General features: G+C 48.3%; 2 protein-coding genes across 2 annotated transcripts; both read right to left on the reverse strand.

Annotated features, from left to right (window-relative positions):
* Window positions 1-16054: 16054 nt before the first annotated feature.
* On the reverse strand, window positions 16055-100616 carry LOC143923345 (kinesin-like protein KIF13A). The gene is made up of 6 exons (XM_077446959.1): window positions 100364-100616; window positions 85452-87543; window positions 45712-46070; window positions 35936-36065; window positions 17390-17460; window positions 16055-16996 (listed from the first exon to the last, which is right to left on the reverse strand). The coding sequence occupies exons 2-3, from the start codon at window positions 87521-87523 to the stop codon at window positions 46004-46006; spliced, it is 2139 nt and encodes a 712-aa protein (XP_077303085.1). The 5' UTR covers window positions 87524-87543; window positions 100364-100616; the 3' UTR covers window positions 16055-16996; window positions 17390-17460; window positions 35936-36065; window positions 45712-46003.
* A 22766-nt stretch (window positions 100617-123382) lies between these two features.
* On the reverse strand, window positions 123383-133960 carry LOC143925351 (olfactory receptor 1E16-like). The gene is made up of 2 exons (XM_077449923.1): window positions 133813-133960; window positions 123383-125606 (listed from the first exon to the last, which is right to left on the reverse strand). Exons 1-2 carry the CDS (start codon window positions 133831-133833, stop codon window positions 124635-124637), a joined length of 993 nt encoding a protein of 330 aa, XP_077306049.1. The 5' UTR covers window positions 133834-133960; the 3' UTR covers window positions 123383-124634.
* Window positions 133961-144179: the final 10219 nt, after the last annotated feature.

Consider the following 144179-nt stretch of genomic DNA (forward strand, 5'->3'; position numbering starts at 1 on the left):
CAATGACACCTGCACCGTGATTGAGTGATCTGACAACAGCACCGTGATAGAGAGCACTGACATCAGCAGCGTGACATAAAGCACTGACACCAGCACCGTGATATACAGCACTGACAGCAGCACCGTGATAGAGAGCACTGACATTAGCAGCATGACATAAAGCACTCACACCAGCACCGTGATATACAGCACTGACAGCAGCACCATGACAGAGAGCACTGACATCAGCACCGTGATATACAGCACTGACACCTGCACCGTAAGCAGCCCCAGGAGGAAGTCAGCATAGCACAGGGATGGTGGGAGACCCTCATAATGAGCATAGCACAGGGATGGTGGGAGCCCCTCATAATAAGCAGCCCCAGGAGGATGTCAGCATAGCACAGGGATGGTGGGAGCCGCTCATAATAAGCAGCCCCAGGAGGATGTCAGCACAGCACAGGGATGGTGGGAGCCCCTCATAATAAGCAGCCCCAGTAGAAATATGACACCGCTCAACCTCTTCAAAGAGGAGGGTACGGGCATATAGTACGGTGTGCTTTTTTTGGACAAGGAAGTGAGCCAAATGAAGAAAGAAGGTCTCTGTGCTCGATTAAAAAAATTGTTTATAGACATATACATGGTCTACTGGTCACATGTGTTGAATTCCTCCGAGATCCATGCCTCATTCATTTTTAGAAATGTGAGGTAGTTAACACTGTCGTGAGCTAGGCGAGTACGCTTATCGGTCACGATCAACCCCTGCTGCGCTGAACGTCCTTTCGGACAGGATACTGGATGAGGGGCAAGCCAACAGTTCGATTGCAAATTGGGCAAGCTCTGGCCAGAGGTCAAACCTGCCCACCCAGTAGTCCAGGGGTTCATCACTTCTCAGAGCGTCCACATCAGCCGTTAACCCGATGTAGTCGGACACCTGGCGGTCTAGGCGTTCCCTGATGCTGGATCCGAATGACACCTGTCGATGGGTCGGCTGAAAGAATGACCTCAAATCCGAAGTCACCAACACATCTTCAAACCGGCCTCTTCTTGCAGGCGCTGTTGGATTGGTACCCGCAACTCCTTCTCTGGGAGTGGGAATTGCTCCTCTGCCAGCGCACGCAAAAGCAGAATGCAGCATTTCTCGAAGCAAGGCCTGGAAGTGCTGCATTCTGACAGCCCTCTGTGACGGCGGTAACATTTCCGCCATTTTGTGTTTGTACCGGTGGTCTAAGTACGTTGCCACCTAGTACTGGTCCTTGACCCTTATGCTTTTTATTACGGGGGTCCCTATTAAAACACTGGAGCATGAAGGCCCCCATTTGCACTAAAGTGGAAGCGGTGTGGTGGCCTGGCTCCTGCTCATCATCCAGGATAATGTCGTCCTCTTCATTCTCCTCTCCCCATCCACGCACAACAGGGATCCCAGAAAGGTTTAAAGCATGCTCTTCTTGCTCCTCCTCATCCGCCCCGGCACCATCCTCCTCTGACTCCTCTTCAGACTCCTGTTGTTGACTTGTCTCAGATAGAGTAGCCCCCCTTGGGAATTCATCCAGCATTGCGACTTCATCATCTTCCCGCTCCTGCTCCTCCACAGCTTGATCAATGACACGACGCAATGCACGCTCCATAAAGATAATAAGACATAAGGTACCATGTCACTGATGGCGCCATGGCTGCGACTGACCAGTTTGGTGATCTCCTCAAATGGGCACAGAAGTCCGCATGCGTCGCGCATGAGCAGCCACTGGCACGGTGAAAAAAACCCCAGCTCCCCAGAACCGGTTCTGCCGCAGAGTTCATACAGGTAGACGTTAACTGCACGTTTCTGCTGGAGCAGCCTATCAAGCATATAGAAGGTTGAGTTCCATCGCGTCGGGCAATCGCAAATAAGATGTCTGACCGGCAGATTGTGTCGCCGCTGAATGTCAGCAAGGCGAGCCATGGCCGTGTAAGATCTTCTGAAATGGGCCGAGATTTTCCTTGCCTGCCGCAAGATGTCCTGGACCCCAGGGTATTTGACAACGAATCGCTGCACGACCAAGTTTAAGACGTGTGCCATGCATGGCACGTGCGTGATTTTGCCCTGTTTCAATGCGCTATGCAGATTGGCACCGTTGTCACACACCACTTTACCAACTGTCAAATTGAGCGGTGTTAGCCACTGATCTGCCTGTGAACGCAAAGCTGAAAGGAGTGTAGGGTCAATGTGGCTCTTGGTTTCCAGGCACAACAGAGGCAGCACAGCATGGCAACGTCTCACCTGGTATGTCGAATAGGTTCTGGGGAGCTTGGGCGGCGCGGCGGAAGAGACGCTAGCAGCGGAAAAGGAGGAGTCAGCCGAGGAGGACAGGGAGGAGGATGGTGTAGGAGGAGGAGAAGAAGAGCCAACCCTGCATGCAATCTGTGGCGGTAAAACCAAATCGACACGGGTGCCACGGGTTACATGCTTGACGGCCGTCAGAAGGTTCACCCAGTGGGCACTAAAAGTGATATACCTTCCCTGCCCGTGTTTGCTAGACCACGTGTCTGTGGTCAGATGTATCTTGGCACCAACACTTTGTGCCAGAGATACATTCACTTGCCGCTAAACATGGCCATATAGCTCTGGGATGCCCTTCTGTGAGAAATACTTCCTTCCTGGGACCTTCCATTGTGGTGTTCCAATGGCCACAAATTTTCGAAAGGCCTCCAAGTCCACCAGTTTATATGGCAGTAGTTGGCGGGCTATCAGTTCTGACAAGCCAGCCATCAACCTTTGGGCAAGAGGGTTATCCGGCATCATCATTTTTTTACGCTCGAACATTTGGCCCATGGAAGCCTGCCTTTTTGCAAAAAAACGTGAGCTTGGCGTGATGGAAGGTGGAGTGGAGGACAATTGTGAGGAGAGAGGAGAAGGAGAAGTAGAAGATGAGGCTGGACGGTGAGAGCCTGCAGTGTGGCTTTGTGTCTTCCGTTGCTCCCACTCGGCTCGGTGATGGCTGCTCATGTGCCTTCTTAAGACAGTCGTCCCTAGGTGAGTGTTGGGCTTACCGTGACTAATGCGTTGACTGCAAAGATTGCAGATGGCATCGCTATTGTCAGCAGCAGACACGTTAAAAAAAGCCCACACCCTAACTGCTGGAGACTCTGCGGCCTTCCAGGTACCCTATACCACATTCTTTGGGAATGCCCTAAATTGACTCAATTCTGGACAAACACCTTTCATCTCATATCAGATATCACACATATCGCCTCACCCCCAACTCCAGAACTGGCACTCCTTAACATTGGAATTGATAAATACCCACACAACCTTCAAAGCATAATCACTCATATATGCCTAGCAGCAAGATTGATTATTGTACGTAACTGGAAATCCCCTGACCATCTATTCCATACAGAAGTCATAAGACTAACACATATACACGGCATGTATGAACGCATGTACGCATCGGCAGAAGGTTCCTTATCTAAACTGACACACAGATGGGAAGCTTGGCTAGAATGGTATGACAGGACCAAGCCTTTATTTCACTGATAACTCCTGATAATCTCTGAGAGACACATTTTACTCAGCTCCTCATTTACCTGTACACTCCCCCCCCCCCCTTTTTTTTTTTTTGTCGTACCCTCTCCTCCCCATTATGTAACCTATAAACTACTACTGATTACTGCCAACAGGATACCTCAAGTTGTTTCCTATGTTACTATTACTGTTCTGGTTATTCCATGGTCGATTCTGTTTTGTACTTCTCAGTGAAACAGCTTGCTAAAGCAGCGATTGCATAGCATGTACGAATTGCAAAAATTCATTAACATCAAAACCTTGGCCGAGGGAGCGGCTCCTCGCTCTTGGGTACAGTGTGCTCCCAGTTGGGGTGCCTGGAAAGAGGGACTGATCTCCTTATCTTTCAAACTTTATACTGCAACCGACCTACCTTTTCTTCACTAGTTTGTATCCCCTTTGTTATGTTTGCATACTGATTGTACCAATATCGCATCATATACTGTCAACGACTTATTGTCATGATTACTTCTTTACCTTGTATTCTACATACTTGTTACTCAATAAAAATTTATTGAAATTAAAAAAAGCCCACACTGCGGAGCCATGTGCCGGTGTCCTGGGAGCGCCAGATGTGACCGTACATAGTCGATGACTCGCTCCTGATACATTTGCAGTCTGCTTTGTCCCTCCTGTGCAATGTAAGTTATTCCTGCTTCTCCTCCCTATCTGGTGGTCCATATCTCCCTCTGAACTCCCCTCCTCTTCCTCTCTTGTGGGCACCCACGTGACATCACTAGACACGTCATCATCAACATCACCTTCCCCACCGCTATAAGTAGAGATCTCTGAGTAGGCAGCAACACCGGGGACCAACCTCCTCCTTGGGCTGATCTGGGTACTGTCGTCAGACTGCTGAGTAGCGGTTGTTGCTGCCTCCTCTTCCTGATCCAATACCAAGAGTGGCTGCGCATCAGAAATGTCTTGATATGGATCGGAAAATAATTCCTGTGACTCAAGCAGAAGGTATGTGGTGGTAGTGGTGGTGGTGATGTTGTTGGTGGTAGTGTCTTTGGGGGTGCACATAGCAGAGAGTGAAGAAGAGGGTGCAGATCGAGAGGATGAGGAGGGTGCAGAAGAGTAAGGCTGAGCGAGCCACTCAACCAAGTCTGGTGCGTCCTTTAAAGTAATTGAACGCACTTTCTGCAACTTCCCACTTTGGCTCAAGCCTGTTGCTCCTGCCCTACCCCTACCACCCCTGTGGAAGGGCCTGCCTCTTCCTCTGCCTGTCATTTTTTAAATGACCCTGTGACAAAACTCTCAGTCCCTATACTGATGAAGGACTGCTGCAGTATAGGGCAGCGGTCAGCAGTAGTGCACCTCAACCCTATGTATTGTGGACCGATACCAGTCCTTATAGAATGGCAGACCGTACCTCACTCAACCCTATGTACTGTAGCACCCTATACCTTACCAGTCCTTATAAGGACTTTTGTGGACCAAGTAGGTTGTGTGTGAGTGATTAGCAGACTGTACGTCAGTCCCTATACCAATGAAGGACTGCTTCAGTATAGGGCAGCGGTCAGCAGTAGTGCACCTCAACCCTATGTATTGTGGACCTATACCAGTCCTTATAGAATGGCAGACTGTACCTCACTCAACCCTATGTACTGTAGCACCCTAGACAGACCAAGTTACCAGTCCTTATAAGGAGCTTTGTGGAACAAGTGGGTTGTGAATGATTAGCAGACTGCAGCAGAAGGGCAGCAGTCAAGTATAATATTCTTTCTATATTTGGAAGAAAGAATATTATACGTGTACAAGCCTATTACCATACCACTGATACCAGTCCTGAAAAGAACCTTTGTGGAACTAATAGTAACAGCTACTGATTAAACTGACCCTCACTGCCTCACACACAGCTTCCTGCCTGTCCCTATATAAACTGACAAAACAGAGATTACTGGAACAATAACTGGAATAGCACTTTTGTGGACCTGATAGTAACAGCTAATGACTAAACTGACTGTCCCTGCAGCACACACCGTCCTGTCCCTTTCTCTAAACTGACAAAAGACACTCAGGCTGCTGCAACAATCACTAGCACAGCACTGCCTATCCTGAACTACACCTAACACTAGGGATGAGCCGAACACCCCCCGATTCGGTTCCCACCAGAACTTTCGACCGGACCCCAAATTCGTACGAACTTTAGAACCCCATTGAAGTCTATGGGACTGGAACGTTCGAAATTAAAAGTACTAATTTTAACGGCTAATATGCAAGATACTGTCCTAAAAAGGGTTTGGGGACCTGGCTCCTGCCCCAGGGGACATGGTTCAATGCCTAAAATGTTTTTAAAAATGGCCATTTTGGCGGGAACACTGATTTTAATGACGATTAAAGTGAAAAAAAAAGTGAAATATTCCTTTAAATATCATGCCTGGGGGGTGTCTGTAGTATGCCTGTGAAGTGCCACGTGTTTCCCGTGTTTAGAACAGTCCCTGCACAAAATGACATTTAACGGAAATAACATCATTTAAAACTGCTTGCGGTTTTAATGTTATATCTGGTTCCTGCAATATGGTTGAAAATCATTCAGAAAAATGGCATGGGTAACCCTCCCTGCCCATTACCAGCCCCTTTGGGTCTTGTACACATATCAAGGGGAACTCAGTACCCATATTAAAAAAAGGAAATGCGTGTGTCCCCCAGGCCCTATATACTCAGAACAGCAGTATACAGGCGGTGCAAACAAGACAGGGACTGTGTAGGTTTGTTGTGTTAAGTTGAATCTGTTTGTATTTTTCAAATGGTACATTTTTAAAGTGTAGCTCCAGTCAAAAAAACTATTTTTAAGCTTTTTGGAAAACATAGGGAAGGGTTATCACCCCTGTATAATTTGTTTTGTCGTACATCTTTTTTCATCTCACTTGCTGTTGTCTCCTTCCGTTTGCAAGTAGGAGATGTTTGTAAGTTGGATGTTTGAAAGTAGGGGCCTGCCCTATATGCTCTGCAGAAATGGCGGAACAAGGTGTTGGTTTTGCCACAACATTGTAAGCCCTCAAAGTGACTCTTGGTGGGCGCTGGAGTGCCCTGCTGTGAACGATTATATCAAGAATTGTAATTACATGCCATTGTTGAACAGTGGTAGAAAAATTGACCTTTGGTGGTTGTGGTGCTGGTGCCACAACACTATAAGTCCTCACAGTTACTCTGGGTGGGCACAGGAACGGGCCCTCCTGTGAAATATTATATCAAGAATTGTAATTACATGTCCCTGTTAAACAGGGGCAGAAAAAATGGGCCTTAGGCACTGGTGCTGGTGCCACCACACTGCAACCTCTCCCATGTACTCTAGTTTTATTGCAGGAATTAGCCCTGCTGCAAAGCATTGCATCAAAAATTGTAATTAAACGCCCCTGTTAAACAGGGGCAGAAAAATTTGGTTGATGGCATCACCCAGAACCAGAAATGTTCTTCCAACATATCAGCGGAGGAGGAAGAGGATAGACAATCAACATAACAGGACAGTCACTCAGCATCAGCATAGGCAGTCTTGAAGGGATGTGATATTTCAAAAAAAATTATTCTGTTACATCAGCTTCAGGTACTTGGTAGCTGTGGGTGATCCAAGACTGATTCATCTTGATGAAAGTCAGTCGATCAACTGATTCGTGGACAGGCGCACCCTGTGATCGGTAACAAAGCCACCAGCAGCACTGAAGGTGCGTTCCGAAAGAACGCTGGATGCAGGACAGGCCAGTAGCTCAATTGCATACTGTGCAAGCTCTGGCCAGTGATCCATCCTCAAGACCCAGTAAGCCAGAGGATTTTCGGTGGGAAAGGTGTCCAAGCCTGACCTTGCCCCTAGGTATTCCTGCACCATGTAAATCAGACGCTGGCGATGGTTGCTGGAACCGATCATACCTTGGGGCTGCGGACTAAAAAATTGTCTGAAAGCATCAGTCAGACGGCCACCTTCTCCACCGCTCCTTCTGACCGATGCCTCAGCAACACATTGTCCAGGACCAGGAGTTTGTAACCTCCCAGTCTCTGGGAACGCATTGCACAGACCTTTCTGCAAGGCCTCCCGGAGATGTCTCATCCTCTGCTCCCTCTGCGATGGCAAGATAAGGTTGGCAACCTTACCCTTGTACCGTGGATCAAGGAGAGTGGCCAGCCAGTAATGGTCCCTCTCCTTGATCCGAAGAATACGAGGATCCTTCCGCAGGCTTTGCAGGATCAGGGAGGCCAAGCAGCGTAGGTTAGCTGAGGCATTCGGTCCGGAGTCCTCTGGGTCACTAAGGACAACATGATCCGCAGCTACCTCCTCCCAGCCACGTACAAGTCCACGTGTTTCTTGGGACTGTAAATCATCCCTACAAGACTGCTGCTGCTGATGCTGAGTGCCAGCCTCCACCTCCATGCTGACACAATCATCCTCCTCCTCCTCCTCTTCTTCCTCCTCATCCTCTTCCTGTGTGATGGGTGGCACAGCAGGAACACTGTCTGGATAAAGGGGGCCTTGAGAGGCAAGGAAGTCCTCCTCTTCCTGCCTCTGTTCTGCCTCAAGTGCCCTGTCCATTATTCCATGCAGCGTATGCTCCAAGAGGTGGACAAGAGGTACAGTGTCACTGATGCATGCACTGTCACTGCTCACCATCCTTGTGGCCTCCTCAAACGGTGACAGGACAGTGCATGCATCCCTGATCATGCCCCACTGGCGTGGTGAGAAAAAACCGAGCTCCCCTGACCCTGTCCTGGTGCCGTAGTCACACAGGTACTCATTGATGGCCCTCTGCTGCTTGGGAAGCAGACGCTGCAGCATGACCAACGTTGAGTTCCACCTGGTGGGCATGTCACATATAAGGCGGTTCTTGGGCAGGTTCAACTCCTTTTGGTGCTCAGCCAGCCGAGCACAGGCATTAAATGATCGGCGGAAATGCACACAGACTTTCCTGGCCTGCTTCAGGACATCCTGTAAGCCAGGGTACCTGCCCAAGAACCGCTGCACCACCAGGTTAAGGACGTGAGCTACACAGGGCACATGGGTCAGTTGTCCCTGTCGGAGGGCGGAGATGAGGTTGGTGCCATTGTCACAAACCACCATTCCTGGCTTAAGCTGGCGTGGCGTCAACCACCTCTCGGCCTGCCCCTGCAGAGCTGACAAAACATCCGCCCCAGTGTGGCTCCTGTCCCCCAAACAAACCAGCGCAAGCACGGCATGGCATCGTTTTGCCTGTGTACTTGCGTAGCCCCTGGAACGCCTAAGGAGCACCGCTGGTTCTGAGGACAGAGCACTGGAAGAGGCCATGGAGGAAGAAGAAGAGGAGGGGGTGGAGGAGAGAGGTGTGTCACAACCAATAGTAGCATTTTGGAGGCGTGGTGGCGGAACAACCTCCAACACTACTGCACCTTGTCCTGCATCCTTCCCAGCTGCCAGAAGAGTGACCCAATGGGCCGTGAAAGACAGGTAACGTCCCTGTCCATGCCTGCTGGACCATGAGTCAGCGGTAATATGCACCTTACCGCTGACCGCCCTGTCCAGCGAGGCAAGGACATTGCCTTCCACATGCCGCTAGAGAGCCGGAATCGCCTTCCGTGAGAAAAAGTGGTGTTTGGGGACCTGACACTGAGGAACCGCACATTGTACAAACTCACGGAAGGGGGCCGAGTCTACCAACTGAAAAGGCTGCAGTTGAAGTGCTAGCAATTTAGCCAAGCTAGCATTAAACCGCTGGGCATGTGGATGGCTGGGAGTGAACTTCTTTCGCCGGGCCAGCAGCTGGGGCAGGGACATTTGCCTGCTATAATCGGACGTGGATGTACCACTAGCAGAGTTCCCGGAAGCACTTGGCTGTGACACACCTAATTCTACACCTTCATTCCTCTCAGAGCAGGTTTCAGAGAGGACTGAAGGTCTAGTGGGGTTGGAGATGCCAGCTGATGAGGAGCAAGGAGATGTCCGCTTTGTTCTTTGGTGTGGGTCTTTGAGGTACGCTTGCCAAGGAGCTGCATGGCAGGTCAACATATGTCTGGTCAAGCATGTGGTGCCCAAGCGGCTGATGTTTTGTCCACGCGAGATACGCTTGAGACATATGTTGCAAATAGCAGCGGTGCGATCTGATGCACTCGTCTCAAAAAAGGCCCACACCAAAGAACTTTTAGAATAACGCGCAGAGGAAGCGCCCTGCACAGGCGGAGCTCTGCGGTGTGATTCAGTCGGTGTGCTGCCCCTAAGCTGGCCCCCGGAGGGCATCCTGCCTTGTTGGACATGTGCCTCCTCCTCCTCCTCCTCCTCTCTCCTTCCAGGCACCGACGTGGAGTCAGTGCCCTCATCATCCCCTCCCTCTTCATCGCTGTAGCAAACCTGGCAGTATGCTGCAGCTTGTGGAACATGACTGCCAGATTGCTGTCCTTCTTGAGCATCCCCTCTCTCTGCGCTCACACTCCTGCCTTCCTCTAGCTGAGTGTCATCATCAGAGCCCACAAAACACTGGGCATCCTCCTGGAGCATGTACCCAACACTGTGCCCAAAGAGTTCAGGAGACTCCTCAGGAGGACGTGGTGGGTCTAGGGAAGGAGTCACTGATGATGACATTGAGAGGAGGGAAGACGATGCGTTGGCAGCTGCTTTGCTAGTACCCTGAGACTGGGTGAGAGAGGATGAGGAGGATGAAGAGGGCTTGGTCATCCACTCTACCAAGTTGTTGGCATGTTGCGGCTCAACATGTCCAGCTGCCGAAAAGAAGGACAAGCATGTCCCATGGCCACGTGCTGATGACAATGCACCGCATCCACGACCAGCACTGTTGTCTCTAGACACAGAGCCTGCTTGCCCTCTTTTATCGGCTCGCGCCTGTCTGCCTCTCCTTGCTGGCCTTCCAGACATGGTAATGGCCTGAAGGGAGTTGGGTAAAAAAGCAGTTGGGTAGTGTATATTGTGCTAGAGGCACACAACATTTTTCCCAGGGAAGGTGATCCCCATTGAGCTAACCCCCCCCCCCCACACACACACACACACACACACCTAAAAGAGAGCTTTTTCCCCAGGGCTATTAACGTAAGAATTTAATTAACCACTTCCCGACCGCTGCACGCCGATATACGTCAGCACAATGGCAGCGGTGGACAAATGGCCATGCCTTTACGTCTCCTTTAATTGACGGGGCTAGCGGGCACCACGTACAGCATGACCATGCCAGCGGGACCCGCTGACTCGATGTCTGCTGGTATTCCGGTGATCGTGTCACGGAGCAGTGATTGCTGTCATGTGAGATGAAGTCCTTCCCCCCCAGTTAGAATCACTCCCTAGGACACACTTAATCCCTTCATCACCCCCTAGTGGTTATCCCCTTCCCTGCCAGTGTAATTTACACAGTAATCAGTGCATTTTTATAGCACTGATCAAAGTATAAAAGACAATGGTCCCAAAAGTGTCGAATGTAAAAAGTGTCCGATGTGTCTGCCATAATGTTGCAGTCACAATAAAAATCATCGCAGATCACAATTACTAATTAAAAAAAAATAAAAAATAAAACTATCCCCTATTTAGTAGACGCTATAACTTTTGTGCAAACCAATCAATATACGCTTATTGCAATTTTTTTTTTTCTTATCAAAAATATATAGAAGAATACGTATCGGCCTAAACTGAGAAAGAAATTCATTTTTTTTATATATATATTTTTGGGGGTATTTATTATAGCAAAAAGTAAAAAAAAAATGTTTTGTTTTTTTTTCAAAATTGTTGCCTTTTTTTTTTTTTTTTGTTTATAGCGCAAAAAATAACAAATCGCAGACGTGATCAAATACCACCAAAATAAAGGTCTATTTGTGGGGAAAAAAATGACGTAATTTTTTTTTTTTTGGGTGCAACGTCGCACGACCGCGCAATTGTCAGTTAAAGTGAGGCGGTGTTGAATCACAAAAAAGTGCTCTGGTCAGGAAGTGGGGTAAAATCTTCCGGGGCTGAAGTGGTTAAAGAAGGCAGATAGTCTTATGTTATCGCTTTGTTATTTTGTTTTTAATATGGGGACGTTTTTAATACATTGGTATAATGAAATCATGCATAGTGAATGTGTAGTTTGATGATTGTGGTGTATAAATAATGTGCGGAGTAGAAATGTAATTTTATTGTGAATTTGTTTTCTACAATGATAGTAAATCGTATCTTAGTGCAAGGTCCACTTTACTAATATTAAAAAAAAAAAAAAAAAACCATATACCCCTAAATGACAGTTGTCCTATATGGTATCTGTCCAGCTTGCATTCCAGGCTGGCTTGGAGATTGTGATATCCATTGTAGGGTTCCCATATTGTCTTTAGGTACAGTATATAATATCTGCTTTATGATGTAAAAGACTCAGGCTCCAGATCAAAACTATTTTATTGTGTACAGCAGAAAAAAAGATACAAACCATAAGAACGGAAAGTTTTCATAAACGGAACTACTCATTACGAGTTTATAGATGAGCTATAGATTATTATTGGAAGATTAACACATATAGTAGATCATGTATACAATAATGACAACTGATTGCAATGCTTTAAAGTGTAAGTTCACCTTTACAGAAAACCTGTAAGGTGAACTTACACTGGACCCAGAGGCGTAACTAGAACCTTCAGGGCCCCAGTGCAAGAAATCATGGAGGTCCCCTCTGACCTCCAGCCAGGGTCCTTTCCACTGATCCCAGGGGCAGCAGGACCTGGATAGGAGGGGGAACAAATCCAGTCCATTTTTCCACCTACAGCCACTGAATGCCTATCAGAGGGAGAGAAGCAGAAGCAGACTTTTAGTGGCTGCAGGAGAAAAATGAAGGGGATTTGTTCCTTTAAATGCCCCCCTATCCAGGGGTTCAGAGGCAACATGTGTGCTATTGCAATTGTGCCCCTGGAATGAGTGGCAGCGGTGGGGGGTGGGATCAGTGGCAGCAGTGGTGGTCAGGGAGGGATAGGATCAGTGGCATTGGTGGTGTGGGATGGTATGAGTGGCAGCAGTGAGGAAGAGATTGGATCAGTGGCAGTGGTGGTGGTGGTGTGGGATGGTATGAGTGGCAGCAGTGAGGAAGAGATTGGATCAGTGGCAGTGGTGGTGGGGTGGGATCAATGGCAGCAGTGGTGGTTGGGTGGGGATGGGATCAGTGGCAGCGGTGGTGGTGGGGGGTGGGATGATTTCCAGCTGTGAGGCGGGATTGGATCAGTGGCAAGGGTTGTGGTTGGGGGATGGGATCAGTGGTAGGGGGGATTGAATGGGATGAGTGGCAGAGGTGGTGGGGGGAATGAGATTAGTGGCAAGGGTGATGGTTGGAGGGGGATGAGATAAGTGGCAGTGGTGGGGGGCATTGGATGAAATGAGTGGCAGCAGTGGTTGGAGGATGGGATCCATGGCGAGGCTGGTAGTTGGGGGGGGTGGGATGGGATGAGTGGTGGGGAGGGCAGTGGCAGCAGTGGTGTGGGGGTTTCAGTGGTGGTGGTGTGGGGGTATCAGTGGCAGTGGTGGTGGTGAGGGGGTATCAGTGGCAGTAGTGGTGATGTGCGGGGGTATCAGTGGCAGTAGTGGTGGTGGTGTGGGGGGTATCAGTGGCAGTAGTGGTGGTGGTGGTGTGCAGGGTATCAGTGGCAGTAGTGGTGGTGGTGATGAGTGAGGGGTGTATCAGTGGTAGTAGTGGTGGTGGTGAGTAAGGGGGGTATCAGTGACAGTAGTGGTGATGTGGGGGGTATCAGTGGCAGTAGTGGTGGTGTGGGGAGTATCAGTGGCAGTAGTGGTGGTGGTGTGGGGGGTATCAGTGGCAATAGTGGTGGTGGTGAGTGAGGGGGGTATCAGTGACAGTAGTGGTGGTGGTGAGTGAGGGGTGTATCAGTGACAGTAGTGGTGGTGATGAATGAGGGGGGTATCAGTGACAGTGGTGGTGGTGTGTGGGGTATCAGTGGCAGTAGTGGTGATGGCGGTGTGGGGGGTATCAGTGGCAATAGTGGTGGTGGTGTGGGGGATATCAGTGGCAGTAGTGGTGGTGGTGGTGAGTGAAGGGGGTATCAGTGGCAGTAGTGGTGGTGGTGAGTGAGGGAGGTATCAGTGACAGTAGTGGTGATGGCGGTGTGGGGGGTATCAGTGGCAATAGTGGTGGTGGTGTGGGGGGTATCAGTGGCAGTAGTGGTGGTGAGTGAGGGGGTATCAGTGGCAGTAGTGGTGGTGGTGGTGAGTGAGGGGGTATCAGTGACAGTAGTGGTGATGATGGCAGTGTGGGGGGTATCAGTGGCAATAGTGGTGGTGGTGAGTGAGGGGGTATCATTGGCAGTAGGGGTGGTGGTGAGTGAGGGGGGTATCAGTGACAGTAGTGGTGGTGGTGAGTGAGGGGTGTATCAGTGACAATAGTGGTGGTGGTGTGGGGGGTATCAGTGGCAGTAGTGGTGATGGCGGTGTGGGGGGTATCAGTGGCAATAGTGGTGGTGGTATGGGAGGTATCAGTGGCAGTAGTAGTGGTGGTGGTGAGTGAGGGGGTATCAGTGGCATTAGTGGTGGTGGTGGTGAGTGAGGGGGGTATCAGTGGCAGTAGTGGTGAGTGAGGGGGGTATCAGTGGCAGTAGTGGTGGTGGTGGTGAGTGAGGGGGGTATCAGTGACAGTAGTGGGGATGGGGGTGTGGGGGGTATCAGTGGCAATAGTGGTGGTGGTGTGGGGGGTATCAGTGGCAGTACCCAGTACATGTATCTCTCCTGAGGAAGCTAATATTTTAGTGAAACACGTCAACAAGAAAGTTTTTGGAGGCATTACTGGATCAGAAATGTTTCTATTACCTTGATACAGTTGAAAAAAAACTCACATTAAGCTTGATAAAGTATTAAATTAATCTTTGTACCGTAGGTCCAGTCGTCTATAACTGCATTATTGGGTAACTGATAAATGTGTCCATACATACGTATGTTTTATATGTTTTTTAACTATGTTTTAACTATGTTGCAATAAAATGTATACTTTTTTACTGATTCACTCTCTCACTGTCAGGTCACCCTGAGGCGAGGTGACAGATGCACACCGTAGGGATCAGGAGTGCACCGCAAGGTTGTGGACCCTACAGCTGAGTGCTGCGGACGGAGGTCAAGGTGATAGGAAGGCAGGGCCACCAGAGCACCAAGATGGATCCCACCGGGGATAGAGCGTAAGATTCCCTGGGGCGCGGAGTCTAAGAGCCAGCAGGTGTTTACCAGAGCCTCGAGTGGTGAGGATGGACTGCAACTGGCTCCAGATCGCGACCCCCAGGGTCCCCCAGCTCGCACCCACAGTAGGCAACAGGAGGATAGGGATGGTGAGGAACAAAGCCAAGGTCGGGGCCACAAGCAGACAGGAATAGTCAGGGACACGCCAAAAGTTCAGGATCACAGGCAAACAGGGATGGTCAAGGACACGCCAAAGTTGGTAACGGAATAACAGCAGAGCACACGGCAGGTAACAGGAAGCTAAACACACAAAGGTTGATCAGCAGGGCTGGCTAGCAGTGCACAGGTTAATATAGAGCTCTCTGATAGGATCTAGGGTGGAGTCATGCCAGAGGATGGATTATAAAAGCAGTCAGGTGAGGGTCGGCTGGTCTCTAGAAATGAACACATGGAGACAGGTAAGCAGACAAACTCTATTGCATAACCATGACACTCACATTATGTGCCCACAAAATCCATTCATTTTTTGACTTGATCAATCCTTGAATATATATTTTGGATGTGGTCATGGTGGGGGTCTTCCTTACTTCTGCTTCCATAGCAAGTTGTGTGCTATGGGGGGGCACCCATGTCAGAGCACTCCTGAGCCCGGCTGTATGGGTCCATAAACAAACAGAGCGCGGCACGGCTATGCCATCTGCTCCCTCCTCACACGATATGAGTGGCTCCCCCTGCTGTCTGCGTCTCTTGTGAGAAAAAGAAGTGAAGGGAGAAGAGTTACATCTGGGCATAGTGCTGGATTGTGAAAGGCGTCAGCTAAGACCCCCACCTGAGCGTTTTGTAGCTTGACGCCTGAAGCTACAAAACACTGGAGGGGAAAAAATCCATTATTCTCTATGGAGATGGTTCACATCTCCACTCCAAGTCGCCTGAAGCCGAACGCCTGAAGCTCAAACAAGTTCCGGACCCTTTTTTGTCGCGCGAATTGGGCTGATTTGGGCGTTTTTCTTCTTTTAACATTGGTGACCTTTTGCCCTGCACAAATTCGCGGTAAAAAACGCTGCGAATCGCGGTAAAAAACACTGCAAATCGCAGTAAAAAACGCCGCAAAAAACGCTTGAAAACGCTACGCTCAGGTGTGAATGCAGCCTAAGGCCGGGTTCACACCGCTGCGATGCGGGAACGCCGCGAATCTGCGGCGTTTTCCCGCATCACATTACTCCCGCCGGCAGTTCACACTGCCCTATGCGGACGGCTGGGAGTGTCAATGATATGTTAATGAAACCCCCAGATCCGTCCGCATATCGCAGTGCGATCTGCCGACTCGCACAGGAATCGGATCGCATGGTGTGAACACCCATGCGATCCGATTCTGTTGCGGACCAAAAAAAGGGTCACGTGCGAGTTTGCTGCGGGAGCGATGCGAATTCAGCCATACTATCTGTATGGCTGAACTCGCATCGCTACGGTGATCGGATGTGATTTGCGGTGCGAATCACATCCGGATCTCCCCCCGCAGCAGTGTGAACCCAGCCTAAGGCTAGGTTCACACTATAGCGATGCGGGAACGCCGCAAATCCGCAGCGTTTTCCCGCATCGCATGCCTCCCGCCGGCAGTTCACACTGCCCTATGCGGACGGCTGGGAGTGTCAATGAAATGCTAATGACACCCCCAGATCCGTCCGCATATCGCAGTGCGATCTGCACACTCGCACAGGGATCGGATCGCATGGTGTGAACACCCATGCGATCCGATTCTGCTGCGGACCAAAAAAAGGGTCCCGTGCGAGTTTTCTGCGGGAGCGATGCGAATTCAGCCATACTATCTGTATGGCTGAACTCGCATCACTACGGAGATCGGATGTGATTTGCACTGCAGTGCGGTGCGAATCACATCCGGATCTCCCCCCGCAGCAGTGTGAACCCAGCCTAAGTGTTTAGGGGCTGTGGGGGTTTACCTTATTGCAAGGACTACATTGAGGTAAATAATGTTTTGCCTTTAGAACCTCTCTAAGATTGCATACACCTGTTATCCGACGTTGCACTTGTTTTTTCTGGCTTCGGTGGTGGAGTCGTGCGGAGACGTGCTCTTTCTTCCTCGATCTTCATTACGTGGTTCAACACGAATTTCAGTTGTTTTTTTTTTTCAGCTTCTGCATCTCTCTTGTAGCTGAAGGCGAACTTGACATCCTCTATAATATGGAGGAGAATTTTCAGGATCTGTTCGTCCTTCTCTCTGAGTTTCTGGTGATCTTCTTCGGTATAATTCTCAATGGCGTATATGTTTTGTGGTGCAATTCCCAAATCTTCAAAAAAGGACCGCTCTTCGCTATGTCCTCTGGATTTGCTAGTCAGTATAATGACCGGATCGACTCCTAAGAATGCAAATAAATGTTAAAAATAAAGGATATCAACCTTCTCTGCAACTGGAAAAGGGCATTTTATTTAAAACCATTAAAGTGTACAGAAGGACAAAAAACTTTTTTTTTTTTTTTACTGTAGTTATTTTTGGCTATCACGGGCTCAAAACCCCTCCTTTTTTGTTGTTGTTTTTTTTTCTTTTTTGCCATTGGGACAGAATTTACAGTCTTTTTTTAATTTAATTTGTAATGCTGATCACACAGCAATTTCAGGTGCTGAGGTTATAAAATGAAAATATATGCTGTGAACAGAGATCTTTAATGTTGCTGGATTTAAAGTTCTGTGGGTCTTTGTTGTGTTTTATCAATTTAGTAAATGGCCACATTTCTTCTGCTCAGACACCATACCTGTTATTTTTCTTGCCGTATCCAAAATAATCCTATATTCTTCCTTCCCGTGTGTACATAAACATCCTACCCTGCATGAGAAAGTAAAGCAATTCATGTGGATATTTTTGAAATAAAAGATCACAAGTAACATATTGTGCACATATATGTACCAGTGCTGCCAACCTACCAGATTGAAATTTACTCAACACCCAAACGTTTTTACTGGCACTGCCAAAAGTTACAAAATTACAGTAGGTGACCGCGATATTGTGTCAATCTCGCCTCTTTTATCGGCGAGATTGACACCCTGCGAGCCCCGTCGTGAGAGCCAGCGCCGAGTCGGCTCGCATCGGTAAAGGAAAAATGTTCCTTTTCCTTTCCCAATAAGCGACAAGCATCGCTGGCCGGGTTCACACTGGTGCAGGGATCCGAATTGGATTCCCGCCAAAACCAGGCACTGAACGGAAGGCGGCGGCGTCAGAAGACCGGGCCACCGCTAGTAAAAGAGCTGGAAGAAGAAGCGGTGGCCCAGCAAGAAGAACCGAAGAGGGGGACAAGACCCCCAAAGTCGGAGGAAGGGGCGGCGGCGACGGAAGACTGGGCCTCCGCTAGTAAAAGAGCTAAAGGAAGAAAGCGGAGGCCCGGCAAGAAGAACCAAAGAGGGGGACAAGACCGCTGAAAAGGGGGACAAGAAGTTGGAAGAAGACCCCCGGACAGCGGGAAAGAAGAAAGCCGGGCTCCTCTGCTAGTAAAAGAGCTAGCAAAAGAGCAGAAGATAGCGGAGGAGTCCGGAGAGAAGACCCCCCAAGACGGAAGACCCCCGAAGCAGTGCAATAAATTATTTTCAAACCTTGTGTGTTGTTTTTTTTTACATTTTTTTTCACAGGTGAATGGGTAGGGGTACATTGTACCCCATACTCATTCACATAGGGTGGGGGGCCGGGATCCGAGGGCCTTATTAAAGGGGGCTCCCGGATTCCGATAAGCCCCCTGCCCGCAGACCCCGACAACCAACGGCCAGGGTTGTCGGGAAGAGGCCCTTGTCCTCATCAACATGGGGACAAGGTGCTTTGGGGTGGGGGGGCCGCAGGGTGCCCCCTTCCCCCAAAGCACCCACCCCCCATGTTGAGGGCACGCAGCCTGGTACGGCTCAGAAGGGGGGGGGGCGCTCGCTCATACCCACCCCCTTTCCTGACCAGCCTTGTGCATGATTGGATAGGGGTCTGGTATGGATTTTGGGGGGGACCCCACACCGTTTTTTTCAGCGTAGGGGATTCCCCTTAAAATCCCTACCGGACCTAAGGGCCTGGTATGCCCCCAGGAAGGCATGCAGGCTTCATGAGTGTGGCGACATTATCGCCGCTCGCTCGCTCGCTACTATAGGAAAATTACATTTTGCTATTGCAGCCAGCGCGAGAACCAGCGGGACGGCATCGCGCTGGTTAGAGAAGCCTGTCGCCGGGAACCAGCGCGACAGGATCTCACTGGAAACACAATATCGGCGGCACCTACTGCATGCGCACATTTTAGTATTTAGGCTACAAACAAGTACAATATGCAATTAGCAATGTGATTTAAGGTAGATCTTAAGGCAAAAAAAATATTTTTTATTTTATTTACATTAGTAAGTAGGATACATTTACTAGTAAGTAGCTCAGGGACACCTCACCGACACAACACGTTCCCTTCTAAACCACAGTGACAGTCTCTCCACACCAGCTGGTCCCTTCAGTCCACTCTAGTCCAAACAGCACTAACAGTCCCGCTGCCAGCTTTCCTTACCCACAAAAGGTTCCAGCCCCTCGGCCCGGCTCCCTTGCACCATGACATCATATGGAATGCTCAGGCACTGCTTCCACCAGACCCGCTCCCCGCCAGCGCTGCCCCAACACACTGTAGAAGGCACTCAAATGGTCTTGGCTGGGCCAAGCGTCACAGCCATATTTTTTACTGGCAACATTTTCCTGTCACTGGCATTTACTGCAGGAGAAAAGTCCCCATTTTTTACTGGCTGCCAGTAAAAATACTGACGGTTGCCAACACTGATATGTACATCAGTAGAGCATTAAAGCGGTATTAAACCCAAAAGTAAACATTTATTATATTGCAGCTTACCAATCTATAGATGTGATGGTTGCATTTGTTTTCTTTCTTAAGCCACGTACACACGGGCGGATTGTATGGCCTACTTAGTCCGTCATACAATCCGACGGACAGTCCGTCATACTTTCGAATGAACGGACTTGACCACACACGGATGCACAAACAGTCCGTCGAAAGCTTGCGCGATGACGTGTACAGCACGTACGACGGGACTAGAAATAGGAAGTCCAATACACAGCAATGCAACCTTCCGCCGTGTAAATCCTTTCTGAGCATGCGCCATTCTTAGTCCGTCGAACTAGCCTACTCACGAGTGGATTGTCCGCTGAAACCAAAGTATGACGGACAGTATTACGAAAATTCCAAAATACTTAGTACGCCAGGCTGCACGCTGAAAAAGTCCGCTGAAGCCCACACACGAGCTGACTGTCCGCTGAAATGTGTTTCGGCGGACTAAGTGGGCCATACAGTCCGCCCATGTGTACGCAGCATTAGGCTTTTTTTTTTTTCTTCCATTTTCATATGGTGATCCTGCCAGTAAGTTTGTTGTTTCTCAACACAATAAGCTCTCTTGCAGTTATAGGGATGAGACAAACCATTTACCACTGACGGTGGTGCTTAAATTGATTTGAACTAGTTTCGTACAAATCAAGAATTTGTACAAGTTTCCATAAATTCGTACATTCGGGAGGAACCGAAGTACGAATTGCTATGCTTCTGAATTTTGTACAAAATTTTGTTTACAAATTTTGGATCCAAATTACGTTACAATGGCAACGTGGCTGGTGTTTTGTTGACCAATCAGAGGTTTTATTCTGCTGCTGAGTGGGGGTTGGGAAAATTACCTTTTTTAGTATGGGAGTGTGAGAGACTGGTACTGGTAGTCGATGGGAGATTCAGAATCGGACAAAATAAGAATGTTCGTTAATTACAATTATTTGTTATGATGAAACCCAGGAAGTCATCACAGCACAGGGATGGGGGGAGCTCCTCATAATGATCACAGCACAGGGTTGGAGGGAGCCCCTCATAATGAGCACAGCACAGGGATGGGGGGAGTCCCTCATAATGATCACAGCACAGGAATGGGGGGAGCCCCTCCTAATGATCACAGCACAGGGATGGAGAGAGCTCCTCATAATGATCACAGCACAGGGAGGGAGGGAGCCCCTCATAATGAGCACAGCACAGGGATGGTGGGAGCCCCTCATAATGAGCACAGCACATGGATAGGGGGAGCCCCTCATAATGAGCACAGCACATGGATGGAGGGAGCCCCTCATAATGAACACAGCACAGGGATGGGGGGAGTCCCTCATAATGATCACAACACAGGGATGGGGGGAGCCCCTCATAATGATCACAGCACAGGGATGGGGGGAGTCCCTCATAATGATCACAACACAGGGATGGGGGGAGCCCCTCATAATGATCACAGCACAGGGATGGGGGGAGCTCCTCATAATGATCACAGCACAGGGATGGAGGGAGCCCCTCATAATGAGCACAGCACAGGGATGGGGGGAGCCCCTCATAATGAGCACAGCACAGTGATGGGGGGGAGTCCCTCATAATGATCAAAACACAGGGGTGGGGGGAGCCCCTCATAATGATCACAGCACAGGGATGGGGGGAGCCCCTCATAATGATCACAGCACAGGGATGGAGGGAGCCCCTCATAATGAGCACAGCACAAGGATGGGGGGAGCCCCTCATAATGATCACAGCAAAGGGATGGGGGAGCCCATCATAATGATCACAGCACAGGGATGGAGGGAGCCCCTCATAATGATCACAGGACAGGGATGGGGGGAGCCCCTCATAATGATCACAGCACAGGGATGGGGGAGCCCATCATAATGAGCACAGCACAGGGATGGTGGGAGCCCCTCATAATGAGAACAGCACAGGGATGGGGGGAGTTCCTCATAAAGATCACAACACAGGGATGGGGGGAGCCCCCATAATGATCACAGCACAGGGATGGGGGGAGCTCCTCATAATGATCACAGCACAGGGATGGAGGGAGGCCCTCATAATGAGCACAGCACAGGGATGGGGGGAGCCCCTCATAATGATCACAGCACAGGGATGGGGGAGCCCATCATAATGAGCACAGCACATGGATGGTGGAATCCCCTCAAAATGATCACAGCACAGGGATGGGGGGAGCCCCTCATAATGATCACAGCACAAGGATGGGGGAGCCCATCATAATGAGCACAGCACAGGGATGGTGGGAGCCCCTCATAATGAGCACAGCACAGGGATGGGGGGAGGCCCTCATAATGAGCACAACACAGGGATGGAGTTATCCCCTCATAATGAGCACAGCACAGGGATGGGAGGAGCCCCTCAAAATGAGCACAGCACAGGGATGGTGGGAGCCCCTCATAATGAGCACAGCACAGGGATGGTGGGAGCCCCTCATAATGATCACAGCACAGGGATGGGGGGAGCCCCTCATAATGATCACAGCACAGGGATGGTGGGAGCCCCTCATAATGAGCACAGCACAGGGATGGTGGGAGCCCCTCATAATGATCACAGCACAGGGATGTTGGGAGCCTCTCATAATGATCACAGCACAGGGATGGTGGGAGCCTCTCATAATGATCACAGCACAGGGATGGTGGGTGCCCCTCATAATGATCACAGCACAGGGATGGAGGGAGCTCCAAATAATGAGCACAGCACAGGGATGGTTGGAGCCCCTCATAATGATCACAGCACAGGGATGGGGGTAGCCCCTCATAATGATCACAGCACAAGGATGGGGGAGCCCATAATAATGAGCACAGCACAGGGATGGTGGGAGCCCCTCATAATGAGCACAGCACAGGGATGGGGGGAGGCCCTCATAATGAGCACAACACAGGGATGGAGTTATCCCCTCATAATGAGCACAGCACAGGGATGGGAGGAGCCCCTAAAAAAGAGCACAGCACAGGGATGGGAGGAGCCCCTCAAAATGAGCACAGCACAGGGATTGTGGGAGCCCCTCATAATGAGCACAGCACAGGGATGGTGGGAGCCCCTCATAATGATCACAGCACAGGGATGGGGGAGCCCCTCATAATGATCACAGCACAGGGATGGTGGGAGCCCCTCATAATGAGCACAGCACAGGGATGGTGGGAGCCCCTCATAATGATCACAGCACAGGGATGTTGGGAGCCTCTCATAATGATCACAGCACAGGGATGGTGGGAGCCTCTCATAATGATCACAGCAGAGGGATGGTGGGAGCCCCTCATAATGATCACAGCACAGGGATGGTGGGAGCCCCTCATAATGATCACAGCACAGGGATGGAGGAGCCCCTCATAATGATCACAGCACAGGGATGGGGGAGCCCCCCATAACGAGCACAGCACAGGGATGGTGGGAGCCACTCATAATGAGCACAGCACAGGGATGGTGGGAGCCACTCATAATGAGCACAGCACAGGGATGGGGAGCCCATCATAATGAGCACAGCACAGGGATGGGGAGCCCATCATAATGAGCACAGCACAGGGATGGTGGGAGCCCCTCATAATGATCACAGCACAGGGATGGGGGGAGCCCCTCATAATGAGCACAGCACAGGGATGGGGGGAGCCCCTCATAATGATCACAGCACAGGGATGGAGGGAGATCCAAATAATGAGCACAGCACAGGGATGGTTGGAGCCCCTCATAATGGGCACAGCACAGGGATGGGGGGAGCTCCTCATAATGATCACAGCACAGGGATGGGGGGAGCCCCTCATAATGGGCACAGCACAGGGATGGGGGGAGCTCCTCATAATGATCACAGCACAGGGATGGGGGGAGCCCCTTATAATGATCACAGCACAGGGATGGGGGGAGCTCCTCATAATGATCACAGCACAGGGATGGGGGAGCCCCTCATAATGAGCACAGCACAGGGATGGTGGGAGCCCCTCATAATGAGCACAGCACAGGGATGGGGGGAGCTCCTCATAATGAGCACAGCACAGGGATGGTGGGAGCCCCTCATAATGATCACAGCACAGGGATGGTGGGAGCCTCTCATAATGATCAACGCACAGGGATGGTGGGAGCCCCTCATAATGAGCACAGCACAGGGATGGTGGGAGCTCCTCATAATGAGCACAGCACAGGGATGGTGGGAGCCCCTCATAATGATCACAGCACAGGGATGTTGGGAGCCCCTCATAATGAGCACAGCACAGGGATGGTGGGAGCCCCTCATAATGATCACAGCACAGGGATGGTGGGAGCCTCTCATCATGATCACAGCACAGGGATAGTGGGAGCCTCTCATCATGATCACAGCACAGGAATGGTGGGAGCCTCTCATAATGATCACAGCACAGGGATGGTGGGAGCCCCTCATAATGATCACAGCACATGGATGGGGGGAGCCCCTCATAATTATCACAGCACAGGGATGGTGGGAGCCCCTCATAATGAGCACAGCACAGGGATGATGGGAGCCCCTCATAATGATCACAGCACAGGGATGGTGGGAGCCCCTCATAATGATCACAGCACAGGGATGGTGGGAGCCCCTCATAATGAGCACAGCACAGGGATGTGGAGCCCATCATAATGATCACAGCACAGGGATGGTGGGAGCCCCTCATAATGATCACAGCACAGGGTTGGGGGGAGCCCCTCCTAATTATCACAGCACAGGGATGGTGGGAGCCCCTCATACTGAGCACAGCACAGGGATTGGGGGAGCCCCTCATAATGATCAAAGCACAGGGATGGGGGAGCCACTCATAATGAGCACAGCACAGGGATGGTGGGAGCCACTCATAATGAGCACAGCACAGGGATGGTGGGAGCCCCTCATAATGATCACAGCACAGGGATGGGGGGAGCCCCTCACAATGATCACAGCACAGGGATGGGGGAGCCCCTCATAATATGCATAGCACAGGGATGGGGGGAGCCCCTCACAATGATCACAGCACAGGGATGGGGGAGCCCCTCATAATGAGCACAGCACAGGGATGGTGGGAGCCCCTCATAATGATCACAGCACAGGGATGGTGGGAGCCTCTCATAATGATCACAGCACGGGGAAGGGGGGAGCCCTTCATAATGGGCACAGCACAGGGATGGGGGAGCCACTCATAATGAGCACAGCACAGGGATGGTGGGAGCCACTCATAATGAGCACAGCACAGGGATGGTGGGAGCCCCTCATAATGATCACAGCACAGGGATGGGGGGAGCCCCTCACAATGATCACAGCACAGGGATGGGGGAGCCCCTCATAATATGCATAGCACAGGGATGGGGGGAGCCCCTCACAATGATCACAGCACAGGGATGGGGGAGCCCCTCATAATGAGCACAGCACAGGGATGGTGGGAGCCCCTCATAATGATCACAGCACAGGGATGGTGGGAGCCTCTCATAATGATCACAGCACGGGGAAGGGGGGAGCCCCTCATAATGGGCACAGCACAGGGATGGGGGGAGCTCCTCATAATGATCACAGCACAGGGATGGGGGGAGCCCCTTATAATGATCACAGCACAGGGATGGGGGAGATCCTCATAATGATCACAGCACAGGAATGGAGGGAGCCCCTTATAATGAGCACAGCACAGGGATGGTGGGAGCCCCTCATAATGATCACAGCACAGGGAAGGGGGGAGCCCTTCATAATGGGCACAGCACAGGGATGGGGGGAGCTGCTCATAATGATCCCAGCACAGGGATGGGGGGAGCCCCTTATAATGATCACAGCACAGGGATGGGGGAGCTCCTCATAATGATTACAGCACAGGGATGGAGGGAGCCCCTCATAATGAGCACAGCACAGGGATGGTGGGAGCCCCTCATAATGATCACAGCACAGGGATGGTGGGAGCCTCTCATAATGATCACAGCACGGGGATGGTGGGAGCCTCTCATAATGATCACAGCACAGTAATGGTGGGAGCCTCTCATAATGATCACAGCACAGGGATGGTGGGAGCCCCTCATAATGATCACAGCACAGGGATGGTGGGAGCCCCTCATAATGATCACAGCACAGGGAAGGGGGGAGCCCTTCATAATGGGCACAGCACAGGGATGGGGGGAGCTGCTCATAATGATCCCAGCACAGGGATGGGGGAGCCCCTTATAATGATCACAGCACAGGGATGGGGGAGCTCCTCATAATGATTACAGCACAGGGATGGAGGGAGCCCCTCATAATGAGCACAGCACAGGGATGGTGGGAGCCCCTCATAATGATCACAGCACAGGGATGGTGGGAGCCTCTCATAATGATCACAGCACGGGGATGGTGGGAGCCTCTCATAATGATCACAGCACAGTAATGGTGGGAGCCTCTCATAATGATCACAGCACAGGGATGGTGGGAGCCCCTCATAATGATCACAGCACAGGGATGGGGGAGCCCCTCATAATGATCACAGCACAGGGATGGAGGGAGCCCCTCATAATGAGCACAGCACAGGGATGGTGGGAGCCCCTCATAATGATCACAGCACAGGGATGGTGGGAGCCTCTCATAATGATCACAGCACGGGGATTGTGGGAGCCTCTCATAATGATCACAGCACATTAATGGTGGGAGCCTCTCATAATGATCACAGCACAGGGATGGTGGGAGCCCCTCATAATGATCACAGCACAGGGATGGGGGAGCCCCTCACAATGATCACAGCACAGGGATGGGGGATCCCCTCATAATATGCATAGCACAGGGATGGGGGGAGCCCCTCACAATGATCACAGCACAGGGATGGGGGAGCCTCTCATAATGATCACAGCACAGTAATGGTGGGAGCCTCTCATAATGATCACAGCACAGGGATGTTGGGAGCCTCTCATAATGATCACAGCACAGGGATGGTGGGAGCCTCTCATAATGATCACAGCAGAGGGATGGTGGGAGCCCCTCATAATGATCACAGCACAGGGATGGTGGGAGCCCCTCATAATGATCACAGCACAGGGATGGAGGAGCCCCTCATAATGATCACAGCACAGGGATGGGGGAGCCCCCCATAACGAGCACAGCACAGGGATGGTGGGAGCCACTCATAATGAGCACAGCACAGGGATGGTGGGAGCCACTCATAATGAGCACAGCACAGGGATGGGGAGCCCATCATAATGAGCACAGCACAGGGATGGGGAGCCCATCATAATGAGCACAGCACAGGGATGGTGGGAGCCCCTCATAATGATCACAGCACAGGGATGGGGGGAGCCCCTCATAATGAGCACAGCACAGGGATGGGGGGAGCCCCTCATAATGATCACAGCACAGGGATGGAGGGAGATCCAAATAATGAGCACAGCACAGGGATGGTTGGAGCCCCTCATAATGGGCACAGCACAGGGATGGGGGGAGCTCCTCATAATGATCACAGCACAGGGATGGGGGGAGCCCCTCATAATGGGCACAGCACAGGGATGGGGGGAGCTCCTCATAATGATCACAGCACAGGGATGGGGGGAGCCCCTTATAATGATCACAGCACAGGGATGGGGGGAGCTCCTCATAATGATCACAGCACAGGGATGGGGGAGCCCCTCATAATGAGCACAGCACAGGGATGGTGGGAGCCCCTCATAATGAGCACAGCACAGGGATGGGGGGAGCTCCTCATAATGAGCACAGCACAGGGATGGTGGGAGCCCCTCATAATGATCACAGCACAGGGATGGTGGGAGCCTCTCATAATGATCAACGCACAGGGATGGTGGGAGCCCCTCATAATGAGCACAGCACAGGGATGGTGGGAGCTCCTCATAATGAGCACAGCACAGGGATGGTGGGAGCCCCTCATAATGATCACAGCACAGGGATGTTGGGAGCCCCTCATAATGAGCACAGCACAGGGATGGTGGGAGCCCCTCATAATGATCACAGCACAGGGATGGTGGGAGCCTCTCATCATGATCACAGCACAGGGATAGTGGGAGCCTCTCATCATGATCACAGCACAGGAATGGTGGGAGCCTCTCATAATGATCACAGCACAGGGATGGTGGGAGCCCCTCATAATGATCACAGCACATGGATGGGGGGAGCCCCTCATAATTATCACAGCACAGGGATGGTGGGAGCCCCTCATAATGAGCACAGCACAGGGATGATGGGAGCCCCTCATAATGATCACAGCACAGGGATGGTGGGAGCCCCTCATAATGATCACAGCACAGGGATGGTGGGAGCCCCTCATAATGAGCACAGCACAGGGATGTGGAGCCCATCATAATGATCACAGCACAGGGATGGTGGGAGCCCCTCATAATGATCACAGCACAGGGTTGGGGGGAGCCCCTCATAATTATCACAGCACAGGGATGGTGGGAGCCCCTCATACTGAGCACAGCACAGGGATTGGGGGAGCCCCTCATAATGATCAAAGCACAGGGATGGGGGAGCCACTCATAATGAGCACAGCACAGGGATGGTGGGAGCCACTCATAATGAGCACAGCACAGGGATGGTGGGAGCCCCTCATAATGATCACAGCACAGGGATGGGGGGAGCCCCTCACAATGATCACAGCACAGGGATGGGGGAGCCCCTCATAATATGCATAGCACAGGGATGGGGGGAGCCCCTCACAATGATCACAGCACAGGGATGGGGGAGCCCCTCATAATGAGCACAGCACAGGGATGGTGGGAGCCCCTCATAATGATCACAGCACAGGGATGGTGGGAGCCTCTCATAATGATCACAGCACGGGGAAGGGGGGAGCCCTTCATAATGGGCACAGCACAGGGATGGGGGAGCCACTCATAATGAGCACAGCACAGGGATGGTGGGAGCCACTCATAATGAGCACAGCACAGGGATGGTGGGAGCCCCTCATAATGATCACAGCACAGGGATGGGGGGAGCCCCTCACAATGATCACAGCACAGGGATGGGGGAGCCCCTCATAATATGCATAGCACAGGGATGGGGGGAGCCCCTCACAATGATCACAGCACAGGGATGGGGGAGCCCCTCATAATGAGCACAGCACAGGGATGGTGGGAGCCCCTCATAATGATCACAGCACAGGGATGGTGGGAGCCTCTCATAATGATCACAGCACGGGGAAGGGGGGAGCCCCTCATAATGGGCACAGCACAGGGATGGGGGGAGCTCCTCATAATGATCACAGCACAGGGATGGGGGGAGCCCCTTATAATGATCACAGCACAGGGATGGGGGAGATCCTCATAATGATCACAGCACAGGAATGGAGGGAGCCCCTTATAATGAGCACAGCACAGGGATGGTGGGAGCCCCTCATAATGATCACAGCACAGGGAAGGGGGGAGCCCTTCATAATGGGCACAGCACAGGGATGGGGGGAGCTGCTCATAATGATCCCAGCACAGGGATGGTGGGAGCCCCTCATAATGATCACAGCACAGGGATGGTGGGAGCCCCTCATAATGATCACAGCACAGGGAAGGGGGGAGCCCTTCATAATGGGCACAGCACAGGGATGGGGGGAGCTGCTCATAATGATCCCAGCACAGGGATGGGGGAGCCCCTTATAATGATCACAGCACAGGGATGGGGGAGCTCCTCATAATGATTACAGCACAGGGATGGAGGGAGCCCCTCATAATGAGCACAGCACAGGGATGGTGGGAGCCCCTCATAATGATCACAGCACAGGGATGGTGGGAGCCTCTCATAATGATCACAGCACGGGGATGGTGGGAGCCTCTCATAATGATCACAGCACAGTAATGGTGGGAGCCTCTCATAATGATCACAGCACAGGGATGGTGGGAGCCCCTCATAATGATCACAGCACAGGGATGGGGGTGCCCCTCATAATGATCACAGCACAGGGATGGAGGGAGCCCCTCATAATGAGCACAGCACAGGGATGGTGGGAGCCCCTCATAATGATCACAGCACAGGGATGGGGGGAGCCTCTCATAATGATCACAGCACGGGGATTGTGGGAGCCTCTCATAATGATCACAGCACATTAATGGTGGGAGCCTCTCATAATGATCACAGCACAGGGATGGTGGGAGCCCCTCATAATGATCACAGCACAGGGATGGGGGAGCCCCTCACAATGATCACAGCACAGGGATGGGGGATCCCCTCATAATATGCATAGCACAGGGATGGGGGGAGCCCCTCACAATGATCACAGCACAGGGATGGGGGAGCCCCTCATAATGAGCACAGCACAGGGATGGTGGGAGCCCCTCATAATGATCACAGCACAGGGATGGTGGGAGCCTCTCATAATGATCACAGCACGGGGATGGTGGGAGCCTCTCATAATGATCACAGCACAGGAATGGTGGGAGCCCCTCATAATGAGCACAGCACAGGGATGGGGGGAGCCCCTCACAATGATCACAGCACAGGGATGGGGGAGCCCCTCATAATGAGCACAACACAGGGATGGTGGGAGCCACTCCAATTGAGCACAGCACAGGGATGGTGGGAACCCCTCATAATGATCACAGCACAAGGATGGGGGGAGCCCCTCATAATGAGCACAGCACAGGGATGGGGGGAGCCCCTCATAATGATCACAGCAGAGGGATGGTGGGAGCCCCTCATAATGAGCACAGCACAGGGATGGGGGGAGCCCCTCACAATGATCACAGCACAGGGATGGGGGAGCCCCTCATAATGAGCATAGCACAGGGATGGGGGGAGACCCTCACAATGATCACAGCACAGGGATGGGGGAGCCCCTCATAACGAGCACAGCACAGGGATGGTGGGAGCCCCTCATAATGATCACAGCACAGGGATGGTGGGAGCCTCTCATAATGATCACAGCACGGGGATGGTGGGAGCCTCTCATAATGATCACAGCACGGGGATGGTGGGAGCCCCTCATAATGATCACAGCACAGGGATGGTGGGAGCCCCTCATAATGATCACAGCACATGGATGGGGGGAGCCCCTCATAATTATCACAGCACAGGGATGGGGGGAGGCCCTCATAATGAGCACAACACAGGGATGGAGTTATCCCCTCATAATGAGCACAGCACAGGGATGGGAGGAGCCCCTCAAAATGAGCACAGCACAGGGATTGTGGGAGCCCCTCATAATGAGCACAGCACAGGGATGGTGGGAGCCCCTCATAATGATCACAGCACAGGGAAGGGGGGAGCCCTTCATAATGGGCACAGCACAGGGATGGGGGGAGCTGCTCATAATGATCCCAGCACAGGGATGGGGGGAGCCCCTTATAATGATCACAGCACAGGGATGGGGGAGCTCCTCATAATGATTACAGTACAGGGATGGAGGGAGCCCCTCATAATGAGCACAGCACAGGGATGGGGGGAGCCCCTCATAATGATCACAGCACAGGGATGGTGGGAGCCTCTCATAATGATCACAGCACGGGGATGGTGGGAGCCTCTCATAATGATCACAGCACAGTAATGGTGGGAGCCTCTCATAATGATCACAGCACAGGGATGGTGGGAGCCCCTCATAATGATCACAGCACAGGGATGGGGGAGCCCCTCATAATGATCACAGCACAGGGATGGAGGGAGCCCCTCATAATGAGCACAGCACAGGGATGGTGGGAGCCCCTCATAATGATCACAGCACAGGGATGGTGGGAGACTCTCATAATGATCACAGCACGGGGATGGTGGGAGCCTCTCATAATGATCACAGCACATTAATGGTGGGAGCCTCTCATAATGATCACAGCACAGGGATGGTGGGAGCCCCTCATAATGATCACAGCACAGGGATGGGGGAGCCCCTCACAATGATCACAGCACAGGGATGGGGGATCCCCTCATAATATGCATAGCACAGGGATGGGGGGAGCCCCTCACAATGATCACAGCACAGGGATGGGGGAGCCCCTCATAATGAGCACAGCACAGGGATGGTGGGAGCCCCTCATAATGATCACAGCACAGGGATGGTGGGAGCCTCTCATAATGATCACAGCACGGGGATGGTGGGAGCCTCTCATAATGATCACAGCACAGGAATGGTGGGAGCCCCTCATAATGAGCACAGCACAGGGATGGGGGGAGCCCCTCACAATGATCACAGCACAGGGATGGGGGAGCCCCTCATAATGAGTACAACACAGGGATGGTGGGAGCCACTCCAATTGAGCACAGCACAGGGATGGTGGGAACCCCTCATAATGATCACAGCACAAGGATGGGGGGAGCCCCTCATAATGAGCACAGCACAGGGATGGGGGGAGCCCCTCATAATGATCACAGCAGAGGGATGGTGGGAGCCCCTCATAATGAGCACAGCACAGGGATGGGGGGAGCCCCTCACAATGATCACAGCACAGGGATGGGGGAGCCCCTCATAATGAGCATAGCACAGGGATGGGGGGAGACCCTCACAATGATCACAGCACAGGGATGGGGGAGCCCCTCATGACGAGCACAGCACAGGGATGGTGGGAGCCCCTCATAATGATCACAGCACAGGGATGGTGGGAGCCTCTCATAATGATCACAGCACGGGGATGGTGGGAGCCTCTCATAATGATCACAGCACGGGGATGGTGGGAGCCCCTCATAATGATCACAGCACAGGGATGGTGGGAGCCCCTCATAATGATCACAGCACATGGATGGGGGGAGCCCCTCATAATTATCACAGCACAGGGATGGTGGGAGCCCCTCATAATGAGCACAGCACAGGGATGGGGGGAGCCCCTCACAATGATCAAAGCACAGGGATGGGGGACCCCCTCATAATGAGCATAGCACAGGGATGGGGGGAGCCCCTCACAATGATCACAGCACAGGGATGGGGGAGCCCCTCATAATGAGCACAGCACAGGGATGGTGGGAGCCCCTCATAATGATCACAGCACAGGGATGGTGGGAGCCCCTCATAATGAGCACAGCACAGGGATGGGGGGAGCCCCTCACAATGATCACAGCACAGGGATGGGGGAGCCGCTCATAATGAGCACAGCACAGGGATGGTGGGAGCCACTCAAAATGAGCACAGCACAGGGATGGTGGGAACCCCTCATAATGATCACAGCACAAGGATGGGGGGAGCCCCTCATAATGGGCACAGCACAGGGATGGGGGGAGCTCCTCATAATGATCACAGCACAGGGATGGGGGAGCCCCTTATAATGATCACAGCACAGGGATGGGGGGAGCTCCTCATAATGAGCACAGCACAAGGATGGGGGAAGCCCCTCATAATGAGCACAGCACAGGGATGGTGGGAGCCCCTCATAATGAGCACAGCACAGGGATGGAGGGAGCCCCTTATAATGAGCACAGGGATGGGGGGAGCCCCTCATAATGAGCACAGCACAGGGATGGGAGGAGCCCCTCATAATAAGCACAGCACAGGGATGGTGGGAGCCCCTCATAATGAGCACAGCACAGGGATGGTGGGAGCCCCTCATAATGGGCACAGCACAGGGATTTGGGGAGCCACTCATAATGAGCACAGCACAGGGATGGTGGGAGCCCATCATAATAATCACAGCACAGGGATGGGGGAGCCCCTCATAATGGGCACAGCACAGGGATGGGGGGAGCCACTCAAAATGAGCACAGCACAGGGATGGTGGGAGCCCCTCATAATGATCACAGCACAAGGATGGGGGGAGCCCCTCATAATGGGCACAGCACAGGGATGGGGGGAGCTCCTCATAATGATCACAGCACAGGGATGGGGGAGCCCCTTATAATGATCACAGCACAGGGATGGGGGGAGCTCCTCATAATGATCACAGCACAGGGATGGAGGGAGCCCCTCATAATGAGCACAGCACAGGGATGGAGGGAGCCCCTCATAATGAGCACAGCACAGGGATTGGGGGAGCCACTCATTATGAGCACAGCACAGGGATGGTGGGAGCCCCTCATAATGATCACAGCACAGGGATGGGGGAGCCCCTCATAATGGGCACAGCACAGGGATGGGGGAGCTCCTCATAATGATCACAGCACAGGGATGGGGGGAGCCCCTTATAATGATCACAGCACAGGGATGGGGCGAGCTCCTCAAAATGATCACAGCACAGGGATGGAGGGAGCCCCTCATAATGAGCACAGCACAGGGATGGGGGAACCCTCATATTGAGCATAGCACAGGGATGGGGGAGCCCCTCATAATGAGCACAGCACAGGGATGGTGGGAGCCCCTCATAATGAGCACAGCACAGGGATGGAGGGAGCCCCTTATAATGAGCACAGCACAGGGATGGGGGGAGCCCCCCATAATGATCACAGCACAGGGATGTTGGGAGCCCCTCATAATGATCACAGCACAGGGATGGGGGGAGCTCCTCATAATGATCACAGCACAGGGATGGAGGGAGCCCCTCATAATGATCACAGCACGGGGATGGTGAGAGCCCCTCATAATGAGCACAGCACAGGGATGGAGGGAGCCCCTCATAATGAGCACAGCACAGAGATGGTGGGAGCCCCTCATAATGAGCACAGCACAGGGATGGGGGGAGCCCCTCACAATGAGCACAGCACAGGGATGGGGGGAGCCCCTCATAATGAGCACAGCACAGGGATGGTGAGAGCCCCTCATAATGATCACAGCACAGGGATGTAGGGAGCCCCTCATAATGATCACAGCACAGGGATGGGGGAGCCCCTCATAATGGGCACAGCACAGGGGTGGGGGGAGCTCCTCATAAAGATCACAGCACAGGGATGGAGGGAGCCCCTTATAATGATCACAGCACAGGGATGGGGCGAGCTCCTCATAATGATCACAGCACAGGGATGGAAGGACCCCCTCATAATGAGCACAGCACAGGGATGGGGGACCCTCATATTGAGCATAGCACAGGGATGGGGGAGCCCCTCATAATGAGCACAGCACAGGGATGGGGGGAGTCCCTGATAATGAGCACAGTACAGGGATTTGAGGAGCCCCTCATAATGAGCACAGCACAGGAATGGTGGGAGCCCCTCATAATGAGTACAGCACAGGGATGGCGGGAGCCCCTCAAAATGAGCACAGCACAGGGATGGGGGGAGCCCCTCATAATGATCACAGCACAGGGATGTTGGGAGCCCCTCATAATGATCACAGCACAGGGATGGGGGGAGCTCCTCATAATGATCACAGCACAGGGATGGAGGGAGCCCCTCATAATGATCACAGCACAGGGATGGTGAGAGCCCCTCATAATGAGCACAGCACAGGGATGGAGGGAGCCCCTCATAATGAGCACAGCACAGAGATGGTGGGAGCCCCTCATAATGAGCACAGCACAGGGATGGGGGGAGCCCCTCATAATGAGCACAGCACAGGGATGGGGGGAGCCCCTCATAATGAGCACAGCACAGGGACGGTGAGAGCCCCTCATAATGATCACAGCACAGGGATGGTGGGAGCCCCTCATAATGAGTACAGCACAGGGATGGTGGGAGCCCCTCATAATGAGCACAGCACAGGGATGGTGGGAGCCCCTCGTAATGATCACAGCACAGGGGGGGTGGGAGCTCCTCATAATGAGCACAGGGATGGTGGGAGCCCCTCATAATGCGCACAGCACAGGGATGGGGGGAGCCCCTCATAATGAGCACAGGGATGGGGGGCCCTCATAATGATACATTTATCATAACGAACATTCGTAATTGTCACGAAAAGTTAAGGAACCTAACGAAAATTTGTATTTGGTACAATTCCAAATCTCTAAAATTTGTCAGCTTTAATTTATTAATGTAAAAATTTTTTTTAAAAACGAAAAACCGTTTGCTGTGACTGATCACAAAGTATTACCTGGAGTTTGGCTTCAATTTGTTAGTGTAGTTAAATTGGCTAGTCCATCTAACCCTCCCCCCCCCCCCCCAGACTGACAATGTTATTATCCAAATGTGCCCTCTCATCTCCTTCATCCAGAGTGGGGGGTGCTCTCATACAGGGGGTGTGTTACTGACCAAATCACCAGATGAAAACAGCTTACAAAAAAAAAGAAGACAGGAAACCAATGCAGCTGCCACAGCAAATGATTGGTCAGCTGCAATATGTTACATTTTTGCTTTTGGGTTGAATACCGCTTTAATATCTCTAGAGCAGTAATGGTGAACCTTGGCACCCCAGATGTTTTGGAACTACATTTCCCATGATGCTCATGCACTCTGCAGTGTTGTGGAGCATCATGGGAAATGTAGTTCCAAAATATCTGGGGTGCCGAGGTTCACCATTACTGCTCTAGGCTGTTCCTGAGACTTGCATTTTTTTCCATGAACTGTGTATTATGTAAAATATCAATTAACCAATTGATACACAATTAAATTTATTTTATAAATGCAGATTTTTCCAATCTTTGAGACTCATACAACGCTTGCACAGTTGCTCAGTTTCCCGAATTTTACATTTCAACATATTATCAATTCTCTCCTACATTCCTGTCTATTATTTTAGCGATATAACTCAGCAAAATTACATTTTATCTAAACGTAAATAAATATTATTTCTTACATGGGAATCTACTTTTATATTTCTTACTTACTTTTGTACTAAGACTGGAACAATGAAATCTGTACTTATTTCGGAGTCCATGTTTCGATCCAATATTCTATTCAAATATTTCTCATAGTCAGAATACCTTTCAACAAATTCATTAAGAGGTAACAAATTCCCTAGAAAGCAAAAGAATATTTGTTTGTAACAACTGATCCTGAAAAATGTACATTTTTAAAATCAATCTCTGTAAATTATAGAGGAGATCACATGTGAAAACAGTTGCATTGCACACAAGGAGCACACAGGCAGGAGCCTAGAACACAGGCAGGAGCCTGGACCACAGGCAGGAGCCTAGACCACAGGCAGGAGCCTAGAACACAGGCAGGAGCCTAGACCACAGGCAGGAGCCTAGAACACAGGCAGGAGCCTAGACCACAGGCAGGAGCCTAGACCACAGGCAGGAGCCTGGACCACAGGCAGGAGCCTAGACCACAGGCAGGAGCCTAGACCACAGGCAGGAGCCTGGAACACAGGCAGGAGCCTAGACTACAGGCAGGAGCCTAGACCACAGGCAGGAGCAAAACCCCAAAAGATGAGCAAGGCATGCAAATAGAAGCACAGCACCCAGGCAGGAGCATAGAACACACTCAGGGGTAAAGCACACAGGAAGGAGAAAAGCGCACAGTCAGGAACACAGCTCACAGTCGGGAACACAGCTCACAGTCTGGAACACAGCTCACAGTCTGGAACACAGCTCACAGTCGGGAACACAGCTCACAGTCGGGAACACAGCTCACAGTCGGGATAAGAGTACAAAGAGAAAAGAGAACAGGGAAGCACACAATCTTATGCAGTTAAACACTTTAAAAAAATAGCCATAGGAGGATGTACACTGACACCATGGCCAGGGTAGCCAGCAGATCCAAAATGGATCATTCTGTAAATTCTGACTGGCTGGGGAAAGAAGGGGACTCACTCCTATGCACAGAGCAATACTCCATGATAGAGCCCATATCATGTGTATGGTCCTATATGTGTACAGATGCACTCCCTCTGACATATAGTAGTGGGTTGCAAAGGCAGGTGCAGTGCACAACACAACCCTGAATTGGGATTGTTTGATGGCACTGCTCACAGTAATTAACCCCTACACTAGCACAAGTCATGTGTCAAGCAGGGCAGTCTTTAATTTTGATAGGGCCCTGGGCAAACATTTTCTTGCCCCCCCTCCATTCTGAGACATACAAAAAATAGCAGGTAGACTCAAAATCAGTTTACTGCAGCAGATCACGCAGTGATTGCAATTGTTTGCCAGAGGTTAGAGCCTATCCTTACTGCTCGCTGGCTGGTTGCCACTTACTGATTGGCTGCTAGAGTTTAAAGCAGATCACTACTGTTTGCTGATTGGTTGCTACAGGTTAATGCACATCATTACCTCTCATTGAGCAGTGGAGCAATCCTAAATAATTGAGCAAGTAAAGGGGCACATTAATACACACACATACTACAGGAGAGTGTCAGAGAGTGCAGACATACTACAGGAGAGGTTCAGAGACTGCGGACATACTACAGGAGACAATCAGAGACTGCAGACATACTGCAGGAGACAATCAGAGACTGCGGACATATTGCAGGAGACAATCAGAGACTGCGGACATACTGCAGGAGACAATCAGAGACTGCGGACATACTGCAGGAGACAATAAGAGACTGCGGGCATACTGCAGAAGACAATCAGAGACTGCGGACATACTACAGGAGACAATCAAAGACTGTGGACATACTGCAGGAGACAATCAGAGACTGCGGACATACTGCAGGAGACAATCAGAGACTGCGGACATACTACAGGAGACAATCAAAGACTGTGGACATACTGCAGAAGACAATCAGAGACTGCGGACATACTGCAGGAGACAATAAGAGACTGCGGACATACTGCAGGAGACAATCAAAGACTGCGGACATACTGCAGGAGACAATCAGAGACTGCAGACATTCTACAGGAGACAATCAGAGACTGCAGACATTCTACAGGAGACAATCAGAGACTGCGGACATACTACAGGAGACAATAAGAGACTGCGGACATACTGCAGGAGACAATCAGAGACTGCAGACATACTGCAGGAGACAATCAGAGACTGCGGACATACTACAGGAGACAATCAAAGACTGCGGACATACTGCAGGAGACAATAAGAGACTGCGGACATACTGCAGGAGACAATAAGAGACTGTGGACATACTGCAGGAGACAATCAGAGACTGCGGACATACTACAGGAGACAATCAGAGACTGCGGACATACTACAGGAGACAATCAAAGACTGCGGACATACTGCAGGAGACAATCAGAGACTGCGGACATACTGCAGGAGACAATAAGCGACTGCGGGCATACTGCAGGAGACAATCAGAGACTACGGATATACTGCAGGAGACAATAATAGACTGCGGACATACTGCAGGAGACAATCAAAGACTGTGGACATACTGCAGGAGACAATCAGAGACTGCGGACATACTGCAGGAGACAATAAGAGACTGTGGACATACTGCAGGAGACAATCAGAGACTGCGGACATACTACAGGAGACAATCAGAGACTGCGGACATACTACAGGAGACAATCAAAGACTGCGGACATACTGCAGGAGACAATAAGAGACTGCGGACATACTGCAGGAGACAATAAGAGACTGCGGACATACTGCAGGAGACAATCAGAGACCGCGGCCATACTGCAGGAGACAATCAGAGACTGCGGACATGCTATAGGTGATGGTCAGAGAACTTTCAGCAACGCACAGCTTGACAGTTGAATAACACAGCTCAGGGTTTAAGCAGTCAGGCATTTTATGGGTGCAAGGACATACCTGGGCAGCCAAACTCACTACATACATTTAGAAGTATGTGGGCGGGGCTTCTATTCTCTGATCTCACTACAACAGCCGGGAGCTCCACTGATGCTTTGTAGGGGGGCCTCGTTATCCGTGAATTGGGGCCCTGATGAAGGCTTTGCAGAGTGCACAGAGGACACAGGACGGGAAGCTGTATTCCCGCGCTAGTCAGCTGAGAGGGGGCGGGGCCGGGAGCTCCACTGACGTTCTGACCCCGCCCCGTGCAGCCTGTATGCTCGGAACAGAGCGGCTGTAGTGAGAGCCAGTGATCAGAGTGGGAGCGTCAGTGGAGCTCCCGGCTCCGCCCCCTCTATACTCCTATCCTACTATACCCCCCACTGACGCTCCCACTCCGATCACTGGCTCTCACTACAGCCGCTCTGTTCCGAGCATACAGGCTGCACGAGGGCGGGGTCAGAGCGTTAGTGGAGCTCCCAGCCCCGCCCCCTCTCAGCTGGCTAGCACGGGAATACAGGCTCCCGTGTCCTCTGTGCACTCTGCAAAACCTTCATTGGGGCCCAGATTCACGGGTAGCAGTGCGGGCCCCCCTACAAACATTGGGCCCAGGGCAGGTGCCCCGTTTTCCCTGCGCTAAAGACGGCCCTGGTGTCAAGCATACACTTAGTAGGTATCACGTGCCTAGTGATGACTGGAATGTTATGGAGGCCTCTCTTGCACCTCCAGCCGAACACTACTGAAGGTGGAGACAGAATGTGAGGGCAAGGAGTCTTCTACGTGTAATGCGGGGGTCTTCCAAAGTTATCATACTGGATAATGGATTGTTCCCTAAGTAAGGGAATGGCTCCCTCTAGTGTCCCTGTTCATGCTAATGCAATTAAGACTTTTTCTTCAATGTTTGAGAGACAGCGCTGCAGGGCATTAGGGTAAAGGTAGTTCAATGAGGAAGTGAATCATGGGTTTAAATTAGTCGGGGAACTACCTACCCAAAATCCCCAGTTAACCTACCCACAAGGCCACAGAAGAGCCTGCTGGGTAGGGAAGTAAAAGGGACAGGCGTGGCATGTGTACGCTCTCTTGGGACGCCATTAAAAGCCTGCCTGCAGGGAATTCTATTTGTGACCAACAGACTGTGGCCTACAAGGTGGGGAGCGGATTTGTTAGGCCTCTAAGGAGTTCCAGAGCACAGTCAGCTGGACCAGGAGGATCCATGATTCCTAAAGGTTTCCTGCACTACAGTTTACATCAGCGATCATAAGGAGCAGCGCGGTGTGGCGGCGCCCGCTCTGACCGGATTGAGACACCAAGAGAAGAACCTTGCAAGCATCTGAATCTGTGTAAATACAGTGCACTGTTGCTACTTAAACTAGTTCTAGACTGTCGCTGGGATCTGTAGTCTCACAGGAGTAGTTCACTCAGACATATACTGTGTACAGTACAACTTCAGGGTTGGTTTCCCTGAACAGCAAGTAATATTGAGTTGCAACTAGGGATGAGCCTGGTGTTCGATTCAAACCCATGTTCGAATTGAACATCGTCCATTCGATGAAACCAGAACTTTGTGGGCCGTTCGCATCAAATTCGTTTGATATGAACGGCCCACAATGCACTGCGCCAGTCGCAGTGCGTTGCTGGCTGATGATTGGCCAAGCATGCACTGTGACCCCGCATGCTTGGCCAATCACAGCGCCGGCAGCGAGGAGAGCCATAATTGGCCACAGGCAGTATGCCGCCGTCCTATACCAAGCCATTGCGCATGATCGGTCCCCATAGTTACCTTCACTCTCCCTATGTTTCCTTATGCAGACCCATATACTACGCATGACAAGTCTCCATGACCTCCGCATATGGCCTGCCCATCCTACCCCTCCCTTCCCATTATTTAAATCATACCACAACCCATATGGCCACTGCCAGAGCCTGAGGAAGGAGCACACATGCTCCGAAGCGCCACTCATTTCAGTCCGTTCCCGGAAGACACAGCATCTGTATACCGGTAAGGGCACTGCACTGATCAGCCGCGCTCCAACCATCCTAAACTGCCATGGAACACACCACGTTATCTATTACTGGCTAGAGGACGGACGCTGAGATCTTTGTACCACAGCCCCCAAGAGAGTCCCGGAGCTAGCAGCCGTAGGGGGTGGGCGCAGGGACGGCATGACATGTGCTGGACTGCACAGTCGCTGTCTTTAGGGAAGATCAGGGCCACTTTAAGGAGGCCAGGTGGGCGGAGCCAGGGGCGGAGCCTAGCGCGTAGCTCCGTGATTCCAGGACGTGTTGCGCTCAGTCACAGAGTGGAGGAGGAAGTGATCGGACCCTCCTGCTCGGTGCAGCACAGCACAGCACAGCACGGCCCTCGTGATCATGGCGGCAGGTGACGATTTTTTGGCAGACTTGCAGTCGGCGGTAGCCAGTCAGGGCGCCGCATAGCTCAGGGCCCAGATATCGGCCATGGCAGCTGAGGGGGAGGCGGCGGCCGGCGGGGGAGCGGTGGCTACACCTCGGGCGCGGCGATCCAGGCTGCCCGAGTGGTACAGCCCAGAGGCCGGCCCGGGGGGGGCACCATCACAGGGTGCACGGCACCCCTGGGGGGGACGGAGGTGCGGCTGGGACATCACAGACCCTTGAGGTGACGGCCTCCTCCGGCCAGAGGGCCTCCAGGTCAGCCGGGAGGAGTGGGCTAAGGAGAGGCCAGGCGGCTGCGTTGGGAGAGACGGGGGCTTCACAGGGCTCGGCGCCCCCAGCCAGGCGCCGCTGCATGGGGCGGCAGAAGGACACAAGCAGTGCGGGTGGCAGCAGCCAGCCCAGGGGGCGGGATCAGGTGGTTGAGCGGGTGGGGGTCCTGCCCGAACATAGGGAAGGGTTATCACCCCTATAACATTTGTTTTGCTGTGCTGATTTTTGGGCTGGAGCTACACTTAACCACTTAACGACCGCCGCATGCCATTGTACGTCATCACAATGGAATGTACAGGCACAAGCACATACATGTACGTGCTTGCCTTCCAGTGGGTGGGGGGTCCGATCGGACCCCCTCCCGCTGGATGCGGCGGTCCGTTTCACTTTAGGAGCGTTCCGGGATGAGGGGATGGCCGTTGGTTTCTGGCCATCCCCTCTCGATCGCTCCTGGCGAATGAGAAGCTTCCCCTGCCTGTGTTTAAGGAAGAGGAAGTGATGTCATTCTCCTCAGGGCGGTCTTTTTGAGCGGACTACGGGGAGAAGACTAAAAGTAAGTGCACCAAACACTACACTAACACATAGGCACACACAGGCATACAACCGCCCCCAGTCACAGTGTCACTGATTGCAGTGATCATTTATTTACTGATCACTGCATTCAGTGTCAGTTGTAAAAGTAAAAACTGTCAGGGCAGTTAGTGTTAGGTCCAGGGTAGCCCCCTACCCCCCATAAAGTTTTAACCCCCTGATTGCCCCTAGAGTTAACCCTTTCACCCCCTTTTGCCAGTGTCACTAAGCAATCATTTTTCTGACCGCTGCATTAGTGTCGCTAGTGTCGCTAAGTAGCTAGTTATTTTTTTAGGTTCACCACCAGGTTTTTATAGCGCTAGGTACCCCGATATACTACACAATAATGGTTTTAACCCCCTGATTGCCCCTAGTTAACCCTTTCACCAGCAATCACTGTATAAGTGTCACTGGTGACGCTGGTTAGCCAGTTAGTTATTTAGGTTCCCCGTCAGGTTTTTATATAGCGCCAGGGACCCCCATATACTACCTAATAAAAATTTGAACCCCCTGATTGCCCCTAGTTAACCCTTTCACCAGTGATCACCGTATAAGTGTTACAAGTGACTCTGGTTAGTTAGTTTGCTTTTTATAGCATCAGGGCACCCACCATTTATTACCCAAAAAAGGTTTAACCCCCTGATCACCCGGCGGGTGATATCAATTAGGTTTTAGGGTCAGGGTCTGCGTCGCCCCAGGCAGCGCTAGGTCCAGGGTAGCCCCCTACCCCCCCATAAAGTTTTAACCCCCTGATTGCCCCTAGAGTTAACCCTTTCACCCCCTTTTGCCAGTGTCACTAAGCAATCATTTTTATGACCGCTGCATTAGTGTCGCTAGTGTCGCTAGGTAGCTAGTTATTTTTTTAGGTTCACCACCAGGTTTTTATAGCGCTAGGTACCCCGATATACTACCCAATAATGGTTTTAACCCCCTGATTGCCCCTAGTTAACCCTTTCACCAGCAATCACTGTATAAGTGTCACTGGTGACGCTGGTTAGCCAGTTAGTTATTTAGGTTCCCCGTCAGGTTTTTATATAGCGCCAGGGACCCCCATATACTACCTAATAAAAATTTGAACCCCCTGATTGCCCCTAGTTAACCCTTTCACCAGTGATCACCGTATAAGTGTTACAAGTGACTCTGGTTAGTTAGTTTGCTTTTTATAGCATCAGGGCACCCACCATTTATTACCCAAAAAAGGTTTAACCCCCTGATCACCCGGCGGGTGATATCAATTAGGTTTTAGGGTCAGGGTCTGCGTCGCCCCAGGCAGCGCTAGGTTAGTGCCAGTACCACTAACACCCACGCGCAAAGCATACACCTCCCGTAGTGGTATATCTATATATCAATATGGTATATCTATATGGTATATATCAATATCTGATCTGATCAGAGCTATACTAGCGTCCCCAGCAGTTTAGGGTTCCAAAAAAATGCATTGTTAGCGGGATCAGCCCAGATACCTGCTTCACCTGCGTTTTGCCCCTCCGCCCAGCCCACTCAAATGGCATGTGTGAGCAATATATCATTTAGTGACAACTTTTTGTAAACTTTTTTTTTTTGTATCATTATTCAATCACTTGGGAAAAAAATAAAAAATATTCAATATTCAACATGCCCCTCAGCAATTTCCTTGGGGTGTCTACTTTCCAAAATGAGGTCATTTGGGGGGGGGTTTTGTGTTATTTTGGCATTTTATGGCCTTCGAAACTGTGATAGGTAGTGAGGAGGGAAATCAAAAATTTGCACCCTTAGGCCGCGTACACACGGGTGGACTGTTCGCCCAACTTTGTCCGCTGAACAGTTTGAGAAACAGTCCGTTCAAAATTTGCATGAACGGACTTGACCACACACGATGGACACAACAGTCCGCTGAAAACTTGCGCGATGACGTATACAGCACGTACGACGGGATGAGAAATTCAACGTGCAATACACTGCAATGCAACCTTCGCCGTGGAAATCCTTTCTGAGCATGCGCGCAACTTAGTACGGCGAACAAGCCTACACACGAGCGGACTGTCCGCTGAAACCAAGTTTCGGCGGACTGTCTTACGGAAATTCCGAAAGACTTGGTTCAGCAAACTGTCCACTGAAACAGTCCGCTGAAGCCCACACACACGAGCGGACTGTCCGCTGAAACACTGTTCAGCGGACAAAGTTGGGCGAACAGTCCGCCCGTGTGTACGTGGCCTTAGAAATCCTGAAGGCAGTGATTGGTTTTCGGGGTGCCGTACGCGGTAGACTCCCAAAAAGTCCCACACATGTGGTATCCCCGTACTCAGGAGAAGCAGCAGAATATATTTTGGGGTGCAATTCCACATATAACTATGGCATGTGTGAGCAATATATCATTTAGTGACAACTTTTTGTAAACTTTTTTTTTTGTGTCATTATTCAATCACTTGGGACAAAAAAAAAAAATATTCAATGGGCTCAACATGCCTCTTAGCAAATTCCTTGGGGTGTCTACTTTCCAAAATGGGGTCATTTGGGGGGGGGGGTTTGTACTGCCCTGCCATTTTAGCACCTCAAGAATTGAGATAGGCAGTCATAAATTAAAAGCTGTGTAAATTCCAGAAAATGTACTCTAGTTTGTAGACGCTATAACTTTTGCGCAAACCAATAAATATACGCTTATTGACATTTTTTTTTTACTAAAGACATGTGGCTGAATACATTTTGCCCTAAATGTATGACTAAAATTGAGTTTATTCGATTTTTCTTATAACAAAAAGTAGAAAATATATTTTTTTCTCAAAAATTTCGGTCTTTTTCCATTTATATCGCAAAAAATAAAAATCGCAGAGGCAATCAAATACCACCAAAAGAAAGCTCTATTTGTGGGAAGAAAAGGACGCACATTTCGTTTGGGTACAACATTGCATGACCACGCAATAACCAGTTAAAAAAGTGCAGTGCGAAATTGTAAAAAGACCTCTGGTCCTTAGGCTGTTAATTGGTCCGGGGCTGAAGTGGTTGAAAATGTACCTGTTACAAATTACAAACAGATTCTACTTAAGAACAAAGCTACAGTCCCGGTCTTGTTTGCACCGCCTGTATACTGCTGTTCAGAGTATATAGGGTTTTAGGTGTAGGGTTTTATTTTGGGTGCAGGGTTCCCCCTAATATCCATACAAGACCCAAAGGGGCTGGTAATGAGCTGGGGTAGGGGGGGGGGGGTGATGGGGTAGCCATGCCATTTTTCTCAAAGATTTTCATCCATATTGCCAGGACAAGACATTACATTAAAGCCGCAAGCAGATTTAAATGGCCTTTTTTCCTTTACAAATGTCATTTTGTGCAGCGACTGCACTTCCAAGTGCACTTACAGTGCAAAGTGCATTTGCCTTTAGTAGATAACCCCCAATATTACAAAATTAATACCTGTTGATCCTGACAGAAAGCCAATGTCTTGTGCACTAAAATAAAATACAAAACAAGGTGCTATGTTTTTAATCCAAATCAATAGAGAAGACAAGTGTGACAACACTTCTCCATAGATAAAGTACATTGAGTAAACGTTGTCACCTAAGGATGGGAAATGTGTTACTGGTGGGATCACCATATGAAAATAAAGTGAAAAAAATACTTGACAAGAAAACCATTACAAGCCCCAAGCCTAAGCACTGATTAGCTGCACAATATTACATTGGATTGTTCGGTTCAGATACACTTTAAATATACTGGACAGTTGTAAAAAAGTACTTACCAAGCTGAGCATAAATCTCCACAGTCTCATGATCACGCATTGTCGCCAATGCACGGTTATCAACTATTGTTATGGTCTCTGTGAGCTGATAGGTAGCTCTAGATGCGGTTCCTCCACCAGGTCCTCCTACTGCTTTTGCCCAATTTTCAAACTGTTTATTTTCTCCAAGAGCATATATACAAGAGTTGATGAAGGATGACTTGCCATGACCACACATACCAAACAGCTGCAGCAGAACCCGCTTATAGCCCTGATTACCCAATTTGCAGTCATTGAGGGTGAAATTTTGGATTCATTCTCTGCTCTTATCAATGTAGGAGTCTGTTGTGTTCCGTTTTGGATCTGGCATTGTGGAAAATCTGTAAAAGAAGAATACAATATGTATTTGTATTTGTGATTGGCAGATGAATTCAGAAACCTATCAGTGTTAATAACAGAATTGTTACTTTTTTAACTATATGTTGACCAGCTGCCGCAGTTGTACTGCGGCAGGTTGGCACGGCTGCACAAATCGCCGTCATGGTACATCAGCTTATTAAATCAATGTGGCAGACGTGCGTTCTCCACCCCCTCAGCGTATCCCCGTGTGCCCGGCGGCTGCGATGTCCACCGGGCGCCCGTGATTGCTCCGGACAGAGCCAGAACAGGGATGTGTGTGTGTGTGTGTGTGTGTGTAAACACACAAATCCACATTCTGGCAGGGGAGAAGAGACAATTCTTTTTGTTAAAAAAATAAATTGTGACGTCAGAAGGGTCCGGGCACCGTGATTGAAGATGGACATCATGGGACACTTTTTTTTAAAATAAAGGAATTGTCAAAGACCTGCGTCCCGCGATGTCCATCTTCAATTACAGCGTCTCACCCCGAAAAAATAGAAAAAAAAAAAGCTCCGCCTTCATGGGAGGCATCCCACCGATTGCTGTTTTTTCGCGGTGACAGCTGTTATAGAGGCAAGGGCGGGGCCACCCGGTGACTTAAACGGGTGACCCCGCCCCCCCTCTGCCTTCATTTATTTTATTTTTTTAACTAAAGGAATTGTCAAAAACTGTCTCCTGTCGGTTTTACTTTTTGGTGAATTTTCTGATATCCAATAAGCCCCCCAACCGCAGACCCCCACAACCATCGAGCAAGGGTTGTGAGGATGATGCCCTTGTCCCCATCAAAGAGATTTCTGCAAAAGCACATTTGACTATCTTTTTAATTAAAGTAGTCAAACAAATCTGGTAAGCAGACAACTTATACAACACTATTGGGTGCTTGAGTGCTGATACCTGTGGTGAAGGGTTGTCTATCTTTCTGAGAAGATTGTACTGCATCTTGGAAGTCACGCAAGCAGTGGTGTAACTAGAACCTTCAGGGCCCGATGCAAGAAACCATGAAGGACCCCCCTGAACCCCAGCCATGGCCCTTCCCTCCGAGTCCGCCAGTGGAACTCCAGGGCGTGGTCACAGGTATGACCTTTGTGAGCCCTGTAGTTCCACCACTGTTATCAGTGGTTTTATTTATTTTTTTACATTTTTAGGTGCCCCATTGGGTGACTGTCCCTAGGCAGGATGGGGTCCGTGTCCCCAGAAGAGATGAGGTCCTTTTCTCCAGGGCAGATGAAGTTACTGCCCCCAGGTGAGAAGGGGTCCCTGTCCCCAGGGGGAGATGGAGGGGGTATGTAATAGTGTGTGGGGGATGGGGTCCTCTCACTCACCATGACCAAGCTGCAGGCCGCACACTCATCCATGTTGGCCTGGGCTCCATCCAGTGTGCTGGACAGGTGATCAGCATATCTCCCAGAGAGACCTTTCATCATCTGTGTATGACGGGGGAGGAGGGGGGCTGGCAGACAAGCCTGCTGTGTCCTCCGGGGAGCCGTCTCTCATAGGGCTGCACTGCATCTGTGTGCTTAAAGTTTGTTTACCCGGGAGAAGTATGCAGTGCAGTGTGGGCCGGACTCGGGGGAGGGGGGTGGGACTCTGGCTGGGGAGAACAGACATCGGACTGAGCGGCAATGCATGGAGCAGGAGAGGGGTACTCTGAGGAGCCGGCCAAGGACACAGGTCATGCAGGGAATGCACAACTAAAGAGCAGCCAGTGCGATAGTCGAGCATGGAGCTCTGCTAGTCACCCTCCACCTCCACCATCCATGTGCATGGTGCACTGGTACTCCTAGCTGCCTATGCTGCTGCCGGCCATATGTAGAGGGGGCTGCATGGGCCCCCTGCATCACAGGGCCCAGTTGCAGTCGCGACTGCTGCACCCCCTATAGTTACGCCCCTGCACGCAAGCAGGAGTGTTTGTCACAATCATTGTTCTGAGGGGTTTAGTCACCCAAATGGACTTTATATATATCATGATATGATCATCCAAATGGGACTTTTTTCATTTTTTTTGTTTGCAATTATCTTTGTATTCACATGCATGTATGGTTATTCGTAAGATTGTGATCACTGTGGTATAATCCAGCTTTTATATTGTGTATTTTCTGGTGTTTCTATCACTATTGTTGAAGCTTTCACTTTAAATAGGTTTTTTGGTTCTTAATAGTCTTTTTCACCTGGCCTACCAGGTTACGTGCTCGGATAAGGGTATGGTATGGATTTTGCTTGGGACCCCCACGCCATTTCTTTTTTTTACATTTTGGCATGGGGTTCCCCTTAAAATCAATACCAGACCTGAAGGGCCTGGTATGGATTTGGGGGTGGGGGGAGCCATTTATTTTTATTTTTTTTAATTTTGGTGCAAGGTTTCCCTTAACCACTTCAATACACTGTATTATATAAACTACACTGCCTGCACTGACTGAATATAGATATATATATATATATATATATATATATATGTAAAATACATTGCCACTAACTAACCTGCCTACCTAATCTAGCCTAATCTATCTCCGTCCACACACTATACACGGCCGCTATGTAAGCAGCCTTATATAGTGTGGGGGGTGGACTTAGTCCCCCTGAGCCATGATTGGCCAAAGGCACCCTGCCTTTGGCCAATTATGGCTCTCTCAGCAGAGTGAGCTATGATTGGCCAAAGCATGCAGGTCAGGTGCTCCTAGACTATAAATACAGGCACAGCAAAAGCAACACCAGAGCACACTTAGCCCTTGTACACACGGTCGGAGAATCCGTCGGAAAGTGTCCTATCGGACCGTGTTGTCGGATAATCCGACTGTGTGTGGTCTGCATCGGACTGTTTCCGTCGGAATATCCGTCGGACCAAATTTTCCAACATGTTGGAAATATTTTCCGACCAACTGGTCCGATCGGACATACTCCGATCATGTGTAGAGAATTCCGATCGGACAAAGTGCCACGCATGCTCAGATCAAATTCCTACATCAAAGCTATTGGCTACTAGCCTGAACGTAGTCCCGTCGTAACGAAATTACATCATCACGTTGTGAAAGATCGGATTTTTCGCCAACTTTGTCCGACCGTGTGTATGCAACAGTTTCGGACAAGATCCGACGGACAAAATCCGACGGATTTGGTTGTCGAAATGTCCGACCGTGTGTACAAGGGCTAAGAAGGCTACACTAGCCAATCACCCCTCCATGTTAAGCAGAGAAACCAAAAACTGTTCTACACTAATCTTAGCACCTATCTAGGTGGGTGCAAAACTCAGCAATAAACTGTATTATACAGTGGAGTATAATAGTTAATTGCAGTCCTGCAGAAAGAAAACGAGAACACATATGTACATAGGTCACACATCCTATTTACAGGCTAACCGTGGGAGCATCCTCCCCTAAGAGACAACCCTCCCACCGAAAATACAACTATAACATCTGTATTGTAGATATTGTTGTTGTACACAATTTCTCTGAAACTGCAAAACTCTTGACACGTCTTTTCTCAGAGCCCAGAAAGAAAACAGACATAGATATTCTATCTAGTCTAACTACCTAAGCAATTTTCAAAATATTCGAACTTCAGCATAATAAGTCATGAATGCAAAAGCCACATTTTAGTAACTGGATTCCAGCTCTGCTAGCCAAAGTCCACAAACCCAATAAAGAATGTGGAGTGCAGTGACACCACCTCTGCAGCATCAGGAGAAACACATCCTCTTCACATCCCTGTCTCACCCAGGAGCTAAGCTGACAGCCGCAGCAGGCGGCATCTCTATTCAAAACCTTGTCACCCATATAAACAGCAGCACTTTGGGTTGACAGTCACTGTATACACACTTCAACATCTCCTCGCAATGACTGCAACGGGCCCATGCACTCAACTTCAGGGTCACACACTGACATCTGCCACATACCAGTCCAAGGTGATCTCCCTCATTTCTGCTGCATAGCGCCAGACTCCCGTGGGGCACCAGTCAGACACCAGTGTTGGTCAATATATGATTCTACTGAATAGTCTGCCATGGGGCGATCCCACCACTTTTGTTCGGCAGCTCCAGTAATTGCTCTCACCTTTGCTCCTCTCTCCATGTGGTTCTGTCTCCACTGCACCCAGAAATGGCAGCTTAGCTCTGCTTTACTGCAGTAAACACACAATGTCTCAGCTCAGATTCCTTACTTGAGAAAGTCCCACTACTAGCAACTGTGTAACAGACATCTTCCTCCATAACACACATTTTGGTGAAACCACAAGGCACTACGCTTCCCTGTGCCCAGAGCTAACTTTTTCTCTGCCACATTCTGAGAATGCTTCTGGCAGCAAACTCCATTGTAGCACAGACGTTGGCGGTCCCTTGGCAGACCCTCCCATGACACACATTAATTCTTCCACTGCCACCACTTGGAAATGCCTTTTCCTTGGCATTATTCATTACTGTAAAGAAAACATTCATTCTTCATGGTGACACAAACGTTTTCCAGCTCACAGATTGCCTCTCCGCAATCCAAAATCCCAGCTGCCTCCCATCAATCCACACAGCACCGAAACAACACTAGAGTTGGGATGAACACCATAACTCCCGAACATGTAAAAAGCTTGAACCTGAGCCACAAACTCTATTAAAGTCTTTGGGACCCGAACTTGAAAACTCAAAAGTCCCCATTTTGAAGGCTTATATTTAAGTTATGGGGCCTGGGTACTGTCCTAGGGGACATGTTTCAATTGCAAATATATATATATTTTTTAAAGATTGTTTTTACAGCAGCGTAAGGGGGCCCCCAGATCCTGGCCCCCCACACTATGTGAATGAGTATGGGGTACATTGTACCCCTACCCATTCACCTGGGGAAAAGAGTCAATAAAAAAAACACACTACACAGGTTTTTAAAATAATCCAGCTCTGGTGGTCTTCTTCCGACTTCGGAGGTCTCTTCCGACTCCTTCGTGCTCTCCAGCCTCTCCTCCCACTCTCCGCTATCTTCTTCCAGCTCTTTTACTAGCTGTGGCCCCGGTCTCCTCCGTCCCTCCCTCTTCTCTCTTCTTCCATGGAAGCGTTCAGCTCTCTATCTCCCAAATACTAGAGCGGAGGGAGCAGTGGTGGAGACGCAGAGTTTTAAAAGCCTGATGGAATTGGCTGTCCCACAGTACGTTGTGCTCAGCCGCCACTACTTTTCCATACAAGCAATCCCTTCCCTGCACAACCAAGTGGGGGACATAATCAGGTGTGCACTGCGCAACGCCATCTGTGGCATGGTCCACCTAACTATGGACACGCGGACCAGTAAGCATGGTCAGGGACATTATATCTCCTGACCTGAGGCAGATTGCAGTTTGGCGCATGTCCTTCCTCCACCGAGGATTGCAGGGCGCTTCAGTTTGCCTCCTGTTGCTAACTCATCCTACTCCACTTCCTCATCCTCTACCACCTCCTCATCCGGTCAGCGTAACACCTTCACCACCAACTTCAGCACAGCCAGGGGTAAACGACAGAAGGCAGTTTTAAAACGTTCCTGTTTTGGGGAAAAGCCCACACTGCGCAGGAGTTGTGGAGCAACATGGAACAGCAGACCGATGAGTGGTTGGTGGCAGCGAGCCTCAAGCCCGGCCCGGTGGTGTGCAATAATGGGCAAAATCTCGTAGCAGCTCTGGGCCTAGCCGGTTTGACGCACATCCCTTGTCTGGCGCATGTGCTGAAATTGGTGGTCCAGAGGAATTTCAGCTGCAGCACGCACGCGTGAGTCGCTCTGCGGAACAGCACCACTTCACCCCCAATAACTGGGCCTCCATGCGAGACCTGTGCGCCTTGTTGCGCTGTTTCAAGTACTCCACCAACATGGTCAGTGCCGATGATGCCATTCTCAGCGTTACTATCCCAGTTCTATGCCTCCTTGAAAATAGGCTTCGGGCGATGATGGAAGAGTATGTGGCACAGGAGGAGGAGGAGGAGGAAGAAGAGGGATAATTTCCAAGGCTTTCAGGGCAGTCATTCACAAGTGGCTATGAGGGTGGGTTCCTGCACCAACAAACGCCAGGTACACAATTGTCCAGCAAGGGCACAGTTCTGGAGGATGATGAGGTGGAGGATGAGGAGATGGAGGAGGAGGAACCATGTTCACAGCAGGGTGGCACCCAGAACCAGCTCATGGCCATCACTGGTGCATGGCTGGGGGGATACAGAGGACACAGACGATACACTTCCCACAGAGGACAGCTTTTCGTTGCCTCTGGGCAGCCTGGCACACATGAGCGATTACATGCTGCAGTGTCTTTGCAATGACCGCTGAGTTGCCTACATTCTAACTGGTGCTGATTACTGGGTGGCCACGCTGCTGGATCCCCATTACAAGGACAATGTACCGTCCTTAATTCCCTCACTGGATCGTGATCGTAAGATGCGCGAGTACAAGCGTACGCTGGTAGACGAGCTGCTGGTGGCAATCCCACCTGACAGTGGGGGCACAGTGGAAGCACAAGGCAAAGGCAGAGGAGGAGGAAGAGGTCGCCAATGCAGCTGGGCCACCACCAGCACCTCAAAAGGCAGGGTTAGCATGGCCGAAATGTGGAAAAGCTTTGCCAGCATGCCACAAGAACCAGCACCACCAGCTGATAAGGAACATGGTGGAGCAGTATGTGTGCACACGCCTACACGTACTGAATGACAGGTCTGCCCCCTTCAACTTCTGGATCTCCAAATAGGGCACAGTGGCCTGAGCTTGCCCTTTACACCTTGGAGGTGCTGGCCTGCCCTGCAGCCAGTGTATTATCTGAACATGTATTTAGCACGGCATGGGGCGTTATCACAGACAAGTGCAGCCGCTTGTCCAGAGCCAATGTGAACAAGCTCACGTTCATTAAAATGAACCAGGCATGGATCCCACAGGACTTGTTTGTACCTTGTGCAGAATAGACATGCATACTGTTGTTCTGACAAAAACTGTCCGGCCATCGGATAGTGTCCGCCCCATACTGTGCAGGCACAGCGCTTGCACAGTACAGAGGACAAGGAGATTCCGAAAATCTCAGAAGATGAATGAGCAGTGCCTGCGCAGTGAGTGCAGGTTCAAGCCCCACCATCCAAGTGGACATACTTCAGGCACGGCCTCGCTTCGCTCAGCTATTTTTTATTCTAACTCTATGTCCGCTTGCATGGTGGGGCTTGAACCTGGACTCACGGCGCAGGCGCCGTTCGTCTTTGGGGATTTTCAGAAACCCCTTGTCCTCCGTACTGTGCAAGCTCAGTACAGGATGGACACTATCCGACGGGGGTCAGAATTCAACACATCACTGGCCTTACCCAGCCATTGTTGTTTTTGATCTTTCTCACTCTTTTGGGGTGTACCCTAATTTAAAAAAATAAATAAATAAAAAAAAACAAAAACCAGTGTTGGCCACCTCGTCCTCCTCCACCGCCGCTTCCACCTTCACCGCTACATCCACCGTCACCTCAACCTCCTACTCCATATGGACCTCATATGGAGCTCGGATCAGGCCCATAAACTTGTCGCCAAAGCCCCAACGTTCAAGGATTGTAAAGATGTATGGCCAGGAGACCGAATCAAAGGCCTTTTGAAGGTCCAGTGATAAAAGCATGCCTGATAGAGATGGATGAACTTCCGACGGGACGTTTCGCAAACGTGGCCAAAAGTTTGCAAACCGCAAAGTTTGCAGCGGGACCCATTGACTTCAATGGCAGGCGAATTTTAAAAACCTACAGGTCATATTTTCAGCCACAAAGAAGTACCCTGAGAAGGGGAATGGGTGGGTGGGTACTGCACACTGAAACCGACACAGACCATCGTGGGTGGTCTGGTTAAATACCCTCCGGGCTCCTCACCATACTGACAAGAAAAGAGTGGGCTGTGCTAAAGATTGAAAAATACTCAATCATTGAAAATTAAAGTAACACTGTGCAATTCACAAAATAGAAGGAACACTAATTGTTTCCCCAATATTCAGTAAGGAAATGTGCAATAAACAATTCATATACATAAATACAATATATGAAAATAAATTATATAAACAATTCTGACCATAAATATATTATCATCTCATGTGTATCATAAATATGAAAAATAAATTATTCAAATCAAACCATAATAAATCAATAATAGAGGTAGAAATATTAACTCTACTAAAAGTTCATAGGAAAAGTCCCAGAGAGAAGAGTAAATTCTTCCACGGTGAGGAAAAAGTGAAGTAAATCCAAAGACGTGTGTCACATGTCGGAAACAACACCTCCACCACAGTAAAAGCTGCCACTTACCAGATGATAGTGGTTCCTTATTACAGAGAACCACAAAACACAGATGGCTTATTCACCCAGCCAGGGTTCTTGGATGGATATGTTGATATGAACAGACTCCCCCAATCACCACCGATACTCCAATCCGACCCAGCAAATATCCACAACGTCAGCATATATATATATATACCTGCACTTGAGAAAGGAGCGCGCATGCCCGAACGAGGCTTGCGCAAGCTCGAAACGCGTTGTGCGTTCGGGTACCCCCCGGCTGATGTCAAACGCTGTCTACGAGGCCAGTCTGTGTCTCTGTGCATCACAGAACACAGCGGAGGTTCCCCTAGCGCGCTGTGGAGGAGGATTGATCCAGTAACAGCACCAGCGAAAGGGAACAGTGATTTGACTATCAAACGGAGGACAACAATAATTATGGACGTAAGTGAGACTTTTGTTGATTGTATAAAATAAATGCACTTTTTACTGATTTGGCGCTCTTCTATATATTCTTATATATAAGAGGGCCAGTATGGTGGCCCGCAATTATGGGAGGAGCCCGGAGGGTATATAATCAGACCACCCACAACGGTCTGTGTCGGTTCCAGTGCAAGGTACTGCACATCAAGGGGCCGACGCTTCTCAGCGCCCTCACGGTCTTCTATCTGTGTGTCCAATCGTAGGTGCACTTCGGCTTCTTCATTCGTGGTCTTCGTCGGCGGTTCCCACTCATGGTCGCAGATAAGTAGTATCCGAATCTTTTCATATCATGTGCAAACTTGCGGCTTATCATGCTTACTATCCTGCACCCCTTTCGCAAAACATACCTCTGAGTTGTTGACACTCATGTCCCGACATTGTTCGGCACAGGCATAGTACATTCGTAAATTCTTTCTACCAAACATACGATTCATTCATAGATCCAAGCCTCTGAGTCGCTGTAGATTGTTCTCCAATATCACTCGCCATAGGCTTCACTGGTTATAAAATTCACTGTTCTCATCCTTTTTTGAGATAAACAGGTATTGTTTGTATGGATTTCTGTGGCTGATTGAGGTGTAATTAAACCCACCTGATGTCTTTCCTGCACTTGACTAGCCTGGGGGGATGGGTGGTTGATAGGTGTTTGGTTTAACAGTAAGGAATGGCATACACTCTATAACCAATTCGTATCAGATACTCCTTACTGACAATTTATATCAGATTCATCTCATAAATTTTTGAGGCCGCGTACACACGCGGGGACTGTTCGCCCAACTTTGTCCGTCAAACAGTTTCGGCAAACAGTCCGCTCAAAATTAGCATGGACGGACATGGCCACACACGTCGGACGAACAGTTTGCTGAAACCGTGCACGATGACGTGAACGGCACGTACGACGGGACGAAAAATACGACGTCCTATACACTGCATTATAACTTTCGGCGTGTAAATCCTTTCTGAGCATGCGCGGAACTTAGTTTGACGAACAAGCCTACACACGAGCGGACTGTTCGCTGAAACAAGGTTTCAGCGGACAGTTTTTCGGAAATTCCGTAAAAACCTTGTTCGTCAAACTGTCTGCTGAAACTGTCCGCTGAAAGCCCACACACGAGCGGACTGTCCGCCCAAACACTGTTCAGCGGACAAAGTTGGGCGAACAGTCCGCCCGTGTGTACGCGGCCTCAGCTGATTCGTGTCAAATGCATTGCACAGGCTGATTCTGCCAACTCACTGCATGTCCATGTAGTTGTACCTTCGAGATCGGTCGTATATCTTCATCGATTGTCCCACGCTCGGACCGCTACACACTCACTGTCGCAGGTAGGACTTTGTTGTTACCGCTCTTCTAAACTCCAATAGTTACCTTATCATGTTCGTTTATCATGTTCGTTTTGCAAAGTCGCACTTACGCCACCGTAAGTCTATGTCATCTTCCATGTATTTCATCCTTTCTACCCAACGCGGGTTTACTCGAGCCGATCACTTCACGGTCGATGCGGTCAAATCCGACATTCAAGCCCCTTACTCACCTCGCATCTACGGCCGATTCGAAATCTAGTCGCAACTTCGCTTCTATGTTTCGGATCCTCGGCAATCACAAGTCCCTTCAACCGCCATCACCATTTAGTTGATTCGAACCCAGCCATATCATCGGCAATACGGTCAGATCTGTCATACGAGCCCCGTAGTCACCTCATATCTACGGCCGATTCGAAATCTAGTCGCAACTTCGCTTCTATGTTTCGGATCCTCGGCAGTCACAAGCCCCTTCAACCGCCATCACCATTTAGTCGATTCAAACCCAGCCATATCATCTGCAACACGGGCAGATCTGGCATACGAGCCCCGTAGTCACCTCGCATCTACGGCCGTTTCGAATCTAGTCGCAACTTCGCTTCTATGTTTCGGATCATTGACAATCACCAGCCCCTTCAACCACAATCACAATTCAATCAATCCGAACCCAGCCATATCCTCAGCGATACGGTCGGATCCCATATACGAGCCTCTCAGTCGCATCTACGGAGGATTCGAGTCTAGTCGCAGCATCGGCGCAAAGATTCCAGTCCTTGCCAAACGCAACTCTAACAACCAAGCCGAATCCTGTTGCATCTCCGACTCAAATGAGTCAAATCTTTCGCAGACTATTCCATAGCTATAACCCAGTTCAAACTAGTCACATCGACTGTACGAATTCAGCAGTACTTACGTTTGACTTTCTCAGTCTATCCATACATGATCATACACAATTCTCTCCACCAATTTCCTCAGTGTTGCGCACGGTCATTCCTACATAATCACATTTCCTCTATAAACCTTTTCTTTTGCCTTTCAACAAAGCTCCTTGCAATCACTGCAAGCATCGATGCAATGGCTCAATATGGCCACTCATCTCCAGTAGCAACACGGCTGCTCTCCTCATTCCTACACACTTATAATTTAATTTATAGATTTAAATAAAGCTGCTTTCTTGCAATGCTGCAAGCATCTCTGCTATAGCTTAATACGGCCATTCATCTCCAGTAGCAACACAGCTGCTCACCTCATTCATCCATTCATTCATTCTCACCTCATAATTCAAATAAGGCCGCTTCCATGCAATCGCTGCAAGCATTTCAGCAAGTGGCTCAAACTGCCACTCATCGTCTCCAGTAGCAACATGGCTGCTCATCATTTTCTCTGTCGCTTTCCCCTTTTTAGGCCAGTTAGAACACCAGTTAGTCCACCCTGCACCAGGTTTGGACAGTATCTCCCAAAAAAAAAAAAAACCATTGTTGAGGGTTTGCATCTTCACCAGGGGGCCAGCTTTGCCCCAAAGAGCTCTTTGCAATCCCCCTTGTCAAAACTAAATTCTCATGTCACCTTACTACAGGCTCCCGGTCAACTCAGTTCTCGCCCCCAACCAGTCGACTTCACAACTAGTGCATAAAGTCAGGTGTTTAGTTCAATGGGATTCCCCCTTTCTCTTAAACACTCTTTCACTACATATTTTTACTTCACATACAGAATTTGACCTGCTCCTGATGCGTTAGCAACTGTCACATACTTCTGTGCACTGCACTCTGTTTTCGAAGCACAAGCCTTCAATACGCAGACAAGGTCGCCTAATCTCCATACTTGCTAGCAGTGCAAGCATTAGTAGATCGAACCCACGTCAATTAACTACAGATCGCAACATTCCTACTTAGTATACCAGACTTCAGCTACCCACCCCAGTCCGCCCTGGGGCGCTCTGGTTCATTAGTCTGTGCCGAGCACAAACTGACACCCGAGCTATCGGTTACCTAGCCAGTCACCTCCTGGCTCACCTCAGTTGTCATGCATTCTTTTGAGTTTTCTAAAGTCACACTCAACAGCGCTCGAGCGCAAACCAACTGTCACTATGGCTGTCGTTCCTTGTCCTATTCTTGTTTCCTTCCGCCTTTCATCTTATCTACCCAACGCAACTATCCCCTCCTACCTTTGCAACTCACCTCAAACATACGCACCCCCCCTTGCCTTTAGTTGACGCCATGTCGCAGGCAGACAGTGAGGACTTTGCCTCAGCCCTGCCATCACCCTTTACGGGCTCAGCAAGCGGCGGTTTACAGTCTCACAAGAGCTTGGGCCAATAAAAAAATAAAAAATAAAAAAAAATATAATAAAAAAATGAAAAAAAATTAAAAAAAATAAACTCATAGCAGAACGGTGTCGCAGGAGTAAATCCTACCCTTCTGCAGCCAGGAAACCAAGCCTTTAGGCTACTGTTTCCATCGCCAGTGGCAGCTCTTCCAGGCACCACTTCAGTCTATCTTCTTTGCGACTACTCAGCTGCACTCCTGGGTAACCACACTGTCAACAGCAGTCGCCGAAGTCCAAGCAGAGTGACAGCCCTGGAGGTACGCCCAGCCGTGCCCCTAGCAGCTCCAGTCATCACTGTCATTGCCGTACCTTCACTTACAGATACACCCAACTTCTGCACCATCGTCTTCCCTGCACACCTTGTCCTAGCAGGGCATCTAGGAGGACATCTTGGATGACAACGACGTTAACTTAGCATCCCTCCTCATAGCAGTACACAACTTGGCCTAGAACAATCATATTCGCGGGAAGATGTCTCCATCATCCTAAAGGCCAGAGACCCTTTACTTAATCGCAAGCTCACTGTCACAGAGTTTGTGCTGGCCTTGGGGACAGTCCGAGACATGCTAGGCAGAGCAACCCCAACAGGAGGGTAGAATTGGACCCGTATCTGCATGCAGCAGGTCACAAGTACGCAGGGTGCCCATCCTTTGACTATCACTGCTCATTTTCAGCCAAGGCAGCAGCCAGACTCAAGGGGATCTTTTACCTCCCATCTTTTAGTGTTTCTCTTCCAGGCAAAGACCCTGACTAAATCCTTAAATTAAGATGTGCCAGCTATAGCAGATCTACCCATGGGAGTCGAATTTCTCACAAATTGGAATGGCATGCCAATGTGTATTCCCTCAGCATCTCTCTTCATCTCAGGTAGTCATGGTCACCACAGCCTCCACAGGTCCTCGCCTCAATTTTGGCCAAATTGGGTTTATAGGGCCATGGCCGTCAGTAATCCTCTTGATTCCTGGGTTCAGTTAGTCCTCCTCTTTGTTTGACCTCTAGCCCATTGTCGCAGCAGCTCAAGTCTGGTGCAACAACTGGGCAGGACAAACCGTGACGTTCGCCACAGACAACCAAGCCACAGCCAGCATTATGAATAAAGGAAATCCTAGTAGCCGGCCATTGTGGCCTTCCTGCGCAGGCTGGTGCCACTATCCCCACAGCACCAATCTAACGTCCTATGCGTCCACATCCCAGACAAAACGCAATAATCTGGCCGACGCACTACCCGTTAACTTTGCTTCGTTATTTTTTTGCAGGAACCTGGAACCGACCCGACCATGTCTCTTATCCCACACTGGTCGTAGCTAACCTCGGATTCAAACAACACTTTCACGATGCTACCTGCCTTATTAATCTTTCACTATCTCACAACACCCTGAAGGCCTACTGGGCAGTCTAGAGGTTCTATGTCAGGTTACTAGCCTCAAACCCCAGAGCAATACCAAGAGTTCTCCATCACATCCTGGTCTTCATATTATGCCACCACACACAGTTGGCATTGTCACACAATACCTTAGACCCCACTCAGCTGACATCCAGCATTTCATCCCCTTATGAGATCCTAACAAACCGTCTTGTTCGCCGCCCATACGGTCAAGACCATGTTGTGTGGTATTCACAGGCAATGACCCCAAATCAGTATCAAACGGCTACCCGTCACCAGCGCCATATTCGGAGACGTGTCTTTCGTCCTGTCACATTCCCCTTTTGGCTAAATTCAGCCTGGTCGTTCAAGCAGCCATCTACCTGGCTTTCTACAGCTTCTTACGCCCCAGTGAATACTGTCACCATCCCAGTTGTAAAGTGTTACGTAGACACCACATCACACGCCATCAGACTTAATCTTGCTCCTCAGCGTGTCCAAAACACAATAGTCCGGTCCAGGGGTTGACATAAAACCTTTCCAAACTCTCAAAGCCTGGTGCCCCGTGTCCATCCTAGATCAATTTTTGGCCCATATGTTTGATCCCTCGCAGGACAGCCCATTACTACCGTTCTCGATTAGTACCCCAGGCAGCAACTAGTTCATTAGTCACGTCAGGTTCCTTTTGAGCAAATTGGGCCAGGACGCAGCGGAGGAAGATGGCAGCTTAGGACGAGAGCTCCGCCGCCCAGATCTCCTAACTTGCTTCAATCAGCGGGAAGAACACCTCCTTCTGGCAGGGAAGATGACTGGGAGAAGCTCCTCTGTCTCCCGGTCGGCACAGGACCCATCCACGCAGCTCAGCCGCAACATCCCGGCGATGTTCCGCTCCCAAGCGGCGGAGGTGCAGGCCGCGTCTCAGACCCCGGACCACAGTATGTCCGCAACCCCACCGGACCTCCAGGGAGCCTCCGCGGCGTCAGGTACGCACCGTTCGCACGTCCCTCCCCCTCTGAATCTGGCGGATTTGCACTCGGTGGCCACAGATATCAAAAACACTTTATTTGCTGCCATATCAGACCTCAGATCAGACATCAGGGCAGTCGCATCCAGAGTGGAGCAGGTGGAGGCCGCAGCCATGACACATGGGGCAGCCATTCAACAGGTGCAGCAGGTCTCCAGTGTACACGGCCAGCATCTCCTGGACATGCATCGCCACATGGAGGACCTGGACAACAGGGGGCGAAGGCGCAACCTTCGGGTACGCGGCATCCCAGAAACAGTGGAAGGTCCCCAATTACAGGCCGCAATCTGGGCTATTTTTAACACATTGCTGGGTAGACCTCCGGATGCCCCGGTGGAGATGGAACGATGCCACAGAGCTTTAAGGCCCAGGGGTAGGGATACGGATCCCCCCAGGGACGCAGTGTGCTGCCTGGTAAGCTTTACCCAAAAAGAAGAAATTCTGAGGCTCGCACGCAACCATGACCGCCTAGAATACGAAGGTGCACGTATCCAACTATTCCAAGACCTATCTGCCATCACGCTACAGCACAGACGTGACCTTAGACCCCTGTTACAAGTTTTGCGAGACCGCCGCATTCCCTACAGATGGAAGTTTCCATTTTGTCTACAGGCCTCGGCTGGAAACCGCACGGCACACTTGAGAGTCCCGGCTGACTTGAGACCTTTCTGTGATGCCCTGGACATTCCCTTTGTGGAAGTACCTGATTGGTACAGCGCCTTCCTGCGACCGGACCCCTGGATTCCCACCCAGCCTGACTCTACGCCACGATCGCACAGACACCGGCCAAGGAGAAGGAGGAATTCTACCACCTCTCCTCCCAGGAATCGAGGTGACATGGAAACGGAGGATAGTCCACGGGCTTCCCCCTCATCTGTTCGTCGCAGAACCGACCAGTGACTAGTTACATGGTTGGGTGAGTAGTTTATTACCACCCCTTTGTTTGTTCTCCTGATTCGTGAACTTGCACCTATCCTTATACATTCCAGAGGGCCCTCTGGATGGCATCTTCTCAAGCAGCCTGTCCTGACAGCAAACTGGCAAGGGGACGCAGCTCGCATGGACTATGACCGCAGCAGAAGCAGACTGTAAGTATTTCCCCCAGGCTTGGGGTTGAGAACTGCCATATTACATTGTGTCTATCTGGGCAACTAAGGAACTTTTCACTTACCATGGCCAGACAGAGCCCCTGACTCTTGGTTTTGTTTTTAAGACAGTTAAAGGGGACAATCTCTCTCTGGTAGGGGTCTAGATTTGCCCCTTTTATGGATTGCTCACAGTCGCTATGGAACACTCACCCTATATGCCAATGTGTGCCCCCCTGGCGGACTGGGGGCCTTAGCCCTGCCCCTCCAGATGAGTCCATGGGCCAGCCGGCCTACGAAGGGGCGTATGCCCTATTTTGTTCTCCCTACAGTCTTAATCTTGGTTTCTGCTGCTGGGACTGATGCCGTTGATTACTACTCTCTGCAAAGCACATGAACTAACTTCACCCTCAGTGCCTATTTTTGTCCTTACACGCCTGCTGCTTGAGATCGTTGCACTGGCTTGCTATTTGATTTGGTGCTCCTTTTTTTTTTTTATTTTTTTTTTTATTTTTATTTTTTTTTTTTTTTGCAATACTGATGTTCTCCGATAGGGGATGGTTACTGTTTGGTTTATGAATATAATGCTTAATGGTCATTTACACTTGTTTGATGTTGGGGATTGTACTGTTTTGGGTAAGGATGTTTGGACGTTCTACCAGGGCACTTATGGTACTGCCTTAGCTGTCCTTGGTCGTGCGGAGGCATCGCTGCAGAATGAGGGGTTTCGCTCCTCGGATCCGCCCCTCCAGTCTCTGGCAACTAGATTGGAGACATTGCAGCCTCTGCTGTGGCTGGAGGTGCGGAAGATTCTGCCTCGCTGCCCCCTAGTGGCCGGGGTCACCGGGTGGGGGACCCTAGGATTTGGTACACCGGTAGTGCAGCATACTGTTTGCCTAATATGGGATACAAGTTACGGGTTGGTTTTGGGTGTAAAATGTTATATTATTGTCAAGTGCCGGAAGTACTCTTTCTTGCTCTATAATAAGGGTGCGGACCGGACCACGGTCCTTTCAGAGCTTGGTCGAGGGGTTAAATGTGGGGTCAACAATTTTCCAACAGACCGAATCCTCCAGAGGGGGGGTTCTTCCCATATTTTATGTGTTAGACAGGGAGCCACCTGGGCGGGGTTAGCTGTGTGTCTCCCTCTATTGTTCGGCCTCGTTCTCACATCAAGAAGGCAGGTTTCCCTCTTGAACATACCCGGAATTGGTTATTCCGCTTTCCCATTTGTCACTAAAGGGCGATTAGGTGGGGTAGCAGGTCTATACTCACCTCTGGTTGTTTTTCCCCCCTGGGATATCCCCGGATTACACACAGTGCATCAAGTGGTGCCCCAGCAACGGCTGGGACCTCCACTGGGGATTATTAGATAGCGGTTCCCTCCCCCCCCTCCCCCCCTTTTTTTTTTTTTCCTCTCTTCTTCTCGCCCTCTTTTTTCCCTACTCCCTCCCTCCCCCTTCCACCCTCTCTTTCTCTCTCGCTCCTCTTCTTTCCCTTTTCTCCAGGCTCGCTGTCAGGAACTTACCAGCAATAGACAGGTACAGCTGCGTGCACACAGGCGTCGGCGTGTGTCTTCTGCGCGTTCGCGTACGCGTTCGCGTACGCGTTCGTTTACGCGTTAGTGTGCACGTTCGCGAGTGGCGATTCGTACGCGCGCTCGTTCACGTGGTCGTGCGTGGCGTGCGTGCGCTCCTTCCCGCCACTGAGCGTTTAAAGGACCCTCAAGTGCGCCGGTGCGGCGCTGTTTCGTCTCAGCTTCCGTGTGTCGGAATATCTGATCCTGAACCCGGTTACCCTTGAATACCTGATCCTGAACCTGATTACCTGCTACCGTTATCGACCCGGCTTGCTTGACTTCTCTGCCTTCTCCAATCCCGACCCGGCCTGCCTGACCTCGAAACCTCTTCTGCTTGTGATTCCGTTGCCGACCTCTGCCTGCTTACCGACACCTCTTCTGCCTTCCGTTACCACCAGTCTGCTTACCTTCTGACCCGGACCGTCTGACTCTTCTCCAGCCTACTGCCAGTTCCAATCTTCGGCTTCTGAAGCTACTGCCTGCTTCCAGCAACCCGCAGTCCACTCAGCCTTCAGAGGGATCTCCGCTCTTCTTCCAGCTCCAGCGGCCCTATCCAGCAGGCCCTCCTACCCACTGTGCTCTCGAGACCGCTGTTCCCATTCCAGCGGCTCCTGAACCAGCGCTGTAAGAGAGGTCTCCTCCTACAAGTCGGGCTCCACATCTGGACTCTAACAGTACGAAACAGCCATGACTGAGCCCGCAGGAGAGACCTCTCCCATGAAGGAGATCTGCACGCACCTGTCGGCCCTTACCCAAGCGGTAAAATCGCTTCAAGATAGCTACGCCAGGCTTGAAGGACAGGTCCAGGACCTTACAGATACTGGTCACGTGGCCCCTGCTCCGTCCTCCCTATCAGCACAGCCCGTCGCCTCACCATCCGTTGTCATGCTTCCACCTGAACCAAGGGTACCCATTCCGGAAAGGTTTTCTGGGGATCGAACCAAATTTCGGGCTTTTCGGAGCGCTTGTCAACTCTATTTTGCCCTACAACCACGGACTTTCTCCCTGGAAGCCACGAAGGTAGGATTTGTAATCTCCCTCCTACAAGGAGAACCGCAGACCTGGGCCCACCGTTTACTTGAAGGAGATTCAGTCGCAACCTTCTCTCTGCAATCCTTCTTTGAGGCCATGGCTCAGCTATACGAGGACCCCCAAAAGACTGCCACGGCTGAATCTGCTCTGTTTGCGCTCCAGCAGGGCCGCAGACCGGCTGAGGATTATGTCTCGGACTTTCGACGCTGGAGCGCAGACACGGAATGGAATGATGCGGCTTTAAGGCATCAATTTCGCATGGGGTTATCCGAAGGACTTAAGGACGAACTGGCTCGAGTCGGTATACCAGAAACCCTGGAGGCCCTGATCTCCTTGACAATCCAGATTGATCGCCGTCTCAGGGAGCGAAGATCAGAGCGCTCCGCTCAGCAAGCCCGTCCAGTCTGGATGACAGCGAGAGCCCCAATGCCTGCTTCTCGCTATGTACCTCCGTCCAGCCCTACTCCGCCCTGTACGGCTCCTGACACCTCCGAGCCCATGCAATTAGGACTACTGCGCCCCGCTTTGCTTCCAGAAGAGCGTGCACGTCGCTGGCAGCAGAATCTCTGCCTCTACTGCGGTGGTTCGGGTCACTATGTCTTTAATTGCCCTGTCAAGACAAGTAAGTGTCTACCTTCTGCTTCTACCAGTCTCTCTGCATTGACTGCCAATTCAACCCACCTTGCTGTTCCTCTCTCACTACAGCTCCAAGGAAGGACGGTGACAGTCAACGCTATCATTGACTCCGGAGCATGCCGCTGCTTCATAGACTCCACCTTTGCGGGCCGACAGGGCATCCCGTTACGAGGCAAGGCTCATGAACTCTCAGTTTTTCTGGCCGATGGGTCTAGCATCAGTTCTGGAAAGGTAATTCAAGAGACTTTCCCTCTACCTGTCACTATCTCCTCTCAACACAAGTAATTTCTGACGTTGGATGTCATCTCCTCTCCAATGTTCCCGATCATTCTGGGCATACCCTGGCTCCAAGCCCACAATCCCTACATCAATTGGGTTACCAGAGAAGTCACATTTCCATCTTCCTATTGCTTGAAACACTGCCTAACAGATTCCACCAAGCCTTCCGCCACCCTTTTATGTGTAGACTCTGATCAAGACCTACTGCAGACTGTGCCCAAGCACTACCATGACTTTATTGATGTGTTCAGTAAAAAGGGAGCAGACACTCTGCCTCCCCATCGTCCCTATGATTGTCCGATCGAATTACTCCCTGGGGCCGAGATTCCTTTCGGACGCATATTCCCTTTATCAGAAAAGGAGCAGGGGGCACTGAAGACCTACTTGGACGAAAACCTAGAGAAGGGGTTCATCCGTCCTTCAACTTCCCCAGCAGGAGCTGGAATCTTTTTTGTCACTAAAAAAGATCAGTCCCTCCGTCCATGTGTGGACTATAGAGACTTAAACAAGATAACGGTTAAGAACCGCTACCCCTTACCCTTGATACCCGAACTCTTCCAGAGACTGAGATCCGCTAAAATATTCACCAAGTTGGATCTAAGGGGAGCGTATAACCTAGTTCGCATCCAGGCCGGGCATGAATGGAAAACAGCCTTCCGGACCCGATTCGGTCATTATGAATATTTAGTGATGCCCTTTGGGCTCTGCAACGCCCCGGCCACATTTCAACACCTAATCAATGACGTGTTTAAGGATTTCCTCGAAGTGTTCGTGATTGTCTACCTGGACGACATTTTAATATTTTCCAACTCTCTTGATCAGCATCGAGAACACGTCCGTAAAGTCCTAGACCGCCTTCGCCAGCACCGACTCTACGCAAAGGCTGAGAAATGCGAATTTGAGTTACAGAGCATCCGATTCCTGGGACTAGTGATCTCCCCAACTGGCATCAAGATGGATCCCCAAAAGGTGTCTGCTGTACTAGATTGGCCAGCGCCTTTGGATAAGAAGGGTGTACAACGCTTCATCGGTTTTGCGAACTTTTATAGAAAGTTCATAAGAGACTTTTCAGCTATAATTGCGCCCATCACGCAACTGACCAGACAAAACTTCCGCTTCTGCTGGACTCAGGAGGCCCAGAGTGCTTTCGAAAGACTTAAAAAACTCTTCACGTCCGCCCCAATTCTCAGCCATCCGGACCCGTCTCTACCCTTCATCCTCGAGGTAGACGCCTCTGAAGTGGCCGTAGGAGCGGTCATCTCCCAACGTCAAGGCAACAAGGACCTAATGCATCCCGTGGGGTTCTTCTCCAGGAAACTCTCTTCCGCGGAGAAGAATTACGACGTAGGCGACCGAGAGTTGCTCGCCATTAAGGCCGCCTTGGAGGAGTGGAGATACCTATTGGAGGGCGCTGCTCACCCGGTACTAATATACACAGACCACAAGAACTTAGAATATCTACGGTCTGCCAAGCGACTGAGACCCTGACAAGCCCGCTGGGCCCTGTTCTTTTCACGTTTCTCCTTTCACATCACGTACCGGCCCGGATCGAAGAACGTGAAACCGGATGCGCTGTCACGGATGTATGACAATCCCAAGGACTCATCTGTTCCTGACACCATCTTACCTGCCGGAAATTTTTTACTTTTACAGCCTGACCTCCTCTCTCTGATCAGAGAAGCATCCTCTGACTCCTCTAGACCCCCCGGAATCACCTTAATGTCCAGAGATGGCTTGTTCTGGAGGGGAAGTCAAATTTTTGTCCCCAAGAATGTCCGAGTTAAGGTGCTGTCCCTTCTTCATGACCACCCACTGGCAGGCCACTTTGGGGTCCGCAAGACCCTTGATCTGGTACAACGCACGTTCTGGTGGCCCAATTTGAAGGACTTTTGTGAAAAGTACATCAGCTCTTGCCCCGTCTGTATCCAGAACAAGACACCCAGGAACCGGGCTTGGGGACTGCTGAAACCCCTACCTGTACCCGACAGACCCTGGAGAATGATTAGTATGGACTTTATTGTCGAGCTTCCATGTTCTGAGGGATGTTCAACTATTTTTGTGGTTGTAGACCGGCTATCCAAGATGGCCCACTTCTCACCCTTAAAAGGCACCCTATCTGCTGTGGAGACTGCCCACGTGTTCATTAAGGAGATTGTGAGGCTACACGGGATTCCAGCGAATATAGTCTCCGACAGAGGAGTGCAGTTCACCTCACGCTTCTGGAGGGCCCTGTGCGAGATCCTGAAAATTGAGCTGGCACTGTCCTCGGCCTATCATCCCCAAACTAATGGGCAGACAGAAAGGACCAACCAGACTCTTGAGCAGTACATTAGGTGCTTCACATCATTCGTACAGGATGATTGGGTGTCCCTGCTGCCTTTGGCAGAATTTGCCTACAATAATGCTTGTCATTCGGCCACCGGTCAGTCCCCTTTTTTCGCCAATTATGGCTTTCATTTAACCTTTTTGCCTGATTTTCTTCCAGAAACCTCAGTTCCAGCGGTCCAGAAGACAGTGGATTTCCTCAGCCACAATAACCGGGTGTTGCAGGAAGCAGTGGCCAAGGCCCAGGCAGACAGTAAGAGAGCCTTTGACCGGAGAAGAAGAGGGGAACTGATCCTACAACCTGGCGACCAGGTATGGCTTTCTACCAATAACATTAAAATGGCTTGTCCCTCCAGGAAACTTGCACCTAAATTTATGGGACCATTTCCGGTTAAGAGGAAAATTAATGAAGTTTCCTACGAGCTAACCCTGCCTGAGTCGCTTAGGATTCATCCTGTGTTCCATGTGTCACTGCTGAGACCTGCCACCCCTGATCCCTTTCCTGATAGAGGAACTAGACCTCCAGAACCCATCTTAGTGGATGGAAATGAGGAGTACGAGGTGGAGGCCATCCTCGATTGCAGAAAAAGACAGGGACGCATCCAATTTCTGATCAAATGGAAGGGATTTGGGCCAGAGAACAATTCCTGGGAACCGAACAGTAATATCCATGCCAGGCGGTTAATTCACGCATACTTGTCTGCCCATCCAGAAAAGAGGAACCTGTTGGGCATCCGGAGGCTGCCCCTTGGGAGGGGGCAATGTCAGGAACTTACCAGCAATAGACAGGTACAGCTGCGTGCACACAGGCGTCGGCGTGTGTCTTCTGCGCGTTCGCGTACGCGTTCGCGTACGCGTTCGTTTACGCGTTAGTGTGCACGTTCGCGAGTGGCGATTCGTACGCGCGCTCGTTCACGTGGTCGTGCGTGGCGTGCGTGCGCTCCTTCCCGCCACTGAGCGTTTAAAGGACCCTCGAGTGCGCCGGTGCGGCGCTGTTTCGTCTCAGCTTCCGTGTGTCGGAATATCTGATCCTGAACCCGGTTACCCTTGAATACCTGATCCTGAACCTGATTACCTGCTACCGTTATCGACCCGGCTTGCTTGACTTCTCTGCCTTCTCCAATCCCGACCCGGCCTGCCTGACCTCGAAACCTCTTCTGCTTGTGATTCCGTTGCCGACCTCTGCCTGCTTACCGACACCTCTTCTGCCTTCCGTTACCACCAGTCTGCTTACCTTCTGACCCGGACCGTCTGACTCTTCTCCAGCCTGCTGCCAGTTCCAATCTTCGGCTTCTGAAGCTACTGCCTGCTTCCAGCAACCCGCAGTCCACTCAGCCTTCAGAGGGATCTCCGCTCTTCTTCCAGCTCCAGCGGCCCTATCCAGCAGGCCCTCCTACCCACTGTGCTCTCGAGACCGCTGTTCCCATTCCAGCGGCTCCTGAACCAGCGCTGTAAGAGAGGTCTCCTCCTACAAGTCGGGCTCCACATCTGGACTCTAACACTCGCCCTCTCCGTCTCGTTGCTGGGCTTAGACCAAGGCGTTCATTGATTTGGTGTAGTGACCACTGTCTTCCGCCCACTCTTCTTCTCTGCCCCTGATCATGTCATCTGTGAAGCATATCTCAGCTCCTCTGTCGCTTAAAGTTTTCTCCCTGAACGCTAAAGGTCTCAATGTACCGGAAAAGCGGAGCAGTGTTCTGGCAGAGGCCCACAGACATAGGGCACAAATCCTTTTTTTTCAGGAAACTCATTTCAAAACTGGCTCAATTCCTCGCCTGTCAGACAAGCATTTTCCGACAGTATTTCATGCAACTTCCCCTGACTCCAAGGCTAAGGGTGTTTCCATCTTAATGGCTAAATCTCTCCCGTTTGTTCTGACTGATCAACTAGTTGACCCGGAGGGTCGGTACCTTTTTTTGAAAGGGACCTGGAAAGACAAACCTGTAACTTTGGCAAATGTGTACTGTCCCAATGCTAATAGAATCCCATTTTTGAAAACTGTCCTATTGAAACTCACTACTTTCCAGACTGGCCTCCTTATTTTAGGGGGGGGATTTTAATTTAACGCTAGATCCCTTGCTGGATACCTCGTCGGGCACGTCCTCGCTCCCTTACTCGGCACTAAGGCAAGTCAAGCTCCAACTTGCATCTCTTGCGCTTCACGACACCTGGCGTACACTTCACCCCAGTGAGAAGGACTACACCTTCTTTTCACACCCGCACAATCGCTACTCGAGGCTGGATTACCTTTTTATACGGCAGACGGATTTGTCCCATCTAGTCAATGCATCTATAGAGGCTATGACGCTCTCCGATCATCATCCCATCACGCTGACTTTGCAGTTCCCACATAAGGAGAGGCTGACTAGAATATGGAGGCTAGATGCGTCCACCTTGTCAGATCCCGCAGATTCAACCCGCATAGAACAGGTCATACGGGACTACTTCACCACGAATGATACACCGGATGTGTCCCCTATGATGCAATGGGAGGCACATAAGTGTGTGATTCGGGGACACCTTTTGGCGATAGCAGCTAGGAAGAAGAGGGAGAGACAGGAATTGATAACGAACCTTATACAGGAGATTACTAATCTAGAGTTACAGCACAAACGTACTAAGGCTGTTCAAGTGGCACAGCAATTAGCGGATGCCCGAGCCCAACTGGTGGAGGAATTGTTTCGACGGGCACGTAAACGCCACATGCTGTCACAAAAGCTGTTCTACGAGCAGGGTAATAAACCTGGGAAACTGCTGGCACGTTGTTTACAAAAGCGTACCCTTGCCACGACGGTGCACCATCTGTCAGATAATGCAGGACGCTCCTTTTCAAAAAACGAGGATATTGCGCAGCAATTTCTTCGTTACTATAGTAAGTTATATAATTTAGAAGAAGACGGTCATGGCCTCGTGGAGGGTGGGACTCGCTCGCGGCTGATTGGGGAATTCCTGGGCAAATATAGTCCCAAAGCGTTGTCGGTTGACGAGCGTGTTGGCCTAGAAGCTCCCTTGTCCTCTGAGGAATGGGAGGCGGCCTTGAAGTCAATGAAGCCAGGTAAAAGCCCGGGTCCGGACGGCTTCACGGTACCGTACTACAAAATATACGGGGCTCTATTGGTGCCGCGATTTCTTAAAGCCTTCAACTCGCTGACTAAGGCCCCCCAACCTCCAGACACGCTTCTAGAAGCGTATATTACGGTGTTACCCAAAGACGGCAAGGACCCCACCGACGTTAAGAATTATCGCCCGATCTCGCTTTTAAATGTGGATCTGAAGCTGTTTGCGAAGATCATTGCGAACCGTCTGGCGTTTTATATTCCTGCCTGGGTGGGGAAGGATCAAGTGGGCTTCGTGCGGGGGAGGGAAGCGAGGGATAACACGATCAAGGCCTTAAATCTCCATCATTGGTTAACTTCCACCCAACAGGAGGGTTTTTTCCTGGCCATGGATGCGGAGAAGGCGTTCGACAGGGTGGCCTGGGACTACCTGCAAGCAGTGCTTCGGGCCCTGGGCCTGGGCAGCAATATGTGTACCTTTATTGGAGCATTATATTCTAACCCCAGGGCCAGGGTCAAGGTTAATGGTCACCTGTCGGACGCCTTCCCCATCCGAAATGGCACTAGACAGGGGTGCCCTCTCTCTCCCCTTCTGTACATACTCACCCTGGAACCCCTCTTGCGCTGCATTAGGCTCCACCCAGACATCAAGGGTATCACAGTACGCCATAAGGAGTACAAAGTCGCGGCTTTTGCGGATGACATCTTGCTTTTTCTTACGTCCCCATTAACGTCCCTGCCAAATCTAATGCCACTCCTGGAGCAATTCAAACGCATAGCCAACCTAAAACTTAATTACTCTAAATCGTTCGCGCTGAATGTTTCCTTACCGCATGATCTTGCCCGTCAATGTCAAGCCAACTTTCCTTTCAAATGGAACTCGGATGCTATTACATACCTGGGTATACAGCTGCCTGGCAAGCTGAGTTCCCTTTACGAAAAGAACTTTCTCCCCGAACTCAAAACTATTCAACAGGAGCTGCAAAGATGGGATGTCCCAACTCTGTCGTGGTTTGGGAGGGCGGCTGCTCTCAAAATGACTGTGCTTCCACGACTTCTCTATAAAATGCAGACAATCCCCATACGTCTCCCACCGGCCTTTTTCGCAACTTTTAAGAGAATTTGTAGATCCTTCCTCTGGGGCTCCAAATCGCCTCGCATCGGGTGGGCGACCCTGGTTCTACCCAAATCTAAGGGAGGCATTGGTCTACCCGACCTTAAACGTTATTATTGGGCAGTACACATGGCCAGGGTAGTGGACTGGAAGATCCACACACGTTGCAAGGACTGGCCAGTCCTTGAAAAGCTCGTTGTCGGTCAAGATCTGCAAGTGCTTCCTTGGAGCACTAAGCGCCCCACGGGGCACCAGCTCTCTACACACCCTCTTGTTGGGGCGACCCTACAAGAATTCGCCAGAGCGTGCAAGGCAATGGCGCTCTCTCATACAGAGAGTCCGATTACTCCTATTAGGAGTAACCCTGACTTCCCCCCAGGACTTTCTGCTAGTTTCTTGGCTCAGGAATGGCCGTCTACAGAGATGGTGGCAAAACAATTTTTCAGGAGGGGCAGATTCTTAAGTCACCAAGACCTGGCCAAGATATCTGCCACCAAGACGTTCCCGTATTGGCCATACATACAGCTGAAACACTTCTTGGATGACCCAGGTAGGAGACCGGGATATCTGACAGAACCCACTGTTTTTGAAGCTCTGTGCTCCAGCAAGACTCCCCAGAACCGCGTGATCTCGGCCTTGTATGCTTCTATGTTTAAGATCCTGCACCCAGACAGGAGTCCAGATCGGGTCTTCTGGGGGTCTGTGCTGGACCAGGAGATAACGGATAGAGTGGGAACGTGTACATCTATATATTCATAAGGGGTCCCAAAATGTACACACGCAGGAAAATGGTTACAAATTGAAGATGAGATGGTACAAAACTCCAGACCTGCTCCATAAGATTTTCCCGACGGTTCCTGACCACTGCTGGCGATGCGAAAGGGAGATAGGTACCCTTCTTCACATATGGTGGGGTTGCCCCCTGATTCAACCCTATTGGAGAGAGGTACATAAGATAATTTCGGAGGTTTCACCCTTGGCCTTGGAGTTCACCCCTGCACAATACTTATTACACCTATCGAACATTCCCCAGAAGAAATATTGTAAGTCATTGGCGATACATATGATCAATGCTGCTAGGCTTTGCATTCCGGTGCTTTGGAGATCTGTGTCCCCCCCCTCGATTAAAAGCTGGTTTCTTCGCATTAATCGTATAGAAGCGATGGAGGAGCTGATTCATACAGCGCAGGACAAGATTGATCGTTTTTCTGCGATCTGGGGAGTGTGGCGGACTTTTAAACTTTCCCAGAGATATCTTACGTTGATGCAGTCTTAGGAGACAGTGATACCTTGCAAGTGGGAATCTTCCCAACTGGCATCTCCCATGTGGGTAGTGCTTACAGTACTGTCTATCTGGGCATAGCCACAGCCCTGGAGCATGATGGCGCCTTCCTTTGTTGTTGGCTGCACCGGGACGGAGAGGGTAGCTGGTGGTTAACCCACCCCCGATCCGTTCGAAGGCTTATCCGAGCTTTTTTTTTTTTTTTTTTCTCCTTTTTCCTCTTCTCTACCTCTATATTCTTCCTCTTTAAGTCCTGGCTGGTTCCTCTCCTACACCCCTCACCCACCCCCCCTTTTTTTTTCTTTTTTTTGTTTGTTTTTGTTTTATTCCCGCTATCTTATAGGAACCATTGGTAATTTTATGTGACCGGGCCGTTAGAGACACAACGGTTAAGGGTAACCAGGGGGCACAAGGCCACTTCGAATAAGCTTGAATATAGGCATGATTCTACATGCTATGGTTCTCTCTCTGGCAACTTAGTGTCTGCAACGGGCTTTTCTTAACTACTACAACTGCTGTCTACAGATATCTATATACGAGATTGTACGAATGGCTAACGAGACACTGTATGGTTTACTATATTTGTTTTGTTTTTCTTTTTCTGTAATTCTGTATTTGTTTTCTGTTACCTTGGAAACATAATAAAAATTCTAAAATTAAAAAAAAAAAAAAAAAAAATTGGGCCAGGACCTTGGTCATTTTCTTGGACATTCTTTCGCATAGGAGCAGCATCAGCAGCCTCACGAAACGGGGTCCCAGTCCACGCGATCAAAGATGGGCAGGCGGGAATCCACCTGCTTTACTCGATACATCTCCAATCCACAAGTGGAAATGTCCTGAGCCTTCAGCAACTTTGCCCTGTAGTGTCTTGTTGTACATAAATTAATAATTACCTCCCTAAACCAATCTTTTGCGGCCTTCTCTTGGCATATCGCCCAGCAGAGCAGGGCTCACCGCCCATCTCATCAGGGCTTACCTTACAGCAGACCAAGGGCACAACTCAGGTCTATTTTATGTTGTTAGTCTTGTGACGTGTTTATGTGTTCTTTCATATCTCTTAGAGCGGAGGGCTCCAACCATAAATAAGAGGGCCAGTATGGTGTCCCGTAATTATGGGAGGAGCCCGGAGGGTATATAATCAGACCACCCACAACGGTCTGTGTCGGTTCCAGTGCAAGGTACCCACCCACCCATTTCCCTTCTCAGAGTACTTCACTTAAAACACGTTTCTCTACAGAAACATCCATTTACTTTCTTAAGGTATGCAGCCTTCTCTTGGCATATCGCCCAGCAGAGCAGGGCTCACCGCCCATCTCATCAGGGCTTACCTTACAGCAGACCAAGGGCACAACTCAGGTCTATTTTATGTTGTTAGTCTTGTGACGTGTTTATGTGTTCTTTCATATCTCTTAGAGCGGAGGGCTCCGACCATAAATATATATATATATATAAATATATATAATATATATATACAGTACAGACCAAAAGTTTGGACACACCTTCTCATTCAAAGAGTTTTCTTTATTTTCATGACTATGAAAATTGTAGATTCACACTGAAAGCATCAAAACTATGAATTAACACACGTCCAATTATATACTGAACACAAAAGTGTGAAACAACTGAAAATATGTCTTATATTCTAGTTTTTCAAAGTAGTCACCTTTTGCTTTGATTACTGCTCCGCACACTGTTGGCATTCTGTTGATGAGCTTCAAGAGGTAGTCACCTGAAATGGCTTTCCAACAGTCTTGAAGGAGTTCCCAGAGATCCTTAGCACTTGTTGGCCCTTTTGCCTTCACTCTGCGGTCCAGCTCACCCCAAACCATCTCGATTGGGTTCAGGTCCGGTGACTGTGGAGACCAGGTCCTCTGGCACAGCACCCCATCACTCTCCTTCTTGGTCAAATAGCCCTTACACAGCCTGGAGGTGTGTTTGGGCTCATTGACCTGTTGAAAAATAAATGATGGTCCAACTAAACGCAAACCGGATGGAATAGCATGCCGCTGCAAGATGCTGTGGTAGCCATGCTGGTTCAATATGCCTTCAATTTTGAATAAATCCCCAACAGTGTCACCAGCAAAGCACCCCCACACCATCACACCTCCTCCTCCATGCTTCACGGTGGGAACCGGGCATGTAGAGTACATCCGTTCACCTCTTCTGCGTCGCACAAAGACACGGTGGTTGGAACCAAAGATCTCAAACTTGTACTCATCAGACCAAAGCACAGATTTCCGCTGGTCTAATGTCCATTCCTTGTGTTCTTTAGTCCAAACAAGTCTCTTCTGCTTGTCCTCAGCAGTGGTTTTCTAGCAGCTATTTTACTACGAAGGCCTGATTCACACAGTCTCCTCTTAACAGTTGTTCTAGAGATGTGTCTGCTACTAGAACTCTGTGTGGCATTGACCTGTTCACTAATCTGAGCTGCTGTTAACCTGCGATTTCTGAGGCTGGTGACTCGGATGAACTTATCGTCCGCAGCAGAGGTGACTCTTGGTCTTCCTTTCATGGGGCGGTCCTCATGTCAGCCAGTTTCTTTGTAGCGCTTGATGGTTTTTGCCACTGCACTTGGGGACACTTTCAAAGTTTTCCCAATTGTTCGGACTGACCGACCTTCATTTCTTAAAGTAATGATGGCCACTCGTTTTTCTTTACTTAGCTGCTTTTTTCTTGCCATAATACAAATTCTAACAGTCTATTCAGTAGGACTATCAGCTGTGTACTGTATCCACCTCCTGCACAACACAACTGATGGTCCCAACCCCATTTATAAGGCTTGAAATCCCACTTATTAAACCTGACAGGGCATACCTGTGAAGTGAAAACCATTTCAGGTGACTACCTCTTGAAGCTCATCAACAGAATGCCAAGAGTGTGCGGAGCTGTAATCAAAGCAAAAGGTGACTACTTTGAAGAACTTAGAATATAAGACATATTTTCAGTTGTTTCACACTTTTTTGTTCAGTATATAATTGGACGTGTGTTAATTCATAGTTTTGATGCCTTCAGTGTGAATCTACAATTTTCATAGTCATGAAAATAAAGAAAACTCTTTGAATGAGACGGTGTGTCCAAACTTTTGGTCTGTACTGTATATAAAGGATAGAACTTGCAATAGTGTAAAACCATAGTGTTTATTAACCACTTGCAGACCGGACCAATTTGCTGGTCAAAGACCAGACCACTTTTTGCGATTCGGCACTGCGTCGCTTTAACTGACAATTGCGCGGTCGTGCGACGTGGCTCCCAAACAAAATTGACGTCCTTTTTTTCCCACAAATAGAGCTTTCTTTTGGTGGTATTTGATCACCCCTGCGGTTTTTATTTTTTGCGCTATAAACAAAAATAGAGCGACAATTTTGAAAAAAAACGCATTATTATTTACTTTTTGTTATAATAAATATCCCCCAAAAATATATTAAAAACATTTTTTTCCCTCAATTTAGGCCGATACGTATTCTTCTACATATTTTTGGTAAAAAAAATCGCAATAAGTGATTATTGATTGGTTTGCGCAAAAGTTATAGCGTTTACAAAATAGGGATAGTTTTATAGCATTTTTATTAATAATTTTTTTTTTTTTTTTTTTTTACTAGTAATGGCGGAGATCTGCGATTTTTATTGTGACTGCGACATTGTCGGGGACCCATCGGACATTTTTGACACATTTTTGGGACCATTGTCATTTATACAGTAATCACTGCTATATAAGTGCAGTGATTCCTGTGTAAATGACACTGGCAGTGAAAGGGTTAACCAGTGGGTGGCAGTGTAGGGGTTAAGTGTTCCTAGGGGTGTGTTACTAACTGTGGGGAGGCTGGGCTTTCATTTAGTGTACACTGATCTCTGCTCCAATCACATGGAGCAGAGATCAGCGTCACTAGTTGCTAGGCAGAATGGAAAAATGTTGTTTACACAGCATTTCCTCCATTCGGCCGCTCCGTGAGACGATCGCGGGGATGCCCGCGGCGATCGAGTCCGCGTGTGGATGCCCGCGGCGATCGAGTCCGCGTGTCCCGCGGCCGGGGGTCCCGACCAGCGCGGGAGCGCGCCGCCGGCGGCACGCTCCCGATGGCAGGGCGGCATCGAATATTGGACGTACCTGTACGCCAATATGCTTGCCCGTGCCATTCTGTCGACGTATATCGTCGTGCGCTGGTCGGGAAGTGGTTAAAGAGTATAAAACAAATTACGCACTTACATTCAAGCGTTGTACAAAAAGCATGTAACGATCGAGCCGTTTTCATATGCGGACGCGAATTTCGTATGCATTAGCTTCTCCGTGCGAGTTTGGTGGGATGGGGCGCTTTAATTTTTTTTTTCTTATTTATTTAACTTTTTTTTTTTTACTCTGTCCTTTTAAAAAAAACATTTTGGGTCACTTTTATTCCTATTACAAAAAATGTAAATATCTGTTTTAATAGAAAAAAAGGATGACAGGACCTCTTTAATGTGAGATCTGGAATCAAAAAGTACCACATTGCACTGCGATGGCGCAGTGCATTGCTGGCTCATGATTGGCCAAGCATGCACTGTGACCCCACATGCTTGGCCAATCGCAGCGCCAGCAGCGAGGAGAGCCATGATTGGCCACAGGCAGGATGCCTGTGGCCAATCATAGCTCAGGCTGTGTAGTGCACGCCCCACACTATATAAGGCCGACAGCGCGGCGGCCTTGTGTAGTGTGTTGGCGTCTGAAGCAGTGGGTGTTCTGTGTACCTTCAACACAGTACACACCGATCGTTTTCGGCCGATTTTCGATCTTGCTGTTCTGTAGTGGTTATTGTCTGCGTGCCCTGACCGCAGTATACACCGCTATATTCACCTCATCTATATAGCTAGTGATCTATCTTTTATAATAGAGCTTGCAGTCAGTAGTGTTAGGAGATAGTGCGTGCTGTCTGCGTGCTCTGTACCCAGTACATACCGCTATATCCACCTACATAGCTGTTCTCTATTTGAGCCCACTTGCCATCTGCAGGAGTTATTGGAAGTTGTGTGTGCCTCCAGCACAGCACAGTATACATCTGTATATACCCCTTTATCTCTGGTGTTCTATAATAAAGGCATCTGCAGGAGTTAGTGGGTGTTGTGTGCCTCTAGCACAATATACACTACCCAACTGCTTTTTTACCCAACTCCCTTCAGGCCATTACCATGTCTGGAAGGCCAGCAAGGAGAGGCAGACAGGCGCGAGCCGATAAAAGAGGGCAAGCAGGCTCTGTGTCTAGAGACAACAGTGCTGGGCGTGGACGCGGTGCATTGTCATCAGCACGTGGCCATGGGACACGCTTGTCCTTCTTTTCGGCAGCTGGACATGTTGAACCGCAACATGCCAATGACTTGGTAGAGTGGATGACCAAGCCCTCTTCATCCTCCTCATCCTCTCTCACCCAGTCTCAGGGTACTAGCAAAGCAGCTGCCAACGCATTGTCTTCCCTCCTCTCAATGTCATCATCAGTGACTCCTTCCCTAGACCCACCACGTCCTCCTGAGGAGTCTCCTGAACTCTTTGAGCACAGTGTTGGGTACATGCTCCAGGAGGATGCCCAGTGTTTTGTGGGCTCTGATGATGACACTCAGCTAGAAGAAGGCAGTAGCGTGAGCGCAGAGAGAGGGGATGCTCAAGAAGGACAGCAATCTGGCAGTCATGTTCCACAAGCTGCAGCATACTGCCAGGTTTGCTACAGCGATGAAGAGGGAGGGGATGATGAGGGCACTGACTCCACGTGGGTGCCTGGAAGGAGAGAGGAGGAGGAGGAGGAGGAGGCACATGTCCAAAGAGGCAGGATGCCCTCCGGGGGGCCAGCTTAGGGGCAGCACACCGACTGAATCACACCGCAGAGCTCTGCCTGTGCAGAGCGCTGCCTCTGCGTGTTATTCTAAAAGTTCTTTGGTGTGGGCCTTTTTTGAGACGAGTGCATCAGATCGCACCGCTACTATTTGCAACATATGTCTCAAGCGTATCTCGCATGGCCAAAACATCAGCCGCTTGGGCACCACATGCTTGACCAGACATATGTTGACCTGCCATGCAGCTCGTTGGCTAGCGTACCTCAAAGACCCACATCTCCAACCCCACTAGACCTTCAGTCCTCTCTGAAACCTGCTCTGAGAGGAATGAAGGTGTAGAATTAGGTGTGTCACAGCCAAGTGCTTCCGGGAACTCTGCTAGCGGTACACCCACGTCCGATTATAGCAGGCAAATGTCCCTGCCCCAGCTGCTGGACGGCGAAAGAAGTTCACTCCCAGCCATCCACATGCCCAGCGGTTGAATGCTAGCTTGGCTAAATTGCTAGCACTTCAACTGCTGCCTTTTCAGTTGGTAGACTCGGCCCCCTTCCATGAGTTTGTACAATGTGCGGTTCCTCAGTGGCAGGTCCCCAAACGCCACTTTTTCTCACGGAAGGCGATTCCGACTCTCTACCGGCATGTGGAAGGCAATGTCCTTGCCTCGCTGGACAGGGCGGCCAGTGGTAAGGTGCATATTACCGCTGACTCATGGTCCAGCAAGCATGGACAGGGACGTTACCTGTCTTTCACGGCCCATTGGGTCACTCTTCTGGCAGCTGGGAAGGATGCAGGACAAGGTGCAGTAGTGTTGGAGGTTGTTCCGCCACCACGCCTCCAAAATGCTACTATTGGTTGTGACACACCTCTCTCCTCCACCCCCTCCTCTTCTTCTTCCTCCATGGCCTCTTCCAGTGCTCTGTCCTCAGAACCAGCGGTGCTCCGTAGGCATTCCAGGGGCTACGCAAGTACGCAGGCAAAACGATGCCATGCCGTGCTTGCGCTGGTTTGTTTGGGGGACAGGAGCCACACTGGGGCGGATGTTTTGTCAGCTCTGCAGGGACAGGCCGAGAGGTGGTTGACGCCACGCCAGCTTAAGCCAGGAATGGTGGTTTGCGACAATGGCACCAACCTCCTCTCCGCCCTCCGACAGGGACAACTGACCCATGTGCCCTGTGTAGCTCACGTCCTTAACCTGGTGGTGCAGCGGTTCTTGGGCAGGTACCCTGGCTTACAGGATGTCCTGAAGCAGGCCAGGAAAGTCTGTGTGCATTTCCGCCGATCATTTAATGCCTGTGCTCGGCTGGCTGAGCTCCAAAAGGAGTTGAACCTGCCCAAGAACCGCCTTATATGTGACATGCCCACCAGATGGAACTCAACATTGGCCATGCTGCAGCGGCTGCACACGCAGCAGAGGGCCATCAATGAGTATCTGTGCGACTACGGCACCAGGACAGGGTCAGGGGAGCTTGGTTTTTTCTTACCACACCAGTGGGGCATGATCAGGGATGCATGCACTGTCCTGTCACCGTTTGAGGAGGCCACAAGGATGGTGAGCAGTGACAGTGCATGCATCAGTGACACTGTACCTCTTGTCCACCTCTTGGAGCATAAGCTGCGTGGAATAATGGACAGAGCACTTGAGGCAGAACAGAGGCAGGAAGAGGAGGACTTCCTTGCCTCTCAAGGCCCCCTTTATCCAGACAGTGTTCCTGATGTGCCACCCATCACACAGGAAGAGGATGAGGAGGAGGAAGAGGAGGAGGAGGATGATTGTGTCAGCATGGAGGTGGAGGTTGGCACTCAGCATCAGCATCAGCAGCAGCAGCAGCAGTCTTGTAGGGATGATTTACAGTCCCAAGAAACACGTGGACTTGTACGTGGCTGGGAGGAGGTAGCTGCGGATCATGTTGTCCTTAATGACCCAGAGGACTCCGGACCGAATGCCTCAGCTAACCTACGCTGCATGGCCTCCCTGATCCTGCAAAGCCTGCGGAAGGATCCTCGTATTCTTCGGATCAAGGAGAGGGACCATTACTGGCTGGCCACTCTCCTTGATCCACAGTACAAGGGTAAGGTTGCCGACCTTATCTTGCCATCGCAGAGGGAGCAGAGGATGAGACATCTCCGGGAGGCCTTGCAGAAAGGTCTGTGCAACGCGTTCCCAGAGACTGGGAGGTTACAAACTCCTGGTCCTGGACAACGTGTTGCTGAGGCATCGGTCAGAAGGAGCGGTGGAGAAGGTGGCCGTCTGACTGATGCTTTCAGACAATTTTTTAGTCCGCAGCCCCAAGGTATGATCGGTTCCAGCACCCATCGCCAGCGTCTGATTTACATGGTGCAGGAATACCTAGGGGCAAGGTCAGACTTGGACACCTTTCCCACCGAAAATCATCTGGCTTACTGGGTCTTGAGGATGGATCACTGGCCAGAGCTTGCACAGTATGCAATTGAGCTACTGGCCTGTCCTGCATCCAGCGTTCTTTCGGAACGCACCTTCAGTGCTGCTGGTGGCTTTGTTACCGATCACAGGGTGCGCCTGTCCACCGAATCAGTTGATCGACTGACCTTCATTAAGATGAATCAGTCTTGGATCACCCACAGCTACCAAGCACCTGAAGCTGATGTAACAGAATAATTTTTTTTGAAATATCACATCCCTTCAAGACTGCCTATGCTGATGCTGAGTGACTGTCCTGTTATGTTGATTGTCTATCCTCTTCCTCCTCCGCTGATATGTTGGAAGAACATTTCTGGTTCTGGGTGATGCCTAAGGCCCAATTTTTCTGCCCCTGTTTAACAGGGGCGTTTAAGTACAATTTTTGACGCAATGCTTTGCAGCAGGGCTCATTCCTGCAATAAAACTAGAGTATATGGGAGAGGTTGCAGTGTGGTGGCACCAGCACCAGTGCCTAAGGCCCAATTTTTCTGCCCCTGTTTAACAGGGGCGTTTAATTACAATTTTTTATGCAATGCTTTGCAGCAGGGCTAATTCCTGCAATAAAACTAGAGTATATGGGAGAGGTTGCAGTGTGGTGGCACCAGCAGCAGTGCCTAAGGCCCAATTTTTCTGCCCCTGTTTAACAGGGACATGTAATTACAATTCTTGATATAATATTTCACAGGAGGTCCCCTTCCTGTCCCCACCCAGAGTAACGGTGAGGACTTATAGTGTTGTGGCACCAGCACCACAACCACCAAACGTCAATTTTTCTACCACTGTTCAACAATGGCATGTAATTACAATTCTTGATATAATCGTTCACAGCAGGGCGCTCCAGCGCCCACCAAGAGTCACTTTGAGGGCTTACAATGTTGTGGCAAAACCAACACCTTGTTCCGCCATTTCTGCAGTGCATATAGGGCAGGCCCCTACTTTCAAACATCCAATTTACAAACATCTCCTACTTGCAAACGGAAGGAGACAACAGCAAGTGAGATGAAAAAAGATGGACGACAAAACAAATTATACAGGGGTGATAACCCTTCCCTATGTTTTCCAAAAAGCGTAAAAATAGTTTTTTTGACTGGAGCTACACTTTAAAAATGTACCAGTTGAAAATTACAAACAGATTCAACTTAACACAGCAAACCTACACAGTCCCTGTCTTGTTTGCACCGCCTGTATACTGCTGTTCTGAGTATATAGGGCCTGGGGGCCACACGCATTTCCTTTTTTTAATATGGGTACGGGGTTCCCCTTAATATGCGTACAAGACCTAAAGGGGCTGGTAATGGGCAGGGAGGGCTACCCATGCCATTTTTCTCAATGATTTTCAACCATATTGCAGGAACCAGATATAACATTAAAACCGCAAGCAGTTTTAAATGACGTTATTTCCGTTTAATGTCATTTTGTGCAGGGACTGTTCTAAACACGGGAAACACGTGGCACTTCACAGGCATACTACAGACACCCCCCAGGCACCATATTTAAAGGAATATTTCACTTTTTTTTCACTTTAATCGTCATTAAAATCAGTGCTCCCGCCAAAACGGCCATTTTTAAAAACATTTTAGGCATTGACCCATGTCCCCTGGGGCAGGAGTCAGGTCCCCAAACCCTTTTTAGGACAGTATCTTGCATATTAGCCGTTAAAATTAGCACTTTTCATTTCGAACGTTCGAGTCCCATAGACTTCAATGGGGTTCTAAAGTTCGTTCGAATTTGGGGTCCGTTCGAAAGTTCTGGTGCGAACCGAACCGGGGGGTGTTCGGCTCATCCCTAATCACTACTAGTGATAGGGAGATTTAATAACATACAATAAGTTAATTATCAGAATTTTAGGTGAGCAGAGAATCGTGCAAAGGTGGATTAACTCTTTCCAAGGTAACAGATCTTCCTATATGTGACCAGTGTAACACTGGTCCAATGATGTAATACATTTGAACATAACTAGAGATAATCCTAGAGAAAGAGAGCCAGTCCTATAAGCAATTGAAATGAGAACCTCTGAGCAATAAAGGTGCTTATTATTGATGGTAAACGGTTAGGACTTGCTGGAAAATCTCTGGAGCTTGGGACAGTTTATGTATACAATATTTATTTCTCTTCCAAATTCCTAAAGCACTAACATGTCATGTGACAATGTATATATAGATCCACTCTCGTTAGGAGAGCTTACAACCTATTGTTCTTCCAGAATGTATACAGTAGAGCAAGATTGGGGAGAATCTAGAAAACCTTTCTCAAATGAACCTACCAACTAAATTCAGACAGAACCCAAGGAAAATTATTATTATTATTATTATTATTATACAGGATTTATATAGCGCCAACAGTTTACGTAGCGCTTTACAATACAAAAAGGAGACAATACAGTTATAATATGCTAAAATACAAGAGGATTAAGAGGGCCACGAGCAGAAGAGCTTACAATCTAGTAGGGTGGGGCAGGTGGTACAAAAGGTTGTAACTGTGGGGAATGAGCTGATGGAAGTGGTAAAAGATTAGTTGGAGGTGTGATAAACTTTCCTAAAGAGATGAGTTTTCAGAGAACGCCTGAAGGTAGCAAGAGTAGGGGATAGCCGGACAGGTGGAGGTAGCGAGTTCCAGAGGATGGGAGAGGCTCTGGAGAAATCCTAGGGATGAGCATAGGAGGAGGAGATGAGGGAGCTTGAGAGTAGGAGGTCTTGAGAAGAGCGGAGGGGACAATTTGGGTGATATTTGGAGACTAGATTGGTGATGTAGCTCGGGGCAGAGTTGTGAATGGCTTTGTATGTTGTGGTTAGTATTTTGAATTTAATTTACTGGTTGATTGGGAGCCGGTGTAGAGATTGGAGGAGAGAGTTGGCAGACGCTGAGCGGTTGGTAAGGTGGATAAGTCTGGCAGCAGCATTCATGATAGAGTGACCCTCTCCTCCAATCCCTACACTGGCTCCCAATCACCCAGCAAATTCAAATCAAAATACAATCTTAATGTTATGGAGGGATCTGCCATGAATGGTCATCCTCATATATATTACACATGTTATAAGAATTATTAAATTGTATCTCATGTGGATGGTCAATTAGTCATAATTTTTTCTACAGAAGCTCATTCTTTGATTTGATTCTATTAAAAAATAACAACACTATAATTTATCGAAGAACATTGCTTTGGTGATCAGTGTCACTGTAGGCATTACATTAGGGGTCAGTGTTAATGCCCTTATTAAATGAACTGTGAGTGCTATGAACCCCATTGTCTTGATGGTCAGTGTTAGTGTCACTATTACCTTAGTGATCAGTGTAAATACTCCCATTATATTGAGGATTAGTGTGAATATTCTGGTTTCATTGGAGGTCAATGCCAAAGCCTCTATTACATTGGTTATAAGTGTTACAACAGGTTAGTTAGTAGAGTTCAGCTCAAAATTAGAGTACATTGTAGTGGGTGTAATGCAGAGAGTCGGAATATCTTAGCCAGTGAGAATAGAGGCTGCAGACCCGGAAAGACTCCAACTCTAATATGATTCTCTTACTGGCTGTTCCGGCATTATGCTTCCACCTTTTGGTGCTTAGACTATGGTATATGACGGAAGCATTCAATCGGAGTGTGGGACGTTCCATTACAAGGCCTTCCTACAGGAGTAAGTTATAATAAAAGATCAAGTTAAAACCTTGGCTTTGTCAGAGATAGCCAAGCTCTCATTGTCTCCAGAGCAACCATATTGGCTGCTATGATGATAGTTTTGGCACTCATTTGCATTTTTCAATCCATAACTTTGTGTATTCAACTTTTTTCATGTTTTGCGTGGCACCCATGCTTCAAAATATCTTAGCGTTAAACTATTAGAACACTGGAGTTTAAGAAACATTTGCAACATGCGTGCCCAGCTGCAAAGTCCCGACCGAGTTACAGCATAGTTTAGTAACAATTAACACCGGTATTTACAGGATAACCAAAATGAAAGGAATTTCTGATATACTGTATCCCTTTGTGTCATATATCACCTGCAATTTACTATTAAATGTGTCATGAAATAAATAATAAAATACCTTGGTAAAGTAGAATGCTCTTCCAGATCCATAGTTTTCTGCAAGCAATTATTGTTCTTTAAAATGTCAGACGTTTGAGAACTGGCCTCACCATACTGCGGTGAACATGGAACCATGTAGTCTTGTACTTCTGTGCCTACACCTATCTCCAGATATTCCGATTTGGTGGTATTAACTTTCATTTCAATAGGTTGACTGGTTGACTCGTTAGAGATTGGGGTGAACATATCAGATGTTTGCCTTTTTTCAGTAGAGTTGAGATCATCATCAGAGGCTGGAATGGTTGGTGCAGAACTTTCAGTTTTCTTGTAAAATGCTGATTTAGTCTTGGATTTCTCATTCTCAATCATGTTACTATTCCTGCCTTCTTTTTCAGATAATATGGATGACCTGCCCTTTTCTGTATTCAGTTCATCATATGTTTGAACTTCAGCTTCCGATGAAACATTTGTCTTCATATGTTCTGGCTTTGGTCTGCTAGGTTGCTGGAAATCAAATACATTTGTTCCTATCTGCATTTTATCTTCATGCCACAGCTGGGTCTTTGTCTTAGATAAGCAGCCATTGACATAGATTTTTGAGTTGTTGACTGGAGTTAGGAAAACCTCTCCTTCTTCTGTCTTCCTAATCACACCGTGTTCAGATTCAGCCTCAGGACCAGAGATCTGGATGTCTTGAGAAGGTCCAGAGCCAATCTTGGTGATATAATTTATATTATGGATAATTAATGATGGATCACGTTGGAGAAGATAGCATTCATTACTAAATGTGACATTCTGTTTTTTAAGAATGATGCCCATGTTCTCTATATTCTTCTGCCATTCCTGTGTGGCAACCTCGGTCCTTTTCAGCTTTTCTTCCCATGAGGTTTTCAGAACATTGAGAAGATTTTCTTTTTCCTCCAACTGTGACTTGAGTTTTATTACTTCTGCCTTCACTTGTTCTGTGTTTGTAAGCTGCTCTCTGAGTCTTGTTATTTCCTCCTGTAGCTCCTCTATGGCTTTGGATTTCGCATCCTTATTCACCACGGCTTGGTTGACTATTCGTTTGGCGCTCTCTGCATATCTTAGGGTAGAAAGCGTTTCCTGATAATTATCTGCTGCAGGACTGACTGTGGCCAACATAATCGTCTTGCTGTTTCCTCCAAGACTGTTCTTTAGCAGAAATGTGAGCACAGAGTCTCTATAATTCACGTGTTGACTCTTTCCTTTATTTTCTGAGATTTCAGCCAATGAATTTATGACTAGACCGAGAGTTAAGAGGGATTTGTTGATATTACAACATTCCTTAAGCTGACTGCCTTGGGCTCCAGATTTGTAGGACCTCTCACTTCCCGCCAGATCTACCAGGCTGACCTTACTCACCAACTCTCTGGAGGCTCCAGAATTGGGTTCATTACATATTTGTGTAACAGTCAGTGTTAGTATAGAATGGGATCGACTGCTCTGCTCATTCATCTTGGTTTCTGCAATGGCCCTCTGTTTATTACCTTGGTCCAGCAGCAATTTAATCTGTTCATAGCTTCGAACAGCATGACAAGATAACTCCTCAACATATGGACCGAGTAGTCGGTCTTCTCTAACTCTTAGTTTCTTTTTCTTTTCTTCTGACCTCACAAGATCTCTCACCTCTTCATTATATATCTCAAAATAGGAGGCCTCAATCCTGATGGTTTCCAAGTCATTGGACTCTTTATTAAATAAAGCAGTGCAGATTCTTGGCACAATACCAGGTTGGTCTTCTGTCCCCATCATTGAAAATGTTTTCCCTGATCCGGTTTGGCCATAAGCAAAGATACACACATTGTAGCCAAGCCATATGTTCTCAAGAGCTCCATCTCCAAGATGTTCAAAAACATCCTCCTGCCCAGTATCATGTCTATCCTCTGTCCAGAAACAGTTGTCATATGTGAAGATATGAGGTTCTTTTCTGGCTTTTTCCTTGCAGGAAATGGGTGGCAGAAGGGTAATCTGGTTTCCACTGACCCGAACAACACACTCTGAGTTTAGTCCTTCCTCCCTCTGATTCAGAGGACGGACCCTCACAGACACTTTTACTTTGCTGTTATTCATTTTCCCAGTTTCTAGATAACCTGTGGGGAGAAAATATAAGAAAGGATGAAAACTTTGAGATCTGAGTATCCTTATAATACTGACCTGCATAAAAAAAACAAAAATCTGTCAAAAGGATACACTTGACATCCCTAGGATTATACAAGCAGATGTTTCTGTTAGTTAACCACTTCCATACTGGGCCAATACTCTAACACTCACAGTGATAGCTCACATGTGTAGTTTGAACGCCGTTTACATATACGGAGGCAACCTACGTATGCGTTTGCTTCTGCGTGTAGGGATAGGGGTGGTTTATTTTGTTTTTTATTTTATTTTTTTATTTTTACACTTTCCCTTTCATTTTTTTTGTGAGTGGACAGATAGGATTGATCCAATAGGATTGCCTGTCCTTTAAGCCATTCACGTGATGGGTGTCAAAACCCGCTACCTGATTGGCCGGGAGGAGGATCAGTGTTACGACAATGAATATTCATTCGCTGTTGCAACACACCTGGGTGGGCTGAGAGCTCACTCTCTGTGCCCCTAGCCCTTTCTATTTTGAAGCCTATTAGAGCCTCTGGCTCTAAACGGTGCTTCAAAAAAAGCACAGATTAGAGCCCTCAATGGACGGGCCACCCCTTGTCTGAAGTGATGCTTCTGGCCTCCGAGGGTCATAGAGATGGCCAGGACCCATCTATTCCACCGCATGCTCTATGGCAAACCACCGCCACAAGCGGTTTCATTCTTTGGCTCACACGGGCGAGCCAGGAGAAGCACCGGAGGGAGGCAGTAGGGTGAGTGAGTCCCCTCCCACCACCTGTAAATGCAATCAAGTGGCTAAACAGCCAATATGGGGGCTTTTAATTTGCAGGGAATTGCCTGCTGAAAAAAAAAAAAAGATATCTGAATGATGCCTGCAGCTGTAGGCATCTTACAGATATGTCCACTAAAAATCCAGGATGTCACATGGCAGCATACGAGGAAAGCATGAACATAATGCCTGCCAAACAACATGAATACTGAACATGAAATGTTCAAAGACCAGAGTATGTGCTTGCAGTCATAACTTGTAGTACCTACAAATATGGTACAGTAAAGGCAGTTTTTTTTTTATTTCATTTTTTCACGACTATAGTATAACTGAGGTTTACTTCACTGCTGCACCAACCACCCAACTCCGATTCCTATCCCATTACCATTAAATGAGACCACACCTTTTGGAGTCATTAGTGGCCGTAGCAGCCCCTTTATTAATCAAAACAAATAATAACATATCAAAACAAGACATCAATGGAATTATCATTTAAACTGATAAAACTGAACTCGTTGGTATTCTGCAGGGCATTCCCCCTCCACACCCCATTAACATAACGAGCAACATGCACTGCGGTCGTCTTAACTGTAACTAGGCCTCAAGCTGACGTGCTAGCTCAGAGACAACCAACTCTTGCCCGCAGTGCACCCATTCACCATCTTCCATATAACCATCGTTATATGGCATCCCAGCAACGGGCCCATATCTCCAATGGGTCCCGCATCAACTTCTCAGTGGGGAGGGGTTATCTTCCTTTACCTGCACCGACCAACACCCACCACAGCAAGCAAGGATAACACCTTATCCTTGGGCGCACCTCCACACCCTCAATGCTCGCTCAATCCCATCCTGTAGCCCTAAGGCCCATAGATCAATCCCCACGTCATTAAGATGAACTCCGCCATCTCGCAGATACCGCCATGTGTCAATCTCTAACTCCGAGCCCCGTTCCGCACGACAAAATGACTAACCTCCTGGTTCACCTTCCTCCTGGCCTTGTTAATCCGATCCACCGACCTGGCTAGCCGCCATGTGGTCCTGGCAATCATGTCCGACCACACAATGAGCATTCCGGGAAACGCAGCCCTAAGGCGCAAGAAATCGTACTTGATGTCCCGCGTTATGTCTAACTTCGTGCGGAGGCCAAGGTCATTACCCCCCACATGTAGAACCAACACATCGGGGGGCCTATCAAAACCCGCAAAACGGTGCACCTCGTGCACCATCCTGCTCCAGAGCATGCCCAGGAAACCAAACCACTTCAAGCATGCTTCCCGCCTGGAAATGCCCAGCTGCCTACCCTCCGGCCTGGCATCACCCCTCCTGGCCCCCCAGCAGACATAAGAGTGGCCCATGATCCAGACCAACCCTGCTGGAGCACCTGAAAGAAAAGAAAAACACAAACCAAGTAACAGTAAATGCACAGCAGTAACATAAACCCATGCCAACAGCCCCCGTAGCACCCCTACTACACTCCCACCAGCTCCGGCCTAACGTATGAACGAAACCTCCTCGACTCCCACCGGCCAATCCTCTTCACCGACTCCTCATCCAACCCCCATCTAACCGCCTCCGTGGCAGCCCCGATCCTGAACGAATGGGAGGAAAACCTTTCCCCCCCCCAAACCCAAAGCCCTCAAACATTTACGAAAAACCCCTATAAACTGGAATCGCGACAAAAAATCCCCATTCGCATGCATCAACAACGGGCCCGGCACCGCCGGCCGACGGTCCAAGAACTCGAGCACCACGAAAACAGGACAAAGCTTACAATCCGGAATTGCGAACACCACAACTTCCTTGCCCAAGCCCCTTTGGTCCGTTTTCGATCTGCGCACCCGCACGCGCAAACTGTCATCCGTACAAATGACATCCTCAAACAACAACCCCCCCGCTCCCGTCTCGCCGGGCTGACCAATTCCCTGATCCGGAAAGCGCCAAAGAACGCCAGTACAAACGCAGCTCTAAACAGGATGAGTTCATAAGTCGACAAACATACCACCGCCAGCTGCTCGCAAAGCCTGCCCAACAGATCAAAAGATACCGGTCTCCTGTCATCCTTCACCTGTCGACCCTTGCGATACCCCTTAACCGCTTGCCGCACCCAAAAATCCTTAGTGTAATCCTGTTCCCCCTGCAGCTTGAACCAGAACGCCAAGCCGGCTAACTTTTGCCCCAGGCTGGAAATAGAAATGCCATTCTCCAATTGTCGGGACACAAAGTAAAGCACCAGCAACCTCCGATCCCGAACCCTCGCCCTCGCTTGCAACCCCAAGGCTTCCCACTCTGCCCAAATCTTCTCATAGGCTGCCCAAGTACCCTTACACTCACTGATCGCCGGATCCAGTCGGACACTCTTCCAACGCAATCTTCCACACCATTTTCCTTGGAAAAAGGCCCCAAACCCTGTCGACCCCGCCGCATCCGTATAGAGTTCCAAATCGAAATTACTCACCGGCCCCGACATCCACAACGCTCTCCCGTTGAAACGTTCCAAGAACACATGCCAAATCCGAAGATCCTCCCGAAGCTCCCTCGACAATCTCACAAAGTGCTTCGGCGAAGACCCCCCCCCCCTGTGCTCGCTGCCAGCCTCCTACTGAAAACCCTCCCCATGGGTATTATCCTGCAGGCAAAATTAAGCTTCCCCAGCACAGACTGAAGAGTCTTGAGCTGTACTTTACGCATGCCCACCAACCCACGTATCTCCACCTGCAACGCCTCCAGCTTGTCCACCGGCAGCCGACACTCCATCGCCTCCGAATCCAAAACGATACCCAAAAACTGATCACCGTAGTCGGTCTTTCCGTCTTGTCCGGGGCCAAAGGGATACCGAAACTCTCTGCCACCCGCTCTAGCGTTGTCAACAGCACCGCACACACCGCCGACGAAGCTGGTCCAACGCACAAGAAATCATCCAGGTAGTGTATGACTGAACTCACTCCCGCGACGTCTCTGACCACCCATTCCACAAAGGAACTGAAACGCTCAAACAACGCACACGAGACGGAGCACCCCATTGGCAGACACCTATCCACATAGTACTCTTCTTGCCAACAGCAACCCAGAAGACGAAAACTATCCGGGTGTACCGGAAGCAGCCTAAACGCCGCCTCGATATCCGTTTTAGCCATCAGGGCCCCCGGCCATAGCGCCTGACCCAGAACACCGCCACATCGAACGACGTGTAGGACACCGCGCTCAATGGCATCATTGACCGACCCCCCTTTCGGGTGCGACAGGTGATGTATCAGCCGATACTTACCTGGCTCTTTCTTGGGAACCACCCCCAGCGGAGAAACCACCAGATCGGGAAGAGGCGCAACCGAAAACGGGCCCGCTATCCTACCCAAGGCCACCTCCTTCCGCAGTTTCTCTGAAACCACCGCAGGATGGAGCAACGCGGAACGTACATTTTTTGACGCCGGCGGGACCACCCCTAGCACCGCCGGGATCCGAAACCCCTCCGCGAACCCCCGTCCCAACAGCTCAGCCGCCTCCCTATCCGGATATCGATCTAGAAAAGGCCGCATCTTTTCCAGTCTCACCGGCGTCGTCCCTCTTGTTCGCAGGCTCTCCAACCTTACCCTTTCCTTGCTTGAAACACCGAGAAACCGGGTGGGCTCCCCCACAACCGGAACACTCGTGTTTGTACTTGCAGCTCCCTGCGAATCTACAGTTCCCCTCATTATACTGCCAACAGACTCCCTTCCGTCTTGCGGCCGATTGACCGGAAGCCCCTGATCCACCGGCCCCCCCCTGAAAAAACGGAGTTGGCATCCTCGCCGACGACATCAGGCGCATCCACAGGCTGATGTCCTTATGATCCCAGCGCAGAGCAGGTCTGATCGCCCTCCGTTGACGAAAATGCTCGTCGTATCGTAGCCACGCCAGTCCCCCGTAGACTCTATGCGCCTCATCAATCGCGTCCAGGTAGCAAAACAGCGCCGAACAATGCTCCGGGTTCCTCTCCCCAATCACGCTGGCGAGAATTGCAAAAGCCTGCAACCAGTTCTGGAACGTCCGAGGGATAAGCCGGTATCGCCTCTTCTCCTCATCCTCCTTCTTGTTGTCCCTATCCAAATTGAACTTCTCCAACGGCAACAGTGAGAAAATCTCCACGTATTCCCCTTTCCATATCTTCTCCCTAACCTCCTGCTTCAAATGCGCCCCCAGCGGCCCTTCAAAACACACGTATACCTCGCAACGGGCCGCATCGGCTAGTCTGATCACATCCTGTTTCTTGCTCGCGTCCCCCGACGACCCGGCATTGTCCCCCGTGGATCCTGGCGACACCGCGGACGCTGTAGCCACCACCGCACCACCGGTCCCACTTCCCGCGGCCTCAGCAGGCGCCCCCAGTGGAGGCGCCCCCACCGTGCCTACCCCTGCCCCCCCCCAAAACCACCCCCGCTGACCCCGACCGGTCCTGAAACCCCAACTGACCCCCCACCCGCTCCTCCGGCGCGATCCACGCAGCCCCCGGCGTCATGGGGCCGGAACCCCCCTGTTCAAATTTTCCCATAAGCTCCCGCAGGCCTGCCAAGAACCCCTTCATCCCCCCATCCGCCGGGGCGCGATCAAGGACCCGCTGGGCCAGAGGGAGGGGGGGCGGGGGAGGGACCCCCCCGCCCTGAGGGACATCCGCGGCCCATTCCCCACCCCCGCTACCATACCCCCCAACCCCCTCCCCCCCCAAGTACCCCAAATCCAAAGCAGACTTACTGGGCCGCCTGGAAGAACTCCCACCAGCCGCCGATCGACCCTCCACCGATGACGGAACGCCTCTCGGCACCTCCTCCTCGGACGATGTCAGCTCACCCTCGGACCATTCTGGACTCTGAGCCTCTCCCCCTTGCGGCAGGCGTTCCGATGGTCCCGCCCGGACTGGCGATGAGATGCGCTTGGGCCGTCCCCTTCTCCGCCCGGCGATCGACTTGTCCGCCACTTTCCTCTGTGGTTCGCTCCCAAGCGGCTCCATCCGCACTGCTGGGCCTGCTCCCAACATTCGCCTGTCCCGATCCCTGCAGTCCTCTCCATTGGAAGCAGAGGAGCCTGCAGCAGCCTCAGCGTGTCTCCCGCGTTGGAGCCCCGCCCCCGCAATGACTGCGCCAGGGGCCAGGCCCAAGCCTTTCACACTCGTCATGGCAGCCCTCCGCACGCCCACCGCCGGAACGGTTGGCGGCCGTGCGATGCTGCGCCCGGTCTCCCGTCTCTGTACCGCCGCCGCCACAGCCTTCACAGCCGGCCGTTTTGCCAGAGGTTCGTGGGGGGCGGCGCCAGCGTTCCCCACCCGGCGTTGCGCATGTGCCCTGGGGGAGTCAGGGGAGAAACGAGCCGGCGGGCGGGAACGCCGCGCCCGGGCTGAGTCCTCCCCCGCTGGCCGCACAGTGTCCCGGGTACGCCCGCAGCTGGTGCATTAGATCACCCAAGGAGGACGACATGTTTCCTGGAATCTTCCTCTGCGCCGACTGACGCTGGGGCGGGATGAGAGCTCAACTCATGCTCTAAAACCCCGCCCCCTGGAACTTGCCACCAATCATGAGTGTTGCCCAGTTAACTAATTCATGCCCCCCTTTCGCCTACCCCGTGGTCTGTCTCCAGGCTGTCCTTGATTAGCAGCCAGGCTGCCCCTTTCTAGTGCTATCCCCTGCAGACTCAGCATTCTGTCATCCAGCACTGGTCTTCTGGGTTATACGACACTCAGATTCATTCAAACCTCACTTTCCGCATAGAGCATCAAGGACCCTCAAGGGTTGTCACGATGCAGCTCTATAATAATACAGAGAAAAGTGCTGATGTCATTATTATCTCTGCATCATTGAGCACTTCTTAGCTCTAAAGAAGAAGACACCGTGTGCAATGTGACTAAGGTTGCCAAATTTTTGGGGAAAAAAAAAAGGCTGGTTTCAGCCCAGGTGGCAACTCTACATATGACAGAACTGAAGGTATCTGAAAATAGGTAAGTATTTAATACATATAGGCCTCTTAGGGTGCAGGTTTATTGGGGTGAGGATAAGTTATAGCTTCTTTATTTCTATCTGTGTCCTCATTGAAAGATAACCCTTTACTTGCGTTCTGTACTGGAAAAGGGGGAGGGGAGGGGGGGCGGCACAAATAAAAATGGAAGAGGGATAGAAGAGAAAAACATCCCCCTTCCTTTAGAACAAGGGTGCCCAACCAATGGCCCGGGGGCCACATGTGACCCGTGGAGTCCTCTGATGTGGCCCACGACCTCCTGTTCTGGGATGGCGGGTTGGCAAGCCTAGACCACGCCAACCCACCATCCCAGAGCATCAGTGATGTGAATTAAGCTGGGCAGTAGAGGAAGCACGGCTGTGGAGAGAGCAGAGTCGCATAAGCCGATGCTTTCTGTATTGCGCCGGCTTCTGTCACAGGCGAAGTGATACCAAATGCACTCTGCCTGGGACAGCAACAGCCAGCAATACCTAAATGGAAGACTGTTATTGAAGGTACATTACTAAAATCACATTGTATATATGGGAATATCTCTGTTCTGCAACGGTTACTTGGCTGCTTTCAAACTGATCCAGCACTGTTACCAGCACAGTCATAGACTTCTGTTATTACCTGCGAGTTTGGTGCACTTTCAGAAACTGCATCACACCTGCAGGAGCAGGGCTGGTGCAAGGATTTTTGACACCCTAGGCGAAACCTCGTTTTTGCCGCCCCTGGCTCCACCACTGACTTCTTTCCGTTTCCCTTGCCCATGTATACCCCATCTTTTTAATGAAGCGCTCATCAAATGAAACATCACCATCACCCATCAATGCAGCCTCACCAGCGCCCATCAATGCAGCCGACCAGCACCCATCAATGCAGCCGACCGGCACCCATCAATGCAGCCAACCAGCACCCATCAATGCAGCCTACCAACACTCATCAATGCAGCCTACCAACACCCATCAATGCAGCCTACCAACGCCCATCAATGCAGCCTACCAACACCCATCAATGCAGCCTACCAACGCCCATCAATGCAGCCTACCAACGCCCATCAATGCAGCCTACCAACGCCCATCAATGCAGCCTACCAACGCCCATCAATTCAGCCTGCCAACGCCCATCAATGCAGCCTATCAACGCCCATCAATGCAGCCTACCAACGCCCATCAATGCAGCCTACCAACGCCCATCAATGCAGCCTACCAATGCCCATCAATGCAGCCTACCAACGCCCTCCAATGCAGCCTACCAACGCCCATCAATGCAGCCTACCAACGCCCATCAATGCAGCCTACCAACGCCCATCAATGCAGCCTACCAACGCCCATCAATTCAGCCCGCCAACGCCCATCAATGCAGCCCATCAACGCCCATCAATGCAGCCTATCAACGCCCATCAATGCAGCCTACCAACGCCCATCAATGCAGCCTACCAACGCCCATCAATGCAGCCTACCAACGCCCATCAATGCAGCCTACCAACGCCCATCAATTCAGCTTGCCAACGCCCATCAATGCAGCCTATCAACGCCCATCAATGCAGCCTACCAACGCCCATCAATGCAGCCTACCAACGCCCATCAATGCAGCCTACCAATGCCCATCAATTCAGCCTGCTAACGCCCATCAATGCAGCCTACCAACACCCATCAATGCAGCCTACCAATGCAGCCTACCAACGCCCATCAATGCAGCCTACCAATGCAGCCTACCAACACCCATAAATGCAGCCTACCAATGCCCATCAATGCAGCCTACCAACGCCCTCCAATGCAGCCTACCAACGCCCATCAATGCAGCCTACCAACGCCCATCAATGCAGCCTACCAACGCCCATCAATGCAGCCTACCAACGCCCATCAATTCAGCCCGCCAACGCCCATCAATGCAGCCTATCAACGCCCATCAATGCAGCCTATCAACGCCCATCAATGCAGCCTACCAACGCCCATCAATGCAGCCTACCAACGCCCATCAATGCAGCCTACCAACGCCCATCAATGCAGCCTACCAACGCCCATCAATTCAGCTTGCCAACGCCCATCAATGCAGCCTATCAACGCCCATCAATGCAGCCTACCAACGCCCATCAATGCAGCCTACCAACGCCCATCAATGCAGCCTACCAATGCCCATCAATTCAGCCTGCTAACGCCCATCAATGCAGCCTACCAACACCCATCAATGCAGCCTACCAATGCAGCCTACCAACGCCCATCAATGCAGCCTACCAATGCAGCCTACCAACACCCATAAATGCAGCCTACCAATGCCCATCAATGCAGCCTACCAACGCCCATCAATGCAGCCTACCAACGCCCATCAATGCAGCCTACCAATGCCCATCAATTCAGCCTGCTAACGCCCATCAATGCAGCCTACCAACACCCATCAATGCAGCCTATCAATGCAGCCTACCAACGCCCATCAATGCAGCCTACCAATGCAGCCTAACAACACCCATAAATGCAGCCTACCAATGCCCATCAATGCAGCCTACCAACACCCATCAATGCAGCCTACCAATGCTCATCAATGCAGCCTACCAGTGCCCATCAATGAATGTTTGCTTGCTTCCATTCATTTGGGAGTCGGGCCACAGACACAGTCCTCCGCCGCCGCTGCACCTCTGACACTATGTGCAAAGGTGGCTGCCTGCTGATGCTTGCTGCAGAGAGAAGAGAGTAGGAACACCAGTGGCCCGGCGCCCCCAGGCAGAAGTGCGCCCTAGGCGGCTGCCTAGTTTGCCTAGTGGTAGCACCGGCCCTGTGCAGGAGATAATAGAAGTCTATGGAAAAATGCAGCTTAACTGCAGGAAAGCCACAGGTGCACTGCGATGCAAGCGAATCAGTGTGAATGCAGCCTCAGGCCCCTTTCACGCGATCAGTCCGATCCAATCAGACCCTCCATTCACCTCTATGGAGAGGCAGATGTAAATGAACTTGTATCTGTTTACATCCACCTACCTCCAATCCGATCCCCTAAAAAAAATAGAAGGGCAACCGTGCCCTTCCATCTGGGCAGATGGGATAAGAGGGCCCATGGAATAGAGCGGGCTGTGTCCGTGTCCGCTCTGCCTATTCGGGAACCTGTCATCTGCCCGCTCCACTCATTGTGGCCCCGCGACTGGTTACCAAGTCGCTTAAGTGGTCCTCACTCTTCAAAAGGTTGGGCACCCCTGCTTTAGAAGCTCAATGAGCAAGGCCCTCCTATTCCTTATGTTCTGAACTGTATTGTAATTGTATTGTCCCCATTTGTATTATAAAGTGCTGCGCAAACTGTTGGCAAAAAATAAATCCTGTATAATAATAATATACCAGTGGCGGAATTATCAGAGTCGCACCAGTCGCATTTGCGACTGGGCCCTTGAGTTCCGCCATTGTAGGGGGGCCCGCCGCCCGGAATATAGTTATTTACACGGAGAGTCCTGTAAGCTCCACCCATCCTTTCCGGCTGCTCCGCCCATCCTCACCGCCCATTCTCTCCACCCATCCTCTGCTCCCGCACTCACAGGGACAGTCCCCGCCTGCTTCGCCCATCTCCTCTGCGCGCACAGTCTCGCACAGTCTCCGCCCATCTTCTCTGTCCCCTCCCGCTCCGCCCATCTTCTCAGGCCACACCTTCACTCACAGGCTCTGCCCAGCCTTTCTGCTCGCCCAAGACCAAGCACGGAGGAGGAACGAAGTTATCTGCAAGTGAGTGGCACCCATCACTTAATAACAACACTGCCACTGATACCCCTCCACACCACTACTGCCACTGATACCCCCTACACCACCATTACTGCCACTGATACCCCCCCACACCACCACAACTGCCACTGATACCCCCCACACCACCAAAACTGCCACTAAAACCCCCCACACCACCACTACTGCCACTGATACCCCCCACACCACTGCTACTGCCACTGATACCCCCCACACCACTGCTACTGCCACTGATACCCCCCACACCACTGCTACTGATACCCCCACACCACCACAACTGCCACTGATACCCCCCACACCACCACAACTGCCACTGATACCCCCCACACCACCACAGCTGCCACTGATGCCCCCACACCACCGCTACTGCCACCGATACCCCCCACACGCCACCACTACTGCCACTGATACCCTCACACCACCACAACTGCCACTGATACCCCCCACACCACCACAACTGCCACTGATACCCCCCACACCACCGCTACTGCCACTGATACCCCCCACACACCACCACTACTGCCACTGATACCCCCACACACCACGACTACTGCCACTGATACCCCCACACACCACCACTACTGCCACTGATACCCCCCACACACCACCATTACTGCCACTGATACCCCCCACACACCACCATTACTGCCACTGATACCCCCCACACACCACCATTACTGCCACTGATACCCCCCACACCACCATTACTGCCACTGATACCCCCCACACCACCGCTACTGCCACTGATACCCCCCACACACCACCACTACTGCCACTGATATCCCCCACACCACCACAACTGTCACTGATACCCCCCACACCACCACAACTGCCACTGATACCCCCCACGCCACCACAACTGCCACTGATACTCCCCACACCACTGCTACTGCCACTGATACCCCCACACACCACCACTACTGCCACTGATACCCCCCCACACACCACCACTACTGCCACTGATACCCCCCACACACCACCACTACTGCCACTGATACCCCCCACACACCACCACTACTGCCACTGATACTCCCCACACACCACCATTACTGCCACTGATACCCCCCACACCACCATTACTGCCACTGATACCCCACACACCACCATTACTGCCACTGATACCCCCCACACCACCACAACTGCCACTGATACCCCCCACACCACCACAACTGCCACTGACACCCCCACACCACCACAACTGCCACTGACACCCCCCACACCATCACTACTGCCACTGATGCCCCACACACACCACCACTACTGCCACTGATACCCCCCACAAACCACCACTACTGCCACTGATACCCCCCACACACCACCATTACTGCCACTGATACCCCCCACACACCACCACTACTGCCACTGATAGCCCCCCACACACCACCACTACTGCCACTGATTCCCCCTCCTCCCACACCACCACCACTAATACCCCCCACACCACCACAACCACTGATCCACCCCACGATGACCACTACTGCCACTGATCCACCCCACCATGACCGCTGCTGCCACTGATCCCATCCTGCAACCACCATCCTTGCCACTGATACCATTCCCTTCCCCACCACTCATCCCATCCCACCCCCCCAACCACCACCCTCACCACAGATTCCATCCTCCCACCACCACTGCCACTCATCCCATTCCACCCCCTCCAACCATCACCCTTTCCACTGATCCCATTCCCACCACCACATCTGCCACTCATCCCATTCAACCCCCTCTATCACTGATCCCACCCCCCAACCACAACCTTGCCACTGATCCCATCCCCCCTCACCACTGCCACTCATCCCATTCCCCACCACCACCGCTACTACTGATCCCATCCCCACCCAACCACCACTGCTGCCACTCATCCCATCTCTCCCTCACCACTGCCACTCATCCCATCCCCCACCACGGATACCACTGATCCTATCCCTCCTTAACCACCACTGCTGCCAATAATCCCATCCCCCACCACCACCACTGGCACTCATCCCAGGGGCGTAACTACAGGGGTCACAATTGCCACTGAACACTTGGATGGGGGGAGGGGGGCATTCAGAGGAACAAATCCCCTCAATTTTTCTTCTACAGCCACTAAAAGTCTGCTTCTCCTCCCACTAAAAGTCTGCTTCTCTGATAGGCATTAAGTGACTGCAGGAGGAAAATGGAGGGGATTTGTTCCCCCTCCTATCCAGGTCCTGCTGCCCCCGGGATCAGTGGGAAGAGCCCTGGCTGGAGGTCAGGGGGGCCCTCCATGGTTTCTTGCACTGGGGCCCCCGAAGGTTCTAGTTACGCCTCTGTAATATACAATATGTTCCATGGTTCAGAGCTACAGTAACATTATGGTACTTTAATATAAAATAATGAACTCACCATTAAGGAATTTCAATTCACCCGTCACTCCGGTGTCATCAGTTCCTTTGTTTTGGTTGTCACCCTTAGGCACTCCCTGTATGATGAGGACATGCAGGTATAACAGAGCAGATTGGGATGTTTGTATTCCGCAATTCTTCCACTTCTGAGTTGTCTACAGTAAAAGTGTTATTTATATCTTTATTCTCGAAATCCTGGACGATGGCGTCTGATTCTGCTCTAGCTAAAACTGGTTGTTTTCTCTCCTGTTGGTAGCAATTTCACTTTCGTTATGACTAGAGACGAGTTAATCATTAGAAATCTTCTGTACTAGGTGTGTTCCTGGTATTCCCCTGTACTTTGTTTCCTTAGGTTTAGCTATCAGGCGGGTTTAAGTTTGCTGTTCTGTTGATGGTCCACTTTTTTTATTTAATATACTGTATGTTAAAACTTTAACCACTTGCAGACCGGACCATTTTGCTGGTCAAAGACCAGACCACTTTTTGCGATTCGGCACTGCGTCGCTTTAACTGACAATTGCGCGGTCGTGCGACGTGGCTCCCAAACAAAATTGACGTCCTTTTTTCCCCACAAATAGAGCTTTCTTTTGGTGGTATTTGATCACCCCTGCGTTTTTTATTTTTTGCGCTATAAACAAAAATAGAGCAACAATTTTGAAAAAAACGCATTATTTTTTACTTTTTGTTATAATAAATATCCCCCAAAAATATATAAAAAAATATTTTTTTCCCTCAGTTTAGGCCGATACGTATTCTTCTACATATTTTTGGTAAAAAAAATCGCAATAAGCGATTATTGATTGGTTTGCGCAAAAGTTATAGCGTTTACAAAATAGGGATAGTTTTATAGCATTTTTATTAATATTTTTTTTTTTTTTTTTACTAGTAATGGCGGCGATCTGCGATTTTTATTGTGACTGCGACATTGTGGGGGACCCATCGGACATTTTTGACACATTTTTGGCACCATTGTCATTTATACAGTAATCACTGCTATATAAATGCAGTGATTCCTGTGTAAATGACACTGGCAGTAAAAGGGTTAACCAGTGGGTGGCAGTGTAGGGGTTAAGTGTTCCTAGGGGTGTGTTACTAACTGTGGGGGGGTTGGGCTTTCATTTAGTGTACACTGATCTCTGCTCCAATCACATGGAGCAGAGATCAGCGTCACTAGTTGCTAGGCAGAATGGAGAAATGTTGTTTATACAGCATTTCCTCCATTCGGCCGCTCCGTGAGACGATCGCGGGGATGCCCGCGGCGATCGGGTCCACGGGTCCCGCGACCGGACTCACGGGGGTCCTGACCAGCGCGGGAGCGCGCCGCCGGCGGCGCTCTCCCGATGGCACGGCGGCATCGAATATTGGACGTACCTGTACGCCAATATGCCTGCCCGTGCCATTCTGTCGACGAAGTGGTTAAAGTGATTGTAAAGTCTTGTTTTTTTCCATAAAAAAACAAACATGTTATACTTACCTCCTCTGTGCAGTTCGTTTTGCACAAAGCAGCCCAGATCCTCTTCTTCTAGGGTCACTCTTCGGCTCTTCTGCCCCCCCCCCCTCCTGTTGAGTGACCCCTACAGCAAATTGCTTTCTATAGGGGCACCCGAGCTGAGTCGCAGCTGCCTGTGTCCATTCAGACATGGAGCCCTGGTTTGGCCCTATCCCCTCTCTCTCCTGATTGGCTAACTGACTTTGAGTTGAATTTGTGTCTCAACCAATCAGAAGAAGGGTCCCGGACAGCCAAGGCACTTGTGGAAATCGCTGGAGAGAGATGGGGCTCAGGTAAGTATTAGAGGAGCTGAGGGGGCTGATGCACACATACGTTTTCTTCATCTTAACCACGTCCCCTTCCTGACCAGGCCATTTTTTGCGATACGGCACTGCCTCACTTTAACTGACAATTGCGCAGTCATGCAACGTTGTGCCCAAACAAAATTTACGTCCTTTTTTTTCCAACAAATAGAGGTATCTTTTGGTGGTATTTGATCACCTTTGCTTTTTTAAAAAAAAAAAAAACACAATATTATTTACTTTTTGCTATAATAAATATACTAATTTAAAGCGGAGGTCCACCCTAAAGTGGACCTTCCGCTCATCGGAACCCTCCCCCCCCCTCCGGTGCCACAATCGGCACCTTTCAGGGGGGAGGGGGGTGCAGTTACCTGGATAATCCAGGTAACTGCACCCACTTCCGGGATAGCTCTCTGCGGAAAGGGGCGTAACTTACGCGCGCTTTCCGAAAGTGCCCGCCCCTTCCCGCAAGTGCCCCGCTGCCTGCTGGGAAACACACAGATCCCAGAGGCAGCGGGGACCGTCCTTATTGCGCAGCGCGATTCGCGCATGCGCAGTAGGGAACCGGGAAATGAAGCCGAAAGGCTCCATTTCCTGATTCCCATACCCAAGATGGCGGCGGCAGGACCCTACAGATGATCTAGAGATCGGCTTCGGGTGCCGACATCGCAGGCGCGCTGGACAGGTAAGTGTCACTATTTTAAAAGTCAGCAGCTGCAGTATTTGTAGCTGCTGGCTTTAAAAAAAAAAAAAAAAACGCGGAGTCCCGGTGGACTCCCGCTTTAAAAAACAAATTTCTTCCTCAATTTAGGCCGATACGTATTCTTCTACATATTTTTGGTAAAAAAAAATCACAATAAGTGTATATTGATTGTTTTGCGCAAAAGTTATAGCATCTACAAAATAGGGGATAGATTTATGGCATTTTAATTTTTTTTTACTAGTAATGGCGGCAATCAGCGATTTTTATTGGGACTGCAAAATTGCAGCGCACAGATCAGACACTTTTGACACTTTTTTTGGGATCACTGACATTCATACAGCGATCAGTGCTAAAAATAGCCACTGATTACTGTATAAATGTCACTGGCAGAGAAGGGGTTAAAACTAGGGGGCGATCAAGCGGTTAAATGTGTTATCTAGATGTGTTTCTAACTGTGGGGGGGATGGGACTGACTAGAGGAGGAGCCAGATCGTTGTTCCTACTAAGTAGGAACAGACGATCTGTTTCTCCTCCCCTGTCAGAACAGGGATTTGTGTGTTTACACACACAAATCCTCATTTTGACTCTCATGCCTGTGATCGCGGGTGGGCGGCGGCGATCGTGCCGCTGTATATGTACAGGAGAAGGTCAGGAACCGTTTAATACACAGAATGCATTCTGTGCATTAAGATAATAAACCTTCTGACTTTGCAACACATCAAAAAAAAATGGAAAAAAGAAAAGTAAGAACATAGCGTTTACAAGTATAATAATGCACATAAGTATAAAACAAACCACTTAGAATGTAACTTAGAAACGGATAATGGAAGAGCCAATGAAAGAATTTCTCAGAAATGCAAACATTGGTTATCAGTAGGGATGATCTCGGTGTTCGAGTTGAACGCAAGTTCGACTCGAACATCGGCCGTTCGCTAGTTCGGCGAATCCAGAACTTTGTGGGCCGTTCGTGCCATATTCGCGGGGCGCGAACACCCCGCAATGCACTGCACCATCGCAGCGCATTGCTGGCTGATGATTGGCCAAGCATGCATTGTGACCCTGCATGCTTGGCCAGTTACAGAGCCAGCATTGAGGAGAGCCATAATTGGCCACAGGCAGGATGCCTGTGTCCAATTATAGCTCAGGGGGGTTTAGTACACGCCCCACACTATATAAGGCCACCAGCGCCACGGCCTTGTGTAGTGTGTTGGCGTGCAGGGAGAGAGCAGGATAGGCAGAGACAGTGTCATCTTTGCTCGTTAACCTAGCGCAGTTACAGTGGGTGTAGTGTGCCTCCTGCACAGTATACACCTGAAGCTACCCCTTATTAGTGATGGCCGAACGGTTCGCCCGGCGGTCGTTTCGCGGCGAATTTCGGTCGTTTGCCATCCACCCAATCGGCGGACTATTGGCGCTGTTCGCCCGGCGGACTTCCGCGTTTACTGTGTAAAAGAACTTTGACCTGATGACACATCCATCATGGGGTACAGGACAGCCAATTGAGACATTACAGCACATGGACACTTGGACATTCCCCCTAACCTATAAATAGACCCGATCCGGCGGCCATTTTACATTCTTTCTTCTGTCACTATAGGGAGAGGTTGCTGTGTGGAGCAGGGACAGATAAACCACTAGCTATTTGGTACACAAAAGTTCTTTTCAGGACTGGTATAGGTGTTAGGTGTAGTTCAGGATAGGCAGTGCTGTGCTAGTGATTGTTGCAGCAGCCTGAGTGTCTTTTGTCAGTTTAGAGAAAGGGACAGGACGGTGTGTGCTGCAGGGACAGCCAGATTAGTCATTAGCAATAGCTGCAGGGCTGGTGCAAGGATTTTTGACACCCCAGGCAAAACTCCATTTTGCCGCCCCCTTGGCTCCACCCCCTTTGCCCTGCCCATGTATACACCACCTTTATATAGACTGCTAACATTTTGGGGGTGGAGTCAGTCACTGGCCCGACGCATGATATGCATGCAGCATATGTAGGAGCCTGGAGGTGGTGGTGGGGGGGCACTGGCGTGACGCCCCTGACTGATGTACGCTCTAGGCTGGTGCCTACCTTGTCCATAGATAGCGCTGGCCCTGTACAGGGAAAATGTACACAGATAATCAAGGCAGTGATGACCAGTGCAGGCCCATAAGTGCTGTATATCAGTGCTGCCCATCAGTGCCCATTAGAGCTGTCTATCAGTGCTGCCCATCAGTGCTCATGGGCACTGAGTGCCACCTATAAGTCTCCATCAGTGCCACTAATTAGTGCATCCTATCAGTGCCCATCAGTACAGCCTCATCAATGCCATTCAGTGGGGAACATAGGGATGGTGGGGACCCAACATAATGGGAATAGCAGGTGTACAGACCCGGGAACTCAGCACAGGGATGGTGAGAACCCCTCATAAGGGGTACAGCGGGTGTACAGACCCGGGAACTCAGCACAGGGATGGTGAGAACCCCTCATAAGGGGTACAGCGGGTGTACAGACCCGGGAACTCAGCACAGGGATGGTGAGAACCCCTCATAATGGGTACAACGGGTGTACAGACCCGGGAACTCAGCACAGGGATGGTGAGAACCCCTCATAAGGGGTACAGCGGGTGTACAGACCCGGGAACTCAGCACAGGGATGGTGAGAACCCCTCATAATGGGTACAACGGGTGTACAGACCTGGGAACTCAGCACAGGGATGGTGAGAACCCCTCATAATGGGTACAACGGGTGTACAGACCCGGGAACTCAGCACAGGGATGGTGGGAACCCCTCATAATGGGTACAGCGGATGTACAGACCCGGGAACTCAGCACAGGGATGGTGGGAACCCCTCATAATGGGTACAGCGGGCGTACAGACCCGGGAACTCAGCACAGGGATGGTGGGAACCCCTCATAATGGGCACAGCAGAGGTACAGACCCGGGAACTCAGCACAGGGATAGTGGGAACCCCTTGTAATGGGCACAGTGGGTGTACAGAGCCGGCAGCTCAGCACAGGGATGGTGGGAACCCCTCGTACTGGGCACAGTGGGCGTACAGACTCCTGGATAGGAGGGGGCAGCATTTACTTTAACTTATTGGCTGTGTTTTCTTTTTGCAGTCGCTGTCTGCTGGTGGAAGGGAGGAGGAGGAGAAGACCCCTTTTAGATTCTACAAGTGAAGGAAAATACAGCCCAGTTCTAGTAAATGCTGCACTAGTATCAGCAGTAACCAGGAGAACACATAGCGACTAGTGGGCAGCAGCCTGACTTGTAGGCAGTGTTTTCTATGGGTGGTCATCAGCAGAAAAAATAAACATAAAGAGATCCAACACACTGATCACCCTGCACAGCACTAATATCAGCTCCAGTACCAGCATGTGTACCAGGACCGAGCATTCACCCACATCCTCTGCTTCCCACCTGCCACGCTGTGACCTGTGTATTGTGACCGGGGGAGGGGGACATTCCGGGGAGCTGGGGGGGGGGGGTGTTATCCGGAGGAAGAGCTGAGTTGAACGCTGGTTTGTGTCATGCCGAAGGAACTGTTTACTGTCCTAAAATGGGGGCCAGCTGAGTGAGTACTGAGTGCAGTTTGCAGAGCAGGCAGTAAACCACTATGGGGAGGCATTTACAAACATCGGTCGGCTGTATTTTCCCTATACACAGGATGTGCCAGCTAGGACTTTATCAGCGCGTGTGTCAGTGCCCAGGACCAGTGTCGGGAGCTGGTGAAGACACTTCCAGACCAGGCTGCTCTGTTTATTGCTGGTAGGAGGGGAGCCCAAATCTCTTCCATGCAGTGCAGAGCGGCTCTATCAAAAATCTTCTCCTTTCCCAGTGTCTGCGCACTCCTCTCCCCTCCTTGTGTTTGTCAGTCCTCTCAGACTGACACCCGGCTCTACACACCGGGCTGTGTCATCTCCTCACTACAGAGCTGTATACACAGCAGCTGCAGTTGCGCCCTAGGTGGCTGCCTAATCCGCCTAGTTGTAGCACCGGCCCTGAATAGCTGTTATTATCAGGTCCACAAAAGTGCTATTTCAATTATTGTTCCAAGTAGCCTTTGTTTTGCCAGTTTATATAGAGACAGGCAGGAAGCAGTGTGTGAGGCAGTGAGGGTCAGTTTAATCAGTAGCTGTTACTATTAGTTCCACAAAGGTTCTTTTCAGGACTGGTATGGTAATAGGCTTGTACACGTATAATATTCTTTCTTCCAAATATAGAAAGAATATTATACTTGACTGCTGCCCTTCTGCTGCAGTCTGCTAATCAGTCACAACTCACTTGTTCCACAAAGCTCCTTATAAGGACTGCTAACTTGGTCTGTCTAGGGTGCTACAGTACATAGGGTTGAGTGAGATACAGTCTGCTATTCTATAAGGACTGGTTTTGGTCCACAATACATAGGGTTGAGGTGCACTACTGCTGACCGCTGCCCTATACTGCAGCAGTCCTTCATCGGTATAGGGACTGACGTACAGTCTGCTAATCACTCACACACAACCTACTTGGTCCACAAAAGTCCTTATAAGGACTGGTAACTTGGTCTAGGGTGCTACAGTACATAGGGTTGAGTGAGGTACAGTCTGCTACTCTATAAGGACTGATATCGGTCCACAATACATAGGTTTGAGGTGCACTACTGCTGACCGCTGCCCTATACTGCAGCAGTCCTTCATCAGTATAGGGACTGACGTACAGTCTGCTAATCAGTCACAACCTACTTGTTCCACAAAACTCCTTATAAGGACTGCTAACTTGGTCTGTCTAGGGTGCTACAGTACATAGGGTTGAGTGAGGTACAGTCTGCTATTCAATAAGGACTGGTATAGGTCCACAATACATAGGGTTGAGGTGCACTACTGCTGACCGCTGCCCTATACTGCAGCAGTCCTTCATCGGTATAGGGACTGAGAGTTTTGTCACAGGGTAATTTAAAAAATGACAGGCAGAGGAAGAGGCAGGCCCTTCCGCAGGGGTGGTAAGGGTAGGGCAGGAGCAACAGGCTTGAGCCAAAGTGGGAAGTTGCAGAAGGTGCGTTCAATTACTTTAAAGGACGCACCAGACTTGGTTGAATGGCTCGCTCAGCCTTACTCTTCTGCACCCTCCTCATCCTCTTGATCTGCACCCTTTTCTTCACTCTCTGCTATGTGCACCCCCAAAGACACTACCACCAACAACACCACCACCACCACATACCTTCCGCTTGAGTCACAGGAATTATTTTCCGATCCATATCAAGAGGACATTTCTGATGCACAGCCACTCTTGGTATTGGATCAGGAAGAGGAGGTAGCAACAACCGCTACTCAGCAGTCTGACGACAGTACCCAGATCAGCCCAAGGAGGAGGTTGGTCCCCGGTGTTGCTGCCTACTCCGAGATCTCTACTTATAGCGGTGGGGAAGGTGACGTTAATGATGACGTGTCTAGTGATATCACGTGGGTGCCCACAAGAGAGGAAGAGGAGGGGAGTTCAGAGGGAGATATGGACCAGCAGATAGGGAGGAGAAGCAGGAATAACTTACACAAGAGGGACAAAGCAGACTGCTAATGTATCAGGAGCGAGTCATCGACCATGTACGGTCACATCTGGCGCTCCCAGGACACCGGCACATGGCTCCGCAGTGTGGGCTTTTTTTAACGTGTCCGCTGCTGACAATAGCGTTGCCATCTGCAATCTTTGCAGTCAACGCATTAGTCGCGGTAAGCCCAACACTCACCTAGGGACGACCGCCTTAAGAAGGCACATGAGCAGCCATCACCGAGCCCAGTGGGAGCAACGGAACACACAAAGCCACACTCCAGGCTCTCACCGTCCAGCCTCGTCTTCTACTTCTCCTTCTCCTCTCTCCTCACAATTGTCCTTCACTCCACCTTCCATCACGCCAAGCTCACGTTTTTCTGCAAAAAGGCAGGCTTCCGTGGGCCTAATGTTCGAGCGTAAAAAAATTATGACGCCGGATAACCCTCTTGCCCAACGGTTGACGGCTGGCTTGTCAGAACTGATAGCCCGCCAACTACTGCCATATAAACTGGTGGACTTGGAGGCCTTTCGCAAATTTGTGGCCATTGGAACACCACAATGGAAGGTCCCAGGAAGGAAGTATTTCTCAGAGAAGGGCATCCCAGAGCTATATGGCCATGTTCAGCGGCAAGTGAATGTATCTCTGGCACACAGTGTCAGTGCCAAGATACATCTGACCACAGACACGTGGTCTAGCAAACACGGGCAGGGAAGGTATATCACTTTTACTGCCCACTGGGTGAACCTTCTGACGGCCGTCAAGCATGTAACCCGCGGCACCCGTGTAGATTTGGGTTTACCACCACGGATTGCATGCAGGCCTGGCTCTTCTTCTCCTCCTCCTCCTCCATCCTCCTCCCTCTCCTCCTTGGCTGCCTCCTCCTTTTCCGCTGCTAACGTCTCTTCCGCTGCGCCGCCCAAGCTCCCCAGAACCTATTCGACATGCCAGGTGAGACGTTGCCATGCCGTGCTGCGTCTGTTGTGCCTGGAAGCCAAGAGCCACACTGGCCCGGCACTCCTTTCAGCTTTGCGCTCACAGACAGATAAGTGGCTAACACCGCTCAATTTGACAGTTGGTAAAGTGGTGTGACAACGGTGCCAATCTGCTTAGCACATTGAAACAGGGAAAAATGACGCACGTGCCATGCATGGCACACGTCTTAAACTTGGTCGTGCAGCGATTCATTGTCAAATACCCTGGGGTCCAGGACATCTTGCGGCAGGCAAGGAAAATCTCGGCCCATTTTAGAAGATCTTACACGGCCATGGCTCGCCTTGCTGACATTCAGCGGCGACACAATCTGCCGGTCAGACGTCTTATTTGCGATTGCCTGACGCGATGGAACTCAACCTTCTATATGCTTGATAGGCTGCTCCAGCAGAACCGTGCAGTTAACGTCTACCTGTATGAACTCTGCGGCAGAACAGGTTCTGGGGAGCTGTTTTTTTTTTCACCGCGCCAGTGGCTGCTCATGCGCGACGCATGCAGACTTCTGCGGCCATTTGAGGAGATCACCAAACTGGTCAGTCGCAGCCATGGCGCCATCAGTGACATGGTATCTTATGCCTTCTTTATGGAGCGTGAATGTGTCGTGTCATTGATCAAGCTGTGGAGGAGCAGGAGCGGGAAGATGAGGAAGTCGCAATGCTGGATGAATTCCCAGGGGGGGCTACTCTATCTGAGACAAGTCAACAACAGGAGTCTGAAGAGGAGTCAGAGGAGGATGGTGCCGGGGCGGATGAGGAGGAGCAAGAAGAGCATGCTTTAAACCTTTCTGGGACCCCTGTTGTTGTGCGTGGATGGGGAGAGGAGAATGAAGAGGACGACATTATCCTGGATGATGAGCAGGAGCCAGGCCACCACACCACTTCCAGTTTAGTGCAAATGGGGGCCTTCATGCTCCAGTGTTTTAATAGGGACCCCCGTATAAAAAGCATAAGGGTCAAGGACCAGTTGTGGGTGGCAAAGTACTTAGACCCCCGGTACAAACACAAAATGGCAGAAATGCTACCGCCGTCACAGAGGGCTGTCAGAATGCAGCACTTCCAGGCCTTGCTTCGAGAAATGCTGCATTCTGCTTTTGCGTGCGCTGGCAGAGGAGCAATTCCCACTCCCAGAGAAGGAGTTGCGGGTACCAATCCAACAGCGTCTGCAAGAAGAGGCCGGTTTGAAGATGTGTTGGTGACTTCGGATATGAGGTCATTCTTTCAGCCGACCCATCGACAGGTGTCATCTGGATCCAGCATCAGGGAACGCCTAGACCGTCAGGTGTCCGACTACATCGGGTTAACGGCCGATGTGGACGCTCTGAGAAGTGATGAACCCCTGGACTACTGGGTGGGCAGGCTTGACCTCTGGCCAGAGCTTGCCCAATTTGCAATCGAACTGTTGGTTTGCCCCTCGTCCAGTGTCCTGTCCGAAAGGACGTTCAGCGCAGCAGGGGGGATCATGACCGATAAGCGTACTCGCCTAGCTCACGACAGTGTTAACTACCTCACATTTCTAAAAATGAATGAGGCATGGATCTCGGAGGAATTCAACACATGTGACCAGTAGACCATGTATATGTTTATAAACAATTTTTTTAATCGAGCACAGAGACCTTCTTTCTTCATTTGGCTCACTTCCTTGTCCAAAAAAAGCACACCATACTATATGCCCGTACCCTCCTCTTTGAAGAGGTTGAGCGGTGTCATATTTCTACTGGGGCTGATTGTTATGAGGGGCTCCCACCATCCCTGTGCTGTGCTGAATTCCTCCTGGGGCTGTACCTCTGCTGTGCATATTATGAGGGGCTCCCACCATCCCTGTGCTATGCTTATTATGATGGGCTCCCACCATCCCTGTGCTGTGCTGACTTCCTCCTGGGACTGCTTATTATGAGGGGCTCCCACCATCCCTGTGCTGTGCTGACTTCCTCCTGGGGCTGTACCTCTGCTGTGCATATTATGAGGGGGTCCCACCATCCCTGTGCTATGCTTATTATGAGGGGCTCCCACCATCCCTGTGCTGTGCTGACTTCCTCCTGGGGCTGCTTATTATGAGGGGCTCCCACCATCCCTGTGCTGTGCTGACTTTCTCCTGGGGCTGTACCTCTGCTGTGCATATTATGAGGGGCTCCCACCATCCCTGTGCTATGCTTATTAAGAGGGGCTCCCACCATCCCTGTGCTGTGCTGACTTCCTCCTGGGGCTGCTTATTATGAGGGGCTCCTACCATCCCTGTGCTGTGCTGACTTCCTCCTGGGGCTGCTTATTATGAGGGGCTCCCACCATCCCTGTGCTGTGCTGACTTCCTCCTGTGGCTGTACCTCTGCTGTGCATATTATGAGGGGCTCCCACCATCCCTGTGCTATGCTTATTATGAGGGGCTCCCACCATCCCTGTGCTGTGCTGACTTCCTCCTGGGGCTGCTTATTATGAGGGGCTCCCACCATCCCTGTGCTGTGCTGACTTCCTCCTGGGGCTGCTTATTATGAGGGGCTCCCACCATCCCTGTGCTGTGCTGACTTCCTCCTGGGGCTGTACCTCTGCTGTGCATATTATGAGGGGCTCCCACCATCCCTGTGCTATGCTCATTATGAGGGGCTCCCACCATCCCTGTGCTATGCTCATTATGGGGGGCTCCCACCATCCCTGTGCTATGCTCATTATGAGGGGCTCCCACCATCCCTGTGCTATGCTGACTTCCTCCTGGGGCTGCTTACGGTGCAGGTGTCAGTGCTGTATATCAGAGTGCTGATGTCAGTACTCTCTATCACGGTGCTGCTGTCAGTGCTGTATATCACGGTGCTAGTGTTAGTGCTTTATGTCACGCTGCTGATGTCAGTGCTCTCTATCACGGTGCTGTTGTCAGATGACTCTATCACGGTGCAGGTGTCATTGCTGTATGTCACGCTGCTGATGTCAGTGCTCTCTATCACGGTGCTGGTGTCAGATGACTCTATCACGGTGCAGGTGTCATTGCTGTATGTCACGCTGCTGGTGATCATCTCCTGCACCCTCTTCTTTGCCTACCCTGGTCCCTGACCTTCCCTCTCCTCCATTGCCTTCATACGCTCCACAGTCCTGAATTGTCACAACAATTTCCCATATAAAAATAGAATGCTTGTAGTTGTCGATCCCAGATTCACCTCATACATGTGTTATGTCTTTGGCCATGTGGTGGGACTATGTTTGCACAGCTATTAATTATTTTGTGGCTGCAAATTTGACCTGTAGGTTTGCAAAGTTCGCCTCCCATTGAAGTCAATGGGGCCCGCCGCGAACGTTCCGGTTCGGGAACGATCGGCCGCGTTCGCGGTCCGCGTTCGCGAAACGTCCAGTCGGAAGTTTGTCCATCACTACCCCTTATTGCTGGTGTTGTTCTGTTGTGTAGCACAGGCATCTGCAGCAGTTACAGTGGGTGTAGGTGCCTCCTGCACAGTATACACCTAAAGCTACCCCTTATTGCTGGTGTTGTTCTGTTGTGTAACACAGGCATCTGCAGCAGTTACAGTGGGTGTAGTGTGCCTCCTGCACAGTATACACCTGAAGCTACCCCTTATTGCTGGTTTTCTCCTCTCCCTGCAGGCCATTAGTATGTCTGGAAGGCCAACAAGGAGAGGCAGACTGTCATGAGCCAATAAAAGAGGGCAACAAGGCTTGTGTCTAGAAACAACAGTGCTGGTCATGGACGCGGTACATCGTCATCAGCACGTGGCCATGGGACACGCTTGTCCTTATTTTCGGCAGCTGGACGTGTTGAGCTGCATCATGCCAAAGACTTGGTAGAGTGGATGACCAAGCCCTCCTCATCCTCTCTCACCCAGGCTCAGGGTACTAGCAAAGCAGCTGCCAACGCTTCCTCTTCCCTCGTCTCAATATTATCAGTCACTCCTTCCCTAGACCCACCATGTCCTCTTGAGGAGTCCCCCGAACTGTTTGACCACAGTGTTGGGTACATGCTCCAGGAGGATGCCCAGTGTTTGGAAGGCTCTGATGATGATACCCAGCTAGAGGAAGGCAGTAGCGTGAGCGCAGAAAGAGAAACAGCAATCTGGCAGTCATATTCCACCAGCTGCAACATACTGCCAGGTTTGCTCCAATGATGAAGAGGGAGGGGATAATGAGGTCACTGGCTCCACATGGGTGCCTGATAGGATAGAGGAGGAGGAGGCACATCTCAAACGAGGCAGGATGCCCTTCGGGGGCCAGCTTAAGGGGAGCACACTGACTGAATCACACCGCAGAGCTCCGCCTGTGCAGGGTGTTTCTTTTGCATGTTATTCCAAAAGTTCTTTGGTGTGGGCCTTTTTTGAGACGAGTGCAACAGATCGCACCACTGCTATTTGCAACATATGCTTGACCAGACATATGTTGACCTGCCATGCAGCTCGTTGGCAAGTGTACCTTAAAGACCCACACCAAAGAAAAAAGCGGTCCTCTCCTTGCTCCTCATCAGCTAGGATCTCCAACCCCACTAGACCTTCAGTCCTCTCTGAAACTTGCACTGAGAGGAATGAAGGTGTAGAATTAGGTGAGTCCCAGCCAAGTACTTGTGGGCACTCTGCTAGCAGTACACCGACGTCCGATTGTAGCAGGTAAATTTCCCTGCCCCAGCTGCTGGACCGTCAAAATAAGTTCACTCCCAGCCATCCACATGCCCAGCAGTTGAATGCTAGCTTGGCTAAATTGCTAGCAATTCAACTTCTGCCTTTTCAGTTGGTAGACTCTGCCCCCTTCCGTGAGTTTGTGTAATGTGCGGTTACTCAGTGGCAGGTTCCCACTTTTTCTCACGGAAGGCGATTCCGGCTCTCTACTGGCATGTGAAAGGCAATGTCCATGCCTCGTTGGACAGGGCAGTCAGCGGTAAGGTGCATATTACCGCTGACTCATGGTCCAACAGGCATCGACAGGGACGTTACCTATCTTTCACGGCCCATTGGGTCACTCTTTTGGCAGCTGGGAAGAATGCAGGACAAGGTGCAGTAGTGTTGGAGGTTGTTCCGCCACCACGCCTCCAAAATGCTACTACTGGTTGTGACACACCTCTCTCCTCCACCCTCTCCTCTTCTTCTTCCTCGGAACCAGCGGTGCTCCGTAGGCATTCAAGGGGTTACGCAAGTACGCAGGCAAAAAGATGCCATGCCGTGATTGCGCTGGTGTGTTTGGAGTAAGGAGCCACACTGGGGCAGAGGTTCTGTCAGCTTTGCAGGGGCAGGCCGAGAGGTGGTTGATGCCAGTTCAACCCATCTGCTTTGAAAGCAGTCAATGGCCACTTCCAACATGATCTTCAAATACAGCCACATATTATACAGTGTTATTTTTTTGTTTAATAAATGTTTATTGAAACAGTAGAGACAAACAGCAGACAGTGAACAGAAAGTAAATCGGTGGTACATATAAAATGGTACTGGTTACCTGAACATTAATGGCCTCTAAGCGCCAGCTATACGTCCACCTGCATCTTATAGGTACTACATTTTATGCTCCATTATAGTTAATGTTTGGAAAAATAAGATCATACTTCTGTGCATAAAATAAAGGTGGAAGGAGCAAGTGCAGTTTGTCTATACAAACAGAAAAGTTTAGGTAGTGAGGTAGAGAGGAAGATAGAAGAGGGGGGAAACAAAGAAGGGGAGTTGAGGGGGGGGGGGGGGTATCGGGGGGAAACGGAGGCTTGCGTGTCAACACCTGAGAAATAGGTATATTGGTATTTAAACCAGTATGACCAATTAATAAACTGATAGCTCTGAGGGAATGGTTTTTGTACTAAAGAAGCTGTTATTTCAAGTTCAGAGGGATGGTCGCATCATCGGGATCCTGTGTTATGAGTTCTTTTTAATAGGAGGTGGTTTTAAATTCTAGCCACGGGGCCCAAGTTATAGTATGTCTTTGAGCGGTATTCTTGTTGTGGTGGGTAATGTCCTCCATGAGATGCACTTCTGCTATCTTTTGTAGCCAGCTTTTGACTGTTGGAATCCTAGGTTGTCCCCAAAGAGCGGGTATTAATGCCTTTGCTGTGTTCAACAAGTGAGGAATGATCGAGCGTTTATATGGGCCAACCGATTCCGTTGTGGCGTGGAAAAGAATGGTCCAAGGGTCATTGGGAAGGCTGGTGCCTGAGATCCGGTGTATAAGTTGGGTGATGGTGGCACAAAACGGTCGGATGTTCGGGCACGTCCACGAGATATGTTCATGATTTGCTTTAAAACCACAATTCCTCCAACAAAGCGGGGAATTGTCAGGGAACATCTGGTGCAACTTTGACGGGGTGTAGTGCCATCTGGTGAGCAGTTTATAGTTCACTTCCGCCATTTTAAAAGCAAGGAATGAGATGTGGGTTAACGGTAGGATTTTATCTTTCCAGTGTTTTGTGATAGGGGAGTTTAGATCCACTTCCCATTTGGCTAAGAAAGCCGGGTGTGTGTTGCCGAGGAGTGAGATAAGAGCTTTGTAGAAAATCGAGATGCAGTGTATGGGCGGATCCTCCAGATGGAGCACCTCCTCGATAATGTTTAGGTCCTCTAGCCCTGTTAACGGCTGAGAGAGGGTTCTAATGAAGCACTGAAGCTGTGTAAACCTCCATCTATTCAGGAATGTAGTTGATTCAGAGCCAATGATCTCAGATAGGGGCTTGATAGCCTTAGCTCGGAGGACATGGTGTAGCAGTAAGGGCCGGTCTGGGGACCACGTTTTAAAGCCTGGGTCCTGTAAGCCAGGTAAAAAATAGTTATGGTTAAAGCCCCGTACACACGAGAGGACTTATGTCCGACAGACTTCCGAAGGAGTTCCGTCGGAGTTCTGCCGGAGTTCCGACGGAGTTCTGCCGGAGTTCCGACGGAGTTCTGACGGACTTTTCGGCGGAGCGGACTTGGCCACACACAATCACACTAAACTCCGACGGATTCGAACGTGATGACGTACGACTGGATTTGAATACGGAAGTTCATAGCCAGTAGCCAATAGCTGCCCTAGCGTCGGTTTTAGTCCGTCGGAATAGCATACACACGAGCGGAGTTTTCGAAGGGACCCGGGTCCGGCGGAGTTCCGTCGGGAAAATTTGAAGCATGTTCCATATTCTAAAGTCCTTCGGACTTTGGCGAGTCAAAAGTCCGTTGCAGCCCACACACGATCGAATAGTCTGACGGACTCAGTCCGTCGGACTTTGGACGTTGAAAAGTCCGCTCGTGTGTACGCGGCATAAGAAGCGGTAGCAAAGGAGAATCACATGACCAAGAAAATTTCCTGTGTAAAATGTCCCAGGCATCTAAGGTAGAAGTGGTGAGTGAAGAAGTTGTGTGGTCAAGGCCCCTGTGTGGGCGGGGTATCCAAGGAACCACAGAGAGATCAGTGCTGCTGAGGGAATGCTCCAGGTCAACCCATAGTTTGGAGTGGACAGCATATTTGCTGTCCACGGAGAGGAAGAACGGGGAGATGCTAATGTAAACAAGCATTTCCCCGTTCTGCCTAGTGACAGTGTCACTGATCTCTGCTCCCTGTGATTGGAGCAGAGATCAGTGATGTGTCACACACAGCCACGCCCCCCCCCCTCCCCCACAGTTAGAAACACTCCCCAGGGCTCACTTAACCCCTACACTGCCACCTAGTGGTTAAACCCTTCACTGCCAGTGTTTTTTACACAGGAATCAGTGCATTTGTATAGCACTGATTGCTATATAAATGACAATGATCCCAAAAATGTGTCAAAAAATGTCCGATGTGTCCACCATAATGTCGCAGTCACGATAAAAATCGCGGATCACCACCATTACTAGTAAAAAAAATAATTATTAATAAAAATGCCATAAAACTATCCACCTATTTTGTAAACGCTAAAACTTCTGCGCAAACCAATTAATAAACACTTGTGATTTTTTTTTATCAAGAATATGTAGAAGAATACGTATCGGTCTAAACTGAGGAAAAAATAGTTTTTTTATATATTTTTGGGGGATATTTATTATAGCAAAATGTAAAAATAATGCGTTTTTTCCAAAATTGTTGCTCTTTTTTTGTTTATAGCGCAAAAAATAAAAATCGCTGGGGGGATTAAATACCACCAAAAGAAAGCTCTATTTGTGGGAACAAAAGGACGTCAATTTTGTTTGGGTACCACGTTGCACGACCGTGCAATTGTCAGTTAAAGCAATGCAGTGCCGAATCGCAAAAAGTGCTCTGGTCTTTGGCCTGCAAAATGGTCTGGGGATTAAGTGGTTAAAGGAGCAATGATTTCAATGATGCATAAAGTGAAACAGTAAAAATGAAAAATTGAATTGAATTATCGTGCCTGGGGGTTCCCTTAGTCTGCCTATAAAGTGGCACATCTGTGCGATGCTTAGAACATGCCACAGCAATAATTCAATTTCTAAAGGAAAACATGTAATTTAAACTTGCTCGCGGCTGTAATGTATTGTCGGCTCCCGGCAATACAGATACAAAGAAAAATTAATAAAATGGTGTGCCCCCCCTCCTCCAGTCCATGCCAGGCCCTTCGGGTTTGGTATGGATTTTAAGGGGAACCCCACGCCAAAATTCCCTAAAAAATTGATGTGGGTCCCCCCACCAAAATCCATACCAGACCCTTATCCAGCATGCAGCCCAGAGGTCAGGAAAGGGAGAGGGCGCCCCCCCCCCCCACTCTTAACAGTATCAGGCCATATGCCCTCAACATGGGGAGGGTGCTTTGGGGTCCCTCCCAAACCACTTTGATTCTGCTGGACCCGCTGATTAGCTCCCCAGCTGGCCAATAGGAGCATGCACCGATGGAGGCACACACACAAAAATCAAGTTCACGAGCCGACGGACACCTACCACGATTTGTGGGAACTAGCCAATCTGCCGCCGTATAATGATGGCGGCTGGTCAGCAAGCGGTTAAGGCCTGTGACAGGCCCTGGGGGCACACAGTTTGCATCCAAGGCTAACGCTTTAAGGTGTACACAATCTGAATGTTGAGGACCAGCCACCCACGATCGTTCCCCACAGTGACAGAACGGAGATTTGCCTGTGTAAACAAGGCAAATCTCTGTTGTGACAGGGGAGATCACATACATCCTGTCTTTCTGCTAAGCAGGAAGATGGATCTGTGTGTTTCCCCATGCAGTTAGTAATCACAAACAGGGAACATATTTAACCCTTTGATCGCCCCTGATGTTAACCCCTTCCCTGACAGTGTCATTAGTACAGTAACAGTGCATATTTTTAGCACTGATCACTGTAATGTCACTGGTTCCCAAAAAAGAGTCAAAATGTCAGTTAGGTGTCCAATCTCTCGCAATCTCACAGTCCTGCTAAAAATCGCTGATCGCCGCCATTACTAGTAAAAAAAATAAAGAATTAAAATGCCATAAATCTATCCCCTATTTTGTAGATGCGATAACCAATCAATATATACTTATTGCCATTTTTTTTTACCAAAAATATGTAGCAGAATACATATTGGTCTAAACTGATGAAGACATTTTTTTTTTTAATGTTTTATAGCAGAAAGTTTCTTTTTCTTAAATTGTCGCTCTTTTTTTGTTTATAGCGCAAAAAATAAAAACCGCAGAGGTGATCAAATACCACCAAAAGAAAGCTCTATTTGTGGGAAAAAAAGGACATCAATTTTGTTTGGGTACATTGTCGCATGACCGCGCAATTGTCAGTTAAATCGACACAGTGCTGTATCGCAAAATAATGGCCTGGTCAGGAAGTGGGTAAATCCTTCCGAGGGCTGAAGTGGTTAATCACATGTAACTGCTAACATCAGTGTGAACATGTGAACGGTGACGGCACTGGCCATTCATTTGTATAGGGTAGAAATATTGGCCCAGCGGGTCACAGATGTTCTCGCACAACATGTAGATGGGGCTAGATATTCTGTTGGTGAGAATCTGCAGTCCTCAGTCCCTTGTACTTTCCTTTTAGGAAAGATATTGTAACCTTCCATGAAAATAAATTGTAGATACATTGTATACTAATCAGTTTTTACAATTTTTCATGAATGAACTAATTGAGCTGATCACAATTAGGTAAGCTGCTGCCATCTACTGGTCACCACCTGATATTGTATACAAATATATAAATGTGTTCATTTTTTTTTTTTTTAGAAAATTTTTATGTATTTAATTTTCTTCTTTCTTATTAAGATGTTCATAATTTAAAGGCTTCCTTATTTTCATAGTAAAATATCCATAAGTAGTATAATTCATATATTTTCACTTTTTTTAGGAAATATTCTTATTGAATGTGATTACATTATTGTGTCTATATACTCTGTGTATATATATATATATATATATATATATATATATATATATATATATATATATATATATATATATATATATATATATATATATATATATATATATATATATATATATATATATATATATGTATGTATGTATGTGTATGTATATGTATATATATATATATATATATATATATATATATATATATATATATATATATAATAATTATTGATTATGATTAAATGATTATAGTTGATCTTAAATTCACTTTAGTATACTATTTTTATAGCTTCTTTTTTTTCTATGCGCTTTACGGTGTACGTGGAATTTCTGGAGTTAGGGAATCTGGCTTATGCAGGTTCATGATAATTTTGCTCATGCCCTAATAATCCAGTGGATACACAATTGAAAGAAATGAGGAGTTTGCTGCAATACTTCAACTTTATTGATCCTTTATGCAAAAGACAGCACAGAGTACATGTATGTAAAGTAGGTTATTTAATTTTGTGTGTGTGTGTTTTTTTTTTTTTTATTTATTGTTTTTTTTTTGCCACAAACAGAGCTTTCTTTTGGTGGTATTTGATCACCTCTGGGTTTTTTATTTTTTGCGCTATAAATGAAAAAAGGAAAGAAAACTCATTTTTCTTTGGTTCTGTGATAAAATTATGCAAATTATTAATTTTTCTTCATAAATTTTGGCCACAATTTATACTGCAACATATCCTTGGTAAAATTAGTGGATACTATTTGGTCTTTGTGAAAGTTAGAGAGTCTACAAGCTGTGGTGCGAATCATACAAAATTGATCACATCTGATGTACTGGTGGCCGATCTCATTTCTTGCGACCAGAACAAGCCAGGAAAGTACAAATACCCCCCAGATTACCCCTTTTTTGAAAGTAGACATTCCAAGGTATTTAGTAAGAGGAATGGTGAGCTTTTTGATGTTGTCATTTTTTCCCACAATTCTTTGCAAAATTAAGATTTTTTATTTTGTTTTATTTTTTTCCACAAAATTGTCATTGTAATAGGTTATTTCTCTCACATAGCATTTGTATACCACAAATGACACCCCAAAATAAATTCTGCTACTCCTCCTGAGTATTACGATACCACATGTGTGGGACTTTTCCACAGCCTGGACACTTAGAGAGGCCCAACATGCAGGGAGCGCCATCAGGTGTTCTAGGAGCATAAATTACACATCTACAGTAAATTGTTGACTACCTATTACACTTTTGAAGCCCTGGAGCACCACGTGGCACTGATGACAGATGGCACTGATGGGGGCAGATGGCAGTGGAGGCAGATGGCAGTTTATTTTACGTTTTTTTTTAGAAACTTACGGCTGCTGCAGCTGTTCATCTCTCCCTCCTCACACGCTGTCTCTGTGTGAGGAGGGAGAGTGGCGCTGAGAGATGATCTCGTTTGTTTACATATGAGATCATCTCCCATTGGACGTGCCGATCGTGCTGTAAATGGCCCCTCTGATTGACCGCTTACAGCGATCTGTGATTGGCTGTGTCCAAGGGACACGGCCAACACAGAACTTCCCTGATGTGCGCTCTCAGGAGCGCGCATTGCGGAAGTAAACAGGAGGACATCCAGGGACGGCCTCCCAGCAAGTAGCGTCTGCGCGGTAGCCGTCTTTCGGCTATAGCGCGGGCGCGAAGTGGTTAAACCTTCCCCTTCCTTTTTTGTTTTGTTTTATTTTGGCATGTTTTGTTTTTTGTTTTGTTTTGTTTTCTTGTCTTGTTTCTTGTCTTGTCTTGTTTCTTGTTTTGTCCTGTTTCTTGTTTTGTCTTGTTTCTTGTTTTGTCTTGTTTCTTGTTTTGTCTTGTTTCTTGTTTTGTCTTGTTTGTTTTCTTGTCTTGTTTCTTATCTTGTCTTGGTGGGTGTGGTTTGGCTGGTTTTATACATCGCATAGAAGTTGACCTATATAAATGGGAAAAAGACCTACGATAGAGGAGTAAGGATGGAAGTATATAGATAATGGTTTACTTTCTCATTTATTTTTTGTGTGGTTTGTTGTAAATGAAGAATGTAACACAAACTGAATTATAAAAAAAAAAGACATCACCGACAGAGTGCGGCACAGTAAAAGTTGATGCACTTTGTGCTGTGGCTAGCCCTTTTTTTTATTGTTTATTGTTATGAGGTTATGACTAAGCGCTAGCCACAGCACAAAGCAAGTCAACTTTTACTGTCCCGCACTCTGGCGGTGATGTCTTTTGCATGAAGGATCAATAAAATTGCAGCAAATTCCGGATTTCTTTAGATTGTGTATCTGCAGACGAGCTGTGCCGGCACCTTCACCTAAACCCTGGCTATGCTGTTGGATGGATGGCTAATGTGCTCACCTGGTGTGGCTTCCTCTTCAGTGGTGAGTTCCCCAGTAATCCAGCATCAAAACTAACTGGGTTGCAAAGATTGCACGTGTGACTGGGTCCCTGGTGTTCTAAAATTGTGTTGGGGGGGGGAGGGGGAGGAGGGGCTCGCTGTGGGACCATAAAGCTTTGTTCTCACTGCTGTAACCCCAAAGTCGTGCGACTTGCTTGTGACTTTCTTGCAACTTGCTTATGACTTTTGTGATTTAACATTGCAGTCTATGGCACTCAAATGCAGTATTTGCAGTAACTGTATATATTCATGTTTATGTCCTATGATGTGCCGTTATGTGCTTTTCCTTTTCTGTGGTGTTGTTACAAGAGGTGTTGATAGTAAATCTTCAGTAATTTAAGAATTAACAGATCTGTCTTCAGTAAACAACTATACTAGTTTTACAACACTATCCAGATGTTAGTACAGTAATTGCTTGTTTCTTGACCAGCTGCACCACACTCTTTTAAAATGGAGTGAGGACCCTGCAGTACACCAAGCTTAAGAAAGGGGGATACCTCCCCAAGACACTCCACCTTGCACATATAGTGAAGCTTCGGCCTAGGAAGCGGAGGGGACGCTACCTTGTAATAGGAATAAAAGTGATCCAAAACTTTTATTTTTTTAAAAAGGGACAATGTAAAAAAATAAAATAAAAAGTAAAATTTATAAGACTTTTTTTTTAAAGCGTCCCGTCCCGCCGAGCTCGCGCGCAGAAGCAAATGCATATGTAAGTTGCGCCCGCATATGTAAACGGTGTTAAAAATCACACATGTGAAGTATTGCCGCGATCGTTAGCGCGAGAGGAATAATTCTAGCACTAGACCTCCCCTCTAACTCAAAACTGGTGAACTGTAGAAATTTTTAAACGTCGCCTATGGATATTTTTAAAGGTCAAAGTTTGTCACCAGTCCACGAGCGGGCGCAACTTTGAAGAGTGACATGTTGAGTATCAATTTACTGTAACATTATCTTTCACAATATGGAAAAGAAAATTGGGCTAACTTAACTGTTGCCTTATTTTTTTATTCAAAAAAAGTGTATTTTTTTCCCCAAAAAAATGCGCTTGTAAGACCACTGCGCAAATACGGTGTAACATAAAGTATTGCAACGACCGACATTTTATCACTAGGATGTCTGAAAAAAATAAATATAATATATATAAATATAAATTATATATATATATATATATATATATATATATATATATATATATATATATATATATATATATATATATATAAAATGTTTGGGGGTTCTAAGTAATTTTCTAGCAAAAACACCTGATTTTAACTTGTAAACAACTGATATCAAAAAGAGGCTCGGTCCTTAAGTGATTAAAAACTTTTCAGTTCCTTTGTTCATGACTCTTTCATACTACATTACATACATAAAGAAGGAGGGTCGGGACTTTAAATGAGGTGTCTATCTTGTAGCTAATCGAAGGAGTCAAAGTAAAACATAAACAAGTATTTATTTGTTTGCCATGATTGAGTAGGTACATGGCAGACAATACATGCAATAATGGCACATAATATAACAAATCATGTATCCAAAACATTTACATGTTAAAAACATGAATAGAATATACAATAGTATTGTCCTCAATAATAAAAAAAAAAATCATTGTAATCTAACAGTTATAATCCATGGCATTGCCTGAATCCAAAGACCATGTAAATATGTATGCATTGCATCTAGGTTAGGCCCGACGCGTTTCATGGGATCTATCCAATCATCAGGGGCGGATGCATGATACATCTATAAAAAGAGGTAAATATATCAACATCAACCATTTATGGACAAGAAATGAATATACATACAGGGAGGCTAAGATATATACATATCTGCTTAGTGTGAAACAAACACACCGCTGGGGTGCTAGGGCCGAAAGGAATGCATTATACTACATTATATTTTTCTATCTAATATTTCCAAATACACCTTCAATCTAATCTATTATTTTTCTTTTGCTGCTAAGATACTACTTACAAAATGTTGTGAAAACCTTACTATTTATTTTGGGTTTAGAAGGCTTTATATTATATGATAAAGTAGATTATTTACTATATATAAAGTAATTAGGTAATTAAATAATATGTGTTCTTTTTTAAAACAAAACCAAAAAAGACATAGATGAGCTTGAATTTTATCCTTTTTATGTAAATCTGTGGTCAGATATTGTCAATTTCATAGTTAGTAAGGTTGAATAAAGACACCAGTCCATCCAGTTCAACCTGAGTGAGTGTCTACAATTGTCCCTATCCCTGTACATTGCACACTCACATTGGTCCCTACCTTCAAGGAGCCCACAACCTAAGGTCCCCACTCATATACTAGGGCCAATTTTGGACAGAAGCCAATTAACCTACCTGCATGTCTTTGGAGTGTGGGAGGAAACCGGAGTACCCGGAGGAAACCCAAGCAGGCACAGGGAGAACATGCAAACTCCAGGCAGGTAGTGTTGTGGTTGGGATTCGAACCAGCGATCCTTCTTACTGCTAGGTGAGAGTGCTAACCACTACACCACTGTGCTGCCCATATGCATCATTTCCAAATATTTATTAATTTACTCCTCAATTATTTAATACGTTGTTATTTAGGATCTTCAGTACAACTCTGTACCGTCTTCTTCATTTACTTCATGACAACGTCCCAAAAATGTTTTGAAAATGTTTTGAAAATTTAAACTCTCCTTTTGGATGTCCATATTTGTGTTATTGCTGTCTTGATCTCTTGGTTCCTCAAGGTATAGATGAAGGGATTCAATAGAGGGGTGAGAACTGTATAGAGAAGTGAGAGAACTTTGTTTGCTACCAATGAATGTCCGGATGGGACCTCGTAGACCATAATCAAGGTAGCATAGTACATGGAAACGACGCCAAGATGGGAACTGCAGGTAGAGAAGGCTTTCTTTTTCCCCTTTGCTGAAGAAATCCCAGCGATGGCTTTGATGATGAACCCATAAGTAGCCATGATTTGGAGAAATGGGAACACAGTGGCTGTGGACGAAAGCAAAGACACAACTGTTTGAACGGTAGAAGTGTCAGAACAAGACAGCTTCAATAAAGGAACAAAGTCACAGAAGAAATGATCGATAATATTTGTGCTGCAAAAATTCAAGGTTTTCAAAGAACTTAAAGAGATGGACATGATCGAAAATGCTGACATCCAGGAGACGAGAACCAGAGATAGACACATCCTGGGACTCATAATTAACCTGTAATTAAGAGGTTTGCAGATAGCAATAAATCTATCATAGGACATTGCCGAGAGGAGGAAACTTTCCAGTGCACCCAATGACCCAAATAAGTAAAACTGAATTAAACAACCAATGAGAGAAAACTTTGCACCATCTCTACTTATTACATGGAGCATGGGGGGAGCAATGTTGCTGGTAAACAAGATCTCCGACAGTGAAAGATTGGAGAGGAGGACATACATAGGAGAATGTGAAAGATTGGAGAAGAACATACACAAGATGATCAGGAGATTGCATGATAAAGTCAGTATGTAGATAATTAGGAACACGTTGAAGAGAATAAATCTGTAGTTAAGGGGAATTCTGAACCCAACGATGAAAACATCACTGATAGAAGACTTGTTCTGAGTGTCTGACAAATGTTGAAGGCTAGATTCCTCCTTGTCTTCAATCATCTGGATACAGAATGTATATTTAGACATTGATGGCACTTTTTTTCATGTCTATCATGTGAAGATCTTTTTCCCCTCATAACTTGTTTCTGGTTTGATTTACTAAAATCAATGTCATGCCTTAACCACTTAAGGACCAGGCCTCTTTTTCAGACTTGGTGTTTACATGTTTAACCACTTCCCACCCGGCCAATGTATATATACGGCCGGGTGGGAGCCGCCTGCTCCTGATAGGACGTTCAGGAACGTCCTTCAGGAGTAGCGGGATCGCGCCCGCGCAGCTGCGCGATCCCGATGTGCTCGTGTCACCCGGACACGGCACATCTCAGATCGGCAGGAGGGCCCTGTGATTGGCCCTCCTGATCACATGACGGCCGTGTCCAATCACGGCCGTCATGTGATGTAAACAAACAGCCGGTTGCTAGGCAATCGGCTCTCCTCTCCTCACACGGAAGTCATCGCAGAGGAGAGGAGAGCGGATCGCTGCAGCCGGCTGATGATCAGTGAGTATGGGCTGCTTTTCACAGCTTTTTACTCACTGATCATCAGTGTAGTGTAAACACACAACACACCACACAGTACAAACACAGTCCCCACATATGTCCCCAAAACACACATGTCCCAAAACATACATGTCCCCAAATAATAAAAACACATGTCCCTAATAATAAAAACATGTCCCCCACATATGTCCCACTAAAATCACATGTCCCAATGATTATCTGCACACATATGTACGTGATCACCTGCACACATATGTACATGATCATTTGCGTACATATGTCCGTGATCACACAAACCAATTATTATACACTTAACGGAATTTTTTTTACCAAAAACATGTAGCAGAATACATTTTGGCTTAAATTTATGACAAAATTTGATTTTATTGGATTTCTTTTCAAATAGAAAAAAGAAAATATTGTTTTTTTCCCAAATTTCCGCTTTTTTTGCGCTTATATCGCAAAAAAAAAAAAAACGGAGTCGTGAATAAATACCACCAAAATAAAGCTCTATTTGTGCGAACAAAATGATAACAATTTCATTTGGGTACAGTGTAGCATGACCGCGCAATTGTCACTGAAAGCGCTAGAGCGCTGAAAGCTGAAAATTGGGCTGGGAAGGAAGGGGGCGAAAGTGCCCTGTATTGAAGTGGTTAAAACAGTTTTTTTTTTTTGCTAGAAAATTACTTAGAACCCCATAACATTTTATATTGTTTTTTTTCTAACACCCTAGAAAATAAAATGGCGGTCATTGAAATACTTTTTTTCACACCGTATTTGCGCAGCGGTCTTACAAGCGCACTTTTTTTGGAAAAAATTCACTTTTTTGAATAAAAAAAAAAAAGGCAACAGTAAAATTAGCCCAATTTTTTTTATATTGTGAAAAATAATTGTACGCCGAGTAAATTGATACCCAACATGTCACGCTTTTAAAATTGCGCCCGCTCGTGGAATGGCATCAAACTTTTAGCCTCAAAAATCTCCATAAGCGACATTTAAAAAATTCTACAGGTTGCATTTTTTTGTGTTACAGAGGAGGTCTAGGGCTAGAATTATTGCTCTCTCGCTCTACCGATCGCGGCGATACCTCACATGTGTGGTTTGACCACCGTTTTCATATGCGGGCGCTACTCACGTATGCGCTCGCTTCTGTGCGCAAGCTCGTCGTGACGGGGTGTTTTTAAAAAACTTTTTTTTTTTTTTTCTTATTTATTTTAATTGATTTTATTTATTTTTACACCGTTTAAAAAAAAAAAAAAAATGGATCACTTTTATTCCTATTACAAGGAATGTAAACATCCCTTGTAATAGAAAAAAGCATGACAGGTCCTCTTAAATATGAGATCTGGGGTCAAAAAGTCCTCAGATCTCATATTTGGGCTAAAATGCAAAAAAAAAAAAAAAAAAAAAAAAAATGACATTTAAAAAAAATATACCTTTAAGAGGTATGGGCGAAAGTGACGTTTTGACGTCTCTTCCGCCCTCCTATGGTATAGAGACGAGTGGGGGCCATCTTAGCCTCACTCGTCTCTATACCCAGCTAGGAAGAGGACCCGATCGCCTCCGCCGCTACCGACGGCTCCGGTAAGCGCCGGAAGGTGCGGGAGGGCGGCGGGAAGGGGGGTGGCACCTCTCCCGCCGCCGATAGCGGTGATCTCGCAGCAAATCCGCCGCGGAGACCACTGCTATCGTACAGCCGACCGCAGCCTGAAGAGATGGATATCTTGGTTGTGGCGGCAGCTGCTGCCGTTACCGAGATATCCCTCTTCAAAAATAGGACGTCCATCGGCGTGCGGCGGTCGGCAAGTGGTTAAGCCGGTCCCGGATGGACCAATTTTTTTTCCTGCAACCACAGGTCACAGGTAATAAAATTGCTTGATTCCCCCATCAGTACAGTCAACGTTAATGGGGAGGGGGATTCCTCCTGTGGGTACATTGCGTTCTCCCCATGGGAAGGGGGGGTGGGTTAGGGGGCAACTAGCAATAATTGCATGTAAAATCCAACAGGCTAGTTATACCTAAGTTTATCGATCAATCAAATTGGGTACATTCGGGCTTGCTCCTACATGGTTTGAATCTTAGCCGGTCTCTGCTGAACCGACCAAGTTTTGAACCGCCTATGACCGGCTTTGCTTGATATTTTAAGTATAGGAACAGTTTTTGATCTATTATATAAAATGAATGAAAAAAAGGGAAAGCGGGACCCCTCACGACGTTATTGGTAGGTGAGTGGAAACATTGTCACCAGTGTTTAGATGGATATCAAGCTAGTGAGTGATTCAATCAACTGCCAATAAATTATCTTATCTTATCTTATTGGTGAATAGATTGGCACCTCAAGCAAATCAACAGGACTTACACGCTATTAGGTCCCTTTTCACAACGATCTGTTTTTGATGCATTGTTGGGGTAAAAAAATAAAAATAAAAGAAAAACCAGAATAAAAATGAATGAAAACTGTATCCCTTTAAATCCTATGGAACACTTGCTCTGAGGGTGGTAGGCATTTTTAAAAGTCCTGCATGCTGCATTGTTGGTGCATGTTTAACCACTAGCCAACCTGCTCATGCAGATATACGTCGGCAGGTTGGCAGCGGTGCATGAAACACATGAGGGAATGCATGCATTTAACCCCTTGATCGCCCCTAGTGTTAACCCCATTTACAGAGTAATCAGTGTATTTTCATAGCACTGTTCGCTGTATAAATGTCACTGGTCCCAAAATAGTGTCAAAAGTGTCCAATCTGTCTGCAGCAATGTTGCAGTCCTCCTAAAAATTGCAGATTGCCACCATTACTATTAAAAAAAAAAAAAAATATATATATATATATATATATATATATATATATATATATATATATATATATATATAAGAATGCCATAAATCTATGTTTGTAGACGCTATAACTTTTGTGCAAACCAATCAATATACGCTTATTGGGATTTTTTTTTTACCAAAAATATGTATTAGAATACACATTGGCCTAAATTGGGGAAGAAATCTGTTAAAAAAAAAATGAATATTTATCATAGCAAAAACTAAAAAATATTGTTTTGTTTTTTTTTCGAAATTTATGCATTTTTTTGTTTATAGCGCTAAAAATAAAAACCGCAGAGGTGATCAAATACCACTAAAAGAAAGCTCTATTTGTGGGAATTTTATTTGGGTGCAGTGCCGTATCGCAAAAAATAGCCTGGTCATTAAGGGGGCAGATCCTTCCGTGGGGGTTGAAGTGGTTAAAAACCATATTAAAAAAATGCACCTTACCATTAAAATACATGGAAACCGCACCAAAAGCGTTTTTGGTGAATTTTTGAGTGACGTGTCCAAGCTCCACAGGTTCATGATTTGAGTCAGGAGTACAGCAAATGTGGCAAAATGCCTTAACAATTATGCAAGAATCTATGCGCATTTCTAGCGTGTTTTTTCCAACAGAGAAGTGTGAAAGAGCCCTAAGCCCCCGTACACCGGGTCAGACATTCCGACAACAAAATCTGTCTGAAACTGGTGTTGCATACACACGGTTGGACAAAGTTGGCAGAAAATCCGATCGTTCGGAACGTGATGACGTTTGGTCGTTGCGACGGGACTACGTTGCGGCTAGTAGCCAATAGCTTTGGTGTGGTAATTTGATATGAGCATGCGTGGCACTTTGTCCGATTGGAATCCTTTACAAAATAGGATTTTGTTGTCGGAAAATTTGAGGTCCTGCTCTCAAATTTTTTTCCGTTGGAAATTCCGACGGAAAAAGTCCGATAGAGCCCACACACGATCGGATTTTCCGACAATATAATCCGATCGGACCTTTTCCGTCAAAATTTCCGAATGTGTGTATGGGGGCTTAGGGTTCAGGTTAATGTGGTGTTAATTAAATATTATGTAAACCCAACATTTTATATTCCTGATATGTGTCTGAAAACATGGATATCGCCCTTGGGACTTTATATGAGGTGTGCACATTTATTGCAGAAATGATCACACATGAAAGAGTAGCATAAACAAAGGCAAAGCCGATACAATTTTGCATATAGTTAAAGATTGCATTACATATGAAATACATGAGCATATATAACAGCTAATACACCCGACACGTTTCGCGAGCTGTGACTCGCTTTTCAGGGGGGAATGCATGTAGGATATATTTGAAAATGAATGACCAAAAGGGTAATGTAAGGCCGCGTACACACGGGCGGACTGTATGGCCTACTTAGTCAGTCGAAACACATTTCAGCGGACAGTCCGCTCGTGTGTGGGCTTCAGCGGACTTTTTCAGCGTGCAGTCTGGCGTACTAAGTATTTCGGAATTTCCGTAATTCTGTCCGTCGTACTTTGGTTTCAGCGGACAATCCGCTCGTCAGTAGGCTAGTTCGACGGACTAAGAATGGCGCATGCTCAGAAAGGATTTACACGGCGGAAGGGTGCATTGCTGTGTATTGGACTTCCTATTTCTAGTCCCGTCGTACGTGCTGTACACGTCATCGCGCAAGCTTTCGACGGACTGTTTGTGCATCCGTGTGTGGTCAAGTCCGTTCATTCGAAAGTAGGACGGACTGTCCGTCGGATTGTATGACGGACTAAGTAGGCCATACAATCCGCTCGTGTGTACGCGGCCTAACACATGAATAAATAATAGACAAATGGTAAGAGGGGCCTTTCAGAGAAAGAGAAGACCCCCATATTCACCAATCGGCAAGGCCAAGGTGACCGTGGCCATGTTCACTGAGGATGGCAGTGATATATGCTTGGGAAGGGAGCTGAGGGAGCAGACCAAGGAATAGCGGGAAGGCGGGCATGGATAGAAATGAGTGACCTTGGAAGTCCTAGATAATCCGCTCAGGTGTCAACTATAATATAATATGTATATAATCAAACATTGCTAAATTGGCAAAATAATCATAAAGCACATAATGAAATGTATGAACCAACCTGTTGCGATAGTAGGATGGATTATAAGGCCAAGGAGGAATGTGTGCAAAACTGCAGATATGTAAAAAGGGATGTCAGAAAAGGCAACCCCTCAAAGGAAAAAGAGGAAATATGAAAAAGTGTGGTGTGTCTGAAGATCAACTGATCTTTTGATGGATGAATATCAAGAATTTGGCCTGGAATATTATTTAATTCAATTGTTTTTTTTTAGGATTTATAAATGAATACAAAATTATTAGACGCAGTATCATAAAAAGAAACAAACAGGTAGAACATCATGTAAGAACAGTGTAAAACATACACCTGATACAGTAGTAGACCAGAAAGAGTACACACCTAGAGGTCAGATCAATTGTGAGAATTTCAAAGTATACAAGCTTAGGGTTTAGCCCAGGCTAGCCATGGGTGCCATCATTTCTCAAGTTTGCTTGACATGCCAGAGCGCACTTAGTGTTTTTTTCATATTCATAGTTTAGGTCAGTGATTCTCAACCAGGGTTCCTCCAGAGGTTGCTAGGGGTTCCTTTAGCATCGGGCCACTTCTGCCTCTCGGATAAGTTCCCTCTGACACCATTGATTTTTTTTTAGCTCTCTGTAAGGAGGTAATTCTTCCCACTGATCACCACACTTAGCCCTTGTACACGCGGTCTGAGATTCCGACGGAATGTGTCCGATCGGAGCGTTTTGTCAGATATTCCGACTGTGTGTGTACTGCATCGGACTGTTTCCGTTGGAATATCCATTTCACATATCATAACAAAAAAAAGTTTCAATCAAAAATTTAATTTAACCACTTCCCACCGACAGTACGTAGATATGTGGCCTCGCGGAAAGTGGGTCTTTATTCATGAGGCCACATATCTGCGTACCATTCTTTGTGCTGGGAGTGTGCCGCACAGAGCACTCCCAGCACAAAGACCGAGCCCCCAGGGCTCATACTGATGACACCTGATTGGCTAGCACAGTGATCAATCACAAACTTTCTCTTCTGAAGAGAGAGAAATATACCTTGTGTTTTCCTCTCATTGAAGAAGAGGAAGATGTAAATAAACAAGTGTGTAAAAAAAAATAAAAGAAAAAAAAAATACAGTAAAACCTCGGATTGCGAGTAATGCCTTTTACGCGTTTAAAAAAAAAAAAAAATACTGACTTGATTTGTGAGCTTTTTCTCGAAAGACGAGCAGTATTCAAGTCTCCGGTGTGTGCAGTACCAGAATTCCAGAAGCATGCTTGTAATCCAAAGCACTCGTATATCAAAGCGAGTTTCCCCATAGGAATCAATGGAAACTCAGATAATTTGTTCCAGTGCCACTGCTTGTGTATGCAGTACCGCACGTGGCCAGAGGTGCGGGGGGCACTGGAGATGCTCAGAGATGCTCGGAAACACTCAGAAACACGCCATTCCTAAGTGTCTCCGAGTGTCTCTGAGCATCTCCGTGTGTGTCCGGCACCCCCCCACCTCAGGCCACATGCGATACTGCATACTCGAGCAGTGACACTGGAACAGATTATCTGAGTTTCCATTGATTCCTATGGGGAAACTCGCTTTGATATACGAGTGCTTTGGATTACAAGCATGCTTCTGGAACTAATTAATCCAAGGTTTACGAGCATAATTGCTAATACCGTAGCTCAGGGATATGCAATTAGCGGACCTCCAGCTGTTTCAGAACTACAAGTCCCATGAGGCATAGCGAGACTCTGACAGCCACAAGCATGACACCCAGAGGCAGAGGCATGATGGGACTTGTAGTTTTGCAACAGCTGGAGATTTGCTATTTGCAGATCCCTGCTGTAGCTAGATCAAGGTTTGATCTTAGGTCAGTGCCAGGGTTAGTGCTAGGTTCACGGTAAGAGCCAAAGGTCAGGATCAAAGGCTGGGGTCAAAGATCAGGGTCAGTATATTTTGGGTAGAATTTATTTTTATTTTTTATCAGTGCCAGTTATCATCAGTGTGTTTTAGGTAGGATAAATAAAGCAAAATTTGCGTTATTGTTTCTGGGCCCATCTACGGGTACAAACAACAACTAACATACACATATGTGGCATGGCTGCAATCATGAGGAGCAGGAGAATTTATTTTGGGTTGTTCTTTGGTGGTAAATAATGATTATAGCAAGAAAAAAAAAAAAACTGGGCCAGTTTTCCATTGATAATAAAAAAAAAAAAAAAAAATCGGGAGACATCAATTACCTTTTACTATCAAAAGAAATCCCAATTTGTTCTAAAAAAACAAAAAAACTACGGTATACTCCACCTGAAAACACAAAGTGGTTGTAATGATATGTACGGTTTTACTAACACATGTAAAAGTTGGAAAATTGTGTTCAGGCATTACTATTTGTTTCACCCCCCCATCACTAAGGGCTAACATTTATCTTCTATGTCTGTCCCTATTTATGACTAAATCAAACCTTTATTTGCAGATCCAGTTGTCATTCACCAAGAGTCACAAAAAAAAAATAAAAAAAATAAACACAATCCAAAATAGCATATTCTCATAATTAAAGAAAAATACATTTCAGTAAGATAGGCTATTCTAGTTAAATATCAATCAATCGGTCTTCAAATGAAAATGTCATATAATTGTTTTTTTTTTTTTTTTTTTAAATAGGACTTTGTGATTATGAAATGTACACATTGACAGATATGTTGAATTTTTTTGTTCTTTGCTACCTAATACATTTATTATTATGGCTCAACATGGGAAAGATTCATTCAGCCCCGGTCTCATAGGCACTAATGTGAAAATTATTGCCAATGAGAGTGCAGTAATGTACCTGATTTACGATTCCTTTCATTAAATGAATTAATGTAACAATGAAAATATGAAGGTTAAAATATCAGAATGGGAAAAAGAAGGATAACCCCCGACAAGCCAACAAAAAAAAAGGCGTCTCACTTCATTATGGCAAATAACGGTCATTGTACGAGTGAGAAGGACAGACACGGAACCGTGCAACTAATATACCTTCAGATCAAGTGATGCAAGTCAGAGACATGGAATAAATTAATCCCTCGGAAAATAAATACCCAATGTGTATTTTACAAATTACCGTCCTTCAGTTACAAAAAAATATCTTTAATGAGTGACTAATTATTATTTCCTTAGATAAAAAAAAAAAAAAAAAATCAGTTCACAGAAAAAAAGAGACAGCTGTACTATCAAACATAAGATAATAGCTATAGGTTGGACTTGATGGACTTGTGTTTTTTTTTTTCGACCTCACCTACTATGTAACTATGCAAGATCAAGACTGGTAATATTACTATGTACAAAGACTAAATTCACTTCTATGCTATATGATGATAATAAAACTAGACGAGGGTGCGCTGTCCTGCGCACCAAATGCCCCTACTCTAAAACTTGTAAATGATAAAAGGTATGACCATAGATATGCCTGTAAGGTGATGTCTATCTCTCAGATATGCGATACGGGTACACTCATCCATGTGGACACAAATAACCACTGATGGACGAGCCCCATATATCACCATATCCACAAAAAAGCTTCGCTCTTAATCAAGACTGCATTGCCACAAGGCATATCTCACCCCACATAAAAGGAACATGGAGGGGAGGGGGGAAGGAATGTGTCAGGGCAAATATTAAATCATGTGAACCTAAATGAAGATAAAGTCAGAAGGTGCTCCCAAAATCAAATCACCCCAAACCTTACATGTTTCACTCTTCAAATAGAGCTTTGTTAGGAGTAGGGATGAGCTTTCTGTTTGAGTCGAACGTGAACATCGGCTGTTCGATCATTCGACAAAGAGTGCAAGAGTGCAGTGCATTATGAGGCTTGACGCGCTGCTCAAATTTGTCACGAACGCCCCATAATGCACTGCGTCATCGCAGTGCATTGCTGGCTGATGATTGGCCAAGCATGTGCTATGACCTGCATGCTTTGGCCAATCACAGCGCCGTCAGCAAAGAGAGCCATAAGTGGCCAAAGGCAGGGTGCCTTTGGCCAATTGTGGTTCAGGGGGTTAACTCCATGCCCCACACTATATAAGGCCACCTGCACGTCGGCCTTGTGTAGTGTGTTCTTGGTGGAGAGAGAGAGAGAGAAAGAGAGAGAGAGTGTCATTTCATTTATTTTGAGCAAGCAGTTAATTCAGTTAGCTGCAGTGTATTTAGTATATACTGTATCCAGTTTAGCTAGAGCTCACTGCAGACCATTCCTCCTGGTGTACTGTTTCTAATATACTTCAAGCAGGCAGTTGATTCAGTTAGCTTCAGTGTATTTAGTATGTATATATATATATATATATATATATATATATATATATATATATATATATATATATATATACATATATATAGATATATAGAGATATAGATATATAGATATATAGATATATAGATATATAGATATATAGATATATAGATATAGATATATATCCCGGCTTTGTATATATGTATATTATATATATAATATATATTACACTGTATCCTGTGTAGCTAGATCTGACTGCAGGCCATTCCTGGTGTACGTATTCAAATCCACTTTCAGACAGGCAGGCCAGGCAGGTTATTCAGTGATCTGCAGTGCATAAAATATATATATTATATACAGTCTCCAACATATATATTTCCACTGAATTCCAGGTTAACCAAGCCTATATCTGACTGCAGGCCATTGCTGGTGTACATTTTCAAATACACTTTCAGGCAGACAGGCAGGCAGGCAAGTGATTCAGTGATCTGCAGTGCATTAAATATATATACAGTCTCCAACATATATATATATATATATATATATATATATATATATATATCCACTGCATTGTTGTCTAGCCAAGCCTATATCTGAGTGCAGGCCATTGCTGGTGTACATTTTCAAATACACTTTCAGGCAGGCAAGTGATTCAGTGATCTGCAGTGCATTAAATATATAAATATAATATATATATATATATATATATATATATATATATATATATATATATATATATATATATATATATATACCGTATTTATCGGCGTATAACACGCACCTTTTTCCCTTTAAAATCAGGGGAAAATCACAGGTGCGTGTTATACGTCGATCCTCCGCGTTTTTTGTGCGATTTTTGAGCCTTGGGCGGCTTTCAGCCGCCTTCGGGCCTTCTCGTGGCTTTCGGACAGAATTCAGCCATTCTCTGCGGCTTTCAGCCGCCTTTGGCCCTTCTCGGTGGCCGAAAGCCGCCGAGAATGGCCGGAGCCGGACGAAAACCACGAGAAGGGCCGATGGCGGCCGAGTACTACCTCGGCGGTGCCATTTTTAAAATCTGAAATGAACACTGACAAGGGGACAACGATGCACAAGGCTGCCTGACAAGGCTGCAATAATGGACAGGCTGCATGACAAGGCTGCATGACGGACAGGCTGCATGACAAGGCTGCAATGATGGACAGGCTGCATGACAAGGCTGCAATGATGGACAGGCTGCATGACAAGGCTGTAATGATGAACAGGCTGCATGACAAGGCTGCAAATGACACTGATAAGGCTGCATTGATGGGCATTTAAATGTACGTTTTTTTTTTCTTAAATTTCCCTCCTAAAAGTGTTTTTCCTTAAAATTCCCTCCTAAACTTGGGGTGTGTGTTATACGCCGGCGCGTGTTATACGCCAATAAATACGGTAAGTGCAGCATCATCCTTTTGCACTAAGCTCACAATTATTTTTTGGGTTCAAAAGTTCTATTATGACAATTTTTTCCCCCTATAGTGTGGCGGTAGATGCTGTATTAAAAAATTGATGAAATAATGTACACCAACTCTGTTAGAAGTGAGGCTATTCATACAATCTCACCAAGGGTGGTTCGTCCATTAAGGGCGCATGGTCGCCACCCCCTCATCAATCGCCACCTCCCCTATCAATGCATCCAACCCCTTTCAGGACACCAGCGCATGGATTCCAATGTGGAGGGGCCGTTTTTTTGAAGCCCCCATTAGAGCCAGAAGCTCTAATAGGCTTTAATATAGGGTGGGCTCAGGTCACAGAGAGTGCGCTCATGTGTGTTACAACAGCGAATCAATATTTGCTGTTGTAACACTAATCCTCCTCCCAGCCAATCAGGAAGCAGGTTTTGACACCGCTCACCTGATTGGCTGAAAGGATAGGCGATCCTATCAGACGCCTAGGAGGAGGAGGGGAGGAGCTGGAAGCCGCAATGGAGGAGAGGACTCAGAGCCGAGCTGCTGCACCACGCTGCCTGCCATCCGCCACGATGGGGTAAGTGCCGGACCGACTGGCAAACAGCAGGGGGCGGGGTGTTTGCTGCTCAGGGCAGATACTGTAGGTGGTTGTTTGCCAACCCCCCAGATAAAAAAAACACCAGCTGCCACTGATTCTCACTACGCTTTCGAAAAAAATGCTAGCGCTAAGAAATGACTCACTAACTCCCTTTGAGAAGTCATGATTACCCTGGACACGATTCTCAAACAACTAAAGATGGCTTTCTTTGGTAGTTATACATTGTGTACGATATGTGAAATTATATTGCACTGTACCACCAGTAGATTTGTGCTCTGCGGGCTGACCTCTTTTGCTGTCCTTTGTTAAGTCTTGTTAACTCCTGTTACAGTTTATGTATACTCTTTGTTCTGCTTATCTTGCAGTTGCAGGTTTTTGTAAATCTTTCTTGAAAAACTCCAATAAAATTTATTGAAAATAATCATCACATTAATTAACCACTTTAATACAGGGCATTTGTACACCTTCCTTACCAGACCAATTTTTAGCTTTCAGCGCTCTCACACTTTGAATGCCAATTACTCAGTCATGCAACACTGTACCCAAACAAAATTTGTATCATTTTTTTCATACAAATAGAGCTTTCTTTTGGTGGTATTTAATCACCACTGGGTTTTTTATTTTTTGCGGCATAAGTGAAAAAAGAACAAAAATTTTGAAAAAAAAACACCTTTTTTTAGTTTCTATGATAACATTTTGCAAATAAGTAATTTTTGTTCATAAATTTGGGCCAAAATTTATAAGGCTACATCTCTTTGTTAAAAATAAACCAAATTAGTGGATATCATTTAGTCTCTTTGAAAGTTATAGAGTCTACAAGCTATGGTGAAAATCATTGAAAATTGATCACATCTGATCACACCTGATGTACTGACGACCTATCTCATTTCTTGAGGCTCTGAAATGTCAGTAAAGTACAAATACCCCCAAAATGACCCCTTTTTGAAAAGTAGACAGTCCAAGGTATTTAGTAAGAGGTGTGGTGAGTTTTTTGAAGTTGTAATTTTTTCCCACAATTCTTGGGAAAAAGAAGAATGTTTTTTTTTTTTTTTGTTTTTGTTTTTTTTTACAAAATTGTCATAATAAAGTTATTTCTCATACACAGCATATGAATACTTCCAATTACACCCCAAAACACATTCTGCAACTCTTCCGAGTATGGCGATACCACATGTGTGGGACTTTTACACAGGCTGGCCACACAGAGAAGTCCAAAATGCAGGGAGCGCCGTCAGGGGTTCTAGGAGCATAAATTACACCTCTAATTTCCTAACGACCTATTACATTTGTGAAGGCCCTGAAGCACCAGGACAGTAGAATTACCCACAAAATGACCCCATTTTGGAAAGCAAACACCCCAACGTATATTCTATGAGGCATAATGAGTCTTTTGAACCATTAATTTTTTTCCACAAGTCTTTGGAAAACGTGGAAAGAAAATGAAAACATATTTTTTTTTACACAAAGTGGTCAGTTTATAAGATATTTCTAACTCAAAACATGTACATAGCAAAAATTACACCACAAAATACATTCTGCTACTCATCCTGAGTATGGCGATACCACATGTGTGTGACTTTTACACAGCGTGTCCACATACAAAGGCCCAACATGCAGGGAGCGCCGTCAGGTGTTCTAGGAGCATAAATGACACCTCTAATTTCCTAACCACCTATTACATTTGTGAAGGCCCTGGAGCACCAGGACAATAGAATTACCCATGAAATGACCCCATTTTGGAAAACAAACAACCCAAAGTAGATTCTATGAAGCATTATGAGTCTTTTGAGTGGTCTTCAGAAAATGTGGAAAGAAAATTAAAATCTTTTTTTTTTTTTAAATAAAGTTTTCCATTTATAAGATATTTCTAACACACAGCATGTAATTAGCAAAAGTTACACCCCAAAATACATTCTGCTACTCCTCCTGAGTATTGCGATACCACATATGGGACACTTTTACACAGTCTGGCCATATACAGAGGCCCAACATGGAAGTGGTACCTTCAGGCGTTCTAAGAGCATAAATTACACATCTCATTTCGTTCCTACCTATCACAATTTTGAAGGTCCTGGAGCACCAGGACAATAGAATTACCCACAAAATGACCCCATTTTGGAAAGCAAACACCTCAATGTGTATTCTATGAGGCATGGGCTGCAAATAGGTACTCGAGTACTCTGACGGGCTGGTGACAGGTACTCTGTTACTCCGACAGGCTGGTGACAGGTACTCGGGTACTCCGACGGCCTGGTGATAGGTACTCGGGTACTCCGACGGGCTGATGACAGGTACTTGGGTACTCGGACGGGCTGGTGACAGGTACTTGGGTACTCAGATGAACTGTGACAGGTACTCGGGTACTCAGATGGGCTGTGACATGTATCGGGGGGGGGTCGATGGGGAGGAAAATCCCACAGATCGGGGATGGGCTGTGTCCGAGGGACACAGTTCATCCACGATCGCCACGCTGCGGGCCCCTGGGGTGTGCAATACCGAGGGCATCATATGACGTCCACACAGAATGGGAGATCCCATCTGTGGACGTCATATGACTATGGCCGGTATTGAAGTGGTTAAACTCCCACCTTAAACCTTCAAAAAATAAAATAAAAAAAATAATGTTAGACTGCATTTTCTGTCCATATATCCCCCATTTATTGCACCATCATCTTCAAAATGATGGACGATAAAGATGTGAAGTTGGATAAGTCAGAATCAGTCTTTTCTCTGGAAAAAAAAAAAGAAACACATTTGTTTCACTTTTTTTTTATAAAGTCTCAAAGATTATGGCATGGGAATATCATAAAATGTATTTGTTTCTATTGCTCTCTGATACACAATAGAACCATTACTATGGCCCAATTTTCTCGTCACATTTGTTCATTATTTTTTACATATAGCAAAGATTGACAAATTGAGTACATACAAGAATGTTCAGATAGCAATAAAGATAAACACATCAATTTATGAACAGGATGAGTACATAACGATGTAAAAATGTAACGAGTAGAGCAACAAATAAATCAATAAAGTATTACATCAAAAGCATTAGAAAAATATGGCCCAATTTTAGAGAAACTTGGACATCCTTGTATAGAGGAGGTTTTGATATTTTTATGTTCAATAACAGAGAACTAACTTTGCGTTTCTGGGAAATCAATTAGCAAGGCCAAAGGTATAACGTGTTTTTTTTTTAATTTTTATTTTTTTTATACTACCTTTTTTTCTATAGATAAGCTAATGGTATGCTTAACATGACATGATGCAATCTTATCTTCCATTTTATTGATATAATTATGGGTTTCAGTTCTGTGTTTGGATATAATATTTCCATTACTATTGCAAAGTGATGTGTGTTGGTTATTGTGACAGTGTAGGGCCCTGACACCATAGCAAAAAAGAGGTAAGAGGCATACAGGGTTCTCGTGCATGCAGGTTGAGGGGCTCCAGGGTGTCAGTTCTGAGGTCGAGGATTGGCTTTTCAGTTTTCTCCCGGTTTTGTGACTGTATGGTAAACCAGATTCCCAGCACCAAAAAAAAAAAACAGTGCAGGCTTACGCTCATATTCGTGCACGTGTGAATTACTCACATGCTAATACTTCTAGGCAAAGAGGCATTAGATCTACTATTTCAGATCATCGTACTCGCAAGGCTATCCATTACAATCATAGCTCCTCCAAATGCCTCAATTACTGGGAGATACTCCAGAAATGTCATCATAGATTGAAAGGGGGTTGGGTACCATCTATGACATAGATGGTACCTAACCCCCTTTCAAATGTACAAATTTCTGAACTTAGATGATGACAAATACTGGCAGGGATGATCCCAAACAGATTCTTTACCCATTCTTTGGGAGCGTCCAAATATATGCTCCTTTTGGGAAAAAAAACACAAAAAACGTTATCTCTAAACCTTTTCACCTTTATCTCAGAGCTTACTGCAATTATAACAGATCCTTCTCCTTCCTTAGCCAGTCTCAGCTTAGGTATAGATGTTTTCCCTATAACCTTAGAATCCTAGTCATGCGCATACACTATTTGCTCCTAGACGGCTAATTATTCACAAGTGGAGACACTCCACAGTCCCAAATGAATCAGATGTTAAACTCTAGGCTTGTGCAATTCGTTTCGTAACGAATCGAAATTCGGACAAATTTTGCATCTTTCGGACATTCGGATGCATCCGAATGTCCGAATAAATAAAATAACGAATTACAACGAATACGAAAGAAATTATATCGAAGATAACGAATGAATTCCACATGATTCGGTAATTCTTTAAAGATCTAATGAAACAAAAGTTCAGCTCAAAGTAAATCTTACAGTCCAATCAGCTAATTAATTTTGTGCTGGAGGTTGGATTACTGGCAAAGTGCATTCTTGAGAACTGAGTTAGAAGGGTGTTGTATTGTATTTTTTTTTTTATAAATCTTTATTTAGTATTCTTTTTTTCCATACACAAAATATAAAACATAATATACAGAAAAAAGCATCCTACCCCCCCCCCCCCCCCCCCTCCTATAGCCCTACTGCCTCGTTATATTTCTTCGTTAATTTGAACAATTTCCCATTTCTTTCGGAATTTCTTATTTCCACTCTCCTCATCTTCTTCCCATCCCTCCATTCTATACATATCCTCTACTCTTTCTATCCATTCCATTCAGGGAATGTTGTATTGTATTTGAGCCGAGGAGAAGAGACGTTGTCATTGTGTGTGTTAAAAGATTCAATAAACAAACGACTTTCCAAACTACGAATCATTTTCACGAATGTCTATACATAAATATCGATAAATTTCAACGAATACGAATTAAATTACAGCGCATGTATAACAAATGAATTGGACATGATTCGAGATTCAGTATAACGAATATCAACACTCTACGAATAATAACGAATTATCCGAAAAGGTATTAACGTAACATAACGAATATAACAGAACGAAATTATATATTTTACGAATGACAATGAACCGAAGCGAAACAAAATTTTCCGTTGTGCACAAGTCTATTAAACTCCAACTACACCTAGTTAAAACTTTGAATTCTGTTCGAGCCTTGAATTCCAATTCCAAACAGGTAGAATCTCTAAAGCCAAGTACACACGTAGCCGTCTGTCCGACGGATTTAGTCTGGCGGACTTCCCACCAGACTGTCCGTCGGACTTTCCGAACGGGCTACTTGCCCACACATGGCACTTTTTCAGCAGACTAATACAGCGTACTAAGTCCGCCGTACTATCCGCCCTACTTTTGAAATGACTCGCCCACACACGTGGAGGAAAGTCCGCTCATTTCGAGCGCGTCTCCAGGTTAGGCTTGTGCAATTCGTTTAGTAACGAATCGAAATTTGGCCGAATTTTGCATCTTTCGGACATTCGGATGCATCCGAATGTCAGAATAAAAAAATAACAAATTACAACGAATACGAAAGAAATATAACGAATGAATTCGAATGAATTCGACATGATTCGACATTATTTCAACTGCATTCGAAAATATTTTGTGACCCGACTTTAAGGCCATGTATCTTGGGGTCACTTGGTGCTAGACACTTCAAATTTAGATATGTTGTAGTGCTAGTACTATTGTGTTTGCATACCAAATTTGGGGTTTCTAGCTATAAGTGACCCCGAGATCTGTAGCCCCAAAATCGGGTCGCAAAATGTTATTAGTTATTAGAGCAGAGAATGACATTTTGCGACCCGATTTTGGGGCCACATATCTCGGGGTCACTTATAGCTAGAAACCCCAAATTTGGTATGCAAACACAATAGTACTAGCACTACAACATATCTAAATTTGAAGGTTCTAGCCCCAAGTGACCCCGAGATACATGGCTCTAAAGTCGGGTCACAAAATATTTTCGAATGTGGTTGAAATAATGTCAAATCATGTTGAAATCATTTCGAATCCGGTAGAAATATTTTCGAATTTGGTTAAAATATTTTCGAATGTGGCCGATTTTTCAAATTCGGTAGAAAACTAAACGAAATCCGAAAACGAATTTAAGGAAGTTAACGAATATAACTAAACGAAATTAATGAATTATCGAATTAAAACGAAATGAAACTAAACAAATTTTTTCCTTTTGCACATGTCTACTCCAGGTAGGCGGGGCCCGCGAAGGAGACGTCGCTGGCCCCGCCACTTGGTATGGACTTAAAGGGGCATCCCAACGCCAAAAAAAATCGGCGTGGGGGTCCCCCCAAGTCCACATCAGACCCTTGTCCGAGCACGCTACCCGGCCGGCCAGGAAAGGGGGGACGAGCGAGCGCCCCCCCCAAGCCGTACCAGGCCGCGTGCCCTCAACATGGGGGTGCCTTGGGGAAGGGGGGGCCTCGCGGCCCCCCTACCACAAAGCACCTTGTCCCTGTATTGATGAGGACAAGGGCCTCTTCCTGACAACCCTGGCCGTTGGTTGTCGGGGTCTGCGGGCGAGGGACTTATCGGAATCCGGGAGCCCCCTTTAATAAGAGGGCCCCCGGATACCGGCCCCCCACCCTATGTGAATGAGTATGGGGTAGCGGAGGAGTCTGGCTTTCTTCCTCGCCGCGGCCTCTTCTTCCGACTTCGGGGGTCTTGTCCCCCCTCTTCGGTTCTTCTGCCGGGCCACCGCGCCTTCTTATAGCTCTTTTACAGGCGGTGGCCCGGTCTTCTGTCGTCGCCGCCTTCTGTTCTTCTCTTCTTCTTGAGTTTGCCGGACTTTTCCACCCGCATGTTTAATCGTGTGTACGCGGCATAAGCTTCATCAGCCATTACTACTCGATATATACTTCCAAATACCGGATGTTTGCATTACTGAGAAATTCTTTCACTAGCTAAACCATTATCTGTTTCTAAAGGCCCATACACACTATCTGACTTTTTGACAACAAACTTCCAAATTACCTATTTTT

The sequence above is a fragment of the Lithobates pipiens genome, unplaced genomic scaffold, assembly GCF_037356315.1.
Source record: "Lithobates pipiens isolate NorthernLeopardFrog02 unplaced genomic scaffold, aLitPip1_a1.2 Scaffold_22, whole genome shotgun sequence".
Lineage (NCBI taxonomy): Eukaryota > Metazoa > Chordata > Amphibia > Anura > Ranidae > Lithobates > Lithobates pipiens.

Coding starts and splice junctions, on each gene's coding strand:
- LOC143923345 (XM_077446959.1), bottom strand. CDS start 87,523: ATGAATAACAGCAAAGTAAAAGTGTCTGTGAGGGTCCGTCCTCTGAAT. Junction 46,071..85,451: donor GAGCATTCTACTTTACCAAG/GTATTTTATTAT, acceptor CTTCTTTTACAG/ATTTTCCACAATGCCAGATC.
- LOC143925351 (XM_077449923.1), bottom strand. CDS start 133,833: ATGAAAGGAATCGTAAATCAG. Junction 125,607..133,812: donor TGAAAGGAATCGTAAATCAG/GTACATTACTGC, acceptor TTCTGTATCCAG/ATGATTGAAGACAAGGAGGA.